Here is a 144179-nt window from a genome sequence, read left to right as displayed (position 1 = left end):
CCAATTTGGAACAGGTTCTTTCACCAAATCTACATCATCACTGGAATTTTCTCCTTTTAGACACTGGCAGAATGCATCATTGCATAATGCTATAAATAACTGTTTTATTGATCAAGGGCCTACCTGGCACTGGCTATCACACTGCTCTTTCTAGCACTGTGCATTAATTACAAATAACAATTTTCTCACCAATGTTATTTTTAATTGTTATTTATTCTCACCAATGTTAATGTTTATTTAGCATTAAGAAATAACTGCAAGGAGCACAGTATCACAGTCTGGCTTTTTAAAAAAAAATATTTTCTTGTCCCGTTAATTGCATCTAAATTGTTCAAATTTTGATGTGTTGTTGAGAGCAAAAATAAATTAACAGCATCTTTTTCTATGTTGTTAACTTTTCTCTGGACTAGGAAACTAGTCTTTCAGGCCTGCCGTGACTCTGAACCGCTACGTTTGGTTTTTTTCTCAGATGAGAGTCTATGTGTGAGTGTGTGTTTTTTAGATTATTAGACTCTTTACCTCTGCTTCACTTCTATCTTCACTTCTATCTAGCTGACTGAAATATCAGTTAGAAGCCTGTACCAAACGTACCAGTGCTACTTGTGATCAGATCTCTTTCCCCGGTTTGCCGCCTGGCAGACCACTGCAAGGTTTTAAGACCTTCTGCAGTAATTTCATTTTCTTCCTGGAAACAGAATTTTCTCCTCTAAATGGATTCCCTCTTCCTTTTGGGGCTGATACACATCTATGAAGCATATCTTGCTTTCCTTGCTTAAAACTCCTGGATCAGCAGAAGTCTGTGCAACAGTAGGTGTTAAGGGTTTCTGTGACAGCATGAGGCATTTGGATGGTAGACTCCTAAGCTCATTTCAAAAGAAACTACAGGGGTTTTATTTTCACTGTTATACAGCACAAATTTATCACAATTGGAATAAAAGACTTTGCAAAAAAAACCATAAGCATCTCCTTGTCAAGAAACCATTATCTAAATAGCCCCTGGGATGTATCACAAGCACAAAACCACATTCTTTCCTCAGGAGATGCCTTTCAAAGCCAAGAGGTAAAAAAGGCAGGATAAAATACAGGGTTCAGAAAAATATGACCCAAGGTCTGTACACGATAATTTAGCATACATGAGCTCCAGTCCAAAACACGGAAACACTGAGGAAAATTAAGGTAAATCATCCTAAAGAATGAAGTCACTGTGTAGGAGGCCGTGTCCCTTAAACCTAGAAGTGGGTGCTTTCATTCAGGCATAAAGTAGTCATAATTCACAACATCACAATTCTCCTTAGAGGATTTTATGTGCTCTGTCAGAGATGCACTGACTTAAAGCATTAGCAGATTTGGCTTATCTTTCCCCTCTATATTTGTGTATATATGGTCCTGCTTGGGGATGACTGATTCGAAAGCTGAGCTCAGATTTAACACAGCAATTTGCTCTATCACTATAAATCTCTATCACCCAAAAATAACTGCAGGAGGGGTGAGGAAAGGAAGGGAGTCCTGAGCATGGCCAATGCTATGAAATGCTATCTATCTCCTGAACTCCACTTTGAACTGCATTTTAGAAATACTTGAACCACCTGAAACTTTAGTATCTCCACATCATCTCTCTCAGGTATTTCTGTGGACATGACAGGTTACAGCCAGAGGGCTGTGCTGTCTTGGTCCTCTAGGTAGGAGAGAATTGCCATTACCGGACAACCAAAGGTAAGGCCATTTAAGAAATGACATTATAAAAGGCTTTTTAAGAATCTGAGTTTTAAAAGCTGTGGTTCTAGTCTAAAGAATGAGTCCATTAAAGAAAGTGTCACGAGATGTTTCTATGTTTATGATGTGCTAGTAACTCTGGGCTGAATGTGCTCAATTTGTGAGTACAAAGACATTTTTCTTCTAACAGCCAATCTTAAAAACTCAAGCTGGGATCTGAGAGGTGGGGTGGGTTTTTCATTCTCATACCTCATTAACAGTAAACATCAATTAATATATACTTGCTTATATAGCTGTAACTGATCCTTATTATTCTATTTTTTAATCTTGAAGCCAGTTCAAATACAAGAGCCAAAAAAACGCAAACCAGACTACAGACTTCACACAACGATGACCCAGCACCTATACACCGTAACTCAGCATACGTGAGCACAAATCCAAAACATCTGACTAAAGCCACAAATGTTGCAAAACTAATAACCAAGATAAATGGTGAAGATACCGCAGTTTAGAGTCAAACCCTCCCCAGATGACTGCATGGGTTGTTATTATCCTCTGAAATCCTGCCAGTATCTTTTCAGGAACGAGCTGCTCGGGGCTCAATGTATTATTCTAGACACAGTCACAAAAAGCCAGATAGGAAGGCTATTACCTCCCTGTATTATCATATAGTATCTCTGTCATCGCTTCCCTGGTGGCAAGCATACAGTATGGTAAATTTATGTTTAACCTATGGCTTAAATGCCAGAAGGGCAGGAGTTTATCAAAGGGGCTTTGAGCAACAACTTGTACTCCACCCACATGTGCTACAAGCCACCAGACCCGCTTAGATGAACCCAACTTGGAGCTGCTGCCTCTCCCTGGGACCAAGGTGGGAAGCAGTTCAAGTCAGTAGCCATTCTGTAAGGAAAGGAGATTTTTAGAAGACTATCCTAAATTACAATTAGTTCATAATAATTAGCAAGGAACAACAACAAAAATAGCATTCATTCACTTAAAATGATTTTTAATGTTATAATGACTGGTACATAATTATACCAGAGAAGGGCTATTTAAAGAGGGGAAAAAAGATAACTTCAAAAGAAGAGAATTCATTTGGTGTTTATTTGCTTCAGGGTTCTAATTACTCTGGAAACCAGCAACCCTCCTGATAGGATTACTGACACGAACGCAACTGCAGCTGCAAGGAACGCTGAGCACATCAGTTTTTTAGCACCATTAAAACAGTCCTCTATAAATACCAGATGCATCTATCTATCTATTACTCTCCCTTCTCAGCACTTGCTAGTTGAGCAGTTGCAGAGCATATCACAAAAATGAAATGTGTAGCTGTGGCAGAACTGGCGCAGTAGAGCAAGTAATTAGTATCAGGCTGTGTAAGAGTTTAAGTTTTGTTATTAAGTATATGTCACAGATATACTAGCACCAGTTCATCTTTTTTCCCCTTATAGCTCAGATTTATGCACTTATTAATAAAATACAGGCGGTCATTTCAACACCCTCATTTAGCAGAATAAGCCAGTCAAATCTGGCCAGAGTCGCATGGACTCCATGTGGCAAAGCAGAGAGCCCTGGCAACTTTAATCGTTGCCATCTAAGAGGAGATTTATAATGCTATCCACCCCGGTCCTAGCTAATAAATCACATCTTCCTCCAGTCACCAGCGGGTAGGTCAGACAAAAAAGGCTGGTAGGTCTCATTAGTGCTCCCGAAAGTGGCACAGAGGTGGGAAGGGAGCCACAAGGCTCGGCGTTGCTTTTGCTTTTGCCCACGCGGATTCTCAGAGAATTGCTTTACCTGATGGGGTTCTGAAAACCATTCAGAGGAGGATTTTTCCTCAGGACTAGAGGCCGGAGGGTCTTGGAGCTGGCGTATCAGTTCTGGTCCCAGCACAGATTTCCCACGCAACCTGAAGTGTGTGGTTCGGTGCCTCTGTGCCTCATCCTCCCAGGAGCAACCCTCAGCTGATGCTTCCTACCATTTGTCGTGGTGAGCAGGTGCGCTGTTTAGGACTGCCGCTGCCTTCTACTATGCACATGCAGCCATTCTCACCAGGGGCTGGCAGGTACAACAGCAATAGAAAACAACAGCTAAAAGAGCTGGAAAACATCTTCAAATGTCAAGTTTCTGTATCCTGACCCTCCCCTTCACTTTTCTAGAAAGCTAGTAAGAAAAATCAACATCGGAGAGCAGTTAGGCATTTCTTAAGTCCAATCCGAACAGCATCAAGAAAAGAAAGGTAGAAATTTTTCTGTAAAATCCATTTATCAAAACACTCAGGAGACAGGGGAATGCCAGACTGGCAGTTTCATTAAGAGATCATCCTCTAATGATGGAGAAATTAAAATTCTTACATTATACTCTTAATAACTGTATTATTTTAAGACCTGCAAGAGAGGGAGGGAGCCTACACTTACAGCTCCACTGCATGTGTCCTGAAGCCTAGCAAGACAAACCAGATGGGGCACAAGCAGCACACTGGTGAAGAAAAGATGGGTTCTAATGATTTTTCCTGTCATTATAGGGCAGCTCTGTAATGTATGCAAATAATTTCTTGTCTAAATCATGTGAGAACATATTTAGTTATTAGTAATGAAAACATTCCCCTACTCCTTGTGCCAAGCGCTCGCAACACAAAACAAAAAGAAGGTCTGTGCGTTAGAGTGTAATGTATGGTACAGCGATCCAAGTTCAAATGAGCTAGCTCAAGAAAAGGAGCTATGGTAGCAGAGCACAAAGCTTTTCCTCCTACAGGCAGACTCCTCTGAGCTCCCTGGCTGGATTAGGTTCTCCACATCATGCTGCAGAAGGCAGTGCAGACGTACCCGAAGACCAGACAAATGCAGCACATGCAGGGACTCAAGGAAATATTGAGACCTTGGCCAGCAAGACAGCAAGCAGCCAGCACGCTTCAGTAGCTCAAACGCTGGCAAACTTTCAGCCAGCCAGAGACAGGCGTCAGGTGGGATCTGAAGGAGACCGTGGGGTGACTTTGCGGTAGCTCTCAGGGAGCTCTTCCCACGGAATAACCTAGGTAATACCATCATTTAGACATGGGTGATGGGAGATGGAATTGCAGCAATGGGAAAGGACCTCGCTAGTCCATAAAAGCTGCCAAAGAGGGAGGGAGCCTAAGAAGGGTTGGAACAGAAGAGAAGCAGCTTGGATTTCATATGTACACAAGGGTCAGGCCTGAAAAGGATTCCCAGTCTGGTTTCCCGCAGACTGCAGAAGTTCACTTTGCTTGTGCTTACAGGCACCACAGAGGCAGGTTCGTAAAGACAGTAATACTGGCCCAGACATATCTGAAGTCTTCACTTATTTGAGTTGCATGTGTAACAGGAGGAAATGACTGAATCATATCTTTGTTAATGACCTCATTAATGAAAATGGAATGAGACTCAGTGCTGCAAACCCTAATTGCTGGCGAATGCTTAAAACAGCAAATACTATCTATTTCTTGAGCAGTCAGTCACATTAAGCACCACGCTTACTCCTTCCTCACATTTCTGAGATGATGTTCAGCTTTTGAAGGGGAAGAGAGGGAATGAGAATGCTGCCTGCAGTCTCATAATAGCTTCAGTTGTGAAAAAGACACAGCTTCATGATTTCCAAAGTTGCTATTTTTGTACATGCTTGGAGAAAGCACAGTTTAACAAAACTTCACAATAAGCGATCCTCACAAAATGATCGGCATGTATTTGCCAGTTCTTTACTAAGCTAATTCATTTTTTAAAAGCAGCTTAGCCGAGATAACCACTTAGATTTAGATTTGCATTCTTCTGTATGATATTCTTCAGTAGAAATGAAATACTTTGGAGATAAAACCAATCATACTGTTTCATTAGCCTGAAATATCTCAGATGGGGACAGCAATAAAAATAGATAGGTTTTAGATATGAGCACAGCAGAAAAACTATGTTTCATAGTGAGAGTTCAGAATGACTCTGGCAAATAACCTCTTCTAACAGAAGAAGTGCAAGTAAGGTCAGGTCAGCATGTGGACTGACCCGTTCAGCTGATGAAGGTCTTACCGCTCTTTGAGCTCTGTGTGTTGTGCATCCTAATACACCGAGTTTCGGTGCTTCCCAGTGGTTGCTTCATCTCACAGGGAAAAGCAAACACAGAGGCAAATGTTCCATAAACTCTAAAGATGGAGCCAACCTTATGATCTACACACATTATTTCCCCTGAAAGCAAGTCAAGCAGGATGCCATTCACGTGTAGATGTCTCAGAGTTTTCTTCCTCTTTCAAACTTCTGATGAGACATCACTCCTGATAGGAAACATGTATGAATGTCCCTTTCGCTGAGTCATCATAAGATTTAAGGAAGGTTGCGCAAATCAGTGAGAGCCCCAAACCAGATTTTAATTAATGCTTGATTCACCTCCTAATGCATTCATTTCTTTGTAGGAAAGCTACAAATTACTTTCATTAAAAACACGTCATTTTAGAACTAAAGCACTATCATATAAAGCAAGCAAGAAAACCCCAGACAAAATAATTCCTTTTCATCCTGCAAAGTCACTAAAGGCTTCACTAGAATATAACACCACAACTTGATAAAGCTTTTCAGCATGACCAGCAGAGTACCCTGCGGCAGCCTACAAAGTCAACTCGCTGGTATTCACATACAGGAGACAACTTAGAACTGAAAAAAGAACTAAAACAAAATAAATGATATACTGAATTTAACAGCCTTTCAGATCAAATGTTATTGGTGTATAATGCTGAGATTTAATTTTTAAACTTCTGAGGTACATCAGAAGTTATTCTGGGAGGAACTTAAGCTATGAGGCACAAGCTGACATTTTGAGGTATCATCAGAAAGATTAACAATGAAATGTTAAAGAGAAGAGCTATTCCCTCTAGGCTGACTGATGCAGGAATGGCAGATCCTCATCTCTACAAGTCCACCACAAGCCCTAAATTGTACAACAGTACACTTCAATTATTCCCCTATTTTCAGTGTGCTAAAAATAAGACTGACATTATAAACCAATTTTAACTAATATTACAAAGGTAAGTGTATGTCAGTGTCAGTAAATGAAATGTGAAATTAATTGTGCTGCAAAAGAGGAAAGCCTTGTGAAAGAATTCACTGTAGTAGTAAAGGGTGAGCACTTTTTATGCCCTCAAGCTTCACTGAAGTCATTACTACTTAGATGTCATGAAGGCTAGTTTCACAAAATCTTTTTCAACGTGTTGTTCATAATTTACTATCACCCAGACACAAAAACCAGCTAGCCAAACCCCAAGACTCACTGGAATTAGCTTCTCATGATTTCAAGGGGCAGTATTTGGCCTCGTACTTGCAGAAGGGAGGCTGTTTATAACTGAAGTTTTGACAGAACACAACATTGTCTACTCTAGAGAGACAAAAGGTATCGTTTTCTGAAATAAATACAAATGTCATGTTCTCAAAACAGGCGATCATTAACCCAGAGAGCTGAAACTTGAACATGAAAGTAAACAGATCAGGGGAATTTTTGAAAACTGGCACTCAATCAGCTTTCTACATGTCCTCAAATCACCACTGCTCACTTTCCTGGTCAAACAAGATTTGACTGCTGTTAGCAATATACTCCCCAGTGCAACTATGGATGGGAGAACTGACTTCTATATCATAGAATCATTAAAGTTGGAAAAGACCTTAAGATCGTATGCTACCTTCATGCCTTAATTACAACACTCAGGTAGAGTAAGTCTCTTCTGGTGGTGATTGTATTAAGAAAGAGGAGGCAGGCAGGGAGGCAGGCAGGTAGCGTTGGCAGGACAGCACAGCCAGGAGGAAAAAGGCACCTGGTAACTTGTAAAAACAATAGAAGACAAAGACGATGTTGAAATCCATAGGAAAGAATGCCGTCTTTTAGACTTTTTCCTCTTTAAAAGTCACTTTTTTTCTCCCAACAACTGCAGTTTTAAGTGGTTAATGAAGCAGTAAGGGAGGACTGAATTTGATGCACTACAGTTTTAGGACCAGAAGCTGAAAGTACAGAGATAAGTTGTTCCATGCTCCCCAAGGGTGTGCAAAATGCAGGTCTGAGTGAGTCACCAGGCAGGCAGGGGAGTTCTGGGACACAAATGGCCAATTTAACAAGCATGCTAATGTCCACTGAAGGGAATGACAATTAGAAGTAAAAGCTGTGTCTTAGGGATGAGATGAAGAGACAATGAGGAGATGCAGCTGTTTGGAAAGAAATGTATTGAGCTGGGACCACTTTGTATCTCTTATCTGAGCTCTCTACCACAGAGATCCTGACTCTCCTACAAAAATATTGACCGTACTTTAGTGGAAGATGATTTCAAACCAACCTAAATATCACATTAACACATTTATATATATAAATGTGGTCTTTGAACTCACTGTGTCTTGGTCTTATTGTGTGGAGGGGAATACTGTCCAATACACAGGGATGAACACTAATGAGTATTAGTAAAACGCTGTGACTAGCTGGTGCTGGAGAAGGAAGAAGCGTTAACAGCCTTGTTCCAAACATTGCTCTTGATCAAAGGAGGTTACACTAAATATGTATAACTATAGCAGAGTTATAATGAGTAAGTGTAAGAAAAATAATTTTCAGAACATCTGTGGCCACGCGAAGACTGCCAGTTCCTCAAACACTTAGTGAGTAACTTGCTCTTGTAAGGTCATACTTACTTTGTGGTGTTTATATGCCAATGCTTTCGCATATGCATTCACGTTTGAGGAACTGGTTCCTATTGCTGTATCGCTGAACTCCATCACCATACATAATTTAACATGGCCATGTGAAATTTTCTTTAATATGGAAAGCAAAGATCACATGAAGTGATAAACATTTAATGTTAGTGAAGTTGAAGGTGACAGGCTACCATAAAACGGAAACATATAAAGCAGCATTTGTTCTTCCTGTCATCCTCTGCTAGACGACTTGATAACAAAATGACACACATGTATTTCCAGACTTAATCTGGATGCACAACAAAGCCTAAAATTTAAACTAACAGGCCTCAAGGATTTGGATCCAAGAATAGACTATGCCAAGAGAAAACAGTGAAATCTGATGAACACACTTTTCAGAAGAATGATCCCTCAAATGTCTCATGCCAAGATTATAAATGTAACCGAATACCCACAGAACCTGCAGGCAAAATTTAAAATAGAAGCGAGCCTCTAAATACAAGAATTTCAACCTGATCCAAAGCTGGGTATATTTTTCTTTAAAAAACAGTTTTTGGTAGTTGTTTATTTTCAGTGTATTAGTCATTAACATGACACTGTCCAGTAGCTTCTTCTTGCTTACACCCAATTTAAAAGAAATAATAATAGTAATAATTAAAAAGTCCTATACCTACTGGAAAACCAACTTCCTTTCCCTACCAATTTTGACCTTTTCTGTTTAGGAGACATGGATTTTTTTTAACTGCCTGTGTTTCTAATGGAGCTTGAAATTAACACGGCTTTTTGTTTACCTCCTAATTTGTGCACCACCATCACCAGGGCTGTCAGCACAGCTCTGGGAATAGGGCTTGTTTACTGCTTCTGCATAACCAGCAGAAGGAGCATAGGAGCAGAAAATAGGTTTGGTTTAGAGTTTTTCCTTTCCCCCCCCCCCCCCCCGGTCTTTTTATAGGTTATATATTAATGACTTGAGTGATAATCTGGCCCATTTTGTCAATATTTCTCAAATGGAACATAGACTTGAGCTAGCTCAGGGATATGTCAAATACCTCTGGCACGTATATCATAAAAAGTTGGTATTATTGTTTATTGTTGTGTCAGCCCATAGCATCTGCCAGCCTTTTGCACAGCGGGAGTTTCAGCGAGACCTAGCACTGCCTGTCTAACATGGAATACCAGCTAGAGAAGTCCCACAGCAACTCATTCTCTGAGTAGTTACTTTGGCACAATGTCCCAATCTCTGCGTTAAGACAGCCTCCAATATCAGAGCCCCCGAAGTGGTACAGGAACAACTCATCCTCTTCTGAGAGATGAATCAAATACTCAGGATCAGTACACAGGCTTATATTCTTGCAGATCTGCAGACTCACCATCTCTGTAAGAATAAGCTTATTTCCCTTGGTCACCACTGAAGTGCGTGGGCCAGGGGCTGGTGACATACAAATTAATTTGAGTAAGTTACCATCCCGTTATCATGTCCTTCAGCAACTGTATAGTTGCTACATGATAATGTCCAATTAGTATTATAATAGGTCATTGCATAATTGACGTTTCTGATATGCTATCAAACCATTAATATTGCCAACTAAAAATAAGTCTATCCATTTTCCAGCTATGACAATAAATTCTATGAACGGATTCTGTTTCAGTGCAAAGGGTTGGACTACATGACCTGTGAAACCTCGACTATCTCTTTTTCATTAGTATTCAACCTAGACTTTTTTCCCGAAGAAACTTTGTGGTCCAAGGTGAAAGAGAACAATTCTATTCCCAAACATCCCCATGCCATGCTGTCATTCGCTCTTGTATGAATGCTGGCATAATCTGTATGTGTAAGAAAACTACTCATTCATAAAAATATTCTACACAGTTGCTTTATTTTGTTTTTTAAACAAGATCCACCTCTTCAAATCTTATACCCACAAAACCATACAAGTCTAATGATCTTCCTCAGCGTGATCTCAGTAATGTGAGTTTCTCTTTGTTCCTGCCAGAAACGTACCCCTCTTCCCCAAATGCAGTATATCCTCCTACTATGCTCCCCGGTTTCCTCCTGCTTATAATGTACCGTTTGATGATTCTTAGGATTTAATGCTGCGCTGATTCAATGCCTTTGATGACGTGCAACGTATCTAACCATTAGGTATTCCTTAATAAAAATCCTGCTTCATTCCTTGTGAAGGATCAAGAGCTGTGTTTTAAATAAAGGGATGCAGTATGTTGAAAATTATACCTTACCTGCTCTGTCAACTGTGCTTCTATGTCAAAATAATACCTTTTAGTTAATTCAAACATACAGTGTATTCCAGTTGTTTCTTTTTCTGCATTCTCTCCACTCCCCAGATGACAATCTTGTTGATTTCTGTTTGTATCTTCATGCCTAAAGCCTTTTTCCCCTACAGAAGGTCATTAAGTTTCAGAGGGGGGTTTTTCTGCATGAAGCTACCAAAATTAGTTTGTCTCTCAGCACCGCCCTGTTAGCATCCCAGAGACTAAACAACTCTGCTTCCTCTGGAGACAGGAACTCGGAAAGGTCGTCTCTTGACCCAGCCAGACTGTGCATATGCACTCTGCATCCCCTAGGTTGTCTGTGGGCTCGGTATAAATCATTATGAAGTAGCAGAAAAACAAAAGCTAGTCTGATTTTTAATACACATCTTCTGGAAAAAAAACCCAAACAAAACACCGTAACAAAACAAAGCCTGGGGACTTATTTATTCTTCAGCTGAAAGAACCTGTGAGGTATGAGCAAAAAAGAAACCCCAAACAATGCAGTTCCCAGCGTCCCAAACTGACCCTCAGAGGAAGCATCACATCCAAGGAGGAGGAGGAGAGGTTGACTAGCCTTGGAAAGTGAGTTACTTGGCCTTTCGAGGAGAGTAGATGCCCTGGTGGAAGGTCTGTGATGGGGAGACTTGTTCATTAGTAGCCATGTTAGAAAAGCATATTCATTTCCTAAGCCATCCAACCTGATTTTAATCATCTGTTTACTTTCGGCCTCAACTACATGGAACAAAATGACACCAGAGACCACTAAGAGTCTCTTGAGCAATCCAGATTCAGTGGATTTTCTCAAAAGTAGTTTAAAAAAAAAAAATACTTGGACCGCACCACAATCACAGTAGGTCAATTTGGGACCTAACAGCATCTCAGAGGAGAAATTTGCCTGTGGAAGATTAGGAAAGGATTCTCTCCTCCTCCTCTGTAATCATATAGTGGGAACCATTAATAGTAAATATTTGTCATCTCTTTGCAAATGAAATAAAAGGGCATCTCCTATTCTAACGACGCTGTGGTTAACACAGATGCCTGCAGTGATGGGATGTGGTGCTTTTCATTGTAATTGCTGTAGCACTGTACAGCTGGTTAACCAGCTCATTCGGGCCACTGCCAAAGGTTGAATGGTGGTCTAAATAGACCACGGTCTGACTGGGAAAACCAATCTCACATGTAGTTTATCCCTGAAGTTCAAAAGCAGATGTGTAAGCAGATCCCTGGTCTTATGCTCATAGCACTCAGATAAAGTTAGAAGTATGCTGGAAGGACTTCCACAAGTGTTTAGTAAAGGTTTACTAAACTAAGTTGGTTTGCAACAGCATGTAAGTATTTAACAGGGTGCAAAATCAAAGGATCTTAAAGGCATAATCTTAAAATAATTAAAATTATTTAAGTTTTTATTCTTATCCACCACTATTACAATAATTGTCTTACAGATTCGTCCATTTGTCTGTTTTAATTTCGATTTTTGTCAAAGACTGATGTACCAGAATGTTAATGTTATATAAGTGTATATTCTGTAAGTTAGAGCAGCATGGCATACTGGTTGGGAATAGCACATTTCACACTTCATTACTTCCGCTGCAACTCAACCAATGTTAAGCTCTAAGTTTTCTGTTTCCAGTAGTCAAGGTTTCTTTGGATGTTCCTTTTTTTTTAAAAGCATTTCTGTTCCACAGTTTTTTGCTGCTTATCCACGAGCTATACTGTCCTCAGTGATGGACATGTGGATGGTGATGGTGGAAATCTGGTCATTTCCTCTAGTAAGGAACAGAGATAGCAATGGAAGTGAACAGTAGGTTTAGGAAATGTATACGGTGAGCATCAGAGAGGGGACAGAACTGCCACCAGTGGCCCAAAGTTCAGACTACCATGGAAATACTACAGCCAATGGACCCAAAGCCTGACTATTCTGTTTTAAACCACACCACGTGTCTCAGATTCATCAGATGAGGATAAATACCATGTTGCGAGATTGCTATCAGGTTGTGAAATTGTTAGGTGAATTTTTAAATACAGAAGATCATTCAGACTGATAACAGAAACATGCACAAAGAATACACCTGGTGAATTAAGAGTCCTGAAATACTATTAACAACTATCTCCTACTCCGGCGCTTCTGAAAATGTAGTTTGTACTGGCCCTTCAAACACACAACAACCACCAAGGAATGTGCATTTTTGCCAATATAGATATAAAAAGATTAAACCTGGATGCCACCAAAATCCATATCTTACTTTCCCTCGTAGCACATTTCCATGCCGATTTGGAGACAGTTTTGATACCAGTAGCAAGAACAGGAGAGAATAACTTCGATTTATTTTGATTTGTACTGCAGAAGGAAGTCACAGCGCATTATAGATCTTTCATTTGTGTCCCAAAATCCAGATCTGCTGAGTGCAAATCTGTAATGTTGTCAGAGTGGCTGAGGTATTCAATTGTAAACATAAAAGAGAGTTTAAAGAGTTGTGGGTCACTTTTAAAAGATAAAAATCTTTGAATTTATTCATACGGGTTTAAGAATTTATGAATGATGGAACTAGCCATCTGTAAGACGCTGACTCTAACCATATCACAAATGGGAGCGCTGGTAGGCTGCGACGCTTATTTAGTAGCTCAAAGCTGCAGATGTGGATTTTCCAGGCAGCAGCAGGACTGCCCTACTCTCCCACTGACCACATCGTGCAGCCTGTGAGCTTCCTACTGCATGTCACAGCAGAAGCAGCCTCACAGATGTGAAACTTCCCCCCACCCAGATCACAGACAGCTCAACGCAGAGCCTTTGGTTTCAGTTTGGCTTCTAACTAACGAGCAGACTGTATGGAAAAAAATCTGCTGCTTTCAAAGTCACGTGCAACGTGGACAGACGGCATCAGCAGGCAGACCACAAGGTCCTCCTCTGTGAAGCTCTCTGTGAAGCACTCTTCTTTCACTTTACCTTTTAACTCATCCTGAAGTAGAGCCCCTTGCTGAAGCTGCAGGTTACACTATGCTAACAACAAACCAATTCCCCAGGGCTACACCTACAGACAGTTTCACAATGCTTCTAATATTTTAAAGGATATGAGCTCTTTTCAATATAATAAACAAAAAGCTGCCATTGCTGCAATGCCACCGCAGATTCTATTTAAATGACTTCTATCATCTCCTTGTGCTTAGAAGCACTATGAAAGACCAAGACTCACATTACCACCAGATTTTATAAATGGACCATCAAGGCAAATAAGGGTTAAGTTTCTGGTCTGGTATCACCCAGGAAGCCCAGTGCAGAAATGGAGCCAAGATGTCCTGAACAACAGTCCTACACTGTAACTCCAAGCACATCCTTCCATAAAGGTGCTTTATTTCAAGACACACATTTTTCTTTCCAACTTGGCAGTTTGGCTTCTGTTTAAGACCTTCAATTATAACTCAAATTATGTTCAATTTATTTTTCCATGGCTGTTTTTTTCCTGTCTAGGGCTCCACTGTTTTTTCCTCTCTCCAGAAACACCGAATGCTTTAAAATCTCTTTTGTTGTTAGCAAGCAGGAAAGGAGGAGATTTTCTTGAGAATGTGTCTCTCTCCACTGAGGAAACAAAACAGATGTGCTCTCCTCAGGGAGAAGGATCCTGTCACACGGCAGGTGTGAGCAAAGGCTGCTTTGCATGTGGAGAGGAAAAGAGAAGCATTGAAAGACCTTGCTGGAAAAGCAGCACCAATGGCAAAGGCATTTGGTTTTTGAGCAAGACAGAGAAGTTCATCCACCTAAAGAAAAGAAGAGGTATGGGGAAAGCAGTAGGGAAAATAACACCCTGCTTTGCATTGGCAGGAGGAGTAAGGGCTACTGCCAACTTTCCCAATATTAATCTAGCGTTTCCCTTAAAGCTCCACAAACCAGGGAATGGCATGAAAATGCATACTTTGGTTTTTTAAAAATGTTTAATGCTTCAGCCTGAAACCAAGAATAGCCTAAAGACTCCAATTACCAAAACATCTAGAGCAAAATGTGGGTTCCTTTTAAATCTCATTATTTCTGAAGGGGGTCAACACTGGATTTTTAAATACTTTAGGTTGACATTAGTGGGTAACTTTCACACACTGAAAGACTTCCTAAACCTTTTATTGCAACCTCAAAAGATAATTTTAAAAAGTCCCCAGCATAATGAGAAACAATTACTGAAATATAATTTTACCTTTTGAAACACTTCCTTTGTGTATATGTGAATAGGCAGTTAAGAAATAATCCCGTTTGTGTTAACAGCAGTAAATCTTAGACAACTCAGAGTCAGTATAGAAGTATTTGCAGAAAACACAGCCCATTGCATATGGCAGTAATTACACCAAAACTGGTATAGTTAGTTCCAACCATTGATTTGATACTGGCCTCACGATGAAACAGTCACACTCAGTCTGTATCACAGGGAAAGAAAGGTCAGGGCAGCTTTCGCCATCTCCATGAAGACTCCACTACTAACGTAAAGAAAAGAAAAATGGTTTCCTTTGGGTTTTTATGGAGTTTTTATTTTTTGCCTTCTCACAGATCAAAGAGTATCTTTTTCTGCATGAACTAAGTCATGTTTGAATAAATGTCAGCTCACTTTTAAGGACAGCCTTGCACTACAGGCAGCCAGTTTTATCTGCAGAGCTCCATTTAAAAAAAGGAGACATCAAATGCACTGGTCCCAATGCTGTTTCCAAGATCAAATTTAAGAAGGGACAGGACATTATTTATACTCAAATGCAGACCCAGATGCATCCCTAGAACCTCCAAATTTCTCCTGTCACCCTCCCCTGGTGCCTTTTTTCTGGGTGGGAATAATGCTACAGCAAACAAAACCCTATTCACTTGGGAATGAAGGAGCTATGGTATTCAGGTACAATCTTACTCCTTTAGTTCATCTGTTTAATTTTGATGGACACACTTTTGACAAGTCCTCAGTGAGCAACACTGGCTGTTTACACAGGGGGTAGGGATGCTGGAGGACAGGCAAGACTGCTGTATACCCACATTTATAAATAGGCAATAAATGCTGCTCAAAATTGATGAGCTGTGTTACCATATTGTATAGTGAAACATCACAGCTGTATAAATGCGTGACATCCTCACTGAGTGCAGCACTAGAGGTGCAGGAGGAGAGAACAAAGCCAAAGCTACAGCAGTAGGCTTCTTCAGAAACACCCAAACCCATGCTCCCAGGAGCAGTATGCCTTGGTGCTGACGCCACAGGATGATAATCCATCAGATCATATACTGATGCACGACAGAGCACGGACTTCTGTTCCTTGGGTTAGTTATGGCAGAGCTGCGCAGGAACGTCTCAGGCCAGGGCACTGACACATCTGCACAAACTTTTTACCGCAGGTAACAGTGCCAGAGTATGGCAAACAAACCCCTCTTCCTCCAAGGACTGGGCAAAAAAAGAGATAAATCTCTTTGTTTTGAGTTGCTTTTGACTGAGAAGTGAGGCCAGCCAGAGTCTGAAAGTGGAAATGTTGCCTGGAATAACTGCCAGCAATATTCTAAGAATCCAATTCAGTTTTTCATAGGAACACTATTCTAAAGCAATGGAAAGTTAAAAACCTGATTGTTTTCTTTTTCTGGCATCATGTTCTAACTGCAAATAGCAATTGTGGCCCCAGGGCCACCTTTCTGACCCAGCAGCAAAGGGACGAGGGTACAGTCTGTGCACAGTGCCAGTACTGCTGCCCTGCAGTGGCCGGGAGGGCAGTCGTCGGTCTCTTGCCATCAGCAGCCCATGAAATCTCAGGGAAGCAGGTGACTTCATCAGATCCTACAGAGCTATGCTTGGTAAGAACAGAAAAAGGATCCCAAGTCCACCACTGTCTTTACACTTTACCTTTTTACTCTCTTTGCAGTGGGATGAAACCTGTTCTGCTGCGTGCATGAACCTCTGGAAATATAGAGGAACTAGGTTAGGTTTGTCTCTATTACCCAAATGCACTCTGTATTTTCTGCTCTTGAGAAATAAACAGATTAATAAGTTTGGTCCATCAAACAATAAATAATTTGTGTGCACAAACAGATTTGATTCACAACAGCCCAATGGTGCATGCTACCACTGCGGCAAGCTGCCTGCTGTAAATGCAATGCGTTCTCCAACTATAGGAAAGCAAAGGGATGCAGCTGCTGAAGGGTGATGTGAAATTAAAGAGGGAATGAAACGTGTGATCTTATTTAATCACACCTGGTGCTTCAATTTTTCAATAACAGCACCCTGCTAGACTGTGTCAAATCGGTTCTAGAGAGAAAAAAAATATGGATGGAAAATGAATTAACTCTTTCATCCCTGCTGTTAGTATGTTATACCAGTCAGGAACATCTTTAGCAGTGGCTGTTAAGAATCCTTTTCTTCCCAGACAAAGGTGCTCAGCACCTGACTAAATGGAGCTCAGGGGATGACAATGCTTCTGTGCCAGCAGGGGAGCACATGCCCCCCACACTGACAGAAGCACAAGGCTTGAGTGTGTCTATTATTATACACAAGAAATCTTCCTGGTCGGAATCAATTTGAAGGACTGAAGTGCCACACTGGGACCAGCCATTTGTATTTGTTCCCTTAGGTGAGAGGCACATATGTGCAGAGAGACAGACAGAAGAAGCGGGACAGCCGGGGGCAGCAGAATGCGAAAGGGCAGAAAGCATCTCTTTCCTTGCCTTGGACGCTCTGCTCAGCACACATTTCCTGTGAGAAGAAAATTTATCCCAGCAATTACCTGGTTTCTGTTTTCTTTTGGCCTTTCTTTTGTTGAAGATTTTTGTTTGTTTGTTTTAAGTCTTATTTTGCAGTTTGGGTTTATATTAAACGTCAAACATAATTTGATTCTGCAGGCATTGCATTGTGTGATTACGATGTCCCACTGGCTAGTCAGACACCGTTTCTCAGTGTGCCCTATGTACTAATAAATCACTTGTGGTAATAGACAGCAAGGTGCTCTAATGTAAAAAATGGTAATTGTGGTCAAATGTTCCATTCTTCAGGGAAAAGGAAAAAAAAAAAATCCTTCTACATGATTTCACTCAGCAGCAGAAAATAAAAAGCCAAGGTATAATTAGCTTAACGTAACCATCTTTGTATTAAATTCATAGAAAAGAAAATCAAACATGAAAAATAACTAGCAAGCTCCCATTCTGGTTTCCTCATCGAATTAACGTCACCAGTACAGCACTGGATAAAGTAAGATATACAAGGCAACTGTCTGGATGAGCTGTGTGCTTGGAGAGTAGTTCATTTTTAGAGGGGAGAAATTTTTTATGCGAGTGTTACCTATTTAAGAAATTGGTATTTATTAGGATAATATTGTCTCAAGAGATGTCTAGTTTTTACAGTATGGATTCAGCCAATTTACTGAAAAACTAAGGCATTAAAGCAAATACCTCGGAACAGTTTTAAGAACATCTTAGTGTCTTCATCATTACTTGTATAACTCACACTCAAAGAGATTATCACACCAAGGAGCTTTTTTTTTTTAATAAATAAAAAGGCATTGTAAAAGACCTCCATAAATAGAAGATGCTAACACTGCAACATAAGGGATTAATTTAAACCAGGGTTATTTAAAATGCTGAATATAATCACAGTTCAAATTAACAAAAAGGAACCCTTGCTTTAAATCAGTTTTATTCTTGTTCTGCATTTTTAATTAGTGTTTTCCTTTGGTGGACAGAACCATAGGTAGAACTGAAGAGCACTTAGAAAAGATCATCCAGTCTACCCCTCCACTTGAGACAAATATCCTCACAGGTGAGTCCTACCTATTCCTCACACCTACAACCCTCCTCTACTCTCATTCCCCCAAATATTCCATTCTAACATGCTTACGCTAAGTTTCTAATACCCAAACTAAACCTCCTTAGGTGCAAATTGAACTAATTACTTTCCCTCTTACCTTTGGGTAGGTAGAGGGGGCGTGGGTAAACACCACTATGATTTTATATTACAAATCTTTTAATATACCTGAAAGATTGTGTCTCTTTCCAACTTTGTCCTTGCATCCTGGACCTAAATCTTTCAGTATTTCCTCACTGGTCTTTTCTAAATCTCTGCTCACTCCTACAGCGCTCTTTCTGGCTTTCTCCAGTTTGTCAATATTGTTCATGGTGTGAAGCTGGCTCTGGACACTATCCCAGCAGAGTGACAGAGCCAACAGAAAAGAGTTAAGGATATCCTATGGCTTACATGCAAGACTCCCACTTACTCTAGTGGGAAGTCTGGTCTCTTCCCCATTTTCTCCCCGAGCCGTATGACAGGGCTGACTCATATTCAGCTTGTGATACCCCAACACCACATGCTCTCTCACAGTACTGTTACTTACTCAGATATCCCTTGTCTGCACACATATACTTGTTTTCCCTTCCGCACTGCACGCCTTCTTACTTATATTTGCTGAACTCCTATCTTACTCATTTTAACCATTTCTGCATTTTATCAAGATCACTTTGGATTCTAAACCTGCCCTCCACAACATCCAAAACCTACTGGAGCTTATAGTGCCCTGCACACGCACGCTCCAGTCCATCGTTCAAGACACTAATGAAAACCAAGAGGAGCACGCGATCTGGGGCAGAATCTAACAGCACTGCACTTCAGGCTCCCTCTCCATCTGCCAAGCAAACAATAACTCTTCCCTGAACACAGTACTTCAAACAGTCCTTCACCCACCTTACAGTAATTTCACCTAGATGATTTTTTTCCCTGTTTACTTGTAAGAAGTGGCTTTCCGCAACACTGTCAAAAGCCTTACTAAAGACATACCTACTCCTGTCTGCTACACCTCCATTCAGAAAGGACATTAGAGAGGTTTGACACATTTTTGTTTCTTAACAAATCCACACTGGCTGTTTTTCTATCAGCTTATTATGCTCTGGGTGTTTACAAATTGATTAATAATTTTCTGGAGCATTTCACCATGTATCAAAGTTAAGCTGACAGGCTTCCTCATTTTAGTGTTTGAGATTGCCCTTCCTCATCCCTCACAAGTTCTTAAAAATAAAAGCTAAAGTTCAGGGATGGTCTCATCTGACTCCCAGGTACTTGGGGGGCAATTTCAAGAAACTTCAACGACTTGACTACGTCCAGTTCCCTCCATATATTTCACCTCTGTCCCTCGTTCTAGCTTGCGTTCTTTTCCCTCTATACGTTAACTGTTCCAAGCACCCCGTCATGATCAACCTCTTTGGGAGAACGGAATATGAGAAAGGCTGGTGTTCATCCTCCTCTTTGTGACCATCTTTCCCCTCCTTGTCCACAAAGTAACAGAAGTCTATTTCCTTCATCTTTCCCTTATTTCTATAGTCTTAAAAAAACCAAATTTTAATAGGTGTCTGTGCCGCTTTTAACATTTTTCCCTTAGCAAGCCGTTCTCCTGTTTCCATTAGGTGTAGTATTCCTGATTTTCAAGTAATCGCAGAGGGCCTGAAATACTTGTGATATTTTGTGTCTTCCTCAATGGGACAGTCTGCTACCATATCTGTAGTACCTTGTCTTCCAAAAAACTGTCCATTCCCTTAAACTTTCTTTTCCCTCCCTTCCCAGCCCTTACCTATCTATTCCAAAGTTCAAAGAAACCAGCTCTTTTAAAGTCCTTTGATATTATTCAGCTGCTTTTACTCATTCCTTCCTCGCCTTCAGATCAGAAACTCTTTTGTGATCGTTTTCACTCACAATGCCTTCTGTCTTCAAATTGTCAACCAATTCCTTCTGACAGAATCATAGAATCATTTTGGTTTGAAAAGACCTTTAAGATCATTGAGTTCAGTCATTAACCTAACACTGCCAAGTCCACCACTAAACCATGTCCCTAAGCACCTCGTCTACAGGTCTTTTAAATACATCCACGGATGGTGACCCAACCACTTCCCTGGGCAGCCGGTTCCAATGCTTGGTAACCCTTTAGGGGAAGAAATTTTTCCTAATATCCAACCTAAGCCTCCCCTGGTACAACTTGAGGCCATTGCCTCTCGTCCTATCGCTTGTTACTTGGGAGAAGAGACTGACACCCACCTCGCTACAACCTCCTTTCAGGTGATGGCTCAGAATAAAGCATAAAGTAAATTCCTTCACTAATTTCCTTTGCCCTCAGAAAGAAAAGTAACCCTCTTTACATTTTAACCCTTATTAGACAACCTAGACAAGATTCACTTGACCAAGGGTAGGCATCTATTCAGCTTGTCATTCCAGAGAAAGCAGGATCTCCCAGGGTGAGATTCAACTTACACCGTAGTAGACGCCTAAAGCAAATCACATAAAACATCTCTAATGGTTCCTGTTTTTCCTAGACTGACCCACAGAGGGAAGCTCTGGCAATTAGCTCACACACTGGCTTCTATCAATCACAGAACCGTGCAGGATGGAAGGCACCTCTGGAGGTCTCTAGTCCAACCTCCTGCTCAGAGCAGGACTAGTGTTAGAGCAGGTTGCCCTGGGCTGTGTCCAGTCAAGTTTGGAATATTTACACGGACGGAGATCCACACCTTCTCTGGGCCTATTCCACTGTTTGACCATGCTTTCCCCCCATCCCTCATGTTTAGTCAGAATTTTCTGTATCACAAGTTGTGCCCGTTGCCTCTCATTCTGGCTCCGTGCATATCTGAGAAGAATCTGGTTCTGTCTTTTCTGCGCCCTGCCAATAGGCAGTTTCAGACAGCAGTAAGACCCTCCAAACCTTTTCTTCAGGCTGAACAAACCCAGTCCTCACCCTCTTTTCCTACATGATGTGCTCAAGCCCCTGACCCTCTTGGTGACTTATGCATTGACTCGCTCCAGTCTCTCAATATCTTTCTTGTACTGAGTGCAAGACTGCACAGATTGCTCAAGATGTCATCTCATCGGTGCCAAACGGAAGGGAACAATCAGTTCCCTTGACCTGCTGGCTACACTGATGCTTGTACAGCCCAGTATGCTGTTGTCTTCCTTCACAGCAAGGGCACACTGCTTGTTTGTATTCAAATTCTTGTTTTCCAAGACCATGAGGTATTTTTCAGCAAAGCGATCCCTGGCCAATCAGCCCCCAGCCTATAGTGGTGCAGGGGCACCATCCCTCCCAGATGCAGGACTCTGTGTTTGCTGAACTTCCTAAGGTTTCTGTCAGCCCACTTATCCAGTCTGTCCAGACCCTCTGAGTGATAGTGCTGCCCTCCAGCACATCAAGCACCCTCCCCAGTTTGGCAGCATCCCACAAACTTGCTGAGGGTGCACCCTGTCTCATCATCATGGTCACTAACAGAGGTATTTGGACAGCGTTGGTGCCTGTATCAATCCATTAGGGATGCCACTAGATTCTCCATTCACTTGTTGTCTACTCATCCAGTCCATAAGTCAGCAATTTGGCTACAAGGACGCTGTGGGAGACCATGTCAAAGGCCTTTGTAAAGTCAAGGTATACAACATGCATTGCTCCTCCCTTCTCCACACAGCCCGTTATCTCAACATAGAAGGCAATCAGGCTGTAGATTCAACATAGAAGGCTAATCATCCTTAGCAAATCCATGATGGCTCCTCCCAGCTACCTCCTTGTCCTTCGTGTGCCTGGACCTCTAAACCAGAAAAGATTACTTGCCTTTCTGTGTCCTCCATACAACTGCTTTCTGTTAGTATTTCTTGATACTACTTGTCCTAAGCTTGTGAGCAGTACACTCCAGATGTAATACTGAACTTGTCAGCATGTTGACTTAAATCTAAATATAGCACGTATCAATAAATACAGCTTTTTTTTTTTCAGTTAAGACAAACTACATATATTTATTTCCATGATTAGCATTCTTATACACAACTCTTCATTGATTTTAGAATAGAATAGACTAGAATAGACTATTTCAGTCGGAAGGGACCTACAACCAAGTTAAAGCATGTTATTAAGGGCAGTGTCCAAAGGCCTCGAACACTGACAGGCTTGGGGCATCGAACACCTCTCTAGAAAGCCTGTTACAGTGCTTGACCACCCCCTCAGTAAAGACATGCTTCCTAATGTCCAGTCTAAACCTCCCCTGGCGCAGCTTTGAACCATCCCCATGCATATCCCTGATATCACTGGATATCAGGGAGAAGAGATCAACACCTCCATCTCCACTTCCTCTCCTCAGTGAGCTGCAGAGAGTAATGAGGTCACCCCTCAGCCTCCTTTTCTCCAAACTAGACAAGCCCAAAGTCCTTAGTCGCTCCTCACAGGACATTCTTTCCAGTCCTTTTACCAGCTTTGTTGCCCTCCTCTGGATGCATTCACGGACCTCCACATCCTTCTTAAATGGTGGGGCCCAGAACTGCACACAGTACGCAAGGTGAGGCCGCACCAAAGCTGAATACAGCGGGACAATCACCTCTTTTGACCGGCTGGTTATGCTGTGTTTGATGAACCCTGGGATGCAGTTTGCCCGCGTGGCTGCCAGAGCACACTGCTGACTCATATTGAGCCTGCTGCCGACCAGCACCCCCAGATCCCTTTCTGCAGGGCTGCTCTCCAGCCACTCCTCTCCCAGTTTATACTTGGGCCCAGCATTACTCTGTCGTAGGTGCAGAATCCAGCATTTTGACATGTTAAATTGCATCCCATTAATCATAGCCCAATGCTCCAACCTATCCAGATCTCTCTGCAAGGCATCTTGTCCCTCAAGAGAGTCAACAGCACCTCACAGCTTGGTATCATCAGCAAACTTGCTAATGGTGCATTCAACTTCTGCATCCAGATTGTTGATAAATACATGGAACAGGACTGGGCCTAGATCTGAACCCTGAGGAACACCGCTGGTGACCGGTTGCCAGCTAGATGCAGCCCCATTCACTACAACCCTTTAAGCCCTGCTGTTCAGGCAGTTCTTCACCCAGTGCACCATGAACCTGCTCATCCCACAGCTGGACAACCTGTCCAGAAGGATGCTGTGAGGGATTTTCATTCCTTACATTCTCATTATACTTGTGCATGAGTAATGATAGGTTTTTTTGACCAGGGTTGACTAGGAACTTGGCAACGGACATAAATGGACTGCAAAATGGGGACTGGAGGAGCAAAGTCCCTCACACTGTAAGAGAAGAGCAGGTCTGAGACCACCTGAGGAACCTGAACATCCACAAGTCTATGGGACCTGATGAGATGCACCCCAGAGGCTGATGAGGCTGCCAAGCCACACTCCATGATATTTGAAAAGTCATGGCAGTCAGGTGAATTCCCCAATGACTGGAAAAAGGGAAACACTGCACACATTTTTAAAAAGGGTATCAAGGAGAACCCTGGGAACTACCGACCTGTCAGCCTCACCTCTGTGCCTGGGAAGATCATGGAACTGATCCTCCCAGAAGTTCTGCTAAGGCACATGGAGGACAGGGAGGTGATTCAAGACAGCCAGCATGGCTCCACCAAGGGCAAGTCCTGCCTGACCAACTCAGTGGCCTTCTAGGATGGAGCGACCACATCAGTGGACAAGGAAAGAGCTACCAATGTCATTTATGTGGAGTTCTGTAAGGCCTTTGACAGTGCCCCCCACAACATCCTTCTCTCTACACTGGAGAGAGATGGATTTGATGGGTGGACTGTTGGGTGGATGAGGAATCAGCTGGATGGTCAGATCCAGAGCATAGTGGTCAACAGCTCAATGTCCAGATGGAGATGGGTGATGAGTGGTGTCCCTCAGGGGTCCGCACTGGGACTAATACTGGTTAATACCTTCATCATTAACACAGACAGTAGGATCAAGTGCACCAATGCAGATGGCACCAAGCTGAGTGGTGCGGTTGACATGCCTGAGGGACAGAATGCCGTCCAGAGGGACCTGGACAAGTGTTGGGATCATCCTGCAAAAGCTTGACCTTGAGGAGAAGGAGCTGTGGCATTGAGAAGGTGGTAAACAACTATTACCCTGCAAAGGCTTGACCTTGAGGAGAAGGAACTGTTGCTTTAAAGACGGTAAACAACCAAGGAGGAAGTGGAGAAGTGTATGACATTCTCGTGAGCAGCAAAAGGGGAGGTACTGGAGCAGAAGAAGGAAGGAGAATGGTTAGAGTAGAGCACGTGGACACCTGCAGGCAGCCAATCCTGACTGTGTGAGAAGTGCATGGACTGCGTGTGGTAACCAATCAGGACGCATTTCGTGGTGCGTGAGGGAGCTGTAACTGTATAAAAAGCGGACACTTGTAGCAATACAGGTCTTTGGCTTGAATCCCCGCCAGAGTCCATGCCTCAATACTCCACAGACAAGCTCAAGAAATAGGCCTGTGTGAACCTCATGAGGTTCAACAAGGACAAATGCAGGGTCCTGCCCCTGGGTCAGGGCAACCCCTGGTATCAGTGCAGGCTGGGGGATGAAGGGATTGAGAGCAGCCCTGCTGAGAAGGACTTGGGGGTACTGGGGGATGAAAAGCTGGACATGAGCCAGCAATGAGTACTCGTAGCCCAGAAGGCCAACTGGATCCTGGGCTGCATCCAAAGCAGCGTGGCCAGCAGGGCGAGCGAGGGGATTTTGCCCCTCTACTGCGCTCTGGTGAGACCCCATCTGGAGTCCTGCGTCCAGCTCTGGAGCCCTCAGCACAGGAAAGACATGGACCTGTTGGAGCAGGTCCAAAGGAGGCCACAAAAATGAACAGCTCTGCTGTGAGGACAGACAGAGAGTTGGGATGGTTCAGCCCAGAGAAAAGAAGGCTCTGGGGAGACCCTATCACAGCCTTCCAGTACTTCAAGCGGGCCTACAGGAATGATGGGGACAGACTTTTGAGCAGGCCTGGAGCGATAGAACAAGAGGTAATGGTTTTAAACTAAAAGAGGGAAGATTTAAACTGGACATAAGGAAGAAATGTTTCACAGTGAGGGTGGTGAAACAGTGGCCCAGGTTGCCCAGAGAGGTGGTAGATGCCCCATCCCTGGCAACATTCAAGGCCAGGTTGGATGGGGCTCTGAGCAACCTGATCGAGTTGAGGATGTCCCTGCTCACTGCAGGGCGGTTGGACTAGGTGACCTTAAAATGACCCTTTCAACCCAAAGATTCTATTATTCTATAATTCTATGTTAAGTTCTAGTTGAAAAATAGATCTTAGTGTGTAAAAGTGAAATTCAATAAAAATGTTGAAGAACTGTGTTTTCCAAATAAGCTACATAATCAAGGCAAAAATAAGGTTTTTGTTATACTTTTTAAGTAAACATTCTCACTAAGCAAGGAAGCATTACCTTCACTTGATAAACTAAAGGTGTTAGATCTGATTACCATATTTCTCAAGATCTCAAAACTGGTAGATCTTATTCTCTATTGCACGGAAGTTTTTTAATAGATTAAAAGAGGAAAACAAGCTTTTCAGCTTGTAAGTGGTTTCTTTCTTTTGAATGAACTAGTCACTGAATCAAAATAGCTGAACAAACATGAAAAAGATATTATCACTGCACCTGCAGAAGTCAAAAAAGAGTTTAGCTCTTCAACAGGTGTTTAACCAGCGACTTTCACCCATTCTGTTGTCTGACTTCCTTTGCATTTCAGCAGCAAATACTCACTGCTATGCATTGAAAAATACAAGTTTACATAATTAAAAGAACCTGTAAGATCTAACTTTAATGCTGTCTGAAGTTCAAATAAATCCAATATACTTTTCTTTTAAAAAGTAAATATGTAGCACAGTTTTAATTTAAAGTCACATTAAATATTTCATACCCACTTTGCACTGCACAGTGTGTAACTGTTGGAAATACTGCAGTACGTTAACACAATTTTTAGTTCTTTGATTTTTTTAAGGGGGAAGAAAAAAAAACCCGTGACAGAGACCTTGCTGTGAAAAAAGACGCAGAAGCACTTGCTGTCTCATGCCCCATAGAATCCAAGGGTGTGCAGGGTGTAAGAAACAGGAATGGCATAGATGTGAATAAAATCAGCTTTTGATATTCAGAACTGTCTTGCAATAACTTTTGAGCAAACATGTTGCTGGCTTCAAAAAGCTTTTATTTCATGCTTTTGCAATTGTAACACAGGTTTTAAAATTTCAGGCTTTTCAAGCCGTAACATGTACAAAATCTTGCTTTACTACTGCCAGTATGGTTCAACCTGGCCTCTTTGCATTGAGCTTGACATTTTTCCTATCTATCTCAGACACAGCTCTGAATCAAAAGGCTGAAGATGCCAAACAATGATTTTTAAGCTCACAAGATGGGTTTGCACTTGTAACAGTTTATTTGTCTCTGTCTTCCCTTAATTTTAAAAGAAAATACCTCCTCATTTATACACAGGCTGAGTTGAACAATGAAGAGAATAGTTCTAAATAGGAACTAGAGATGCTAAAACCCATACAACTGGGCATGGATTAATTTTATTTTCTGTTTGGCACATCTGTCAAGCACCTAGCTCTGATGTGCTGATAAAACAAGACAGCTTAAGGCAATAAACATGCCAGATCCATCTGTTCTTCAGGACACTGAGAAGAAAAGGAATTGCTCCCTGCAGTATTCTGTACACTTGAGACCATTTTGGAGAAGTTTCCCTGTGCTGCTGACAGCAATTCAGCTCTACCAGCCTAAACCAGTGGGTTTCCAGCCTTGTTCCCTGTGTTCCACCTGGGCACGTTGTGAACCCTTGGCTTCCTCCCTTCTCTCCACGGTCTGAGAACTGGTGGCTAGGACAGGGATGCAAAAGGCTTTGTCAAAATCAGGAAGCAAGGCACAGAAAGCAAGAGTGAAGCCCATAGTGAGCCCACCTAACCCAGGATCCGAGCTCCAGCAGTGGCTCTCGGCAGCCGCAGGCTGCCTGCTCTGCATCTCAGACCAGCTTCACACCTGTTATGTCCTCCAGTACCTTCTTAGGGCTGCAGTATCCCTTCTCATACTACTCTCCTGCTACATCCAGAAACTCCCACCGTGAATATCCCGATCAGGACAGCCTTCATACCCCTCAAAACACAAGTCAGCGGTCTAAGCGACTGAAGGGAACCCTGAACAGACAAAAGCTGCTCCGGTATTTGCCACACATTTGTCCAGCGCCCCAAAGCGCGGCTGTAGCCATCGTTGAACTGCAACACTAGCAGCTCCCAAAGAGCCAACCAGTGTATGGCTCCAGCTATGGACCACACCAGCTGGAGCAGAACGAGACAGGAACAGCTGACAGAGCTGAGGTGTTCATGACAGAAATCATCTCTGAGCTGCATTTTACCAAAAGGCACGTTTGAGCCACCTGCAGCCACATCCAAGGAGTTTGGCAGCCATTCAGGGCATGTGCTACTTTCTCACAGGAAGGTAGAATTAGAGTATTTTTTTTTTTTTTAATAGGATATATACAACCCAGTGATATTAGGCTGGCTGTAGATCTTTAAGTCAAGGAACACCCATTCATTTTTGGCTTTTGATTGGCAGGAGAAAAAAAGAGAAGGAGGTCCCCAGCCTAAATGAACACAGGAGACCCAGATAACAAGCACAAAGCTCAGCTGCTTTCTGCGGTGAGCGGCACTCAGTTTGGCCATGTGAAGGCAGAAAACAAGTATGCAAAAGCTCCTTTGTACCATACACTGGTCACATACCCGTATTATCCAACCCATCTAAAAAGCAAACGTCTGAGAAGACAGAGCTCACTGGAAAAGATCACACTTTGCTCAGCTCTGTGAGATTAGCCCCCATTTTGAGAGGTCTTTAACCTTGTTGCAACTTCTCCCTAAATGTTTAACGCTAACATTTTGTTGCCGGTGTTGAATCCAGGCTCTGAGAGCTCTACTGAGAACGACTTGCCCTGGCTCAGAACCACACCGACTCTTAACTCCGAAGCAAGGTGGCCAAACACCTCGTCCTCTGATATGCAGGCCTCCACACGCAGGTCACACAAGGGAGAAGGGCATAAATGTTACGAGAGGGGATGGAAAGGGACCGTGGAGCTGGGAGCGGGGCTTTTCCAAAACCGCAGCCTCCGTCACGCAGCGCCAGGTGGAGCTGGTCTGCAGGTCGCAGGTGTGCGCGTGCGGATGTGGCACTCGGATGGGCCGGTGAGTATGTGTAAGTCAGCTTCGCCCTTCAGCTTACCATGCAGCACGTGCATAAACAAACAGCCCGCAAGGGTCACAGAATGAATAGGGGCTCTGGTGAAGCTCTGCAGAAAAAGGGGATGGAGATGCGGGGCAAATCGTAGAAGTCTCGCAATGCATGAGATAGGACAAAGTTGGGTCAGACCCATACTGTCTCATCCTTCACCACAGGTCAAGGATTAAGCGTATCGTCCGCTATAGTTCAAGAAAGTCATGCATATTATCAGTTACTTAAAAAGGCTGGCAAAAATTGTGAAGGAACAAAACAAGCAGAGCTGAGAGTCTGATTACTGAAACCCAGAAATATCCTTTTGGAAAGCTGGCTTTATTTGCTGCAAATCAGTTTCAGCAGCCAATTTGAAGCTATCACACCAGCATGCTGTTATATGTAAGTTAATAAGCACTTACTATTGATGGTTTCTGCAGTAGCTGTTTAATTTTTAATCATATCCTTAATTTAGTTTACAGTTTTATCCAATTAGAGTGTGTGCACATGTGTGCATCTGTGTGACAGAGAGAACATGGAAAACTGTGTTTATTCAGAAGTACAATGCCTTGCTTTCTAAATGAGGAGATACGTGTGTCTCCTGCTTGAAATTTTTTCACACAGCCCTTTTATTTTTCAGGAGAATGCCATCTCAGGCTGCTGTGTTATGTTGCACTATTCTGCTGTTAGAAATGGGCACCACTGACCTCTCTCTGCAATGCTGTACTTGGAGTTTGGAATTGAATGTCATTAAAATGTCCAGTGCTAAGAAATAGGCAGTTTTACTGGCACTTTCCTGAACATAAATCCCAGCATCCCGTTTCATCTGTAGATCACGTATTTAGGTGACACCCTGGGACGCCCTCATCCTCCTCATTTCAACATTTCGTTAGGTTCCTATAGTCATAAAAACTGGATGCGCTGAAGGGATGGAAGATGGATCACTTTACTTTTAAGCGCTGGCAATTTTTCATGGTGATCAACAATAAAGTTCTAACTATAGGCTGAGAGTAAATAAACCAAAGGACAGAGCTTCAAAGAGAGCTGGGTGATGACGGAAGGACAGAGATTAGAACACCTCAGAGTCCAAGAGATGAGCTAATCACAAATAAAATAATATTACATTCCTATTACTACCTGACATGCTGGTTGGTGTAACACCAGTGATTAAAAAAAAGAACAAAACAAAAAAAGGAAAGCCAGAAATGCACTCAGCAGAGGCATAACGTGGTTGATGCGGATCCCGGCAGAGCCCTCGGGAGGTGATCTGACGCCCAGCGCAAGTCCCTGCGCCCGCGCCCTCCACGCTCAGCCAGCCGCCAGTCACAGGCTCAGCTGTTCAGCAAACAAGGACAGGCAGTAACAGGGCTGCACGCTCCTCAGACGGAGACTGCTCTCACTCCCAGCAGGCAGAGGCTGAAAGGAGAAAGCAGGGCCCTTTGTTTCCCCCACGTAGCATCTACTTTGAGGAGAGATGATGGCAGGAGAGATGAAGAGCTCTACAGCAGAGATTTAAATGGAGGTGCCTGACCGGGGCTTGCCGTGTTCACGGCTCGGCACCTGGATACTCGCATCCCACTGTAGCTGAATTCCCTGCATCCTTGAGAGCTGTGCTGAAAAACACAGGCTGGCATCCACTTTATTTTGCTCTCAGGGGAAAAAAAAAAAGCAATTCTATCCCTCTGCAAATATAACACCTCCAGTTTCACTTCTTTTTCTCTACAGCACAAGAAGGGTAAAGATCAGAAATTGATATGTGCATAGAAAAAATAAACATCTAAAAGTTCCCATAAAAGGAAGACACTAAAGGGCTGTGGCTGCACATGCCTTAACCGTGGCAGAACATGTTGGATTAATGTGCTGAGGTAGAAGACTAACAAATAGAGAGGAGCAAACTGCTTGTAGAGGAAATGCTACCGGATGCAGCGCCCTTTTTCAGAACCCGTTGCACTCCGCAGCCAAAGTACTGGGCAGTTAGGCGCACCTTCACGCAGGAACCGTTCCTAAAAACGGCCACGCTGGGGGATGTTTCTGCTGAGTACGCACAGCCCTGCACTCCAGGAATTGGACTCCTGCGTGTAAAACAAAAGCTGTTGGCATCAGCCAGGCAGCTCAGAATGGCGGCTTCGGTTCTCGTTTCCTCTGCTGCCCCCGGGAGCAGGACTTGCAGCAAGGAAGGAGGAGACTGTAATAAAAGGGAGACAGGAAGGTCTCCAGTAGGCTCTGAGTCCTAAAGATAGCAATGAAACTAGCACGAAGGGAAGGAGGAAACCACCCTCCCACATAAAAGGAAACTCCAAAATAAAACCTTTTGGCAGATGGTAAAAGGCTTTAGCATTCAATAAAACGAACAAACTGCAGGAAAATGCAAGAGAGCTTTTAAGGGAGCCCAAACAAAAGACATATGAAGAAGCTTGTTTTTTCAGTCACTCTTCTGTGTTATTATTTCAAGTCATTTTTGGATAGGTTTTACCAGCTTTTCTATTTAATTGAAACTATGCAGTTCATAGTTTTCAATTTTTTTGAAGAGTTTTCAAGAGACTTACACTTTCATTGCCTGTACTAATTAAGGAAAGGTAAGAAATTTTCAGTAGGTTTTCTGAATTACAAAGCAAAAGTTCAGTTCAAAATGAGCATTTCATCTGGGGCTCTCAGCCTGGTCCTGGTGTTCCCGTGTAAGGCTGGGCCCAGCTCCCCAGAGGCAACAAAAGCCACAATTAAAAACAAAACAAAACAAAAAAAAAAGGTTTAATATTTGTATCAGGCTCAACCACATCGAGATGAAAGGAGGAACTCAGAGGACTAGGATCTGTCTAACTGCAGTTATTAAAGCACTCATGTCTGAGAAAAATTGCAAGAGAACAGGTTAAGTTATAACCCTATCCCAAGACAATATATAAAATGAGTCCTTGTCTGCTTCAGACTAAAGGACCATTTAAATTACAAGTAAGAAAACAATCCCAAAACCCCTTAACTCAGAACTTGTAACTCATTAATTTTAGCCTTTTTGGTTGGTGCTTTAATTCTACCACCAGTGAGCAGCAGTTAGCTCAGTTAAAAAAAAATGTTCATAGAAAATAATAGACTATGAAAGACAATGTTATCAATTGTAGCCAAAAAAAGCAATTTAAGGGCATAGCATAACCAAATTTTGCTAACAGGTACAGATAAAGACAATACACTTAATATACTAAGGCAGTGGAAGATTAGTGGCAAATTAAAAGTGGGTAACATCACTTGTTATATGCTTCATGCTGAGAAGCAAAAAATGGGAAGAGCTACTGCCTGCTTTTCCTCTGTTTAATTTTAGCCATCCCAAATTAGATGGCAAGTCCTCCAGCTGACAGAGGCAGGAACCTCCAGAGGGCAATGCTTTGCACAGATTATCTCTGGAGGTGGCTGTTCTTCATTGATTATTTGAGGAATGCAAGCAATGAGTTCAACCAGACACCTAACTTTTAGCTGGCTAATGTAAGATGCGACAAAGACACTTCAAACTGCTCAAGCTAAAAGACAGTATACTTGTTTTTACCTTTGATTATGCCATTTTAGTAAAGAAATTAATAAAAAGAGTAAGATAAAGCAAGTTTTGTGGGTTTCATTTTCAACAATGATTATGAAATTAGGATTGGAAATAACATAGGCAGTGCACATCATCAAAAGAGATTTTGAGACCAAGTGAAAAATAGGCTTTATATAGTTAAGAAAAAAGTCCTAAAGAGAATAAAATATCAAAATTGTATTTTTGATACAATTAATTGGCAAGGGATCATATTTTTTAATTTTAGAAAGACCTATGCTGGGTTAGAGAACAGAACACTTATGTTTCTGTATTTGTGGTTTTAATTAAGTTACTAAAAAGGTTTATGGATTTGATCCAAAGGTCAGCAAAGTCATTGGTACCCTTCATTGATTTGAATGGGCTTTATAGTCTCATGCTGTAGAGGAAAAATGGGGTGGATCCTGTTCTCATTTTAACTCATTTCACATTTTGCTGAAATCAATGGAGCATTACTTCTTCATTTGCCCTCACAGAACCAAGAGCAAAGTTGAGGTCTCAGATTTTCACAGGGAGATAATTGGGATAAAACCAACTCGTAGCTGGTGGTAGACATAAATTTACATTCTTGTTAGTAGAGTAGCTACTCCTGCTATTTGCTCACCGTGCTAGAATTGATACAGAATGTGTGCATGAAGAGTACAGATCAAGTTTTAAGTCAGCTAAAAACTCTGCCAAAGACTCTAGCCAAATTTATCATCAGTAGAAACTTAAAGACACTAGCTTTAGGTGCTCCTAATTCCTAGAGACATCCTTGATAAAAGAATTCCTCTCTTGTCGTCCCAGTATCTGCTTACATTCCTCACCTAAATACCCTGCTATTCTCTTGATCATCCGGATCAAGAGAAAACACTGAAGAAATCAGTAAAACACATATTCTTATACCACATGACCAGCTAAGTCATGTACAAGTACAGTAAAACTCCCACAGTGACATTCCTGTTACTGGAGGGAACAAAAGAGATCTCAAGAATAGCAGTAATGGTATAATACAGGAAAACACAAGTTGCTGTCAAAGCAATGGTCACACATTTTCGTGCTTATCACAGCAGCTAATATTTAAAAAGGGAAAAAGAAAATTTATCAACAAAGAATTCTAGCAAGCAAATATCAGTAAACAATAATAATTCACTCAGAGCTTATTAGGGTTAGAAGAAAATAAAACACTATTTTCATGATGAAAGCTGAAAAAAACACCTAAATGAAACATTTATAGAAAAAAACACAAAAAGATCACAGATGTCTCATTTTATGAAGATACATCTCAGCAAAAAGACTTTCATTACCTTGCTGGGCTGTAAGGGCTGGCTGCTTTTCTATGACCCTCAAAAAACCATGCTCCAGGTTTAAGTAGAGATCTACAAAAGTCAACAATATCAGTGGTTAGTGTCACAGTCAACAGCTGTAACAGAACGGGTGGCAGCTGCACTGCTGGGCACATTAAAGCAATTCTTGAGTCTAGAGAAAGACGCATTCAGAAACCACACAGGTGACAACTGATTTGTCAGTGGAGCTTTAGAGGGAGGACTATCCCTCCCTTTCCTCTTTACTGTCCCTTTCATCTGAAATAAAGTTTGTTTGCTTCAAAGTCTTTAAAGTTTGGACCGAGAATTATAACTGCTGTGACACCGTGGGAGTGATCAGCGTAAGGAATTTTCAAAGGTCTATCTGCATCCTTAATTGCCTGACACTTTTAAAAGCTGGTCCATCATCTGATTGCATCCATCCATGCTGATTGCTCGTTCCAGCATCCAAGATTCCTTAAATATGGCTGTACCATCTTGGCACTTTATGACAGAAGATCACAAGGAATGGCTGAAGAGTGTTTCACATAGCTACACTCTCTGGAACAAGCTAAAGAAATCCCTCACCAGACAACTGTAGTCTAATCAGCCCTTTAAACAGGCTAATGGAAAATCAACAAAAGAAAACTGGAGCAGGAGATATTAATCTCTTGGCCCAACTTTAACAACAATCCTCAGTTACTCAGGTGTTCTTAAAGGAATGAAAGACGAAAAGAAATAGAGTAAGAAAGGCAGCTTTCCTCTTTATTTCTCAAGAAGACTGGAATGACCTAACACTTTAAAGAAAGAAGGAAACGTGATTACCATTACCTCTCCATCTCTACCTCTGACATATGCTGGAGAGGAAAGAAAACAAAAACCATACAGCTTAGAGGACTTTGGAGAGTAAATTTTAACAACAGAAGCTTTGCATTACTTCTTCCTGAACAAAGGCATAATCAGTTAGTAAGAACCTCCTCTTTTTGCTGTGCAAGACCTTTTTTTCTTTCAGGTCTTTCTCTCAAAACCCAGCTCCTGAAAGTCCAACACAACAGTGCACTCTCAACACCAAAAAACAAGAACTGAACTTCAGAGTCTGCTGGCTGACATTACTGACAATAAGCCTCCCAACTGGTCTCAGTAAAGAATGAAAGAATATGGCCGAATTACTTGTTTCAAGGCCCAGGTGTTGGAGTTGCTTCAGCTCCATCTCACATCGTCAAATGCCAGCTGATGGCAACTGTGTGTCCCAGATAAACTGAATCCTATTTCTAGTGGGGACGACTCAAAACTCTAAGACCACGTCAATGTATACTCCTTCAGCATACATTGCGTTCAAGGTTGAAGCGGAACCTTGACAGGCTTTTTTGTTCTCATACACAAATCTCTAACTTGCTTATCTCAATAGTTCCTGAGGATGAGAGCTCCAGCCCTCTTGTAGAGTTGAACGAGTATGCCAAGTCAGAGTCCTGACATTTTATACCAGGCTGGTATAAAATGGTAATATAAAATGGTGTGCACATTCCTGAGTCTGGCTATCTTCTAACCATGTTGTCTTCAGGTGGAAGTCATTTTACAAGCCAAATGTATGTAAACCAACTACTTTTCTAGCAATGTGGATGAGCTTAACTGAGAATAAGCTCTGAGATGTGGATGGAACGTTAATGTGGTTGAGGAGCTTCAGAACTGTGTGGTAGAGCCATGTACTGCCTAAAACTCAACTTGTCACTCTGACACTGAGAAAAACAGTCGAAGACTGACTCAGCACCCTTACAGGTGATACCTTTGGAAAAACGTGAAGTTCTTACAGAGCTACTCACTGCAGATTTTCTGAACGTATCCTCTCTTTGTACAGGTAACTTTAGTTAAAGTCAGGTGACTGGGAAGTATTTTTACTGATAAAAGTTTCAAGGGTAACACTATGCATAACAGTATATATTTAAACTTTAGGATCACACAACACAGCTGTAGCTGAACTGCAAACAGAAAAACACATTGTTAAAAAACAAATCCCTGTCACATATCTACTCACATTCATAGAATTAATGCAAATTAAGGCTGCTGTATTTATGCTGTCATCTGCTGGAATTAGCACTTACTTAAAAAAAAATTACAGGTGCTTTATGAGTACTTAGGCTGCATAGAGTAAGATCAGGTATTTTTTGAAAACTGTTCAGAATTTTGTTAGAATGCTGAACTCCTTAATGTCAAGGACCACAAGATCATTGTTAATACACTTCAATTTATTATTTTATAGGGAATCAATTTCAATTAAAATCCATTCAAGTAGTGACTGGAAAAATTCTATAATATTGACCTGAAGGGGGAACCAGCATAGTTAAAATTATTAATCATACTTGAGCATGTCATGAAACACTGGGCTAGTACCCATGCTTTATTATCACGTCAAATAAAGAGTGTTAAAAACCCCACCCTTTCCTTTGTGGAAGATGCCAGAGATCTGCATACAGCTTAGTAATAAAGAAACACTTCATAACACTGCTGACTGCCTAAGTATAACTAAGTAAATGAAGGTGCTCTATCATATGAAGCATAAAAGCCATTAAGAGTAAACCTTTATTTTAATAGAACCACATTCATTTTTAAAATTACATTACAGAAAGACTTTTAAAGAATGTGAATGAAAAAAGAGAAGCTCTTAAGTAAAACAGATTCTTTTTACATACTTAGAAAAGGAAATTTGCAAAGGCATAAAAAGGAGAGGGTTTTTCTCCTACGTGCCTTGAATCTTTCCAGTAATTATAAATCTTTATTGCACAGGCCATAAATGCTAGTAACAACAGGAATAAAAAGGCTTTTGAACTATTTGGCAACATTCACCTTCAGGGATTCAAAACAGCAAAACTTTCTTTTACATTTTCAAAAAGGCTGTAAGTGACTTTCATGTCTGTTAAAAGTGCCACTATGGAGAAACACTTTGCAAACAGAACGCATTCGTGCAGGCGTCAGCAACACCAGTTTCATAAAATCAGAGAGATGTATTAGCAAAACTCATCTGAGTGAAGAGGGCACTTCATCCAGCTTTCAGACCAACTTTTTTCAGCATAGGAATTCACATCTAGGCCAAGCGAGTGGGAATTGATCTCACCCAAGTTTAGTCATCTACTATGCACACTAAACAAATACATCTGACAGCCACCCTGAGCTTCTCTAAAAATCAACAGAGAGACACAGGCACAACTCATCTGATGTGTCTGAGGTGTGACTGGTGTATCTGGAACACAGAAGACGTGTAGCTACTACTGCACACGCAGGATAGTAGGATTGCTTAGGGTGTCTGTGGAAGGCAGAAGATGCCCAACTGAAGGCATGCCAAGTTAGGCTTTGGCGCACTCAGCACCACTGAGTCTGCCAGTGACTATATTCTAGTTTGTAAAAAAACTTGTTGTGAACAACTTGTTTCGTGACTGAGACACACACTCGGCGGACACTAAAAGAATTAGGCAGGGAAGTACTCCTCCTAACGCAGCAGGTCTGGATGGGACCACAGAGAGGGGCCAGGGTTCTGGGCTTTGTCTAAACAGCAACTGCTACTGTCAGGGGCACAGTGCTGGGACAGCGGATCCTGGATCCAACCGAGAATGGCATTTCTAACCTTCTTGTTTCCAACGCTATACACTCGGTTTGACCACAAAGGTGTTAGTTGATGAAGACAGTCAGGTTTTGAACCAGAAGCCCAGCAGTGAAAATTTCTACGTATTTTGTAAGGGGTGGGGAGTATAGTTAGGGCTCCGATTTCCTCAATTCTTTTCTAAAACAGCTATCAACCCTCATTTCATTCTATGTCTGTTTTCTGGAAAATTCTCACTAGAAATGACAAACATGTTACATTGTAAAAGGCACCATCCTACAATACGTAGACTTGATTGATTTAAATTGTGTGAAAGACTGTACCTATTCCTGGAATCCCCTTTACGGGCCTGTTCTTTTCAGCTGGGTGAAAACAAGTGATTTCTACTGGCACTGATCACAAACAGCTGTTGTTAAATCACAGCCTCTGACTGCTCAAAACTTTCCTATTTAGTTGAAAGTCTTTCAAGACTGGCTGCAGCACAAACAGCAATATTTTATTTTTTTCTTGAACCTTGAGCAAAATTGTTTTTTCTCTTTCCAAATTACACATGAGTAATATGTACATATATATACATATGTGCGTGTGTGTGTGTATATATATATGTAATATCTATTAATCAAACATGTACGACAGTTTTGGGTATGCGTTAGCTCAGAAGGACTAAACTTTCCAGACCAAATTTTCCAGTAGACTGACTTCTGAGAAATTTGAAAAGCAGGAATGAAAAAAAAATCAACATTAATAAAATAATAAGAAAACCAGACAACTGCAATCATGTCCTTGCAATCATACAAAACAGCTAATACTACATTCCTAGCCGACTGACTTGCAATATTATTTATAGAAACACATAAAAATGCAAGCACATCATAATATTATACAGCTAAAATCTTGCCACAGAAGTTCATCAATACAAATTTCATAGCTGCATACATGTTTCCTTATTCATACTCCAAACTAATATGCTATGGATATTGAAGAACAATTCTGTGCTAAACCTATCCAGAGTGCATTATAATGTATTGTCCAGTGTATTGAAACTTATTTTACCTGTCAGCTGAACCATTCGGTTATTTGATATGAATATGTATTAGCATCACAGCAATAGCTAAAAGGTTAGCATCACAGCAATAGCTAAAAGGTAACTAACAGAACCATAGTAATTCAATGGTCTACCAGGGACCATTGATTACACTGCAAAGTATATTCTTCAGGTTAGAAACCAGCCACATGAAATTCAAATAACTGATGCCATAGATGGAATTTGATATTTATTGTCAGTGATGCATGCATTTTAAACATTTTATCTGCGCTCAGATACATATTCCACATGTGATATCCTGCTTCAGCTAAAACAAATGAAAACTGTAAAGAACCCCTCAGTGCATACTTGTAACCTAAAAAAAAAAATTATTTTCAGAAGTCTTAACAGTGCCTAAAGTCTGAAAAACCTCTCAGGAACAACCATGCTCCAGAGCCTGCGTTCAACAACTCCAGAGCCTGTGTTCTCTCTAAGTGCTGAAAATGTCCTTGACTGGGAATGGGAAAGATACAACAAAGACTGCTCTTTTGTAGTCTAATGGATGGTAGAAATGTCATTTTACAGTCTTGGAAGAGCAGTGTTAAGTACAAATGCTATGATTCCTACACTGGTACGGGAGAAAAGGACGTAAAATGGAAAGGAGTGAAAGGGGTAAGGACGTATAGTGAAAACAAACCCATATTGGGAAGAAGGTTAACATTTCTTTACCTATAATCAGGCAATATAGCATGTTGAGTGCTGGAACGCGGTTTTGATGCTAGGTTAAGTAGTAAACTACTACTTTGGGGTCATTTCTGACAGTGTTTCCATGTATCTTTTGTGTTCAACTCACAAGGTGTCTCAGAGATTTTGGAGCATAACAGAAGCACAGAACAGAGGATATTATCTGGGAATTAAGTTTGCTGAAGCTCTTGGGATCATAGCATCATAGAATAGTTGGGTTGGAAGGGACTTTTAAAGGTCATCTAGTCCAATGCCGCTGCAGTGAGCAGGGACATCTTCAGCTAGACCTGGTTGCTCAGAGCCCCGTCCAACCTGACCTTGAATGTTGCCAGGGATGGGGCATCTACCACCTCTTTGGGCAACCTGGGCCACTGTTTCACCACCCTCATTGTGAAACATTTCTTCCTTATATCTAGTCTAAATCTGCCCTCTTTTAGTTTGAAACCATTACCCCTTGTCCTGTTGCTACAGGCCCTGCTAAAAAGTCTGTCCCCATTTTTCAAATAGGCCCATTTAAGTACAGGAAGGCTGCAACAGGGTGTCCCCGGAGCCGTCTCTTCTCCAGGCTGAACAACCCCAACTCCCTCAAGTGTTTCTTCTGTGCCTTGGATAGATGCCACATATGCAGCATATGCAAGAAACATTTGCATAGTAATTTGTGCTATAAGAAGAAAGGCCCTTCCTGACTAGCTGGAAGCTTCAGGGTTAGGAAAAAGAAAAAGGTGAGGTCAAGACAATGAAAACAAAAGAACGGGTGCCTGGTAAGAGAACAGTCAACGTTTCAAATGCCGCACGCCTCTGAACACCACCACAGGGACATGAAACTGAGATTCCTCAAGCATTACGCACTTCCCCTGCCAGCTGCCTGGGAAGGCGAACACACTGCCTACCTGGAGCGCTCGCAGAGGCAACATCTGCTGTTTTTTACAGACAAGAAAAAGAGTATTTCTGGCGGAAGGAACTCATGATTCCTCGGGTGTCAAAACCTTGAGTCCAGAACGTACCCAGGAAAGAAAACAGTACATCCTGGAAGTCTAAGAGGATGACCCTCTACCACAAACCTTAGTTGTTCCGAGTTCTTTATAGGGATGACAAAGAAATGTGATGATCTCAAGCAATACTTCTTCAAGGAACATGAAAGACAGCAGGCAACGGCAGTTCAGATACCACAGTATCCATAGCGGCTACACTGCTGTGGGACAGCAAGCTGCAATCGTCTTCGCTTAACTCCAAATGACCTTCCAGTTCTGCACTTTGCAAGGTCCCATGTTGTCAAATTTTCTGACCACTCAAGTCCCTTTTTAGGCAGGTATGTAACTCCCAGTCATTCACGCTGTGTACTGGAGCCATCACAGCAGGGAAGGTCTTCATATGTGGGAATTCAGAAGACTGCAAGTCTTTGATTATGGAAAATGACAACAGATCTCTCCACATACAGTGATACAAGCTGGAATGGCAGTGCTCAGTTTCCTCCTGCCTTTAATGTAGTATTAAGAGGCTGATAACGCTGTAAAAATCCTTATAACGTGTTTCAGCTAGGGGGGCTTTCATGGTCCTGGTTTACTCACCACATGGACCCTGAAGGCAATGTTTTAGTTACAAGGTTCCTCTAAAATCCAGTGAATGATCCATCACTAGAATACATGGCTCTTACTTCATCTTTCCTCGGAAGACGAGATGCATCTTTGAAGGCCCTCTAGTTCCTGGAAGAATACAGTGCCAGGGTACTATAGCAGCTTCTGAATGGGACTATTTTAGAAACTGAAGGAAGGAAAAAAATCAGTCTTATTGTGGTTATCATTGGGCACATATGTTTCTCAGTAGCTGAGCACCAGTGCAGGATGAGCAGAAAACTTACTGAAGAAATAATTTCAATAGTTATCAACAGCTGTGATAATTTTCAACGAAGCATAAAGCCTTATTCTAACACATTTTGCTAGCAGGAGAAATTTTTTTTTGAAGAAGATTTGACACATTCTGTGGCCTGGCAGTATATTCAAGTAGCACTTTGCCCTATATGAAACTCACAGAGACGCTTAGGTGGGGGCCCAACATCATCTTAAATATAGGGATCATTTAATCCAAATCCAAAAATGCTTCTTAAACTCAGCCCCATTAGCAGATTCCTGCCTATGGATACTTTGCTCAGAATCACATACACCACTTTTCTACCACTTTGAGGACAGCCTCTTGTATGCTAGTCAAAAGCAGGACTTGCATTGAAAAATCTCAAAATAAGTTCTTCTCTGTGTAGTTATGTAAGGCTTTTTTAAAAAAATGATCTTTCAATTTAGGCTTACAGTCATAACAGTACAATAATGGTGTTTCCAACAGTGTGCAGCTCTCCCCAAGAGATATTGGAAGGTATTTTGTCAAATTAGTTCCTCAACATCACTAAGTCTGGGAAAAAAGCACAGATCAGTAGTTGGGCCTGTGCCCTTCTATCCTAGTAGAGGTTGGGGTAGCATTTCTGCTGGTAATAGCCTCAATCAGGCAGTTCTTATTCCAAAGAAAAGTCTCCCTAAAACTCAAGACAAGCCTTCAATTACACACTCATGTACTATTCTGGCTTTAAGATCCCCAGAACAGACTGGATGGTGTGTCTGAATGAAGAAGAATGAAAGAGTTTTAAGTCATTTTCTGAAATAGGAGTAGAAAAGAATGCTAGTTCTCTACTGAGTTCTTAAAATGAGGTTAACTTTCTCTGTGGACAACAGAACACAAAACCACTTAAAATATCTGATAAGTATTACATAAGGCTTTTTTAAAACTTTCCTCATTCACTTCAGCTTCAATTAGGGTATGAACTAAAGTCAGTGGAAGTCTTTTTGCTGATATCAATGGGATCTGAATTAGGACCTCATTGCTTGCAACCCAGCTTGTGTGCTAAATTAATTCAGAAAGGGCTTCTAACAGCTTCCTTCACCTAATGATCTCCTGAGCTGTGCACTGACAGACAGAGGGCTTTTTTTCCCCTCTTTTTTGGAAGACATTTTGGAGGACAGAAAAGCACAATGTAGCAATAGCTACACTGTGACCTGCATTTTGCAAGTGGAATTTCCAAAAGGCAGAAACTGCTGGCATGCAAATGTGTTACTTTTCAGAGAAAAAATATTCCCCAGATGTTCTCCAAACCAGAAAAGCACTTACAGAAAGCTATTTCAGTAACAATCTGAATTAGGAATGTATAAACCATAATAAGAATATGTATGGACACAGTGTGAAGAAACTGGGCAAGGGGAGAGAACCAGTTTCAGTGAACAACCGACACACAGTTTTATAGAATTGTATTATTCTCAACTGCAGTTGAGAAATTGTATCTTAACCTTAGTACTTGCAAACAAGCACTTCCAACAGACACACTCCAACTTGGTGTAAACGAGGGATAGGAATACTACTGTCATCCTGTCACTCACCGTCTCCCTGCTCTGGGGTCATACGATTAACGCAGCTCTGCTACACAGGGGAATGTTTTATGGACTGTTGTGCTGCCCCATAACTTCAGCTCTATTTAAGAAGGCTGGAGTGGAGTTGAAGTGCAGCGCAATGGCCAGCACCGCTGCAGGGGAAGACAGCAGGAGCTGCAGACCACCAGTTTTTTGGAAGCTTGTGCTGGCTTTCATAAAGCATATGATGGCATGCCTTTTAAACGATCAGACTAAATAACAATGTTCTCGCTACGTGGCAGACAGAGACTACATTAAAAACACATCCATACATCTATCACTAGCCTGTCCTTCATAATCACAAACGTAAACACAAACAGCATGTGTTTATTCATCCTCTTACCAAGGTCCAAAACTGTATCCTCAACTGCATGGGCAAGGAATAAATCTCAAAGGATGCTGCCCTGAATTCCTTGAAACAGCAGTCACCATTGCCTGATTGATCATGACTGATGCACCAGTTGACGTGTCCAGAGAGGAACCAGAGAGAAACAATGAAGCAGAAGCCTGGAAACACTTTGTCCTCAATGCCAAATGTTTATGGAGAAATCTATCTGGACCACAGTGATCAACTGACCCAAATTTATAGCTAGTGGGTCTTCATTGTCCCATATCTATAAAATCCCAACTTCTGCAAGCATGTCTAAAACAGTGATGGTTGGTGACCAGAACTTTGCAGTCCAGCGAGCTCTCAGTTTACAATCCAGATGTAGGGGAAGAGGGAACCCGGAGAACACTGAAGAAAAAGATGTAGGAATAATGGATGAAAGGATGAATGGATGAAGGGAAGAGTTCTAAACATCTGGGGAAGACACTGATGCTTCAGCATGTGCACTTCCTTTGACGTGACACAAGATGAGGTGAGGTCATATTCACAAGTCATGGTGAAATGAAGGAGCCCTAAAGCTCCTCATCACAATCCATACAACACCAGGCCTGAAGGAACAATTCAGTTGAGACATCGGCTCTTTCAGATAAAATGCAGCTTAGTCAACTAATCAGAGAGTTTTTCCCCAAACACAGTGAGCAAGGATTAATCAGGAACATAATGTCATGTGTGAAGGACATTTTGTTAAAAATACACTGCATGTACTGAATAATTGTGGTTTTTTCATATGATGTGACACATAACGGGCACCAAACCAAAACACCACAGAAGTATGCAGCTTATGTTATCTCACTGGACTACCAGACAATGTTTAACATCGACAAAGTATTTCAGATATATAGTAGAGGATGTCTAAATGTTACTTTACACTACTACCACAATGACTGCATTTCTTCCATGTTACCACAGCTGTTAAAAAGCCTTAATAGAAAGCTAATAATGTAAGTCATTATAAAACATCTTAACCTCATTTGGAAAATATGTACGAGCTTTTTTGTTACTCCTTTTTGCCTGTCTTCTAATCAAGATCTCCATATTGAGACCAGTTTTGCGTTTTCTTAGCAGCATAAATTAGAAGCAACTCTATTCAAGTCAATAAAATTACTCCAACATGAAAAAGGAATCAGCCATCTGCAAAAAACAGAGTCTAACAGGTAATTTTCCACTGACAGCTCTTACCATAAAACAGGTTACAGAGATTACTCTTTTATCTAACACTGAAAGTAAGCAATTAATGCAAAATGTACAATGTCTGTAAAGACAGCATGTTCACTACTTGTGCCCTTTATATTTAATTATATTCATCTTAGTAAGCAGACAGTTAAGTAAGACTACCATCAAGCTGTAGATGGAGCCTATTCATCATGCAAAACAGGCAGCTGAACATCTCTATTTATTTATGCATTATTTTACCTTTTGTTCCCAACTTGGAAAGCATGTGGAATCTATGAGACATTTGCATGCATTGTTTCTTGCAGGAGAACGTCGCCACCTTTTATGCCCTCAGGCAAACTTCTCCTACCTGATCTCAATAACTGTCCCTATCAAAATTATTTTTCATACCTTGTGTGAGCAGCTGGAGGTTTCGGACTTCTTCTCTCACCTTCAGCTGAAGGACTTGTTGCAGAATGTGCTGTCGCAGGCTTTCCTGGGCAATGCCCATTCGTTCAAGCTTTTTGTCAGTAAGTCTCAGCAAAGCACGGCCTGGATGCAAAAGGCAAAAAGAAAAATCACTCAAGGATTTCCATTAATGCAATATTCCCACTCTGACAGGATAATTTGCTACAGAAAAAATTCTCAGCTCTGAAATACCTCAGTCTGAGAGGTTATTGTTTCATCAGTTAGGTACTTCCTTACTGTCAATAGATCTGTGTTCCACTCCATTTTTTTTTTATTTTCTGTATTGTTTTGGTGCTTTGTGAGACATTTAGGCATGTAAAATAGGCCCCTTGTCCTGCTTTAGACAACCAAGTGCCATTCTTAAGTGCTAGCTTGTCTCCCACAGGTAGTATATCCCCTATAAGTCTACAGTTGGTCCAGGTGCCTAAATAGACCCTCACCTATTTTCAAGCACCTACATTACTGTCAAGAAACCACCAGTGAAAGTGCATTTTACCAATTTAATCAATTTAATATATACTGAAGATTAATACTTTTGCAATTCAGATACGCCTATAGTGTAATAGCAACATTTCTCAAGAGGGCCCTGTACTTCGTCTTCCAGCCTTCCAAATACCTCTCAACAGTAACCTACCACAGCAAAACAGAAAAAGAGCCAGAGATTTCCCTTCACACCATCAGTTATAACTAAAACATTCCTAGAAAAAGACATTTTCCCAACTATAAAAAGACATTTGCCTAACCATAAGGGTCTTATGGTCTTTGCAGGTAATCACTCCCAGTTCATGACTTATCTTTACCATTAGACTAATGTTGAACCACGGTCCCACACAGATTGTAGATGTTAAAAAAATCAAACAATCCACACTCCCCAGATTCTGCTACTAGAACTCTGACTCCATCTTTTGGGCATTGCTATGCTGGAAGTAAACAGAAGGAAGGTAGCACACTGGCTGAGCCAACAGTAGGGAAGTATTTGGACCGTGCAGAGAACCAAAGCATCAAGCAGAGCTTTATCTTAGGAAGAAAGGTGTGCCCCGCAGCCTTCTACTGACCCTTGATTCCCTGTATATACATTTGCTATCCAAAGGTGCCCTGGCTAATACCGACAAATCACACTGGAGCTACATTAATACAACCTTGGAAAATGGCATGCTGTTTGGTTCACTTTTTTAAACAGACTCAACTTTTTACTTCCTCTAGTTCTGACTGTAAGTGCTTTTTAATTATTAAAAATATCTTCTTTGGTTTCTCAGGCTTTATTCTGAAACCAGAAGATAGCAAAGAGCAAGTTACTGCCTCTGCAACACAGCAGCCTCTGTGCTCCCATTACTGTTGCTTTTGGATGAATGGTACAATTTAGCTCATCATGAAGTGTTACTCAACACAGCAAGATAAGGTCCTCTTTCAATCTTTTTCCTTACAAAACAGCAATGAGTATGAATTTTTATGATTATTTTAATTAAAAAATGTAAGATAAAGGCCACGAATTTAAAGGGGTGCATAATATTTGCCCCAAACCAACGAGTTAGTTGTAGATCCTTCACTAACTGCTCGATTTCACTCACAAGTGGTTCTGTGAAGCCGTTAGTGGGATCTTGATACGATGCAATGTAAAATACTGGGATATTACTACTAACAAAGCAAGATGTTATTGATCAGATAAAAAATGACAGGGTTCATATATTTTTTGCCCTTCCATGTCTCTCAAGCACTACATGCTATGGAGGATGACCTTTTGATTAGGAAAACTTTTTTTGAAATCATAAACAAGAAGAATTCTATGGGTTAATGTAATAACAAAATATGGAAACGAGTCTCCTACAGATCAATGCCAGCTGTCCAATTCCCCTGGTGATACAGATAGTAATAATGACTTCAATTTTTATGTCATCTTATCACACTAAAACATCTTAAAGCAATTTATAAAGGATGTACAGCAGTCCAAGAGTATGGTCTGTAATGCCAATCTAGCAACTGAAAGCAAGCAAAAAATAAACAAGTCATCAGTTTAAAGAGTGCCAATACACATGTCATCTTAGGGCAAGGAGTCAGCAACAGTAATATGAAAGGACAGACAGAGGCCATGCATCTCATCCAGTGCCCTCCACCTCTTTTTGGCCATGGATATAGTCATTACTCTTTACTTTCTTTGGGCAACTCTTTATTTCATATTCAGATTGGTCTTCTACCCCAGTCACTGCCTTTGGAAGTTGAGTATGCACAAAACAGAGATGTCTCTTTTCAACTTCTGGTGTACCAGTTTCTCTGTGGCTTAGGCTCAAAGCACAACGCCATTGGGAAAAAATTGTCTTTTACTCATACTATCTGCAGCAGCTTGTACCAGTTGCCTTAAATTAACTCTTTCTTGCACCAAATCCAGTGTGACATGTTGAAGCCGTGATGAGGCGAGAAGGCAAACATCCAAATGTGGCATTTCAAGAACGCAGTAAGTGACCTGAACTAAGAAAAGTCAATCCTCCCCATACTTTCTTTTCCCTCAACTCTCAGAACAACAACATCCAAGTCAGAACTGGAATAATTTTTTATTCTGGTACTAAGTCATGCCTATGAAAAGATATCACTAATACCTGGATCATAGCCACCAATGCCAGTTAGTAAGGCCAATATCCTTGGGCCAGCTATGATTTCAGATGCGTCTCTGTCTTGCTTCCTGTACTATACATATCTGAAAGAGTTATCACTCCATGCTAAGAACACTGTAAAGGTCATTGAACATTGAGACCAGTTGTCCAGAGACACTGTGGAGTCTCTGTCTTTGGAAATACTCAAAACCTGAATAACAAGGTCCCGAGCAACCTGCCGTCGTTGTCCCTGCTTTGAGTAGGGGGTTGGACTAGATGATCGCCAGAGGTGCCTTCCAACCCCAGATATTCTGTGATTCTGTGAAACAACCTGCCTGAAGGATCTCAAGAGAAAGACCTACTTTCTTTGAAAAAGAGAGCACTAATGAAGAAAATTAGGAAGCATATATAAAAGATGGTCATTTTGGCAGACATCAAAACAGATAGACAGATATACAGTAAAAATTTGGGATAGATTTTTAATTTTCAGAGAGTGCTGTATAGAATATATGATCAAGAGCAGAACATGTAACAAACATTTTCTAAGAGTGTACACTGATCTTTATTAGGACACAAGTAAAGGAACTTTATCTACATCTCAGGAAAATTCCCCAGTGCTATAAAACTGGTGCTACCTCTTAGATGTAGCAGCTACATGCTTAAAAGAGGCCAGGATTTTTTTTCAAAAGCACCTTGACCAACAGAACCATAAAGATCACAGTCACAAAACACCTAGGCCTTGGTTCCAGCTAACTGCAAGGCAGGAATCAAAGGCTTTAAAAAAAACCCAACTCCCTCAGTATCTGTATGCATCTTTTAGCACCTAAACCCCAGCCCATACTCAGGACAGATCAGCTGTGGAATGTTCTGAGGCACCCCGAGGGCAGACAAAGAATATAAAATACTTTCCAGCTTAATAATGGATTGATGGCCTAATTTTTTCTAATATGACTTAGCTGCTGCAGATCTCATTTGATCAAGCTGGGATTAGATAAAAATTTGAATGGAGAGAGAAACATTGCATGCCACAGAACATTAATATGAGTACAAGCATTGGTCCAATGAGGTTGGCATTGGTCCTAGAGCAAGGAATGTGGTACGGTCTGCTGCGCCTAATCAGAAATGCTCGTACCTCCCCACACTGGTATAGCCTACTGGTCTTCTTCCCGAGCATGTCAAGCTGCGGCAACTGCCAGTTCACAGGCATCTAGAGGGATACCATGCAAGAAGCCTGGAAAGTACACTTGTAACGGAGGTGAATGAATAGGTAAGACAGAACTTATTAAACGTGTAGAAAGAACTGAAGAAATACAGGGAAATGAGAGCAGATAGTTAGTAAGAGGCTGGTCTCACACAAAACCCTGAAGAAAACTATGACTAATTTAAAGTTGATGAAAATGATAAACCACTAATGGGAACAAATGATGCGTGTGAAGTACGGCCAAGAAAGGTGATCTTGTCTCCTGAGTGCAACATGATAGCTACACCTGAATGTCGAGACAAGATACTCAGTTTACTTACCACGGGGCACAGAATCTAGGAAAGAAAGAAAAGGACAGAACACAAGGGCATTAAAAAATACCCTAATGCCAGACCAAGAGCTCACCCAGCCCTGTATTCAGAGTGGCAGTAGGAGATGTATTTCGGGAGAGCTGCTGGGAGGTCTACTTTCTAAAGTCATTCCCTTTGTACTGTGCCAGTATCCAGAACTGTTATACTAGGGTTCTTAGAGAATATGGCATTTTTAGCACCTACTTATTGTCCTGAAGTCCATAACTTTGTCTTTTTGACCTTCCTGATACTGCCTGGCTCTGCAGCCTCCTGGGGTAGCAGATCCCAGAAGCTCACTGCCCATTTTTTGTCTATTTTGTATTAAATTCTTACTAATTGCTTCAAGTGTCCTCTAGTTCTTGCATCGCAGTATTTGATTAACAGTTCAACATTCATCTTATTCTGTTGGTCCTATGATTTGTAAACTTCAAACACGTGCCTTTTGATTATATTTCTGGATGGATCCATCTGACAAACCTAGAAAAACAGGAACATGGGATCCACTAAATCCCTAAATTAGCCAAGATGAAAACTTGAAAAAATACTTAAATGCTGCAAACGCTATTTTAACTTGTTGACTCAACAGGATATTCACAATTAATTGATAATAATGTGCTTCTCTAGTTTTGGGGTAGAATGATTTCAAACATACTGCTTTTGTATTTTCCTCTTTTGTTCCACAAACATATTCATAATTCTAGTTCACTGAGGTTTTCTACTTGAAATAGTCTGATCACAGCTTTCCTCCTGCTCTTCACTTCAGTGCTTAAAAACAAGCCTCCAAGGACTTATCAAGTAAGAAATTTCCATGGCACAGACACAGACATTAATATCACTGTTCAGGTGCTGGTGAGACACAAGTATAAAACTCTCATCATATACTCAGGAAAGAGGAATTCAAACAAGAATAGGCAGAGGGAGAGACTATGACTTCATAGTGAGTAATGGTGAAATAATGAGAGGAGGCGAGAAAAATAATAGTCACCTACAAAATGAAAATGGCCTCATGATGGCAGTGGAGGGAGATGAACATTGGGGAAAGAGAAGAACTATTAAACTAAGGAACTAAGCTGAAAAGAGAACAAATGGATATGAATTCAACTGAGGATGCTGGGTTCAGAAACATGTAAAAGTAGAAGCACAAACCAGAAATCAATCAAAATTATCAGAGCAAACTTGATATGACTTCATGACACTGTTCTTGATAACCCATCAAATCTACAGTCCTAGATTTTCTGCTTTCACATGAGAATTTAAGAGCGCATCTCTCCTCCTCATGCCAGTCTCATCACTAGTCAACCAGACACATCAGCCACTTTGTCATCAATGCCCTGTGGCAAATCTACAGCTTTTCTTGCAAAAGCAATTAGATCTGGCTCGTCTTACTAATCATTTTAGCCGTAAGACTCATGCAGACTCTTGGTAACCTGCAGCTTGCATTACCACTCTCTTTGCTCCACTTCAGCTATCTAGTACTCACTAATCAGGGAAGACTTTCTTGCTTCAAAAGTAAAAATGGATTCATTTTTCATCAGACTCACCACAGCAGCAAATGCTTTATTGATCTACCTACTAGCATATTGACAGCTTCCAGCCTAGGCAAAGGAAAATTAGCTGCCAAAATTGCTATTGGTAGCTGCCTGGTACTTCTGACATGATGAACAACTCTCAACTGGGGACCAACTTAGACAGATATAAGACCCAATGGATACCAATACAGAAGTAAAGCAGAGGGAACAATAGTTGCTAATGAGAAGGAAAAGAAGGAACAAAGATGACTATTTAACCTTGATGAATATCAGAGATCTCCAACTGAGGAAGTTCTCCAACATCAGAGCCAGCATTCTTGTGCTTTCTCATCCTGTTCACAAATGCTGCAAACCTCCACGGAGCTGTAGGAATTACTTTCTGGTAAGTCACAGGAACGGGAGAGGCTCATGGCTCCAGTATGGCTCCAGTGGAAGTGCAGAAAAGCACAGGAAGACATTTGCTTATATATAAAATTAGCTTTGGACACGCCTTCGTTTGTTAATATCCAAAGAAGAAGATGATTTTCTGGCTCTTTCTCATTCATTATTTGCTGGACCTGGCTGAGGCCAGCTCTACAGTAAAGTTTCTCAAAGACAACACTGTCATACTTGTCAATTAATGTCTGATCAAACTCAAAAAAGCAGCTATGTAAACAAAGGCACTTTCTGAATATTATCTGCATCCTTTGTCTTCACATCATGTCTGTTTATAGTTCTTACAAGAGGAAGTGATGACTGTTGTTACTGCTGCCAATAAATCTACAATAAAACCCCTCTCAGGTCACAGTTCTCTTGCACCTTTCTGCCCTTCCTCCACACTTCTTAACCACAAGCATGAACAAGATATGGAAGAAAAGTAACTCAACACAATATTTAACTTAGCTGCATTTTCAAATGCAAAATTAGCAACAATCAAGACCTGACTTCGTTTATAAATTTGTCTGTTTCTGACAAACTTAGTGGTCAGCAATATATCTGTGAAGCTATTTAACTCAGGTTACTTAGTTTGGCATAACTTCCTCTCACCTTAGTGCTGCCTTTCCAAATTCCCTCCATATTCCATCAAATAATGCTGTTATTTTCTATTCTCTTAACTCTGACACAGTCCTTTGAGCTATATATCTCCTGCTTGACAATGGTCTCTGAAAATGCACCAAGTTAGAAGATGTCTTTTTGGCATTCGTTTTTTCCTTGGCTCTTCCCAAGGATCTCTCCCAGTTAGCTACCCCCAGCTGTGGCTCCCCAGCCACCACTACGTTTTGGGCTCCTACGGGCTGCTACACAGGCTCAAGTATATCCAACTGCGCAGTCACAATGATGTTGTATTTATGCTATTGAAAGAAAACAACAAACCTGCAATAATGGTGAAGGCATGTAAAAATACTAAAAGTGAATTAACAGAGCATGGATCTCAAATATTCATTTTAAGGACTGCATTTTAAAAGTACCCTTACTCTCTACCTGGTAGATACTTTCTTCCAGCCAAGCAGCTCAAAACAGTCCGGGTATCTTGAAAAGTCATGCTAATGACAAAAATTCCTCTCCAGAAGTGAGAGTCTCCTGATTCCCAACTCCTCCTGTAAATAAAGCAACCAATTCCTGCTCTTTGACTCATCCACACATTTTCAAGAAAGTATTTAATTGTATAATTTAATAGTGTGGGAGCACCACACATCCTTGTATCATAAAATCATAGACTCATTGAAGGTTGGAAAGGACCTTTAAGATCATCGAGTCCAACCGTTAACCTAACACTGCCAAAGACACCACTAAACCATCTCCCCTAAGCATCATGTCTACACATCTTTTAAATACCTCCAGGGATGGTGACCCAACCACTTCCCTGGGCAGCCTGTTCCAATTCTTGATAACCCTTTCAGGGAAGAAATTTTCCCTGATATCCAATCTAAACTTTCCCTGGTGCAACTTGAGGCCATTTCCTCTTGTCCTATCACTTGTTACTTGGGAGAAGAGACCAACACCCACCTTGCCACAACCCCTTTTCAGGTAGTTGTAGAGAGCGATAAGGTCTCCCCTCAGCCTCCTCTTCTCCAGACTGAACAACCCCAGTTCCCTCAGCCGCTCCTCATAAAACTTGTGCTCCAGACCCCTCACCAGCTTCGTTGCCCTTCTCTGGACACGCTCCAGCACCTCAACATCCTTCTTGTAGTGAGGGGCCCAAAACTGAACACAGGATTCCAGGTGCAGCCTCACCAGTGCCGAGTACAGGGGCACGATCACTTCCCTACTCCTGCGTATTTCTTCATATTTCTTCTACTCCTTCGTATTTTAAGCTGCTAATTCCTCATTCACAGTGTATGTATATGCACACACACTTCCCTACTCCTGCTGGCCACATTATTTCTGATACAGGCCAGGATGCTGCTGGCTCATATTCAGCCGGCTGTCAACCAGCACCCCCAGGTCCTTTTCCGCTGGGCAGCTCTCCAGCCACTCCTCCCCAAGCCTGTAGCGTTGCATGGGGTTGTTGTGACCCAAGCGCAGGACGCGGCACTTGGCCTTCTTAAACCTCATACAATTTACCTCAGCCCATCGATCCAGCCTGTCCAGATCCCTCTGCAGAGGCCTCCTGCCCTCCAGCAGATCAACACTCCCACCCAGCTTGGTGTCATCTGCAAACTTACTGAGGGAGCACTCAACCCCCTTACCCAGTGCATTGGTAAAGATATTAAACAGAATGTTTACAGATATTTAACAGCCTTAGTTACCAAATTTTGAATTAATTACTCTATGGTCTAATGATTTACAGATATATTCCAAAATAACTTTATTCTAAGATAATATTGGTTCTGCAGAGAAAAGGGAAGGGGTTAATGAGAAATTGTACATCGTGATTACTGGAAGTGGTTCAGTAAGTAATTTACTGTACTGATGGGAACTATATTGATTCCTTACAAGTCTTGAGTAAAAGACTGTTAGACAGCCCCGTTTTTCAGCTGAACATATACAGGACCTGATGATTTTAATAGGAGGAAATAGTAATAACTTGAATTCCCCTCTGAAATATAAATTCAGGCACAAATCATATTACACCACTTTTCAAATGTACTGTAAAATGTGAGACAACCATTTTTAGTGCTCTCAGGAAGAACCTGATAGGACCCACAAAGTAAATTAAGCATAAATGTAAACCTTTAGCAGACAGTCTATAAATCCACATTGCTTGTTGTATATACATTTGCCAACCTACTTCCTGTCCATACAAAATTATATATTATCTACAGCTATATTTAAAGATATAAAAACATATAATAATGGGCTTCTATTATTTTTTAAGAAACAAAATCCAGGACCATTGTTTGCTAGATTTATGGTCCCCCTATTCAAATAAACAACCTCAAGGTCTTTTTTGTTTGTGATGGAGTGAGTGAATCAGTCAACACCTTTGATTTTGTCCAGCATCAGCAGGACACACAGTTCTTCAATTTGTAGTTAATCTAATGTCGTTCAATGTGCAACCCATTCTGCATTACATATCCCATTTCTTTATTAATTAAAAAAAATCACATTAAATCATGCCTGCTGGCAAAACTCCTGTTAATTTATTCAGGAGTAAACACACATTCATATATTATAATGCACAGCTTCTACAAAGAACAGATTAGGAAAAGCAAAGACAATTTGGAAGGCATTAGAATCGACTGAACTCTTTACAGCAAACTCAGACAGCCTTTCCTGTAACTCCTAATGGTGGACCTTACAAAAATCTGCCGTCATCCAGAAAAAAAGGATCATGTATTACCACAAGAAGAATATCCACACAAACACATGCACACAAAAAAACCAACACTCATTCTTGAAGTGCTCAACCCAACTTGAGCTGGGAAATCCTTGAAATCACACACAAGACTGTCTTAACTCTGACATTTCTAAAGCAAAAGGGGTTCTGCAGTTCGGCCTAGAAACAGAACCGGTGTCTGCATCCGGCAAAGGGGGCGAGCCCCGTGAAGTACACATGTGAATTAAAAAAAAAGCTGCCATTTAATTAAGTGAGGAAGAACACCTGCTCCTATCACAGACAAATGTACCCACCGAGCTTGTTGAACTGCACTAGTATGAAACACTCACGTGGCTGAAGACCAGGCTCTGGGAGCCTGCCTCCCCCATCCAAGGGACAGAAATTGTCAGTAAATATTGCTGCTTGCTCTAATTTGCCGGTAATCAATCCAATCAATAACCCTAAGGTGCTACGCCACAAAATACACACCAAGGACACATTTTGTCAGTATGCAATGTATGGAAGGATGAGGAAGGACAAACCATTTATATGCAATATCTTTCATGTCTTTGTAATGCCTTGGAAGGCTATCTTGGGGGCCATCTCACTCATTCTGCAATGTTGGGGAAAGCCGTCCCTTCTTCCTCCCGATTACTCTAACCACCGTACGGCGTTCAAGCAAAAACCTACACAAAGAAGTAGCATTTGGAACATGTTTAATTAATTTTCTGAGTTTCTTTTAATGCCAAACTTTGGGAAGCAAGCAGGACCTACATAATGTGACCAGACAGCTTACTGCACTGCATTCGAAAGCTCTGTGGGCCATCATAGGTTCCAGCGGACCAGAATTTGAGAACTTACATTTTCTAGTAAGATTTACCAATCACTGCTTTGTTTAAAAAAAAAGAGCAAAATCAAAATTTTATTAAATATTAAAATAAGCTTTCAATATCCCAATGCTGAGGTACATACAGTATGACAACATTTCCCAATCCGCACCCCTAGCTCCCTCCTGCTCTACATTGTTATCTCCAAGCAGCTTTCAGTGGTGCTTTCTTCCATGCCTGTACCAGCTTTACCCTTCATTTCTTAATAAAAAATGAAATTGAGAAAGGTTTTGCGTTAATATTAATGATGTTAATAATTCATGTTAATAAAAATGGAAAATTAAAAGCAGCATGCTCCTAGGTTAAGCACCGTAGACTGCTTCAACTCTCCCAACCTGAGGGAAGAATCAGCCATACCTCTCCTGATGCACTTTTTGCTCTACCATTCCTCTTTGTGGGCTTTAACTAGAAGCCTGGCACGGGCCGAGCTGCACGCACCACCTCCCATGGGCCCTTAACTTACAGTTTATGCTGCTCATTTTATAACCTAGGGGAAGATAATTTTCCCATTGCAAGAGTCACCTCTACTGACCTGTATGTACAGTCTTACAGATAGAGACACTAATCTGTTGCTACCTTGCTTGTTCAGTAATACAACAAACTGCAGAGCTCCGTTGCATTCCTTCCAGCCTTTATTACTGTAGCTGTGAGGAGAATAAGGACATAAGGATTTTATTCTGCTGGCCTATTCCTCATATTTAATACTTACACTCAACCTGTAGAAGTCTGTGAGACCACAGTCATTTTGGATAAGCAATAAAACAGATACCTAAGCAATGACACTTAAAATTCTGCCTCCTGCCCCCCGTGTGTTTGACTCAGCAAGACATTCCACCATGCATATAGAAGCAGGAATAATAATAATAATAATAATAATAATAATAATAATAATAATAGAACACTAATATAGAACACTAATAATAGGACACTGCGGCCTTACCAGAGGCCGCAGCCTGGCACTGTGGATCAAACGGAACATGCAGCCCTGACGCCTGCTCTGGCTTTGGCTCTCACTCTCACAAGGAAAAATAAAAGCTCACCTTCCCCTACAAGGTGGAGGAAGGCAGGAAGACACTGTGTGACCTTGTTCATAAAATTAACTACTATAGCTAGGAGCAAGGGAGGTCTCCCAGAAAGAGGGAGACGTCTCATCTCCGAACTCCCAGGGGACCGTGCCAAAGCCCAGCTCCTCCTCCAAGCCAGGCACCCCAAGACTCCGGAGGAAAGGCTGCACTGACCTTGCCGCAGTGCTCCTGCACGCGAGACGCCAGGGCACAAACCTCTGCCACCTCCCAGCCTGATTCCACGACCAGACACAGAGAACCCACTCCAGCCCTCGGGGAGCATCCCAGGCGGCACCACACAGCCCTCCCTTCCCCGCATGCCAAGCGAGTGCCAGCTGCCCCGGCAGGGCTTCGCTTGCAGCCAGGCTCCGCAAGCCCTCCGGCTGAGGGGGAAGACAGACTTATTTTCCCTTCTGCTCAGACTGGGACAATTTTGGGCATGCATAAAGCAGCAACTCCAGGCACCGAGGTAAATTAATGGCTAAAATAAAAAGAGAAATAGGATGTTCAAGCACCTCCAGCATTTTTCGACAACCACACAAGGGACTGTTCTGGGTGATAATTCAGGAGCTCAGTTTGCAACCCAGAGCATCGCACCGAGGTCCTGCACAATGGGATCTGCGCGTGTTGCTCACTCTCTGGCTGCAGATGCCTAGAAAAGAGCTCGGGAGCAAAGCACGAATATAACAACACTTTCCCAGAACACTCTCTCAGCCTCCAAAAGCTTGTAGTTTAGGGACTAATTAACAGAAATAGAGTTGGCTAATTTGAGCTACAGCTGAGCCTAACGCCAGTGGATGGCTTCCAGTGACTATAGTATTAGAGCTGCTTGTGAGAGGAACCTCACCAACAAAAATGGCAGAATAATTCTCCTGTTCCCAACGTGATTCGATCTGGCAGGAAGAGGCAAAACAAGAAACAAGTGCTGCAAGGTAAGCCTAAACTAATTAAAATGAGAAATGAGTTCAATAATGAGGTTAATCCACAATCAGAGCCATCGAGCAGTGAAATGGGTGATTCTCAGGTCCTTGCGGTCTTCAAATGAAGTTTTTGGAAGAGAGAGTTCAGAGGAGCTCAGGTTATTGGGGTCTGCACAAGAGGGAGGCAAGAGTCCTGGGGGGCTGTTCACCTCTGCATGAGATCCGGCATTCCTAAAAGCCTTGGAAAAAAGTGTGGGAAAGAGGAAGAGGAAGAAAAAGAAATGTATATAAGCCAAGCAAGTACTCGTAAACTCCCAAACCTCAGGAAATGGGTTTTGTTTTTGCTTTATATTATATTGTCTTTCTGATAGCTTCAGTGGGATTTCTTTCTACTATAAATTAATTTTTTTCTTTCAGAGGGTTGCATCACTTCAGAACAACAAACGTTGAAGCATTGTATTATGTATGAATCTTCAGTTATACCTTGTTTTTAAGAAAGTATATGGAGAGGACACATTTGAACATATGACATGATCCACCTTTAAGTCTTTTTGTTAAAGAGGCACTGAGTTGAACAAACACTAATCAACCAATAAAGTCAGATTAGAGAAAAAGCAAGAACTGTGCTAGTGAATGTATTATAACTCTTATTGACACTTTGCATATAATAATTTATACAGAAGAAGAAGACTGGAAACTATCATCACAGAAACTTCCTATGGTAATACTACAGACCAGCTAAGTGGACCAGAAGAGCAGATGACACACTGTTTAAGCACAGTGCTTTTACCTACAGAATATGCATTAGGTATCAGCGACACACTGGTTGAGTCTAGGGCCAGATACTCTCCTGGTACAAAGAGTGACTATTCTGACAGGTTCAATGAAGATGCATCCACTCATATCAAAGCTCAGACACAAATATACAAAATCATTTTTCCACGGGTTTACACACACAAAGAAAAGAAATAGATAATTTTCAGCCTGGCAAAACCTTCCTAAACCACAAGAGTCTAGAGAATGTTTTCTGAGTACTAAACACTGAGCCACAAATTTAATCCTTAGTCAAGTACTAAATTGTTTATCTTCATCTCCCTTCATTAGCTTGCACTCGGTCTTCAATACAAAAGCCAAATCATTTTAGGGTTAGTTTCAAATGTAGTTTTGGTTATGCATGAAATACAATTTCTTGTTTCCACATAATAAATAAACATTTAGGCTTAACACTCTTTCCTGGGTTGTAGACACATGTCTTGTGAACCTCCAGCAAGTAACAATATTCACGTAGCAAGATCTGAATAACAGCAATACAAACCCAAAAAGCGACAACAGATACTAAGAAATTAATTACTTCATTTTCCAGTGTATAATTAAAATTCTAGAACAAGTATCCTGATCTGTAGCTACCTTTTGCTCAATTTACTTATATTTATTCTGTAACATTCTCCTTGAGTCCTCTTTGCGATACATGTTGTGCTTGGCTTTCCTCAACTTTTTTCTGTTTTCTTCCCAGTGGAACAAGTTATTTGCTGCCATTTTCTCAGACTGCAGAGCTTCCCTGGTCAAGGAATGTGCTGTGCACCACGTGAGCACTGATCGTGTGAAATCCTGTCAATACCCCAGAAGTAAATCAGCTGGATGGTAAGCAGGATCACAGCTGTCTATAGATTGAAGTATCAGCTACAAATCCTTTGGCACAGTTGCATAAGGAACTGACCTAAATCAAGTTATTTCTAGCCTGCTCCCAAGCAATTTTCAGATGACCTATGAAGACAGGCAGGCCAAAATTCTTTCTGCAACATACAGCGAGCCATGGGCACTCCCAGTCATGGCCTCAAGACCTTGTATCTGCTCTCAGCAGCCAGGTGCTACTTAAATGATATGGAGGAGATCGCATAAGGTCCATTCATAGTGGTGTAGGAAACACTTTTGTTATTCAGCTAGCAAGAAAAGGACCCGAGGTCCTGGTGGGTACCAAGCTGAACATTAGCTAGCAATGTGCCCTTGCAGCAAAGGCCAGCAGACTCCTGGGCTGTGGGAGGGTAGAGGACTTCCAGCAGGTCAAGGGAGGTGATCCTGGAGGCTACACCTGGAGTATTGTGTCCACTTCTGGGACTCTCAGTACAAGAGAGGCATGGACATACCGGAGCAAGTCCAGCAAAGGGCCATGAAGATGATTAATGGATTGGAGCATCTGTCAGATAAGGAACGGTTGAGAGAGCTGAGACTGCTCAGCCAGGAGAAGAGAAGGCTCAGGGAGGAGCTTTTCAACATGTGTAAAAACGTGTACCTGATGGGAGGAGTAAAGAGACAATGGCCACAAACCGAAACACAGGACATTCCATCTAAACTTAAAGAACCTTTTCTATTATGACTCTGCTTGAACACTAGAACATACGTTTACAAAAGTTGTGGAGTTACCATTCCTGGAGATACTCAAAACCAACCGGACACAGCCCTGGACAACCTGCTCTATCTGACCCTGCTTTGAACAGGGGGTTGTACAAGATGACCTCCAGAGCTGCCTTCCAAACCTCAGTGAACTCTCTGATTCTATTCCATGAAGCTACAGAGCAGCAAATTTGGCTGCCTGAACTTCAATAGAGTTAGCAAGGTCACAATTAGCAGCTACTGAATACAAGAATCTTACATAATTTGTGTATCAATATATTCGAATGAAATGTGCAAACCAAGGAGACAGGTGAAAAAATCCCTAGCTACTTGGAAACTCCCTCAGAATTGTTCATACACTAGTGCACAGCACCTACAGTATCCCTCAATAGGAGCATCCAGGCATCGGACTTCTTTAAAGGAAATGCTATAACTAGCAAGGTTAGAAAGGCAGAAGGGTGGGGACTATTAAGCATGTAAAACGTAGGGGTTTTCAGCCCTTTGAAGCTCACCTGATGTCACACGCCCTGAAAACAGGGATGCAGCTGGTTCCAAGAATGCGCATTCTCCACAGTTGTCCATTCCAGTACATTAGCCAGTGCCACCGTTCTCTAGGCACTGGAACTCAGCCGTTTCTACTACCAAATCACCCCAGTGGTTCCTGGGATGATTCTGGCCTGGGACACTTAACACTCCCCCAGAAACTCCCAGGTATGGCTCAGGAACGAGCAGAGATTGGGGGCTGTTCCCCACAGATGGTGTGAACGCAGCCATCCTGTCCTGAAGAGTAAAACCCCTTAGCAGCATGGGCACAAGCCATTCCTCACTAATGAGCCTTAGTGCCAAAAGCTATTTGAGGAAGCATCACTGACATGAACATGGCAACATTACAGAGCCACAAGTCCTGTTGGCAAAACACAACCAGCTCTACTAACATACTACATCTGCGATGTAAGGGTATGTTCAATCTTAAAAATCAAGAGGACTTCCAGAATTCATTATCTCTTCCTGAAAAGTAAGAGCGTAAGCTCAGAGATTCAGAGGCGAGACAAAATTATTTCCTCCCTTGTGAATTCTATGTGTCCACTGGTACAAGTCAGAGCAGTTGGAAAGGAAAGGATTTCCTCTGCTGTTTCTTACCTGTTCTAAACTATTAAATAACTTAGTTCTCTCAACAGTGGAAATGAGGAAAAGCAATGGGAAAGAGATGTTTAGTGAAGTTTTAATGGCTGTGGCAATTTTATTTAGATTTAATTTTCACTTCTGGGCATTTGAAGGATTCTGCTGTTTTCAGACCTGTCTCAGCTCTTACTTATGCCACATGAGAAAGGTGTTCCAACATTTCCAAACACTGAAAATGAGGAGGAGAAAGAGGAGAGGTTTAAATGACTGGGATATCGTGTTTGAGGAAAGCAACAACATGTTTCTTCAAGGAATACTGTTTTTATGAAGTACTGTAAGAGACAGTGCGTGAAAAAGAGCCCAAAAAAGCAGTAATCTCAAATCCAATTTTGGATTACTTCTGAAGGGCAACATGCTGCATATCACATTGCACAAAGTCAGAAAAGCTGTCAAGGATTTTTGCACATATATTCTGCCTGATTCACAGGGACCATTAATTATAGTTGTAGGGTATGTCTGTGTCGGTTCACTTGCATTTCTTGGGCACACCCTTAATGTGTTCTGCAACCCTGACCTCTGAGCCAGTACTGCTATTGAAGCACTGTCAGGTCACATAGAAAAAATGCAACCAAATACTGGTCTCCTCCCACCTGCAAGTACAATTAGACTGCTGGCCCAGACTCCACCAGAGCAGCTCTAAAGCAAGGGCAATAAAAGCATCTAAGAAAGAAATGAAGACTGACAAAAATCTGGTATTTCTAAAGATAGCTACCGGGTTTTAGGTCTTTATCTAAGCACAATAATTAATGGGATAAGCTATCATTCCAGACTTGGGATAAACACCACATGACAGAAGTAAATCACCTTCCTACCACTGTGCAGACTGAACACCTTCTGCAAAGCAATGTCCCCAGTATGGGAAAGCACCAGCTTGTTGCTAGCCGAGAGCCTCCTGCTACGGCAGAGTCCCACTGCTATGGGACTGCTGTAACAGAAGCATGCACAGATACCAAGAAAACTACTCTGCTGTCACAAAGGTCATTGATATGAAGACAGTTACTAATGGTTGGTACTCTTTAGGGTTCCTCAATGGTACAAAACTGTTAATAAGAAACATTCTTATTGTCACATCCCACTCTTAAGTTCTGAGATTCACCATAGATATCTTCATCAGGCTTTAAAGCACCATACTGACCACTATAAAAGGTTTACCTGGAGAGGTGATGGAAGAGGTTAGAAAGAATCACAATGTCAGGATTTTAGAAAGGTCCTAACTTACACCCCACACACATACTGACAGCAGGAACACTTGCATCTACAGATAGAGGAGCATCTCCTGAGATGAGTCCTGACGTGCAGCATCTTGGAATTGGCAGCCATTCAATGCACTCCCCCAAGCTTGCAAAACCTTCCACTAAACACTTGCCTAGAAAAGAGAATCACTTCAAGTCTGTCTTAAGAAGTCCCAGAATGATTGGTGGAAATTGCTTTTAGAGTGCCAAAAGATAGATCAGCATCCAGCTAACCAGGCTCTTAACATGGAAACATTTCTTGTTACCACTGACTTCGGCAATGCAATCAAGAGTTTTCTGAAAGCAAGAGACCTGCACTTCAATACGGAGTGCCAGGTAATCTCAGTTACATGAAATAGCCTCTATGAAATGAAGTGATTTGAGAGAGAGGGAGAGAGAGAAACTGACTCTTACTTCAAATCCAGGAGCAGTTTGTGGGATGTTGTTAGATAAGCAACTTTACTTGTGTGATAAAGTAAAATATGGCCCCGTATATACTTACCTACTTGAATGTGAACTCATGACAAGTGTTACTCATAACTGAGGCATTCATGCTCTCATTCATATTCTGTATCTTCAATTTTAATAAGCTGTTTATTACAAAGTCATTTTCACATAGTCCTTGTTCTGAATTTGTTATAAGGCCTGCCTGGATGTTATGACAGTAGCGCTTCAAACCAGAAAGAGAGGAGTATAAAACCATCAAATGACAAATGCAATGAAATTTCAGGATATTATTTATTATTTTTAATAATAAAAACTTAATAGCATACCAAGATGAAAGTTGTTCACATTAAGGCATTTTTATGGAGGAGTCATAAGGCTGTGCAAAGTTAGAACAGCATTTGCTTAAAGAGGGCAAATTGCTTCTCTAACAGCTAAGTTTCTCTCTATCTTCTCACACTGATATTGCAATGAAAATAAAGCACACAAGTTATCTCCAGTGCCTTTCTTAAAATGCTTTTAGTCAGATGATATTGTTATTTTTAATTCTTTATTATTATTTTTTGATTGTGGTAAAAACCCACACAGGTGGAAAGACAAATAATTATAATTTTTCCTGAGCTTTTTTATCACCCTAAAAGAGGAATAAAGAATTTGCATCATCCCTAGCTGCTACATTCAGTCCAGTGGTGGTGTGGCAGAAAGGCAGTAAGTATGTACATTATTTCTCCTTCCATTCAGTGAATTCCTTCCAGACAGTGAACTTTTGGAGAGAGTCCAGTGGAGGGCTACAAAGATGATTAAGGGACTGGAACATCTCTTGGATGACGAAAGGCTGAGAGACCTGTGGCTGTTTAGTCTGGAGAAGAGAAGGCTGAGAGGGGACCTTATCAACATCTATAAATATCTGAAGGGTGGCTGTCAGGAGGATGGAGCCAGTCTCTTCAGCAGTGCCCAGTGATAGGACGAGGGGCAACGGGCACAAACTCCAGCACAGGAAGTTCCACCTCAACATGAGGAAAAACTTCTTTACTGTGAGGGTGACGGAGCACTGGAACAGCTGCCCAGAGAGGTTGTGGAGTCTCCTTCTCTGGAGACCTTCAAAACCCGACTGGACGCGTTCCTGTGCAACCTGCCCTAGGTGATCCTGCCTTGGCAGGGGGGTTGGACAAGATGATCTTCAGAGGTCCCTTCCAACCACCACCATTCTGTGATTCTGTGATTCTGATTAAGTTCTATTTCTACATAGTCTTAATTACTTACAAGAACTGGAAATATGATCAGCTGAGGTGGAGATCTATGGTCCAGATTTCTCGTGTTCTAACTTGGACTTATTGAAGATGTCTATGACTCCACCTGGTTCAGTAGGTTAGCAGCACATAGATATTTTTTGATATTACTCATACCACTACAAGTTTTGAAAGCAATGAGGCACATCTAACAAGAAATGCAGAAGATTTTTAAGTTCAGCGTCACACCTCTCATCATACTGTTGAGAAGCAATAGTCAATACAACATAGTTTGACCACAGCTATGCCATGTTACAAAGGCACTGGAGAGAGCCCTGGTTGTCCCCTTACTTGGAACCTGCCCTGACTCCTGCTTTTGTAGCTCTGTTAAGCTACTGCCTGACAGCCGGCAAAGATAAAGCTCCCCTCTCCAGGGGTCAGTTACACTGAGCATTTCCAGTACATAACCATAATACAGTTGCCCAAGGCATGACTGGGGAGCAATCGGGACAGAGATATGTGATGTCCCCACAAACTAAAATTGCACAGGATACTAACAGCCACACACCAATATTTAAAACTAGCGATGAAATCCTGCTTGGATGGCCCTGGAGCAGGAAAGTACATGTCAGTCCGCAAAGAGGTACTGCTCTACTGGCTGTATGAGTTATAAGGAACTATTTAGAAAACTTAGGATGCTTGCAAGAATTGGGCAAGGGCATCCACGCCTACTTTGTTGAGGGCAAATCCAACCCAATTCTAAGTTAACCCACTTCCAGTGTGGTTTGACAAGCAGATGACGTACAAAGTTTATGGACAGAAGGCATGTTAGTGTAAAACGATCTGAAGTTGAGTCAAATCGGATTTGTTATCCATGTTGGGCCACTGTAGTTGCAATCAGTTTCAGTGCTTTTCAATAAGCTCCTGCAGACGACAATTACATGTTCAGTCACTGTGGTTTACATAAAACAAAAAAAATTTCAATATCCAACTATGATTCTGTTCCAAGGTCAAATTTGGCAACTTCACTTTACTGTGCTCAGAGAAAGCCATTAATTATTGAAAAACAGCAAGCTGCATTTTTTTTTAAACTCACGTATCTGTCTAGAATTCTTTGGGAAAGCTGTTTAATAATTTTGATATATTTTTGAGAGATACTATCAAAAGATACTGCTTCCCACAGTTTCTTGCTAACAATTATAATTGCAGGTTTGTACAAGTGAGTGCTCCAGACTATGATTGTTTATACTATTCTCTTACTGTGGGTAGGTAATTCACTGAGGTATAGAATGGATTCAGCAAATCAGAGCTTTTGTCATACAAAAGTGTTAAAGGCACTGCAGTTTACAGCGTTTTTTTCCTGCCAGATGGATGATCATATTGGTGTAACAGTTCCCAGCATTTTTTGCAAGTCAGCAATAGACTGTACAAGATTTAGTGGATGCTGTTTAGTTACAGCTTGCTTACATAAAGAGTATGCAAATACTTGCTTACTACTGAAAGATTCACTCAGATGGGACGTAAAAAAAACATATTCTACTTTGCCCTAAATTTTCAAGACTACTATGACTAAGAAGAGGTGAAGTTTCCATCTTTTTGCATAAATTGTATTCTGACATCTGGCATTCCAGAACAAGTAATAAAATACTCGGATACTGTAATTGTTATTTTACTGAGAGCTAACCAGCTCTCTAATAAAAGGGAAAAACAAACAAATAAAGAGTCAGACCTGAAGCACACCTGGTGAAAATAAACAGTCTGTCAGGGAAATGAAAGCCAGGCATCATTCATCAAATTGAAGAAAATAAAAAGGCTCTTTGAGTTCTTCAGAAGTGGTGTCTCTGAAGGTCAGAACTGTATTGCAACAGTAGGGTTCTGTAAGTAAATACTGCAAGTTTTTCAAAGCAGACTTCCATCAGTGTTGACAGAAATATCTCAAACTGGGGTTGTTCAGCCTGGAGAGGAGAAGGCTCCGGACTTCCAGTACTTAGAGGGGGCCTATAAGAAAGATGGGGACAGACTTTTTAGCAGGGCCTGTTGCGATAGGACAAGGGGTAATGGCTTTAAACTAAAAGAGGGAAGATTTAGACTAGATCTAAGGAGGAAATTTTTTACAATGAGGGTGGTGAAACAGTGGCACAGGTTTCCCAGAGTGGTGGTCGATGCCCCATCTCTGGCAAAATTCAAGGTCAGGTTGGATGGGGCTCTGAGCAACCTGATCTAGTTGAAGATGTCGCTGCTCACTGCAGGGGGGTTGGACTAGTTGACCTTTAAAGGCCCCTTCCAACCCAAACCATTCTATGATTCAGTGGTTCAAACACCACAAGTCTGGATCATGTACGAAAACTGAAACAGACTCAAATGGGTATATATTGTGCTCATTTAGGTTGCATTTTCTGGATGTAGACGTATTTGTGCCAGCAAATAATGCAGAGAATCAATTTTTTAACTAAAATATCAACTAAATATCAGTAAAAACTACAAGCTCAAGAGCCACAGAGTTTTTCCTTTCATCAGCCTGGTGGGGTTTTTTGTGTGTTTTTTTTAAAATACCCTTATTACTCCCTCTCATCTTAAAATGTTCATCTCTTCTACAACAAAACATACCACCATCACTGAGCACATGAAAACTCAGTATTAAAGCTGTACTGCTCAGATCTCAGAAATCAGGAAACGTCAGCTTTCAGGTTGCATGAGCACTGTTATCTCATCCCTTTACTCATACGTATTAGAACAGAGACTTCAGCTATGTGTTCATATAGCAGCTGGTCAAACATGAGTTAGCCTACCTTGTGGAAGACTGCAAACAACAAGCTGTTGGAAGGCAGGAGGGTATTAGGAGGAAATATGCTTGTCCTCTACTTGCACTCCTCCCTGGGCACTACTTTTGGACAAAGGGAGGATTTTAGGCTAGATATAGCTTCGGCTTCATGTAGCACACACATAGCCACAGCTACTTCACTGCTTTAAAGCTGCATATAGAATATATTTGAAAACCATGTGTACTGAGGTTTGAGAGAGAATCCATCAAAATTATTGCAACACATAGAAACTGCATATACAACATATTATTTCTAAGAAATGAAACTTACTGATAATTATTTTCTATAGAAGGAATGATAGTGTATTTCTAGTTCAAAAAGTTAATTTTTAAATAAAGCAATAAGAGAAGAAAGCGAAAGCTTCCATAAAACTATAGTCTTGATTCACAGAATAGCAGCAGCCCCTCTAAAGAGACATTCCCTTTACACAGAGAAATGTGCAATGCAGCCAATAGAGAGACTCCTAACAATTAGGCGTTGCATACATTCCTAACAAAGGAGACAAAATACATGTTTCACTACACACATACAGCACAGGTGTTGATGACTATGATCATAGCTGCTTCACACCTTTCATAATCATCAAGTGTTGCTGAGCCACAACCACTGAGGCTGACAATTTCCACATCAATTATTTTGCATCAGACTGATTTTTGGTAAGCAACAGCAACAGTTGCCAAAGTTTCAATGGTTTTCAGTACAAGGTCAGGGAAAATACTTGCAGTTCAGTTAAAAGAATTAAATACCTGTTGGGAGGAAGAAAAAAAACAGTCTCCAGTTGGAAAGCACAACTTGACACTAAGCCTTTGTGCCAACATGCTGTGTTCATGAAGATCAACCTAAATTTGTTCACGTTAGAACCTTTAAAGCATTTCAGTATGCATCCGCTCAACAGACCCACTCAAAAAGTAATTTCAAGAGACTGTGCATGCTCCAACCCCAGGCTAAGGGACAAAGTCATCCAAGCCAGGTAGTGCCTTTGTGGAGCAAGTTATAATAAGAGAAGAAAACTGTCCCTCCTGTACTTCTAAAGGTTTCCACTACTGGAAAAGATGACTGTTCAATAGAAAGGCCAAAAATCTGAAAACAGAAGAAAAAAATTTTAAAAAGACTAAGAAGACTAGGACAAGAAAATGATGGAAGGTCCCAGTTAGATATGAGCAAAACAGAGCCTGAATTTACAGTCTTTTGAACGGACATTCATCAGTACCTGAAAAAGAAGACTCTCAAGACTTCCTCTCTGCCAGCCAGTTGCTGTGACACTCACTGGCAAAATCAGGCCCTCACTGTCCTCCAGTGACTGGTCCCTGTAGGAGATTAGAAACCATCACATACATCTGTGATCGCCATAAGGAGTCAGGAGCAGCTCCACTGAATTCAGCTCTGGCGATGAGCAATGTGGGAATCAATGCAGTTCAACAATGTGAGTTAAAGTTGCAGTTTGCGAGTACATATGCACTGAAATATGTATTTCTCCATTGCAGTATCACAGACCATTCCCCCCCAGACCATTCCCTCATAAGGCTCTACCTCTCTCGTAAGCCCCGGAGAGAAGACTGCTTATGAATACTCCACACGATCCTTCATCTAGCCTGTGCTCAGGCAAAGCTGTGTCATGCTGCAACAGTGCAGATCTACAAATTATGAAAGCGATATTGAAGGTGCAGGAAATTACACTTGGGTGATCCAATGTCAGTGTTTCTCCTTGAACCATTCACACAATAGTTTAAGATTTAGCTTTACCAAAAAAAAAAGTCTTCTACAGTTCTATGGACAATATATTCTTTTGACCTGAGTAGGTAACTGTTTCTGCCTTTGTTAAAGAAAATTCATGCACCAAGATAAAATCTCCTGAAACCTACAGTCCTTGCATTACTTTTCTGAATGGACACCAGAGGACACCTGAACTTCACAATCCGAATGTCTCAAGAGCTTTTGCAAAATCTCAAACTCTGAGATTAGGTAATCGATTTAAACCCAAAGAAGCTATAAGCACAGAAAAAAGAAGCAATGGTATTTGCACAGGTAGAATATACTCTTGCCTAAAAATGGGACAAGCACAGCAAGTGTGAATCCTGCTTTCCTTTGGATTGATTTGATGTCTGCACTTTGCAGCTCTAAGTCCCATGCCAGCAACACAGCATTAGATCACAAAACCTTATGGCAATACTTTATGTAGCTTATGGAGGCCAAAGATAGCTCCACAGTTAAAATGCTTCTATTGATCTGATGGCTATAAGCTCTTCCGAAGGGATAGGCAGGGAAGGAGAGGCGGTGGGGTGGCTCTGTATGTTAGGGAGTGTTTTGATTGCATAGAAATCGAAGATTGTGAAGACCAAGTAGGGTGCTTGTGGGTAAGGATGAGGGGGAATATCCTGCTGGGAGTCTGTTACAGGCCACCCAACCAGGGCGAAGAGACAGATGAGACATTCTATAAGCGACTGGCAGAGGTCTCGCATTCGCTGGCCCTTGTTCTTATGGGGGACTTCAACCTACCGGACATCTGCTGGAAGTATAACACAGCAGAGAGGAAACAATCTGGGAGGTTCCTGGAGTGTGTGGAGGATAACTTCCTGATGCAGCTGGTGAGTGAGCCCACCAGGGGAGGTGCCTTACTGGACCTGCTGTTTACAAACAGAGAAGGACTGGTGAGAGATGTGGTGGTCGGAGGCCGTCTTGGGCTTAGCGACCACGACATGATAGAATTCTCGGTTGTGAGGGAAGTAAGGAGAGGGGTCAGCAAAACTGCTACCATGGACTTCCGGAGGGCAGACTTTGGCCTGTTCAGGTCACTGGTTGAGAGAGTCCCTTGGGAGACAGTCCTGAAGGACAAAGGGGTCCAGGAAGGTTGGACAGTCTTCAAGAAGGAAATCTTAAAGGCACAGGAGCAGGCGGTCCCCATGTGCCGTAAGAAGAGCTGGCGGGGAAGGCGACCGGCCTGGCTGAACAGAGAGATTTTGCAGGGACTCAGGGAAAAGAGGAGAGTTTATCACCTCTGGAAGAAGGGGCAGGCAACTCACGAAGAGTACAAGGATCTCGTTAGGTCAAGCAGGGACAAAATTAGCAAGGCAAAAGCCCAGCTAGAGCTCAGTCTGGCCACAGTCGTAAACGATAATAAAAAATGTTTTTACAAATATATTAACAACAAAAAGAGAGGCAAGGAGAATCTCCATCCCCTACTGGATATGGCGGGGAACATTGTCTCCAAGGACGAGGACAAGGCTGAGGTACTTAATGCCTTCTTTGCCTCAGTCTTTAATAGCCAGTCCAGGTATCCACAGGGTATTCAGCCCCCTGAGTTGGAAGATGGGGATGGAGAGCACAATGTACTCCTCAAAATCCAGGAGGAAGCAGTCAAGGACATGCTAAACCACCTGCACACCCACAAGTCTCTGGGGTCTGATGAGATCCACCCGAGAGTACTGAGAGAGCTGGCGAAGGAGCTTGCCAAGCCACTCTCCATCATTTATCAGCAGTCCTGGTTAACAGGGGAGGTTCCATAAGACTGGAGGCTTGCCAATGTGACGCCCGTCTACAAGAAAGGCCGGAAGGAGGATCCTGGGAACTACAGGCCTGTCAGCCTGACCTCTGTACCAGGGAAGATTATGGAACGGTTGGTCTTGAGAGTGCTCACAGGGCACCTGCAGGACAACCAAGGGCTCAGGCCCAGCCAGCATGGGTTCGTGAAAGGCAGGTCCTGCTTGACCAACCTGATCTCCTTCTATGACCAGGTGACCCGCCTAGTGGATGAGGGAAAGACTGTGGACGTTGTCTACCTGGACTTTAGTAAAGCCTTTGACAGCGTCTCCCACAGCATTCTCCTGGAGAAACTGGCGGCTCGTGGCTTAGACGGGTTTACTCTTCGCTGGGTGAGGAACTGGCTGGATGGCCGAGCCCAGAGAGTTGTGGTGAATGGCGTTAAATCTGGCTGGTGGCCGGTCACAAGCGGTGTTCCCCAGGGCTCGGTTCTGGGGCCAGTCTTGTTCAATATCTTTATTGATGATCTGGATGAGGGAATTGAGTGCTCCCTCAGTAAGTTTGCAGATGACACCAAGTTGGGTGGGAGTGTTGATCTGCTGGAGGGTAGGAGGGCTCTGCAGAGGGATCTGGACAGGCTGGATCGATGGGCTGAAATCAACTGTATGAGGTTTAATAAGGCCAAGTGCAGGGTCCTGCACTTCGTCCACAACAACCCCATGCAACGCTACAGGCTTGGGGAGGAGTGGCTGGAGAGCAGCCCGGCGGAAAGGGACCTGGGGGTGCTGGTTGACAGCCGGCTGAACATGAGCCGGCAGTGTGCCCAGGTGGCCAAGAAGGCCAACAGCGTCCTGGCCTCTATGAGAAATAGTGTGGCCAGCAGGAGTAGGGAAGTGATTGTGCCCCTGTACTCGGCACTGGTGAGGCCGCACCTTGAATCCTGTGTTCAGTTTTGGGCCCCTCCCTACAAGAAGGATGTTGAGGTGCTGGAGCGTGTCCAGAGAAGGGCAACAAAGCTGGTGAGGGGTCTGGAGCACAAGTCTTATGAGGAGCGGCTGAGAGAACTGGGGTTGTTTAGTCTGGAGAAGAGAAGGCTGAGAGGAGACTTTATCGCTCTCTACAACTACCTGAAAGGGGGTTGTGGCGATGAGGGTGTTGGTCTCTTCTCCCAAGTAACTAGTGATAGGACAAGGGGAAATGGCCTCAAGTTGCGCCAGGGGAGGTTTAGATTGGATATTAGGAAAAATTTCTTCACTGAGAGGGTGGTCAGGCATTGGAACAGGCTGCCCAGGGAGGTGGTGGAGTCGCCATCCCTGGAAGTGTTCAAAAAACGTATGGATGTGGTGCTTCAGGACATGGTTTAGGGGACATGGTGGCGCTGGATTAATGGTTGGACTTGATGATCTTAAAGGTCCTTTCCAACCTAGTGATTCTGTGATTCTGTGTGATTCTGTGATCCAGGCTACATCAGTTGACGGCCACACATTTCTGAATCAGAAAACTACTTGAAGTGTTATGCCTTTGGAATAAATGGTATTCAAATAGTTATTTTCATTACCATTTTTATGACAGCGCAAAAGCCACTTCTGATGTTGCAAATATAAGGAAATGCATAGCATGACATAAGAATTAGGTATCTGCCCTACACTGCCTTTTACAGCAATTCCCAGGCAAGGGCTCTAAAAGTCAGAGTCTCCTACCAGGCTGTACGTTCTGGTTCCTGTCCCAGCAAGACAGCATCGCATGCAGCTTCAGCAACCAATATTTATCTGATCTAGAAGTAATGTGTAAATAGACATGGAAAACAGATGGTATTAATAGGCTATGTGGGGAATATTGTACAGAAATGATGCCTGAGAATTAAAGGAACCAGGTATGTGAGCATGTATCAGCATCCCACTGGACTCATGAGAAATGTGCAATAGATTGTTTACAGACGTCACCTTTGCATATGTCGCATTCAGCACATTTGCAAAATTCAAGTCACAGGGGAATTCTAAAAGAAGACAGAGGAGGACTTTAAATCTCAGAGACAGATTTTCTATATTACATGAATCTAGCCTAACATGCTTTCTGGTCAAACACAGGAAAATATAATAGATTCAAACCCTAGGAGAGCTGCCAGGAAAATACACATTACACATGTAAATTACTAACTGCTTTTACCATGTAGTTTCCTAAGTACAAGTACTTATCCCAAATGTGATGTTTACAACAGGGGTACATCTAGTAGCATGCAAGACTGCTCAAATCCAGCTTGATGTAAGAATACAAAGATAAGTAGCCCTTATATCAAAAGTTTTACCCTAGACCTAGTCTTACATACTGATTGAACAAGTGGGGAAAACCGCGTGCAGAGCACAGGAAGAACAGCTGGGTTAACTGGCAGATGACTTCATCTGTCATTTTGCTAATTAGTTCCTCCTGCTAGGTGGGGTGCCTAGTTCAAGGCTCATTTGAGCTTGCCAGGGCCCTTTGCTTCTGAAGGCCTAGACTGTCAAGAAGCAGAAAAATAAAACCACAAATACAATCACCCCCTGCCCAAATTCACACGACGAGGTTGTAGAGTGTACTGGAATCTAAAGATTGCAGATATTTCTGCTAAAGGACCATGGTGACCATGCAGCCTGGGTGCTGCATTTACACATCCTTACCATGTATTTTTCCACCCACCTTCCTCACCTTTTAAAAACTCACTTCTGTCAGCGTCTACCCTTTTTCCTAGTAAGCACTTCCACTGCTGAATGACCTGCAAAGCCAGGATTCATTTTCTGATTACTGAATCACTCAAGCTTCCAATGTCAGCTTTTGAACACACACTGTTGTCCTGCTAAGTCCCTGTGCCCAGTTATCAAGTCACCTATCAACCCTCCTTTCAGCAGCTTCATCTCCTGCAACATGACAACACAACGCTCATCTTCTAGGCTTGGGAAAAGTCTGGTCTCCGCCTTCCATCTACTTCTACACTAGTCTTTGAATTAAAACATCACAGCTAGACACAGTATCCTAGTAGGAGACTTAAGCGACCTGACCTGTGTGTGTTACAACATTCCGTGCTATTCAGTACAACTTTTATAACAAGAGATCACATTAGTCCCATTAGCTTCACATTTAGAGTACGTGTAACATGGCTACCTACAGTGACTCGCCACTCCTTTTCTGACAGCCTGCTTCCCAAGGGAGAAGAGGCCATACCTGTGGGATGAAGGTATGTCTCATATATTGCTCTACATTTGGCTACAATAAAACCAATTTTGTCAAACTGTGTAGCGAGATTATTTATACCACACTTGTACCATTAACCCATCCTGCCAATTGTTTGCTACCACATGAACCGCAACACTTAGGCAACCTACACGGAAAGTCTGAAAGATGCTGCATAACCGGCCAATCCATGGAACACCAATAAAGGCCCTTTTCACTAGTGTCTCCCTACTGCATACAGGCATCTGTCAATGAACCAGCCTGACTCCAGCATGCAGCACATGGAATTAAAAGGCACATGTTTAATTAAGATGTCATGTGATCCTAAGCCATATGCTTTCGGGGCAAAAAAAGATACTATATCCTGCGTGGTAGCTCTTAACTACTAAACTTGTACCGTTGAAACAGAAAAGAAAAAGAAAGAAAAAAGTACTAGGTTAGTTTGACAGGCTGGGCATCGACATCATACAGAATCACACAGAATCATTAAGGTTAGAAAAGACCTCTAAGATCATCAAGTCCAACCGTCAACCCAACACCACAATGCCCACTGAACCATCTCCCAAAGTGCCACACCCACACGTTTTTTGAACACTTCCCGTGATGGTGACTCCACCACCTCCCTGGGCAGCCTGTTCCAATGCTTGACCACTCTCTCAGTAAAGAAATTTTTCCTAATATCCAATCTAAACCTCCCCTGGCACAACTTGAGGCCATTTCCTCTCCTCCTATTGCTGGTTACTTGGGAGAAGAGACCAACACCCACCTCGCCACCACCCCCTTTCAGGTAGTTGTAGAGAACGGTAAGGTCTCCCCTCAGCCTTCTCTTCTCCAGACTAAACCACCCCAGTTCCCTCAGCCGTTCCTCATAAGGTTTGTTCTCCAGACCCCTCACCAGCCTCGTTGCCCTTCTCTGGACATGCTCCAGCACCTCAACATCCTTCTTGTCATGAGGGGCCCAAAACTGAACTCACTATTCAAGGTGCGGCCTCACCAGTGCCGAGTACAGGGGCATGATCACTTCCTCCTCCACACTATTTCTGATAGAGGCCAGGATGCTGTTGGTCTTCTTGGCCACCTGGGCACACTGCTGGCTCATGTTCAGACGGCTGTCAACCAGCACCCCCAGGTCCTTTTCCGCCGGGCAGCTCTCTGGTATTACTGGATGACTGGTATTAACTATATAATGCAATTCTTTGTTGATAGAAACCCAAATTAACTGTTCCAGTATTTTGGCAGAATTGGCAAGAGACTAACAGGTCTGTAGCTCCTTGTGTTGCGTGTAATAAAAAGAAAAAAATCCCAAACCATGCTTTTTAACAGAAAGAAGCTTTCTCCATGAGATGGACTTGTAATAAGTCAGTTTGATATGGGTCTGAATATGGCTTAACGTGACATAAAAAAAGACTGTACACATCTGTGAATGGCAAATTCAGAAGTAGATTAGCTTAGGATAAAACTTACAGGTGACATTCATCACCATCAAGCTGTCTTTTTTGGTTTTGATAAGCCAATATATGACAAGCTTTATTTACATGCGTATAACATCCATAAACCAATGGACACAAGCATTTTAGCACTGCAATTTAACTAGTGCTTGACAGCAGATTGGATTGCAGTACTTCATAGATTTGATATGCTTATAACAGATTGTCACATTCCTGGCATTTCTCCAGACAGTGTTTATACTTAGCAACAGCAACAAAAAATTAGAACACATAACAAACATTTCCTTATAGGCCATTTGGGATTATTCCACATTTGGCACTGTTTTTTGAACAACCTTATTAATCCACCTTCAGGTTCTGAGCTGTTATATTTAGATCAAGAACACGTACTGCAAGATATAATCTACATAACCTGTGCAAAACAAACATTAAAAAGTGTACATTCAAAATGATAGTCAAGGAAAACCTTGGCTAAACAGAACACATGTGCCAATATTCAAAACCCAACTGGACACGGTCCTGAACAATCTGTTCTAGCTGACCCTGCTTGAGCAGGGCGGTTGGACTAGACGATCTCGAAAGGACCCTTCCAACCTAAGGAACTCCAGGATTTGGTGATTTTGACCTGCAAACAGGTGAGTAATCTCAATTCTGCAATTCACTGCACCCAACAGAACCTGCAGAAAGCGACTGGGGTTTATCCACACAAACTCGTTCGGGGGATCAAACGCTTCTGTAGAAGAGCTCCCTCTAATCACAGCACGGTGCTACCAGGCCCTGTGCAATGCAGGTGCCCCGTCAGTACAGCTGACAGGACTGGGATTAAACTGACGGCTCGTCTCAAATTCGTGGCACACTGACAAAAGATACACATTTCCTCAAGGGTATCATTGTTCAGCATTTCACAAAAGAGAACAAAAGCTCAAATTCCCCTTGGGAGAGTATTTGGGTTTTTTAGTCAGTGATTAAGGAGCAACATTTCTGTCTGTGGAACCTGGAGGCTTCTCTTAGCAACCTGGTGGGCAGGAATTCCTCTGTGCTTCAAGTGGAGCTATGGGGGAACAGGGTGAGGTCTGCACAGCCTCATGGGTTGCAGGCTCTTAAGGTTCTGAAGACTTCTGTGGAGTAGCGCATGTTCTGGCATGGGTTTTGGCTTTCTTTGGGTTTTTTTTATTTGAGTTTGTTTGGGGTTTTTTCATCCTTTAATCCTGCTTCTGCTGTGAATTTGCAGCAATGTAGTCCTGAAAGACTAAAACCCACAGCAGACTGCAATAGCAGCCACTGAAATTCAGTAAGAACAGAGCACCTGATTATCAGAGCAAGACAGCCATCAAATGTACGCGTTCACATACTGGATTATGTTAGATAGCAGCTGTGGTTAATAATAACCCATTACAACAGGAGCCCCCCAAGTTTTATCTGAGGTTAACCACTTCCTGTTGATTGCTGTATAACAGAGTTTGCCTCTGATAATTACTTCGGGGCTCAGTAAGGTTAATGAAACCTCAAGGGAGGCAAGACTGTATTCTGCTGGGTTTTTTTAAGGAGTCGTGCCTTTAGTGCACCTTGTTAAGAAGGTTCATGGATTAATCTACATGTCCATGTTTCAGATGAAAATGGCTTATTAAGAACCTACTTTTTTGTGTGTCTAGGCTCACATTTGTAAATGTAGGGTTTCTGTTCACAGATAACGAAATCAATTAAAAGACGCAAGTTTCCCTCAGTGGATTCCTAGGGAGTAGCAAGCAACTCTTCTGGCTGCACATGGAAGGCCAGAAAGCCTTCTGCATCAGCTAAGCATCGATCCTCACTAGGACCTGAGGAATCAGATAAACGCTTCACAGGGTGTGCAGATCCTTGTTGGGTGAAGGGCTGAAAATCAATTGCTGAATGCAGGAATGGCTTGGACAGAATCCAGCCTTTTTTTTTTTTTTTCTTTTTTTTGTTCTTGTTCCAAGAGCTCCTTCGACTGAATTCAGAGGAAAATGCTAGAGCTGGGTCCTTATACCTTTTCTGAAGGAGCCAGGTACTTGTGACTTCCCTCCGCTGTGCGTTCTATGACAACAAGGATAAAGCTCAGTGTCAAGTGCACTGTACCAGACCCCGTCGGACTTTCAACCTGCTCAATTAACTATATCAAATCAAACAATCATTTCCACTGGAACACTGGGAGGCACTTCTTTTTTACTGAAGGTTATTCCCTTGGCACATCTTGACTTTCAGAAGCCAGCTGTTTTAGCACTTGCACGGTTCAAAAAAAAGCAGCTTTGCATTTTATTTTTGTTGTAATATGGGGGCGAGGGGTAGGGAGGAATGTTTTTTCCTCCAGTCTCTTTGCTCTCTGTAGAAGGCTCAGCTGGCTGGGCTGATATTTCCAAAAACAGGGCCATTTTCAAAGAGGGACATGAAACAATTAAGAAGTGACAAGCTAATTAGAAGACTGAAAGCTTGGGATAAGGACTGGCCTGTCCTACACTCTCCTGAGTGCAGTCGTCCCCGACTAAACAAACGCTGAGACTCCGCTGGGGTAAAAACCTCCTGCGGTCATCGGCCGCGACTGCAGCCACCCCGCTCGCGCCTGGGGGCGGGAATCCCGCTCGCGCCGGGGGACGGGCTCTCCGCCCGGCAGCAGGCGGGGCGGGCCCGGCGGGCCGGTAGCGGGCTGCCAGCCCCGCCCCGCGGGGCCCGGCGGTACTGCAGCCGCCGCCGCGCCGGGCCCGGCTGAAGGCAAAAGCCGGCCGTTCTTCCTAACACCAGCCCGGAGACACCAGGGAAGCACCGAGGGCTGCAGGCGGCTGATTGCCCTCGCTCAGCAGCGGCGGGGGAAGTGAGGGCGAGCCCAGAGCCTGCTGGCAATGCCGGGGGTGCTGGCAAAGGGTGCGGGGGGGGGGAGGCAGGGAGCAGAAAGCGGCTGAGAATGTGGAGCACCACAGAGGGCAGAATCTGGGGTACGAGGTCATCCATTTGTCAGAGATGTGGTGCAAGAGTGGATCTGTTGGCTACATATAGATATAAAAACCCAGAGGCAGCGGAGAAGCTGGAATCACGGCACCATCTGCAGAGGGCACCTGGCTTGAGAAGCGTCGCTGGGGACCAGGCCGCGGTGAGAGCCGGAGGGGGAGACGGAACATGGCGAGCTGCAGGGATGAGAGAGATGAAATATGCACCAGCTCATGTGTGCCACAAACCAGAAGTCAAACTCTCAGCCGTGGCTTCTTCCAGGTTCAGATTTCAGGAGAGCTTCCTCCTGCGTTTCATCATTAGCTTAGCTGAGTTATTAGACCAGGGAACACTGCCAAATAATTATAAGATTACACTAAAACTAAATCCCCATATCATGAAGAGCACATGCTGGCAAGCAACACGCTGAAATAAAAAGAATCGGCTCTAGCTTCTCACCGATAACACAAACACACACTCTCCAAGCAGCAAATTAATTCACTTTGAAGAAGTGAAGAACTGTAAGGTCCTCTAAGAACTCCTCCATGTAATCACTGACATTTTCCCCATCTAAGTTTTCCTTACCTACAACTGAGCCATAAAATTGACTTCATGTCCACACAGCAAAGACAACAAATACTCCTACCCAGGCAGAAGTAATCTGAAAGGAGACCCTCCAACACCTCCCATTTTTGTCCTGGTTCCAGGCAAGTCTGACTTGGTGGGACATGTGAGCCAGCATTACTAATCAGCAGTTTAACCAAGCTTAAAAAATAAGTTCCAGGCTCAACAGATACAGCAGAAATTTTAAAAAAGCAACACAGAATTACAGCTTAATGAGGCTTTGGCCAGGGCACAATACTTGGAGTCAGCACAATTCATAGGAAGGCCTAAGTATTCAGCGGCCAGGTCTAAACTAAGGACCCCGTCCTTTGAGTGGAAAGACTCCACGCTGTTACGCACCATACTGAAGTAGTTCATCAGTATTAATCAAGTGGGGAAATAAAAAGGAAATAAAGAAGTGCCATCAGGGTTAACAATGCTACATCCTATGGCTTCCAGCTATTCCTCGGAGGTCTCCAAGTAACAACAGTACCTCACCCTGCCCAGCTTCTAGATAATGGGATCACACAGCCTAGTGATCGAGCAAAGAACATGGTAAAGTAATAATGTAATCACTAACAGCTGGTGATGGTTCCAAAAACATGTAGAAAAAGAACTCCCTAAGAAATAAAATGAGAGGGTAGAGCTTCAGTATTTGGCAAAGTGTTAGAACTATTAATAAAGTAATCAATAACCCCTGTAAAGCAGCTAAATAAAAAAATAGTTGATAAAAAGCATGCCTTTTCAAGAGCATGTGAAGGGTTGCAAAACAAAAGAAAGTGGACAAAGGAAACAGAGTTAAAGGGGTGTTTTCATAACATCTTCTCTTAGCTATATTAAGTTCACTAAATTAATCTGTTTGGAGGCATCCCTTGCCCCTCCACTGATTACTTCAGCAATTTACTCTTTTACCCTCTATCTTATGAATCCCACTTAAGTTGGATCCCTGAGTCACCTAAGATAGAGTAAGCACCCAAAGGCTAGATCAGTAGCTCCTAAGCTTTTTGGCTCTGTCAGTGGATCACAATCCACTGTGTTCAGTTTTTCTTGCAGACACACTGCACAGCCTTATCAGCAAACTAGGAAATATCACAAAGCTTTACAATATTGTTTGAGAATTCCTGAAATAGGCTCTGCTAAGACAGTTGATACAGTTTTCCATATCTTACCCTTAATTCACATTTTTAGCTCCCCTCTAAGTAAGAAACAGAAATTGATTGTGAAACTGGCTGCCACAGTGAGAGGTTCTAGGGGTGAGTTTTACACAATGCTGATGTGAATCAGTGTTTTGTAGATAATATAGTGGCTCAGATTTACACAGACTGTACAACAAAGATCTTTTCAAGGAGAAGGTGAAACGATGATATGATCTGTAGTTAGTAAAAGTTGACTAAAATAAACAGAAAAAAGATTAAATTAAAAATGCAAAAAAACCCTTGTGTTAGAAGGAAGGAATAATCCAATTATCAGTGCGTGTAATTATGAAACATTAACTCCCCAACATCTGACAGCACTTGCGGAGTACGTACTGAGGAGCAAGTAAACACTGCTTCAGATGAAGAGCAATATACCTTTTTCTCCTGTCATCTAAATACTCACACTCTAAGGCTACAGAAGAACTTATCTAAGCTGACAGGGAATTTCAAATCCGAAGCTAAAGGACAGGAATTATACTCTTCGGTTCAAAAATTATTTGGATTCTGTGTCATACATACATCAGGAAGGACTAAAAGCTACAGCAAATCTGGCTACCATGGCTCTTACTGAAATCTTACATAGCGACAGAGTAAAGAAAAAGAGGCAGCGAAAGTGCAATTCACTTCTGAGTATGCTGTAGAGCAATTATTTACTGAAAGCATGAGAGATGATAGAATCATGGAATGGGTTGGGTTGGAAGGGAACTTGAAAGGTCATTTAGTCCAATCCCCCTGCAATGAGCAACTTGATCAAGTTGCTCAGAGCCCTGTCCAACCTGACCTTGAATGTTGCCAGGGATGGGGCATCTACCGCCTCTCTGGGCAACCTGGGCCAGTATTTCACCATTCTCATTGTGAAAAATTTCTTCCTTATGTCAAGTTTAAATCTGCCCTCTTTTAGTTTAAAACCATTACCCCTTGTCCTGTTGCAATAGGACCTGCTAAAAAGTCTGTCCCCAGATCTTCCCAGGTAGTTACAAGTGGAGAAAGCATACCAATGAAAAGCAGCTAGATCCAAGAAATATCCAATAAGACAAGAAACAGTGAAAAACATTCATCAGCTACTTGCACAGCAGATCTCACAGCTGATAATGCAGCAGGAGCATGGAAACTGTTCGTTCTGAATTTAGTAGATATAGAAGCAGTAACATTAATATATCAATGGCCAAAAATGCCTCAATTGCCCTTAAGTGAGTTCCATTTCCTATTAAACAGATGATAGTATCACTTCTTCCACACAGGACTTTATGTAACAAATAATGGCATTAGACACTCCCCACTGGTTTGCACACAGAAGAGAAGATAGCTCCACTTCATGACTGACTCGATTTCTTCTTACACTTATAGGGCCTAGTTCTCCTATGCACAAGAAGCAACTTGGTTTAGCAATGAAGACACTGTCATGGCAGCCAGTTAGAAAACATTCTCCTGTTGCAATTTAAAAAAAACCCAGAATCTCATAAAAAGATGACTTTCTGCCATAATACGCCACAGATTATTTTTTCACAGAAAAGCCAATTTATCCAAAAATAATCAACTATGTCAATACTTAAGCTACAACTTCCATGAAGTATTCAAATGCTTCATTGTCCCCTTCTCAACTGCAGATGAGATTTCCTGGTCATACCAGATCTCTCATGAGCCGCTACAGTTTTGCCTCTTGTTGAATTTTACTATATATTGCATGAGCTATAATCTGACTGCAAAGCCAGACCCAGGAGCCATTGCTGAGACATGAGAGAAGGTTACTTGCATGCAATATTTTCTTTATCAGTAAGAGGTTGAATAACAAAGAAAAGATTTCCACTTTCCAACTATTTGGCTCGTCCAGCTTCTTTCAGTTCTATGCCATATAAACACAGGGTTGCATTAATGTATTTCTGATATTATTTTCTGTGGAAAAAAGAAAGGTTGCCACAGATTATGCAAACAGGAGCCTTATCCCAACGCCCATCACTCTTTGATGCGTTCCACATGTTAAAAGTTTGAAAGCAGCCAAGTATGAAACAGGGAAAACTCTTTAGTCCTCACATTTTCCAACACGAGCATCACAGTTCCACAAAGCAAGCTGCAAATAAGTCTGACTTTATCCAGGCAGCAGAATAAAAGCTCTCTCCAGAGTGAAACAGTGATTTTATTTTCTTTTTAAAACCACAGATGGATGTAGTCAGGATTGATCTGACAGCCCACCGACCAATGCTGCTGTTAAGACCTCAAAGAAAGAGCACAGAAAAGTGGCAGAAATAAGGACCGTGGGCAAAGCCAGCTTAAGCTTTGCACCATGGAGAAGGGAAGGGCTTCACAGAGAGGGCTGGAGATGGAAGCTGTTTCTACAACACCACCATCAGATGAACACTGCTTGGGAGATTTATTGTGAAGAACACTGTCACATGCAAAACAAGGAAGAAAATTAATATTTTATCAGAAATACCCTCCATTTGAGGACAACAAGGGTTCTTTTTCTTTCTGTTAAAAAACTCTTTTCTTCTTCTGTGAACAAACTAGATGGTTTCCGAGATATATGATAGTGCCACAGAATGCTCAAAACTTGAACAGGTTTGGGACCAGAGACAAATGTGCTAAACAAAACTTTAATAATGCTTTAAAGGAGGCTAAAGTACTTCCTGTAACACCTTGCCCTGACCCAGGACCTTCTTCACTTGGAGCCAGTCCTACACCTGATACATAAAAACAGTCTTCTACCGGTAACAACTTAGAGGGTAGGTTGTGACCAGTTTATAAGGGACAAACAAATGTACAATAAAATAAGCTAAGAAAAGGTGTTGGTTTGTATAGTCTTCTGCACCGTAACTACAGTAGGATTTGTGAGAAGACTCTGGAGGGCCAAGTGTCAGGTAACATAGATGGGGAAGCATGGGGATAAACACCTATTGAGGTGACCTTACAGAAGACCGCATTTTGCTTCTTGCATCAGGACTCAGATTAGGTGTGCTGTATCACTGGCATGAGAGATATTTGCAGTCAATGTGATACTCATCAATCATGGAAGGATGAAGGACAACAAAGTTGAAATCACTTGCCAAGGGAGGGATCAGGAAGTGAGCAGAAGTTGTCCCAAATGAAACAGACCTGTTAACAGGAAGACTCAGCTGGCTCTTAAACAATGTCTTTTATTCACATATCACAACACATTTATTTAAAAACACTGGTATCTTTATCTCCATTTTACAGATACCAAAATGTCTATAGGGAGGATGGACATGATCAGGAGGTCACAACACAGTGAATAAAGCCACCTGCTTTTGGTCACCGTTCCTGCTCCAGAGATAGGAATGAGACCTGCGCTCCACATCTCATCTCCAAGTCACTGCATTGGCTGAAGCACAAAACTCAGCTGAGTTCCGTGAAACAAAGGGCATGGTTAAACTACATATATCCTGGAAATCAGAAATATATCTGGTAACATACTGATAAGAAAAAGAATCCCTTTCTCTGTATGGATAGAGTAACTTAGACCCTGAGGATTCAGTGTGCTTCCTAAGAATACCAGAATAACCTGAAATGGAGCCAAGATTTCTCCAAGTGCCAATGTTGTATCTTAAACCACAAGCCCATCCCTTCACCAACACGCTAAATAACTTGAGTATTTCAGCTCATGTGCTAAACTCCTAACGTTTGCAAAAATATTATTGAAGTGAAAAAATTAAATCAAGTTAGATTTTAAAAGCAAGATTTTATATTAATTCCATAAAAATATATGTCAATATAGCCAATTTAAAGCAAGCATCTTTAGAGGTTATAGAATTAGCCAAATGTGGTGGCTTGACCCTGGATGGATGCCAGATGCCCACCAAGCTGTTCTATCACTCCCCTCCTCAGCTGTAATAGGGGAGAAAAAATATACTGAAAGGCTTGTGGGTCAAGATGAGGACAGGGAGAGATCACTCACCAATTACCATCACAGGCAAAACAGACACAACTTGGGGAAATTAGTTTAATTTATTACCAATCAAATGAGAGTAAGGTAATGAGAAGTAAAACCAAATCTTAAAACACCCTCTCCCCACCCCTCCCTTCTTCCCAGGCTCAACTTCATTCCTGATTTTTCTCTCCCTCCTCCTCCCCAGCAGCACAGGGGGACGGGGAATGGGGGTTGTGGTCAGTTCGTCACACATTGTTTCTGCCGCTCCTTCCTCCTCAGGGGGAGGACTCCTCACACTCTGCCCCTGCTCCAGCCTGGGGTCCCTCCCACAGGAGACAGTCCTCCACCAACTTCTCCAACGTGAGTCCTTCCCATGGGCTGCAATTCTTCACGAACTGCTCCAGCCTGGGTCCCCCCACGGGTGCTGTCCTTCAGGAACAGGCTGCTCCAGCCTGGGTCACCCGTGGGGTCACAAGTCCTGCCAGCAAACCTGCTCCAGTGTGGGCCTCCCACAGGGTCACAGCCTCCTTCAGGCATCCACCTGATGTGGGGTCATCCCTGTGCTGCAGGTGGAGATCTGCTCCAGGGTGGAGCTCCATGGGCTGCAGAGGCACAGCTGGCCTCACCATGGTCTTTCCCACAGGCTGCAGGGGAATCTCTGCTCCGGCGCCTGGAGCACCTCCTGCCTCCTTCTTGGTGTCTGCAGAGTTGTTTCTCTCATATAGTCTCACACCTCTCTCCAGCTGCATATTGTTGTACAGCTTTTTTCCCCCTCTCCTTAACTCTGTTATCCCAGAGATGCTACCACCATTGCTGATGGGGTCAAGTCTTGACCAGTGGCGGGTCCATCTTGTAGCCGGCTGGCACTGGCTCCATCGGACCCAGGGGAAGCTTCTAGCAGCTCCTCACAGAAGCCACCCCTGCAGCCCCTCTGCTGCCAAAACCCTGCCACACAAACCCAATACACCAGATTTTAAAGCTATTTGCAGCAGGTTTTCAGTAGCAGTTCCCATTTCATTTTCCAAGGTGCCATTTGGTATTTAATGCATATTTATAAGTTCTGGTCCCTTATAAAACTAAAAAGATGTTTTCTTCAGTCCTGTTCCTTTCCCTCCTTAAAAGTTTAATTTAAAAAGGCTTGAGTCCTTTCAAGTACCTCCTATCAAATTCCTTTACTTGGACCAAGGTACCCTCTTGGGTATTACTTTGACAGAATGAGGTTTGTTTAATGATCATAGCATTAAAACCTCATGTTCTGAAGACATGCATTAGCACACTGGGGAGCATGTCATAAAAACAAGAGGTGAAGCAGGGTTTCTTTCCTTCCTTCTTTTCCTTCTTTCAACAAATCACATATCAATAACCAGTTACTTAGACATCATCTTTATTACTTTGTCAATGGACCATTTTCCCCAAAACGGTTATTCCTTAGTCGTTCTATGCCCAGTCTTACTCCTGTTAACGCTGAGGCATGGCAAAAACCTTCATTTGTTTCAATGGTACAGGGTAAGACTGTCAAAGAACAGCTCATCTCCCAAGAACTCCCTAGTCATTTAAAAGTGTTGCTGCCTGGCAAATTCAAAGCCACAAATGCACACTGGAAGCAGGGTCTATTTCTCAGGTTTGCCCCCTGGATTATACTGGTATAAAATGAGTGTAAAAAGCTGGTCTGTCAGAGCAACTTCTTATGTCCCCTCACACTAGTGTAAATGCCAACACCAGTTGTAGAGCCTCTGGTGACATGGCGTTACCATTACATTGTTTTCTTGGTTGTGGAGGCCACTGTCAAATTTGTTTCCCCCTTTTTATTATCTTATTTTTCCTACCACTGCTAATTTTTATCAGGTGTCCTTAGATCTCGCTCAGTATAAGTCCTTCAAATTCTTTTCGTTCTGGCTTTGGGTCCAACACCATGAAAATGACCTCTAACCTGGTGCTGAATAAGGTCAACTTAACTAAATGCTCCACTCACTGAACTCGAGGATTTTGTGTATAAAAAAAGTCTTCCAATTTCTTATTAGACCTTTCCAAATTTAATTCTCCCTAACTGGCTGTAAAATGCACTTCACTGGTTTTGAGGTACTTGGTAAGTACTCAGCAAATTATAGGATCACCGAAGAATTCAGGCTGGAAGGGAGTCTAGCAGATTTCTAGCCCAACCTTCTGCTCAGAGCAGGATCAGCTATGAGATCAGATCAGGTTTTTCAAGGTTTTATCTAGTTAGGGCTTGAAACCTTCCCAGGACAGAGACTGCGCAACCTCTCTGAGCAAACTGTTCCAATGCTCAACTGCCATCACAGGGAAGAAGTTTCTCCTTATGTTCAGCCTCAGTCTCCTTTTACAGCTCAAGTCTGATGTCTCTCATACATCAACGTGAAGGGTCTGGCTCCAGCTTTTTGATAGCATCCTTCTACACACCGCAGGCTGCTGCTAGTCCCTCCCATCCCACCCCAGCAAGCTGCCTCTTCTCCAGGCTGAACAAGCCCCACTCCTTCAATCCCCTTCCTACAGGGCAAGTGCTCCAGCCCTGAGCATCTTGGTGGTCCTCACCTGAAGGTGAGGAAGCACTGGAGATCCAAGACCTAGAGTCTAAAAAGCACAGAGTAAAGATGAATAACCACTATCCTTGATCTGCTTGCTCTACTCCTGTTAATATTGCCCACAATTCTGTAATCATTCTTTGCTGCCAAGGCACAACACCGGATCATTTCATCTTTCTGCCTATCAAGATCACAGGTGATCTTCACCAAAGCCGCTCCCCAGCCACTCAGCCACAGGCTGTATGGGGTGCAAGGGGCTTGGTCTTCCCAGGCGCAGAACTTTGCATTTGTCCTTGTCGAATTTCCTAAGGTTCCTGTTGACCTCCAGGCTGTGTCTGATCCCTACACCTAGTTCCCTACAAATGGCAACCCTACTCTTTGTCTATTGATTGTTACCCCCAATTCGTGTAATTTGCAAATCTGATGAGAATACACGCTGTCCCACGGCATCCTTAAGATCACTGTTAATATGAAGATCTTTTTTCTTACTAAGTAAATCATCAGATTAAGCATTTTTTTTCTTACACATCTGCAGCTGCTCTGTCAGGACTGGTATAAAGGTATAAAATCTCCACAAAGAAAAGGACATTCTGGTTTGCATTTTTGCCCCCAACCCCATAAACTGTAATCAGTAACTAATAGTGACAAGTAAAATGCCACACTTTTCAACACCTATGGTTAACAACTGCTAGATATGTTTGCCCAAGATTATTTTCCTGGCTTACGACCATGTCTTGTATTTTATCTTCAAATAAAGTTTAAATATCCTTTTCATGTCACTTTCTTCAAGTTCTTTTCCATCATATTTTTCCATATCAAAGCAGCCTGTAAAGTCCCTTTAATTCCTGAGAAATTTTCAACAATCACATCACTTTTCCAGAGCCATATCTGGAAACAGTTACACTACCTTGGCTTAATCTTCATATTAGTTTCCATGCTCCCTTTCATGCTCTACTTTTTTTGAGCCACAAATCCACTGTTCTATCCCCTTATTAGATTTCAAATAATCAAAGTCACAGGGACCAACATCACTGGAAATATCCTCTCGTGTTATTGATTTCACTCATAGTATCACAATACACTTTTATAAAATCTGTACAAACATTGATTGCATTTCTTCTTTTCTTCAGTAGCTACTGAATTGAAGTTATTTTCTTTCCTGCAGACTTATTTTCTAACGCTCGTACTAATAATTTCCTTATACATCTTTTGTGTAAAGTAAGAAAGATTGATCTTGATTCTTCTTTTTCAGAGGTCTTAAAGTTTGAAGTTTTGCACATCTGCAATGAAACTACAAGGTTTCCATCTACATTTATGTTGAAATGAAAACTTTTTCTTCCTTTCAACTTCATCTCACAGTGCCTTAATTCTAAAGAGACACTATGATAGTAAAACAGTACTAGAAAAAAATTTAAAATAGTTCAATTTTTTCTGGTAGCACTCTGGATGCAGTCAGCTCTGTACACATAGGTGGAGACACAGGCTACACTCCTATGGACTGCATTCAATGGATGATGACTTAGAGGAAACGGGCACAATGGTTATGTACTAAAACTCAACACTTACCGAACCAATTCAAACCACCTCTCATATATGCGTGTATGCGTATTCATGGTTACATAGTAAACAAATATCAGCAGCTTAGTTTGCCATGCTTGTAATCATTCAGATATTATCAGAAAGGAAAGAGTAACAACAAGAATCAATGGAAAATTTGAAACACCACAACATGTATACGAACAGGCACTGATTGAAACATGCATTAGTTAACAATACATTATTGTTAACACTGAGATTTGTATGTGAAACTCAAATCTCTGCTTGATATTAAATGGCTGAATGCCAATTCCCAGTTTTGTATACCACCACTTCAAAGAACAAATTAGTGTTGCACATTAAACTTGTACATTAAACAGATTAATTACTGCCTGGGATATGAGTAGAAATGCTATTTAATTCCCAGGTTACATCTGTATTTGGATTAATCCAGTTCCTCTGCTAAACTGATGTCAAAGTGGTCAGCTAACATACCACTACAGCCAACTGAGTAGGAGTTGTCAAGCAGATGAACGAAATCAGTATCAACTTCTAAAGTAAATAAGAAAATAAAATACAATGACACTTTTTAATATATTCTTCTAAGACAAGACACCAAATGTTGAAGGTTTGGAGGTCCTGCGGGTATTTGGGGGACAAATCATGACAGAACAAGTAGTTTTTAGAGTAGATAAGGAAAGCATGTGCAAGGGGGAAGCCCCCTACCCAATAAAGGAAAGACTGCAAGAAAGAACAATTGTTTGTACTCGAGCTACACTTGGGACAGAAATCAGTTTCACTGGCTGGAAATAATAGTTTAGATTGATACTAGGAAAATACCAACTTTAAGGACCATAAAACACTGAAATAGAGAGATGTAAAAATCTCCTCCATTGCAAATTTTCCAGAACAAAGTCAGACAAACATCTGTCAGAAGTGAACTTGCTGTATGGATCCTGCTTCAGCCCTAGGGAGGGGCTCAGTTGGGCTTGCTTCCCATCCTACGCATTAAGGACTCTAAGTTTAGTTATAAACAAAAGGCAAAAAAGAATATGACCTCAAGGTAGAACACCTCAATGAAGAAAAAAATAATTTACATATTTCATCATAGGACATTTCTTAATGTTGGGGGGAGAGAGGTGCTTATTTATTTGGAATGAACAGGGTGTGGTCCATACCCACATACAGATTGACTTCTTTCCTCATTATATTAACCATGACTAATCTGAAATTTATCTTTTAGAGATGGAGAAATCACTTACCACATCCTATGAAAGCTGGTAAACCTTGCAAGGTCTTGCTGGTAAAACCCTGCTCTAAACCTTGCAAGTCTCTAGTCATACGATCAACAAAAAAACTTCAGTTCACAGTCACAATCTATTAACAACAAAGTAAAATAATTTGCCACATTTTAAGTAAGTAAAATATTTCTGATAGTGCATACTTTACCAGTTATGTCATGCTGTTTGAATGACTCACTGTAGATTTGATACTGATTAGGGCAATGTTTTTTCAGCCATTTGCAGACATCCTGCTGGGTCCATAATGCCACAGGTTTGGTCAGCTTCACAGTCCCGGACTAGAAACACACAATGAACAACAGAAATGATGTGTAGTCCACACACAAGTTTCAGAAATATTAATCTGCGACATCCATATAAGATATTGAAATAATAAATGCAATATAGAAACTGCTCTGACTGACAGATATCCAGTAATTACCAGCACATTACACAAGACCCAGCTATTCAAATACATCACACAGGAATCACACACAGTGAAAGGTTCTTTAACATCATTTTGCATTGCATACATGTTTCTTGCATCACAGAAACTTATTGCACCATGTCTTACTTGAGTAACAGTTTAAAGAGTGACCAACTCTGCACCTGAAGGGCAATAGTTCTGCAGCCTTTGAAGCTTTCAAATTCACAACAGAGATACACATTTGTGTCCCAGTCTGTGGATATAACCGTGGAAGACCAGGAGTATCCTCAGGCCAGGCATGTTCCTCAACTACAATTAGAAAAGATCTTGCAACAGAGCCCTTTAGCACAAACAAGCTTAAAGACCGGTTCTGCCTGGGAAAAGGGGACTACACACCAATGGAGTTAGAGTTGGTAACATCGGTTCATACTGAGGATTTCAGCTGACATCATTCCTAGTTTGAGTGATGTTTACAAGCAGTTGTCTTTTTTCTGCTTCCTTTTTACCTTTAACCCTCCTACAATCATCATTACATGAAATAAGTAGGACTCCTGCTTAAAACACTCACTTCTTTATAAATAAATTAAAAAAAAGACCACTGCTTATATTTTCCTGAAAATTCAGTTTTATAATAGATTATCTGAACAAATAGATTAACAGTTTATACATAAAACATTCATAAATTAAGTAGACTGCATTATCAAATGTATAAAGTCACATTTTGTTTAATCAATCAGTGCATGTACATCTTTTTTAACCATAAAAAAAATGCTGAGTTCTAGATGACCTGAACTGCAGGGATTTAAAGCCTCTTGTCAAAGTAGGCAAAACAACAACAACAAAAAAGAAAATCTCTACAAAGTGATTTCATCCTTTTTTTGCAACACAGTCTGCCCAGGAGACTAAAAAAATCTTAAATAGATGGGTGGTTATTACCAACAACAAATGTTTAACATGCGATACTGCTGACGTAAGTGGGTGTGAACAGCAATGTATCAATTTAGCTCATGATTTTGTCAAAGAACCGAGTCTACAGAACAAAACCAACGTATCTTTATACCCACGCCGTGCATACAGAATACCTATCCTCCAGCTTCTTGTTGGTGTAGAAGGTTCAAGGAAAGTTTTTCTGCACAAATTTGAGGTGAAGGGAAATGTCATCTTAACCATTCTTCTCCATCAGGACTCATGGTAGATTCCCTCGATAATGCCAGCCAGGGTTTATCCCAGCATTTATGCAGACGTACTTTGTCAGGCCTTTTCAAAGTTGCTTTGAAATTTTTCATTACTAGAAGCCCAAAGGACCAAAGCAGTTTTACGCTAGTGCTTTGCATGTCCTATTAAGTCCATAAAGTACATCATGCAAAGATACTAAGTTAAGGCCAGCGAATATGGCAAAGCTAAAATTCCAACAGGCAAGCATGCCTTGAATTTCTCATGTCCAATTTTCCCTATCTCTCTTTTATTGCCTGGGTAGAAGTTAAATAAAGAGCAGGAAAATTATAGTTGAATATATAATACAATACAACACATCCCTTAGCTCAGCCTTTTAAAAAAAAAAAAAATACACTCACCAGAAATATGAATCCTGTTTCAAACACACGAAGAAGCACCATCCACATTTAAAGGTATCACAATAATGCACAAAACCACCCCAAATAATTTATTCTCATCTTTTGGTTGCCATCCACCAACCTACAGCAGGCAGAAGCCTGACTGACAGATTTGGTGTCCACAAAAAAAGAAAGTTCCAGAGGTGTTGACAGTGCACTATATCCAGGACAGCACTTACTCTATCCTACTGAGAAGCACGTCAGTCTTCCGCACATACAGAAACCCACTGTGGACACCACGCAGGTCTGCAGAAGGGGCAACCTCTGTAGGGAAAGCAAGCGTCCTCTAACTGTTCCTCATGCAACTAGGAAGATCAAAGGCTCCTCTTTGAACTTCTCTAGCCTCCTTGTTACTGCTATTTGAGTCAAAGAAGAAACTGAATTTCAATGAAGAGCCCAATATTATGGTATAAGTTAGCTGATTTTTATTACACGCATACATAAATGCATGTCCTTCACAAATACATCAAAGAAAAAAACAAGTAAAAATAGCCATATAACCCAAGCAGCCTCTCTGATTCCACAGAAATCCCCAAACAAGTGTCAAGACTTCAACATGTATCTTTATATGAGTTACTGCTTAAATTTAAAGAAATTTCTTGAGCATTGGATTTTTGAGGACTAGAGGAAAGTCTGTCAGCACTTGAAAAATACATTGTTAATGGCTTTTCTTGTACATCATAAAAGTACTTAAATTACAAATATTTGTACACAAATATATATATATATAGCTAGCTATAGATTTACAAGCTATTTATTCCTAGCTGAAAGTACACAAGTAGTGCCAATGTTTGTTTTAATGAAGAGGTTGCTCTTTTCAGTTCAGCAACTATTCTCCTCTTAAAAGGTTTAAGCACCATCACGTTAAATATCTGAAGAACAAGTTTATCAGCAATTACAGTACAAAATTAACATTTCCTTCTCTGCCTGTAGAACTGAAAGACAGTTTCAAATGTAGCTATTACGCCGTGCAATACACAGATCACCGCACAGCAAACATACATGCTGATCTTCTAGTGTCCGATGTTCAGAATTATGACTGAAACATGTTTGACTTAAACTTGTAACTGCAATCCAAAGAGAACACTTTTACATTGACATCATCAAGTGTTATGTTTAATTTTATGATTCGTAAGGACTTGATGAGTTACAGGTATACGGGAGTTTAAAAGCAATGGTTATAGAAAGTATACTATTGTCGCTTCATTTCTGGCACATCATACCCAAAATATTTTCCAACCAGATGCTCTAAATGAAAGGCTATTAAAAAATATGCTTCCCTCCCACAAAATTAATTTGTTAGTTTCTTCCCTGCTCTAAAGCTAGATCATCTATTAAAAAAATTACCAGTAAACCAAGGAAAATTGCCCTTACCATAAACATACCAACCAAATGAGTCCCCTGCACTAACTATATATAAAAAACCCAGACAGGTAGAAAACATGTTATGTTTTACTTTATTTCTGTTCATCAGCTCAGTCAAACAATAGGCCCAAACTGATTAAAATAAAATATTGTATTTTAAAAAAATAATCTTTGGTCCAGCCCTCCCGTTCATTTTCCTGACATAAACTCATCCTAAGATCATGCTTTGTTGGCAACACTTTAATAGTTTTAATCCTGCCAAATGCTATGCCAACTCATGTGCTAGATATAGATCTAATGAGAATAAAAGTCTTCAGTATTCTGATCTTTTCTTGTATATTTGAAGGAAAACCTGCTTCCTCAGGATCTTGTATCAAACTTTCTTCTAAATTGCCTAACCCCAATTTTTGCTATGTGTATCTCAAACTATAAAAATTACTCCAAAGAAGAAAAAAATAACATATTTTAATAGGTGACACAATTTCATGCTCTCTTTGTTCCATGGTGCAGAGAAGACAGTACTTAAAATCACCAAGTCCATAATAAGTAAATAAACAAATCAAACTTACAGGCTGCACACTACTAGAGAGTGTATTTCAGTGTTCAGAATAGCATTAGCAACCAAGCCCTGCTCTTCCTAAGCAATGACGTACGAGTTATCTTTTCAGCCTTCCAGGTGCAGTCTACCAAGCTTGCCAGTTTTGAAGGTCAATTTATTCACCAGAATTTCTTTGTCTATATTTATTGTATTTTACTCCATAAAAGAAAGGCTTCTGTATTTTTGAGTGATGGAGGGTTCAATCTCATTATTGTAACTACTTTACATACTATGAGCTAAGTTATTTAAAAGAGCTTCTCCAACACAAACATTTTGTGCATTTACAAATCTGCTCAGATTACAAAATCCAGTGATTGTGGAGATGAAGAGTCCTCAGTCAAACAAGGCTGCAGGTCTGCTGGAAGAAGGCTGCCTGATACCATCTGTAACATCCACTTTGCCAACACACTGATCCTGACATATAAGCAAAGTCAAGGCGTATTTACATTCAAATTTATCCAACAGCAGACCCTACAGCTTCTGCGTAAAAAAACGTTTGTATGAAACAGAGATGGATAAAAGAGGCACTGCTCAAAGCATTACGGCAGGTTCTGCTCCAACACACATCACAAGACACTCTGCTCTGGAGTTTACAGTTTAACTAGAAAAAGACAAAGCAGGAACAATTTTGTTACAGCCGTGTTGGTCAAAGGACATCAGCAAGGCAAGGCTGCAAGGAGAAGCACCATCATTTATTAGACCAGCAGCGTGGAGCTCTGCCAGCTGTGTTTCAGACACGAAGAAATCCTCACGCAGAGCAGACATGGAGTACAACTGCTCAATATTGAACCATTACGTTAAGCCAGTCAGGCAGTTTGAGAGAAAACGGGGGCTGATTGCTGCTGCGAGGGGAGGTATGGGAAGAGCAAAGGAAAGAAGTAATAAGGTCACTGCCACCTAGAAGGGCAGAGAGAGTGAGCTGGGTGGCTGCCACCCCTAGAGTAATGCAGAGTCAGCTGGGGCAGGAAACATTAAAATGTGCCAGAAAACCATTGATGATCAGAGAGAGAGACTGGGAGGAAAGAAATCGGATCACTTCGTGTGTGAAGTTAAGAAGGAAATATTTGATAAATCAAAACATAATGTCTTCTGCAAGCAAACTATAAAACGCCAATGATATATTTCAAAATCAGAAAAATAAAATTTTATGTGTCTCTGATATGGATACATATAGCAGAGAACTTAAACTACACCCAAAAGCTAAGTTATTGTCAAGTCTTTCAGGCTGCTCCAGAAGCAAGACTAACAGCATCATTTTCATTGTTTATGACAAGAAGTAGCAGGAACAGCAATACCCAGTAAGAATTTCAAAAGCATAATTTTTTTTTTTAAAAACATGCTTGAGTTATATTTCTAAATCTGAGAAAATAAGAATCTTTTTCATATATTCCAAATTACTTCTCCAACATTAAACTGCCTGTACGGAATTCAGAATCAATGACTAACATAAAAGCCAGTTTCACTTCTGGAAAGAAGAGATGAGCCAAGCTTGTGAATGTGTTTTTATATGATATCTTAAAATATTGAAGAATCTGGGAAGGACGTATTTTGGTTTAGAAATACACTTTCTCAGATAGTCAAATAGTCATACTTACAGATTTTTCTAGCAAAGCCTAAAGAAAATTACAATAATAAGCAGACACCCCATAAAACCACTGAAACCTCATCTGTGTTAATGAGAATTTTAATACTAAGAAGAGATGAAAGCGACAAACACCAAAGGAAATGCGTTTGTTTAAAAAGCAACCAACACAAAAAAACCAAGGAAAATACTGTAAGACATCTTCCATTTTATGTTTATAAAAGAATAAATGTTTAAAACTTTAATTAGATCAGAAATTCAAACAGTCATATTCTGATTTATTACTTAAGTCACTGTGAAAAACAAAAAATCAGTATGGCAAATAAAATATATTTTAAAAAAATAATTGCAAATCAGTTTAACACACACTTTCACGGCCAATTCTGCACCAACTTTGCACTAACTTGGGTCTAGCCAAGACATAAACCCTAATGCCACCCAGGAAGGATTAAAGCAGAGACACTACAGCAGCTATCATGCAAGTCATACACCTGTGACTGACCAACACACAATGTCCACTTTGAATGAAAACTATAAAGGCCTGGGAGACCTACCAAGACTCCCAAATTGTGCTGGAAGTGTGGTCAGCTAGTGCCTTGTATTCCCCGAGTTGCAAGCTATTATGTATGTAATATGCAAGTATTTTTCAAATTATGAAAAATACTGAGATTGATCTGGAAAGGAAGAAGCTCTTAGAGGGAGTTAACTCCCTCTTAAGGCTGTCACAAGTATAACCCTCAATAGGAAAGGATGAAGTTGTTAAAAAAAAAAATCACCGAATACTATCCTGATCGGGATAAAGACAGTATCGAAAAAACAAGCAAGGATAAATAAGGTGACACATTTCCCATGACAGAGCTCTCTTTCAATGAGATACCTCACTCTGAAAGCAAGAATCATGACTGGCAGATGCTGGTGTTGATATAAATGGCAGTGGCACTATCAGCAAACTGCGAAGAACTGAAGCATCAGGATGAGAAAGGAGAAGACAGAGAACTCCTCAGCATTGTCAAGAAGCTTGCCTGATATTATTCTAATTGCTATCAAAAATCCTGAAGGCCACAGCCAGGACAGACAGGCCAGCAATGCTCAAAATAAAAACACAAGTAGAACCAGGAGCACAATCAATTTTAGGTTTTGACAGTCAAATCCAAATCAGAGAGTGTAAAGTTTTAAAATTCACTTCATCTAAAAACACTGCATTTTTAATCTTGCCAGACTAAAGATCCATTTCACTCACTGCAGAAGATTCCTTCCAGTCCAAAAATTAAATATTTACTTTTGGATATTTGCAGAGAAAAGGCAGAGAGGGGGAGATGCTCTGTCAGGGTGAGCATCTTCACAAGATACGTCAATTGTTTGATACTTCTTCATTGATGTGCCTTTGATTCCCCTTCTCTACCTGAGACAATTCAAACCTGTCTAAGTCTGGGCTCTAACCATCACTATCTTATATCACAGATCACAGTTTTCACAAGTAAATACAAATGTTCCTCCTTTTACAAACAGAAGCCTACTCTGTATCCTGCATAGATCTGCAGAACGGACAATTTCTCTTCACACAGCAGGTACCCTACTAGCAGGCCTTCTGCAGCTATGAAGATAAAAGGTTCCTCCTTGGACTTCTCTAGCCTGCTTGTTACCACTATTGGATCAAAGAAGAAACAGAATTAATTTCAATTAACAGCCCTGTATTAACAGCAACTTACAACAAGTAATTAACTAAACTTTATTACAAGCACATGTTCTTTATTGCACTTAACTATCCACTACAGCAAGAATAAAAATTCGAGACACTCACCCTCAACATGGCATGCATAACTTGCAGGTTAGGTCATCTTTTATCCTGTCTTAAGGACTAACTGTACTACACCCGCTGCGAAGAAGATTTATGGCATGAGTCTGTCACAGAATACTCCATTCAGATGGTAATAGGCACAGGAGAGTGCCCCATCTTGGTGAAAGCTGTAAGTTCAAATCCATTCAGCTGCACATAGGAAAGCAAAGAGGAGTATCTAATAACTAAGACTGTGATGAAATGTAGCTCCCCATTTTCCAACAATTTGTCCTGAACTCAGAAATACCGTCAGGGCAACTGAGATTCCACTTTTGAGGAAGTTTAGTATTTGTCAAAATATCTTCTCCAGGTCTAGATTAAAATAAAAATAAAAAAATAACACCACTCAAAACCTGCCTATACTACAAAGCCAACAATTACAAAGGAGTCTCCATTCCCACTTTTTCTTTTCATTAAACCAATTCTGGCACCTCTACAAGCTGCATCTTAGGCAGTGACATCTACAGCTGAACTAAACTGAGACTGCTTATCAGGAATTCCATTAACATAAATAAAAACCAGGAATATATGTAGGTCCACTGATTTTCTCTGAATTCCTCACATACTTATTTAAAGATGTCCATATAGAAGAATTTAGCTAAAATACAGCCTGCAGCAGCAACAAAAGCCACTGGCCAAACTAGACTGGAAAACTGTTTAATTTGCGCTAAAATACCAGTAACACACTGAAATCTTGTTGCTTTTTAATTACAGAAGAATAAAAAGCAAAAGACAAGAGCTAAAAATGTAAAGATCTGAAGGACAGCACAAAGTTTTGATTTTATACTTGCGAATTCAATAATAAGAGTTAAAGGAAGTTGGTGAACCTGTATTTGTTTTGTGGATCATAAGAATCTTTCTGACTTATAAGAACATATATTTGGTGATGCCTTATCTACAATTCTTCTGTCACTTAATTGGATTCTTTCAAAAACAGCTCAATTATCACTAGTTAGCAATAAGAATCACAGAAACAGGATGCCTTGAAATGAGACCATGCCTTCCAGTACTTAAAAGGGGGCTTATAAGAAAGATGGGGACAAACTTTTTAGCAGGGCCTGTTGTAACAAGACAAGGGGTAACAGTTTCAAACTAAAAGACGGTACATTTTGACTAGAGATAAGGAAGAAATTTTTCACAACGAGGGTGGTGAAACCCTGGCCCAGGTTGCCCAGAGAGGTGGTCGATGCCCCATCCCTGGAAACATTCAAGGTCAGGTTGGACGGGGCTCTGAGCAACCTGATCCAGTTGAAGATGTCCCTGCTCATTGCAGGATGTTTGGACTAGATGGACTTCAAAGGTCCCTTCCAACCCAAACTCTTCTATGATTCTATGGCTGCTTTAAATGTAACTGTCTCATATTCACATTATCCATACTAACATGGATATGAACTGAAATGCGTTAATTTAAAATTATGACATGTAGCTTAATGGGAAAATTTTCTAAGGCTTATAAAAATTCATCTTCTTTACTAGGAATACTAGTACTCTGCTCAGTCCAGAGATTTCAGGAAACACTAGTAAAAAGACATAAACGTATATCTAAAATCCCAAATCCTTTTCCTTACAAATTAAGTTAAAAAAGAAAAATCTTCCCTATATTTCCAAATGTTCAGGATATTGTCATAAAAAGGTTGTTCAAATACAGGCTAAGGCTAATCTCAGAAACATGTACCTAACAGTGTCAGTGGGGGTTATGTGCTTTTTGGTGATAAGCTTTTTAAAGAAAAACGTATCTATGGCATAATACTTTTGCCAAGGCAGTGTACCTTTCTCTGGGGTAGCTGTCATTAAAGATACTGGCAGATTTTTTTTTATACTTGGGATTTACTGGTAGAGTTACCCTGACATAATATATCTGCCCAGCACAGACCACACCTTGATCCTTCCATTTCTAATTACTTTATTCTGTCGAGAAGATACTTGACATGTCACAACCTTGGGTTTGAGAAGTAGCTCTGTATTTTTTTAATAGCTGCTGTATGTCAGAGGTGAAGGGTACAGTCCAGTTTTTGATCTTAAAGACACAGACAGTGAAGCATTTCTACATGAGAAGAGCTACAAAAGACACTGTTACTTCAGCATTATCAGGTAGTGAGGTTAATTCTGCCATTAGCTCAACAACAACACATTTGTACAAGGAGAACATCTAACATCCTGAGAGGATCTTAATCCCTATTAAATAATGACAGGTTGCTTTTTCACAAGGTTTACTCCTTCTGAGTGAATCACATTTTTGGCACCTTTGTTTCAAGCAGATGTGCCAATTAAGAGGCTTGTACTGTAAGAAGTAGTATAACCTTTTCATGCCAACTTTCAGTCTTTATGAGCAGGCTCATTCATATGCAGAAAGCAAGTGCAGCAGCCAAGGCATTTTATACCCCAACAGCAATCAAAGTTTTCTGGGTATCTTTGCCAGTTGATTCTTATATGTTCTCTTGAGCCAAATGCATTTTGAGGAGAACAACTTTATAGGCCAGATGTGTACATGAACATGAATAAGAAAAGGTCTCTGAGCCTCAGCTGACAGGTCAGTCTCTTGCATCCCAGTGTGACATTGCTTCCACTTGAGCAAAGGCAGGAGAAAAAAGGCAAATGTTGATAGAAGAGGCAGATTAGCCCAGCCATCTGATTCATGCAATAGCGTTGCCATTCCTGTGTAGAAGGTCATAATGGATTTCTCAAATAAATATCTAGAAGGCAGATACACTACTTATTTTTCAAAACAAGCAGGGTACTTCTGATGTCAATGTAATTGCTTGCTAATTACTTTTAAGAAATTAGTCTTGTCTCTCTAATAAGGGAATTCCTGTATTCTCTTATCATCCTTATGAAGTCCTGTATTCATAAAAAGAGCTTAAGCACTACAATGACCTTTTATCCCCTTTATTAGAGAAAGCAAAAAGCCTCAAACTGAGATTCATGAAGGCCAGCCCCTCCTGGCTAGGAAGCAGCCTGAGTTTGCCAACAAGAAGATACAGAAAAAGTCACTGAACACAAGTCCCATATTCACATCAAGGCCAGCCCAGGCCAAAGGAAGCCATCTCTTCTCACTCACCAGATGCATCTCTTCTTGTAATGCAGCAAAGAAACTTGAAAGCAAAATAAAGGTCAAAAGCTTGTCCTTATTTTAAAAGGAAACAGAAGGATATAGCAGCAGCACATCTCTGCTCCAAAACCATGAAGATTTGGAGTTATTATAGCCCACATAAATGGGACTTGACAGACTAGATTAAAGAGGTTAATATTATTGCCATGCTCTGAACAGTCTCCTAGATCAGGCCATTCATGGGAAAATGGGACTTTTCCCACAAACATCCACAGGTGTGCCAGTCAAGTGAAGAATTGCATCTGTGGTCCAGGTACCATTTGTCAATCCAGCCCAAAATGTCCCCACGTCATCTCAAAATGCAGCTGAGATGTCCCTAGAAAAGTGGAGTTGAGATTTTCCACAAAAATTTTATGCCTACCTGACCTCAATTTAAGGAACTTGGGTCAAAAGGAGATGAATGTGAAGGAAGGGCTGAGAGAAGGTAAATTAAGCATTGTGAGGAATGATACTCATCTGCTGTAACGTGTTGATGAGTACGTACAGTATATAACCTTTCTGGAGAGACATCTGTGAAGGGATATCTAAATCAATGTGCTGGGAAGACAAACTGGCCCCAAATAAGAACTAAAAACATTTTAGTTACATTTCTGACAAGGAACTCACTTCACTTCTCTTTCTTGGATCATTTCCTTGCAATTTAAGATTACATGAAAAATTCACACTAATCCTTCAGTTTCTGTTTGCAGAAAGACCAGTCATGTCAGGCAGTGAACAGCAGGCAGTTCTCAAGATTCACTCCAGGGGCAAATTCATCTCACAAGCCAAAATTTAACTCTTGGTTAAGTAGCTGATGTTCTACACACAAACCACTGGACAAAGACACACATAACTTTAAGCAGCTCAAATTCCACATCAGGTCTGCCATGCTGTTCTGCTGCCCAGATCAGGGCTTTCGTCTCCACAGCAGCCTTTGGCAAGTGATAATTTTTACACAATTAACATATTTAACTTTATTCCTCCAGAGCTGGCATGTTTTCTGAATACCAAAAAATGCAGACAGGTCCAATAATACTTCAGTCGCATTAAGAAGGAAATCTTTGTTTTTATGCAGCTTTTTGTATCAATCCAACTACTGATGAATAAGTAACTCCAGGTAAAACGCACAATTCCATTGATTCATTTAAGTCCTTTTTAAGAAGCATTAAATTTAAAAATAAACTAATTCCTATCTATCCATAAACAGCAGGTAAAACTGCAAAGTTAATATGCAAAAGAAAACTTCAGAACTGCAAATGACTTGCCAAGTCTGCTTTGCAGTTTTATTTTAGACCACGTCATTGCAGTGTCTTACAGGTCAGCTGCCAAACTGAATTATTCTGCTATATATTCTCCAATCCACAATGTTTGTCCAAGGTTTTTATGCTGGAAGCTTCTGAATTTTTCCAAGTTCAAAACAATACACGTTCACATGCAAAAGCTGTTGAAAAAATTCAAGGATGGAGGATGTTTCAAAGGAACCTCGTCAACACTTTTTTTTTTTCTCCTTGGCAGTCCCTCAAAAAAGCCTCCATTTTCTGATCTCCCAGACATCAGAATTCAGAGAAATGAACTGTTAAGGAATGTTACCAGACCTTTTACATGAAAACACAGCCAAACACAGGCAGCATGAGTAAATAGCTGATATAAAGAGCACCATCTACTGACAGGCAGCATTTTGACAGACCCAGACAATTTTGCAAGGCACTGCATGGGGCTTCTAGGTAATACAGCTTCTAAAGAATTCAGCTTTCTCTGGGAGATGTGTAGTACTTTTCACATTTTCTCTCTCAACTGCCCTGCCTCTTCTATGCCATTTAGGCTGTTCTGCTGCTTTTTTGCTTTGTCATTGAAGCTTCCCACATGGAGCTGCTCATCCCTTATACACAGCTGCTATACCATTTTGTAATTATAAATTAACTTTTTATTACCAGGTGTTTATAAGGACATGTATCCAAAACCTCCTAAGTCAAGAAGGATTTTCCACTGAAGTTGAACACTGTTGAACTGTCCCTAGATGAGATACAATCACGTCGTGATTACTGAAAGCTTCAAGGTTTACTTCATGAGATGAAATATCTTCCTATGTTCTCATGGAAGAGATTACATGGAGGTGGAGGTTTCTTCCTCACTTTTATCTTTCTGCTGCTTTATTTCTTTGAACACAGTACTATAACTTCTTATGATTTTATTACACAAAATTATTAGCAGTTGCACATAAGAAAAGGCTGTTTCCTGACAGACAAGAAAATATCAATATCAACAAATGGTTCTGACGCTATTCTCTTGGCTACTATAAACAGAAACAACCTTTAGGAGTGCTATTTAATACCTTGACCATTTCTAAACCCAGGCATAATACACAGTAGAAATGCACTGAACTATTATGACACATTTTTTGAAAGTATTTGCTACCACTATCACAATTACTTACTGTGTAAGATTTGTGTTGCAACACAGTAAGAGCTGGATTATTTTTTATATATGTTTGAAGAAAAACAGTAGATTAGAATAACTTTTCTAATAAATTGTTCAAAATTTACTGGTCCTAAAAGCCTTCACTAATAAATATAAGAACTATTGCAATAATTAACCTCAAAAGTGACGGTAGAAAAGAAAAATATTAATGTACGATTTTTGCTTTGTGTTGCTTCACTGATTAAAACATCAAAAACACATCTAAAGCTCATCACTTATATTTTTCTATTTCATACAGATTCCGAAGGTCAATGAAACTCAATTTACTGTTCTTATACAATAATCCTTGTCAATCTATTTACAACAGGCTTAAAAAGGAAACAACCAATGCAAGCTTTGCTAAGAGAGAGGTTATAGTCAATTTATACATGTGGCAGATTAATACCCATTAATGAAATTATGAGAGGAACTTTCTAATAGGTAGAAAAGTTTCAAGTTTTACCTCATTTTATAGCCATGCTTGCTTGTGTCAGGACAGAAGTTTTGTTCTTTTAGTGTATTTGTATGCAGCAGCAAAATTTTTCTGGTTTTACCTCTTCCTAAATTCTAAAATTTCTAAATTCAGTGGGCTATTCAGACTCATCCTAGAAATTATTCTTCCATTTCACTGTATTTCATCCTCTGCAGTCACATTCCCTTTTGCTGCACATATTCTACTACTTTGCTTGATCTCCATCATCCACTTACTATCCCTGCAGCCTATGCCTTCCTCGACTTTTTCTTTTGATCCTTGGAGCTCAGTCATATATCCCAGGCTATGAGACGGATAATTCACTGCTCCCCATTCTATTGCTCGCATAATTGCAGCACTGGATGCAGAGGGCTGTTATATGTCTCTGAACAAAAAAATGTTTGCAATCTCCTGTTTCACTGTAAGAAAGTCTCATCTCGTACACATTAGGACAAACCAAAGCATTTGGTAAAGCTGGTGAAGTGGTGTAAAAATCAAAATACATTTGGTTATTAAGGTTACTACTTTCTTAGATTGACTTCTCCTGTTTCTCCTCCTAATCTGATTCAGTCTCCCCCTAGCTCTATTTAGACTGCACTTCCACAAGCTTTTCTCTCAGCAGCAAAAGCAGCAAAGCGATACTCTTCCCTAACTACAGCCAGCATGGCAAAGTGATTACAATAAGCCAAATTAACAAGGAAACACTGCCAAAGGGGACAGTTCTCACCGGTTGCTCCTAACCAACTGTACAGAGTACTCTATTACTAATAAAAGCCAGAGTGAGATAAATCAGGTGGATGATAAATTGATGTTCAACTCACTGAAGTCAAAGAACTGAGCAGTCAACTCAATAAAATGAGAAAAAGTAGGGGTCGGGGGCTGAATCGTGCTGCAGGAAATACACCTCTAAACGGGGTGCTCATCATCAGCTCAGTTCAGCTAGGACACACTTGCAGTTCCACTCCATCCTGCCCCCTCTCCAACCTGCTTGCAATCTTCGTAAGAGCCTTGAAGGGAACTAGGTCTGTCAAAAAAAAAAAAAAGGGGGGGGGGTGTCAGGGAACACAGGGGACATAGGACAGCCGGGACACATAACACAACCCACAAACCCATACCAGAAATCTAACCATGGGAGAGGTGTATGGGAGGAAGATGATGATGAACATGCAGAAAAAAAGAGCTGAATAAGAATTTCATCAACAATGACCCGGTTTTATTTGCCATCATTGTGCCATGTATAGAAGAGCTAGTTTACTTTTCAAGTTCAGTTTCATGTCTTGAGTTTATTTTGTGTTTTTAGAATCCCTTGCAATTTGCATAAAATATTTTAGAGCACAACAATAGGATGCACTCTCATGTGGGTTTTTTTCCCCCAAATGTCAGGCCTGTTCATGTAACCTGACTACATTCTACAGTATTCTTTTTGGAATCAAAACCCAAGACAACTTCCTTTCCAATTATTCTTCTTTTTGGCTTTTATCAGTATTTTTCTGTCCTTTGGAACCTGGAAACCAGGGCAGGGGAGACAAAGTCAACAGGAGGAAAAAAAGAAAAAAAGAAAGATAGTATCTTACAGTTTTTCTCCCAGCAAAAGCCAGAAGGGGAAATATGTACTAATGGACACATACAACTAATTGAATTTCAAGTGAATTTGAGAGTTTAATCAACATGCTGAATACTTACTGACCTGAGCATTTCATTTGGCACTGCTCTTCATTTTTTTCTCCCCTTCAAAAATACTGTTTAAAAACGAAACCCTTCCAATACTAAATTATTTCAACAGAGAGTACGGGAACATGAAACAACAGCTATGGAAAACAAAGCTGATAATTGTTCAGGGAAAAAAAAACTTTTCCGAAATAATCTGCTGCCAGTTACTATGGACAAATAACTACAGTTTACAAGACATAAAGTAGCCTTCCCTACAGAAAAAGAAAAGAGTAGTGACAGTTTAATAAGTATGAACCTTAACAAGCACTTCAGATTCTTCTACAGTCAACAATAAAGGTTTCAGGAAAGCTTAGTACATGGAATAACACTCTGTTTTTCTCATCAACTTCACAAATCACCATCTAATGCCGAAATACTGACAGTTAAACTATTTGTTCTTTAGGACAAACCTGAAAAACTGCAAAAAATTTGAGTGACCAAAAGAGAAGTAAGTTTGAGACAGTCTTATATCTGAAGGAAAACATACGATTGTGACAGTCTTTATCTCCAGAAAAAGTTTTTCTATTTAATCAGCGAGGATATTGATTATCTAAAAATACATCTTCAAATTTATACACAAGCTTTATTTAGATAAAAGACTGTATTGTCAGCATAGGTATGCTGAAGTTCAGTCACATCTACCTTTTCATAATGAAAACACATCCACAAAATCCTTCACAATCTAAAGTGTACTGCTAAGATTGAAAGCAATCAGCCTTGAATGAAAGATGAATTAATAGCAGTTCTAAAACCATTAGATACAGACTCTATTGTCATGCTTTTGTTTAAAGCAAGAGAAAAAAGGCAAAAAAAGTAGAGGGTGTGTAGGTCAGCAAAGTCATCAGTAGTTGATGGATGCACTTACGGACATTAGAGAAAAAAGGAAAATAGGCAGAACATAATACCCATTTATGAGATTCTCCATGTTAAGAAAGAAAAAAGGCCTCAAGATATGCAGTAATTCTACCTTGTTCAGAGCTGAAGGTTTTCTATTTTTAGATATGAATGTCAAGGACACATTTAACCCTAGAAGTGCAGCTTGATGCATCATCACAATATGCCTATGCCTAGACATTGGTAAAATTAGAAATATTCATTCTACAAGTACATCTTCTGAGAACAGCCCCTAACAGTAGTAACTATGATCTCTGGGTGAGGAACTAGGAAGTGTGGGAGATGGAAGAATTGATGCTCTGCTCTAGGCCATATTAACGACTGCTAGCAGTTGTGTGGCGACCTCCAGGTAGGCAAGAAATGTAATGTTTATGTTGTAAGAAATGGCCAATTTAACAGCTTCCTATAACCCAAAACTTGCCTTGGCAGAGGGGCCTTGCTCCCTCTCCCCAAGAGCCCCAGCTGCACACTCTAGCTGTTTCTACTGTTGCAGCTCTTAAGGTTGCAAGGAGAAGGGTCACATGTGTCAGCTGCTCTGGGACGTAAGATGGGCCGCAGCTGCGTCCTCAAACCCATGTTGAGCTTCTCCTGGTGCACACTCACAGTCAGAGCAGTGGGAAGCCCTAAGCAGATTCGGTTGGTTATCCAATCTGAATCAAACATAGGCAGGCTTTAGCAGCACAGCACCACAGGGACCAGGATCAGCATCTCCCATTTCAAGGCAACAGTTTGCAAAGCAAGACTGAATACTACATTAGTCTTAACTGGTTGTAGATAACTGACTCTAGTGAACTCTTTGCTCTCCATAGTGGGGTAGATGAGAAAAGATACAGGCTCTAGGTGAAGTTTGGCAGGTGAAGACTGAACTGGTAGCAGAAGATGGCTATATGTCAGTCTGTAGGGTCTCACAGGGCTGGCAGACCAAAGATGACAAGCTGGTGTACTTATAGAACAGGAAAAGATCACAAGTTTGCATGAACAAAACAAGAGGCAGTTCAAAAGCTAAAATAAGTAAATAGCCTAAAAAACAGAAGGTGATCTCTTCTCAAACTGTGGATTTGTTGAAGGAATTGGATTCACATTCCCTAATGTCTTAAAGGGAAATTACTTGTGATGTTTGATGCCGCTGCCACCACCACCAGCATTCATCTTTTCTAAGTGCCGAAGGCCTCAGCTGCACACTAACATTGACATCTCCCAAATTCAAAAAACATACTGTTATACTGCTTCCTCCCTCCCTTTGATCTCCCATTGCAAACTTACAACACTTCTTATAGTTTAAGAGTCTGTCATACTCGGATATCATTTTTAGTTTTGAACTAACCCTGCAAATGCCCAGAGTGGTTAATGACAATATAAAAGCACCCCATCAACACAACTAGAAGCACAGAAGTACTAGAAATAGGACACAGGCACTTAAAGCCATCCCCAGGCTGAATCACTACTTCCAAGATTCACTTAATGGCATCACAGCCAAGGAAACACCACGCTACTTACAAATCAGTTGGTCAAAAAAATTAAAGAGGGAGAGGGAAGAACTGTGTCTCATTATTAAACATGACATTCGACTTACCTTCTGCTTGCCCCACTGATAGTACACAGCATCACAGAAAATGTCTGCTTTAACATTTGTAGGTTGTTTCCCCGCTCCCTGCAGTGGCACATCAGCCACACAATAATCTGCAGCTGACTGTGGAGTAGAGATAAAACAGAAACACTTCTGACTGGGGAGGTTTAGATTGGATATTACGAAAAATGTCTTTACTGAGAGAGTGGTCAAGCATTGGAACTGGCTGCCTAGGGAGGTGGTGGAGTCACCATCTGTGGAGGTGTTCAAAAAAGGTGTAGACGTGGCACTTCGGGACATGGTTTAGTGGGCATGGTGGTGTCAGGCTGACGGTTGGACTTGATGATCTCAGAGGTCTTTTCCAAACTTAACAATTCTATGATTCTATGACTGAAGTCCACACTCAGAAATAGCTAAAAACAACTAGTATTTGCAAAGTATGAAGTGAAAGCATACTGAAAAGCCTCCTTGATTTCAGAGGTCGCTATTGCTGGCATTTCTGCAGTGCGTAGCAGCCCCAAATGAGACAAGACACCCCTCAGAGCCAAACTCCTAGCACACTCTCATAAAGGTAGTGCCCATCCACCAAATAATTCCAGTTGAAATCAGAGGCATGGCACAGACAAAGCAACAGTGGATGCCTTCACCACTACCCACCACGGAAAATAGCTGGAGAATCTGTCCCATGGAGAGTAATGGGAACAGGCAGCAAATGTGCTGCTGCACTTGTTATTATCGGGGAGCCTAATCAAGCCCAGTTTTCAGGGACACATTGCAGAGCTTTTGGACAATCAATTTTACACACATACGCATGCGGAAGACAAAATTTTGGTAGCAAATTTATTCCAAATCTCAGTTTTCTACTGAAACAAGAGTTTTACCTGGTCCTAATTATCATACGGTTGAAAAAAAATGAGCCACAGAGCAAGAACTTCACTTCTAGTGAAGAGCGACAGGCTTCTGAAGTCCAAGACCATTTAGAAGAAAGGGGAAAAATGAAACGCTCCACTCATTTCCTTTTAATCCAAAAGACAGACTTTTTTCCAGATTAAGCAGTATTTCCTTGCCAGAAGATCATCTTGAACACAGAATAGACCAGTTCCATGTATATTGCTACGTGTTCAAAGTATGATTTTTGAGATGAATGCAGCTTCTGAAATACATTCTCCTAACACAAGGTTTCGTGTCCATCAGACATTAACAACCATTTCAACATCAAACGCAGAGTCTGGTTAGCTAGTAAGACAGAGGACAGAACTGAGTTTGAGATCTGAATCCCTAAACTCAAGCATCATTTGCAGTCCCCAAAGCGCAGACAGATTCAGCTGAACAGTGCTCACTTCAGACGGGAGTCTGATCCCTCTCTACGCCCCTCTGAGCACACTGACTAGATCTCCACCAAATGTAATAGGAATTTAGGCACCTAGCTTACACTTAGACATTAATTTAAGGTGCCCTCATCAGCAAGCTCAATTCTATCCACAGGGGAAGACAGATTCCACTCTGCCCCAGGCCACCCTTTTCCAGACTCTCCTGATGAAATCCCTTCCCTCCTTAGCACACCTCTGCAATGAGGGAAAGCCTGACAGGTTGATAACACAAGAAACGCCCTTCAGACATTATCAAGGCGATTACAGTCCCACACCCCTTTTGTGATTGTGACACATTTCACTACCAGTGCTCAGCAATTATGTTATTTTTCAAAATGGAAAAGAAAAAAGTTCCTACTATGTAGAGAGGAAGGTGGAATACAGCAACTGATGATCAGTTCTGTCAGAAGTGTCCAGCAAACACATGTGGCAGATTAATTAAATTATTGTTATAACTCAGATGAGATGCACTATTTGCAGAACCCGCAGCACCAGCAGTGGAGCATTAAACTGTTTTCCCATTTTAAATGCTAAATGGGTTTTATAATATATCTTGTAATTCCTCTAATCACAATGCTATTATTTTCTTTATGGGGCGATTCTATACTTTTCCTTCCCCATCAACACAGCTCTGTCATTAAAGTACTGCTTTATTTTTGAAGCAATCTCTGTGAAGTCCTTAAAGTAGCTTCAAAGTGGAAAGCAGAGGCTTTGAGCAGCTTCAGAACGAGGCAAGCAGCAGAACTGGCACTGTAAGTACATTATGCATCCACACACAGTATGAATTGCTTTTTCCTCTAAAAGCCGCTCCATCTTTTTATCTATATTTCTTTTTCTCCAAAGAGAAGTTCTTTTAAATAATGTGTCTGTGTCTACATGTGTCTATAGTATTAGACATCCCACTTATTTCTAGAGTGCCAAAACCAGCTTTTTACTGCTTATGTTTGCTCATACATACTGCAATTCCTGCTCCTTTTCACGCTAGTGTAATGGGAATGAACAACAAATTTCACATCGATAGCTTGCACAGGACAACAGGAGCCAGAGCAGCCTACATTTCCCTCCTTATGCTCCCCCAGCTGCCTCTTTGTAACCATCTGCTCTCGCCTGCCCTGTACGAGGACTGCATCCGCAGCAGAAACCACCACTTAGCCGCCCAGTTGTCCAGGGAAGGGGTCAGGAAGGCCAGGCCCCAATGCAACTGAACTTGGCAAAGGATGCAAAGAATAATAAGAAGGGCTTCTACAGGTATGCCAGCCAGAAAAGGAAGGTCAAAGAAAGTGTATCTCCCTTGATGAGCAAGACTGGCAAACTGGTAACAACAGATGAGGAGAAGGCTGAGGTACTCAGTGACTTCTTTGCCTCAGTCTTCACTGGCAGTCTCTCTTCCCACACCTCTCGAGGTGTTGGACTGCGAGGCATGGATGGGAGGAGCAAAGTCCCTCCCACTGTAAGAGAAGAGCAGGTTCCAGACCACCTGAGGAACCTGAACGTGCACAAGTCTAAGGGACCTGATGAGATACATCCCAGAGTCCTGAGGGAATTGGCTAATGTAGCTGCCAAGCCACTCTCCATGATATCTGAAAAGTCATGGCAGTCAGGGGAAGTCCCCAGTGACTGGAAAAAGGGAAACACTGCATACATTTTCAAAAGGGGTAACAAGGAGAACCCTGGGAACTACCAACCTGTCAGCCTCACCTCTGTGCCTGGGAAGATCATGGAACTGATCCTCCTAAAAGCTCTGCTAAGGCACATACAGGGCAGGGAGGTGATCTGAGACAGCTTCACTTTGGCTTCACCAAGGACAAGTCCTGCCTGACCAACACAGTGTCCTTCTAGGATGGAGTGACCACATCAGAGGACAAGGGAAGAGCTACCAATGTCATCTATCTGGACTTCTGTAAGGCCTTTGACATGGTCCCCCACAACACCCTTCTGTAGAGAGAGATGGATTTGATGGGTGGACTGTTGGGTGGATGAGCAATTGGTGGATGGTCACATCCAGAGGGTAGTGGTCATTGGCTCAATGTCTAGATGGAGATGGGTGATGAGTGGTGTCCCTCAGGGGTCTGTACTGGGACCAGTACTCTTTAATATCTTCATCAAGGACATAGACAATGGCATCAAGTGCACCCTCAGCAAGTTTGCACCAAGCTGAGTGGTGCAGCTGACACGTCTGATGGACAGGAGGCCATCCAGAGGGACCTGGACAAGCTCAAGGAATGGGCCTATGTGAACTTCATGAGGTTCAACAAGGCCAAGTGCAGGGTCCTGCACCTGGGTCAGGGCAACCCCCGGTATCACTACAGGCTGGGGGATGAAGGGATTGAGAGCAGCCCTGCCGAGAAGGGCTTGGGGGTCCTGGGGCATGAAAAGCTGGACATGAGCCAGTGATGGAAGCTCACAGCCCAGAAGGCCAACCATATCCTGGGCTACATCCAAAGAAGCGTGGCCAGCAGGTCAAGGAAGGTGATTGTGCTCCTCTACTCTGCTCTGTTGATACCCAATCTCGAGTCCTGCGTCCAGCTCCGGAGTTCTCAGCACAGGAAAGACATGGACCTGTTGGAGCAGGTCTAGAGGAGGCCACAAAAATGATCAGAGAGATGGAACAGCTCTGCTGTGAGGACAGGCTGAGAGAGTTGGGGTTGTTCATCCTGGAGAAGAGAAGGCTCTGGGGAGACCTTATTGCAGCCTTTTCAGTACTTAAAGGGGGCCTATAAGAAAAATGGGTACAAACTTTTTAGCAGCGCCTGTAGCAATGGGACAAGGGGTGATGGTTTTAAACTAAAAGAGGGCAGGTTTCAACTAGATTTACGGAAGAAATTTTTGACAATGAGGGTGGTGAAACCCTGGCCCAGGTTGCCCAGAGAGGTGGTAGATGCCCCATCCCTGGCAACATTCAAGGTCAGGTTGGACGGAGCTCTGAGCAACCTGATCGAGTTGAAGATGTCCCTGCTCATTAGAGGTACGTTCCAACCCAAACTATTTTGTGATTCTATGATAAAGCATGCTTGTATAGATGAATTTTATAAAGGAACCCTTTAAGTAGTTTGGAAGGTCAGTTGATAGTGGTCTTTGCATGTAAACTTCATCTGCTCTACTTATACCCATCTGAAGAGCCAAGCATTAGTCTGAGCTAATTATTTTGACTTCCTATGAGGAGAAACAAGAGAAGCAATAGGAAAATAATCCAATCGTTTGATGGGAGGTGAACGAGAAGGAAATTAATAATGGTCCTCTGCAGATGGCCTTCTTTTCCCCTCACTGTCCTGGGCAGAACAGAACAAACTAACTCAGGCAAGATCTCCCACTTACACACACTGCTGTCAAGACAGATGATATTTCAGAATCCCCAGGCATGCAGTCAGGGTGGACAGGATCAACAGGGGAAGCCAGATCTTTTATGGTGAATGTAGAAACCTTGCTGCAAAAACGCGGACCTTCACATTACACTATTTATAAAAGAAATGGATGATATAACAATGGGGAAAAACATGCTGCAGCAAGAATACACTTGGATTCTGAATCAGGCATTTGTCCTCCTATGATAAACTGAATTACAGGACCAACAGAGAGAAATGTTTCTTGTTTTCCTAGCTTGTGACAATGTAAATTCTGAACCAAGCAACTATATTCTGCACTACAGGTAGGGTTACTCAAGCACTTCATTCACACCAGTAAATCCCCAGAGTGATAAAAAAAAAATATCAGTCTCAGCTGCTTGAATCGTACAGGGTCACCCAGCACTCCTGTTTCACTGCTCAGGATAGAAGGTTTGTTCACAGCACAGTTCTGAAAATTCAACTTCAGCCAGAGGTCACAATCATAAATGATAGGCTGAGAGAAGAAAGAAATACATACACATCAGACATTTCAGCCCCCAATTTAGTCACCTGAAAGCAAGACAGCATGAATACTTATAACTATACAACACATGAAAGAAAAAGTCTACTGAAAATTAAGGTAGAAGTGAGCACACTAATTACTGTGTATTACTAACAATCACAGAATGAGACTTTAGAAATGCACACTGCCCTGAAGTGTAATTATTTCAGCTAACATTAACATTCATCAAATATTTTTAAATCCACTGCAGACATACTGTACACTCAGATTCTGTAGCTATTTTTGTAGTCATAAAAGAGACCCAATGCAATAAGTGGTGTTCTAGCACTATTGCAGTTAAAGAGTAGGGAGAGAAAGAAAAGAATTAAAAAATAAAATAAAAAAAAAAAAAATCACACACCATATCTATCGGCTCTCGTTTTGGTGACCTGATGTGGGCATTGGTAATCTGTTAACTACTTCACCACAAAAATCAACTAAGAAAAGCAAACTTTCTGTCAGTAAAGTAACATTCCACCATCTAAGGTCAGTACCTCCACTGGGACACATGTAAAGGTCTGCAATTCAAACACCCTCCCACCCTGCCGCACAAGTTTAAAGCAAAACATGGAGGAGTGGAACCGCCCAGCCGGGGTTACGCTGAACCTTGACTTCACATGCGAAACGTTTGTTAGCTTCAGCCCATCCAGTCTGGTTCTTGTTCACATATCCTGTGGCCACCAGAAGTTTCACAAGACGGGGACAGTTGGATGACAAAGCAAAACATTAGAACCTCATTGCCCCAGTTCAGTGGCCATTGGTGTTTTTCGACCAATTGCAAAAAAAGAAGAAAAAAAAAAAAAAGAGGGGGGGAGGGGAGAGGGGACAGATAAAATGGTCTTAGCAAACCAAGAAGCTATGCTGATAAATGTGTACATTCCATCATATTCATCACCAGGACCACTGCTTGGCAAATACTGTCTTTCCCATCCAACCCATTTTATAAGCTTGACCAAAAAGGATAAATGCTATGAAGCAGAAGCCACTGATTAAAAAACCTGGAGAATTCTTCTAGATTACTTTTTCTATTCTCTCATTAGAGAACAGTACCAGGACATTTTCTTTTTTCTTTTATTTAAAAGAACTGACAAAACACTTTCATATTTCTAGGATAAATTTTATAACACCCTTATTACTCAGAAGCCTCACTCCTTTGTGCTTGGACATTTCATCACACTTCTGACACACACAGCGAGTGCTCCCCAAGCAAGCAGAACTCCCCAGGAAGCCAGAGGAGCTGCTTCCATCCTCATCAGTCCTGAGCTGGGCCCAGTAAGCAGAGATAAATTCTCATCCTCTTGTTACTGAGTTCAGTCAGGCCTTCAGTGTTGTTTGATATAATTGTGGAAAAAAAAGTGGATTTTTTAAGAAAGCAAAAGCAACCAAAAGCATTAATGAGCTACACTACAATAAAAAGTATAGTCTGTGTCTATATAGCACTTGCCAAGAGAAGGCAAAATAAAAACCCATCTCAGTTCATTTATCAGTTTCTTTTCATAGTTTTCATGAACTTTTTAAAGGACTGTTAATTTGTCTCTGAGTCAGATAAAACACCTGCCATTGCTAACATAAGATAAAAAGTCTAACTGTAGTGGTTACCATTAAAAAGCCTTTATTATTTACTACTGCTGCTACCACATAATGAGACAAAGTGTGTCACCAGATACGCACACCTTACTTAGGAATCATAACTCCCTGAATAAATAATCTTTTTCTAGTAAGTGACAGACCAGATTTGGGTCTCATGCTCACAATGAACGGGGCTTTATGGGTGCAACATGTTGGAAGCCTTGATAAAAGTTAATACATCTGTAAGAGATAATTTTCTGAATCTTGTTAGGAAACTCGCCTTCTGTTAAAGCCTATACTCAGAGAAGTACAGGACTTCAAAAGTATAGCAAAACTTGAAATTTTTCTTAATGGAACCCTACATGTCCTGACTCATTGTGTTTATCTAGAGATAACCACGATATTAAAAACAAACAGACCAGACATAAGAGCCAGAAGGAGCATTTTAATGAAAAAAGATAAGAAATCCAGAAAACACCTACAACAGAGGTTAGATGTAGGTGATGTTAGTTAAAGAAATAACATATATTTAAAAAATGCCTATTAAAAACCATCCTTGCTTTTGCCAGTGAAGCCTTCTGTTCTGTAAAAGTGTCTGCTCAACTGCTTGAACATTTTTATATACCACGAATACTGAAAAATCCATTATTGATCAAGAAAGTGTGTATATTTGTATACATAAATACATACTTTAAAATAAATATATAAACCAAAACCCCTAAGTATTTCTACAATTTATATAATTTCCTTAATTTGTATTATATCCTGTATGTTATCAGAGTCTCACTGGATTATGCTCATCAGTTTAAATATGAATAATCTTGGCCTTTTCTGGACTTGCTCACATTTGTAAAAAGGTGGTTCCTTAGGGAACCAGCTGCGGGAGACTAAGATCATTGTTCCATTTTCCATTAAAATCCTACCTCCGTCAGCCTATAAAAATTAAATTCCATACTCATCAGGAACTTCTAAATGAGTGATCCTTCACTCACGCTACACTTTCTACTGTCCACACCCCAAATATAGAATGAAACATTTATACTCCCCTATTTATGTTACAGTAGCTGCATAAAAAGGAACTTTAAATCCATCTGTAGCCGATGGATTTACGAGTTACTACTGTTCTGCAAGTTCACAGCTGAGGACAGAAAAAGAAGGACAGGACACACTTCGTTAGAAAAGGGGTTTTGTTTGTTTCTTTGGACAGCAGAACCTTAAAGCAGTCAGGGGTTTAAAGTGCTGGAATTGGTCCCAATGAAGACAAATTAGAAAGCTGAAAGCAGAGAAGGTCTATAAGGTGTCTTAAATTGGATGGTCTATAAGGTATCTTAAATTGCATTCAATACATTGCATTGCTTTGTGCAATGTAAGTCTTACTACTGTGGATATGAGGTATGTGTTAGTATTATTTTAATACATAGAATTGCAAAGAAACCTTTTTAAAAACAGCTGAGCAATGAGGAAATATAAAACAAATGGATCTGCCCACAATCTTTTATTTACAACACTTTCTTCTATTCCTGCTCAACTTTCCACTGTACAGATATGATTGCATGGATAAAGTTTCATAATGACAGCTTAATTCAACTCCTGAAGCCACACAAGTTACAAACCCAACTCTATAGTCACATTTTAAGAGGATAAAGCAAACCAATTTTTAAACTTAAGGCAGAGCAAGCCCTAAAAGACGGGACACCTCAGGCTATAGCATGTGAATCCAAATGAAAAACATCACTAAGTTAATACCACATATAAAAAGCAAAGTTACTAACATGGCAGCAGTGCGTTCAGAAAAACACTCCACTTCATTACCTTGATACTATTATGCCAGGCTTACTCCATCAAGCAAAATGTTTTGTTTGGTGGTTGGTTTGTTTTTAAATCTGAAGCATGCCCAACTTTCTAAATAAAGCTACTGCAATCAGATGTAGGAAACCAATAGTTGATTTCACTACTTTGAGAGCACTGCACTTCCCCACTTCCCCTCCTCCCCAGCTATCTCCAGCAGGGACAGCCTTGGAAATGGTTTTCTATTCATCAATCCAACAAGTACAGCTCTGACAGTGGAAACAGGCTCCATTACATTAAATCACAGATATATTTCATCCTTATTTTCCACTAGGATAAGCCTTTTGCGAGCAAAGACAAGCTGGATCTGACTGTGTTCCATGTTAACTACACATGAGCCCCTTCTCAATTGGAAGCCCCATTGCGTCATTTAGCTTCTTCACATCCAAGCTTGTAAAATCTCCTCTGAGCTTAACATACCTCCTCAGCTTTCAATACAGGGCAGATTTTCATCTGGTGATGTTGAAACACAGGCAGGGTTAGTGTGCCTTTGTCTACAAAAAGCTGGGTAAATGCATGATTATAGAACCATAGAATAGTTTGGGTTGGAAGCTTTGTCTCAAAACCCATCCAAAATTTGGTGGTCTTGATACCAAATGGATGATTTAAAGCACTAAGCACAAACCTGTTCTCAAAGGGTTCAAGAGAAGTCAGCAACATTCTTGATAATTGGCCACAAAACAGACTGCCAGTAGCAGTGATTTTGATCAATGCCGTCCTGTACTGGATCTAGTTCAATGACTTAAGACAGAATGAAATGAGTTTAAATTGTACTCATTTAAAACTAGATATTTTAGATAAAAATCAGAATGGAGAATTCACACCGAGCCTTTATTGTCAAGGATACTGCTCAAAACGTTTAATGCTATTGTGTTCTAAAAGTGAAATACATCACGACTGTATGTGTATTATTTGTTAGATTTATGGTACTGATGACAGTATGGAATACTCTTATTTGTTCAGTCATTGAATTAATTGTTATTGCCTTTTTTGAACCTTTAAAAAAAAGATACTCATTTTATTTGCTCTATTAACTCCTAAAGTGTCAGACTCAGTAAAAACTCAATTTTCCACTCTGCAGAAATCACTCACAAAACCCTGGTTTTAGGCCTTTAAAGGTCAAAAAGACTAATAAGGCTTTTAAAGAATCTCTCCCAATTTTATTGTAAACATTCTCTTATTTTTCATTCTAGTTAAAAACGTATCTGACAAATTATTGTCCTACACCCAAAGCATGTGGAGCGCACACATTCACCTGCACTTGGTAGTCATGTTTGCTGCACACAAACAAGAAACAGCAGCTTATGAATGAGAACAGACACTTCATTTGTCCTTAGGAATTCACCTCTGAAGTATGTTTATTCACTGACATACCAGACACGGAAGAATTGACCTGGTATTTTACCTAAAATTAGTTAACAGTTTATTAAACTCAGTCACCCATATAAAAATCCGTATATCCATATACCTATAGAACCTTTCTCTTCCTTTACCTGCCCCAGGAAAAATAAACAAGCAAACAAAAAAAACCTCAAAGAAAACATATCTATTCCCACTCTGGTTGTTACCCAAGTCATTTGGGAAAAAAAAGTCTCCACAGTGCCTGAAAAAAACAGATATTGCATTATTTTAATTATCTTCATCTAGAGAAAAATAAAATAATGCAATGTCCAAGACATGTGTCAGCTAAAACTCTACAGCTATACCTTGCTTCCGTAATACCCACTTCCTCAGACTGTTACTTTAGCATCTTTGTATGTCTTTAACAGGATGATAAATGCTTTTTAAGCAGTAGCCAGGACTTCAAGAAGCCTGGATTCTCTAAGACTCACCAAAATAATAAGAACCCAGTCCTACCTACCTTAGATATTTCTGGCTCCGCTTGTTGTCTCTTGGGTGTCTCTTTTGACTCAGGCCCTTTTGGAGTACTAGTGTTCTTAGAGGGCGATTCAACTCCTTCACCTTCAAGTTGCAGATTAATACCTTCTGTGGCGACAGGGTGATCAATACCATTTGGATTCAGATTGCAATGGATAGCTGGGAAAAAAATATGAGACAGAAATCACTGCTTAGGGAATAAGAATCTGATGTTACAAACATTTATCATAAAGTACTAAGAATTGCCATGTGGTAACCAGAGCTATGTCAGATCATGGCAAAAGAACTGTCTGTGGCTTGACATGGGCTCAGGGTGAGATATTTGTGAAAGAAAATCAGAAGCAATGCAGCATTGTAAAAGGCTATTTTAGTCCAAGCTACTGCGCTGAACTGTGTTCTGCTGGATTCACTACAGCATCCAAGACCCTCAACTTTCACTACAGCATCCAAGACCCTCAAGCTTTTACTAGGATAGGACAATATATCCCATGTATTCATCGTTCAGCCATACCTTTTTTCTTTCCTAGGCAAGCAAGTTGAAGTTTTTCTATTACATTTTCAATTACTACAACACTCTAAGTCCTAAACAATGTGGAATAAGTAAGCTGTGCACAGCAAGTCGGTCTCTGCACAGAGTAATGGCTTACCCAGCTGATTATCTCTCCTTCAGCACTTTGTACCACTGCAAATTACCACCTACACCATCCTAACAACCAAGAGGGATGTACTCTCCAGGAGCATATAATGAGGTGTGGACTAATGACAGCAGAATAAGGAAAGCAGCCGGAGGAAAAAAATAAAACAAATGCAAACCATACCACAGAAACGCACATTTAGAACTATGGTAGCAGTTTAATCGTTCTCTGTCCAAAATGTCACAGTTCCACCACTCACATAGCGAGTAGCCTTAACAACCTTCTTGGCACGTGTAGCAATTTTAAAATGATCCTGAGGCAACTTCCCCTCCACACAACCATCCGATTTTTGCCTTCATGTTCCTGGGTAACTGCGCTACTTTTAGTGCAACTCATAATTAATAGTCCCAACTTCCCCTGTATGCAAAAGAACATTGCTCAGATATTGTGGTGCAATGTTTGACAGACCTGAATAGAAACCCAAAACACAATGTAAAGTCAAAATAAAAGCTGCCCTTGCTTAGCTTAGAAGCAAAGGGTGGGGAGCAGGGGAAGGAATCAGAACTGCCAACTTCTACCAGCTACCGATCAGCCCTTGAAAGCCTCTCACAGGAAATGGGCTCAAGCTGCCAGAGAGGCAAAGGGTCCTTCAACTACAACACCTTTTGAAAATCCATTCACCTTAAATCCCAGTCTTAACTGAAAACTTCGAGCCTAAATTGCAGCACTTCCTTGGTGCAGAATTAAAGCAGAGGCCAAAAAGTTGGCCTTTTCTCCTCAGGATTTTTAAAAACATCCAGATATTTGTAAAAGATAAGTGCTCTGTCCAAGTGCTACAGTACCCCTATCTGCAAGCGAGGGATGGAAACATCTCCTGCTTTCAAGTTAAAGGAACATTATGAAGGATAGTTAGTTAACAACACTGAGTGATGGAAAGCAGTAAAGAACTGCAACATGTTTTATTACAAATTGCAGGCATTTTGTATAGAAGAATAGAAAAATATGTCACTGGCCCACAGAAAACTGGTAAATGAAACTGAAAATGGGAAGGGAACTAAATTCCAGTCTCACTGTGACTAGCTGTAAAGGATTAGTCCTGGACTTCTTTTACAAGTATGTAAAGGAGAGCCCTCTCCAGAGAGTCAATTCTTAGCAGACAGCATGAGAGTAAGAGGAATCACTAGACTACATCACGTCCAGAGCTGAGCCCTACAGAGACCTCCTTCTGGAGAAGGAAACAGAAGAGATGAAGGATGCAGAGCTTCTGGAGGTGAAACAGTGTTTCTATTGGCCACCCCAGGGACCACCCCAGAAGAAGGATTTCCAGATAAAAATTCCTTCTTTCTCAAAAGGCATCCTCCATCTGCTTAGGCCTTGCATAGAGAGTTGCGGTTTTGCTTTAAAAGCACTGAAAACCCTCTGAGAAGTTTTTTGGGAACTCCTGAGTTTCCCCTTCAGGGACCAATTTCTCAAAAACAAGAGTATTTTTTATTTTAATAGGGAAAAAAGCACATAAGGAAAAGGGGTCTGCAGCAGTTTGTGTAGCTTGTTGTTCTCATCTGTCATCTTTCTGTTTCATTTTAGTAGGGCAAGCATCTGCAATTTCTTTCTGATACCCAGAGAGCTTGCTTCAGAGCCTCATTTCCCAAACCAACACTAAGAACCAACCACTTCCCTAAGTCTAGCTGCTGCTCTGCTTGCAAATCTCTTTCTTCCCTGTTTCAAACCAATTCTGTAGCTTGGCTGAAGACAACGCAAAACCATTCTAGCATTGCCTCTCACTGGTGAGGAGGGAAAAATAGATGACTGTCTTCAAGTCACTCCTTTCCTCCTACTGGTTTTCCCAACCACACCACTGAGTCAATCCAAAGCATAAATACTTAAACATTAACAATGTTAGTAGAGGCATTTCCTAACTTTTGAGTCCTTTATTTCTAGGTACACTCTATACCTACCCCCTCCTGGATTTTGCTTTTGTCATGGCTACAAGACTATGATGGAACTGAACTTGAACACAGCTGCTGCTCAGTTTTTCCCTTGCAGGACCTCTCTGTGTCAGAGAAAATGCAAAATCTTTTTTACTTCTGCAGTGAAGCCAACAGGCTTCACCTGCTCTGGCTACATGGCCACGATGGAGAGGTATCCAGAAGCTGCCAAGCTGTTATGATGAAGGGAGTCTTTAGGGCTTTTAAGCTCCCATGGGAGGTTTCAAAGAGATACTATTTTGTGGTTTATATTTACATCAGTGTGTCTTAAGATACCAAAAAATTATCTCCTAGATCATATCCACCTATCATTATCTCTCCTCTACATCATATTTACCTACCTGAAGGAAACAAGTAATTACTAATAACTACTTTGCTTATCCACCAGACCACAGAAAAGATGGATGTGATCCACCAAGACTTTTTCCAGCCCAGTGAGGATGGAAACTGTTCTGTTAGTAGCCAAACTAATTCCCTCCTTGACAAAAAGAGGCAGATATCCTAACGAACCTGTAGAAGTATTCCCAGCGCACCCTGCTCCAGCAAGGGCTGGAAATTAGCAGTGAAAGACACTTGGTACGGAGTGTGGTCCATAAAAATCCCTCCAACGGTCTTCTGCAAGGGTCCTGCCTAGCTGAACAGGATGACTCCTACATACATCTTTGAAACGCTAACACACATCTGCAGCACCCAGAAACAGGCAGGTTTTGGCTGTCGGCCCCCTCCCAGTGCTCACTAGAGAGAAATCAAAAAACACAGTGGGACTTAACACTGCCTGGAAGAACACTGCCAACAGCAAGCTTCCTGTGGATTGCAACTCCTCCCTTCCCACTGCCCCCAGAAAACACAGATTAGGGAGGAGGGTGGCAGGGGATGGACAAGGAAAGCCTACTCAGTTACAGCATTGATTTACCATGCATTACAGGGAGCAAGTGATCCAGATTTCAGATAACACGGTAGCATAAGCATCACCTGGATGGCTCAAAGAAATAAATCACATGGCAAGATGCTGCTTGACTCTTAGCCCATCATTCTCCATCATGAGTAATGAATGTTAGTGCTGTTTAAGCAATCCTTTATACTGGGTTCCTTCAGGATACAAAAGAGAAAGATTAGAGAGGCTAGTAGCAATTACATACATGCCCATTACCTCGTTATTGAATAGAGGTGACTGGTTAAAAGAAACAGTCTGCCTCAGGAAAGACTTTTCCAAGGTTGCTGATGGGAGGGGGAACTTTTTTTATTTCATTATATTTAGTTCTTCTGTCTCCTTCTCCCCCATCACAGCCCTAGCTTACCATACACCTGGACTGAATCTGTTCCTTACAGAGGCACATCTAGAACAAGAGCCTTAGCACAGGGAGAAAGTAGACTGAAGGGCAGGAGGAAAAAAAAAAACCAAAACAAAAACAAAACAGAGGTGAGGATAAGTGTCTCAGTCACTTGGCAAGGCTAATCTCCCTTTGTCATAAGCCATCTTCAGGTAGCCAGCTCTATTGTTTTCCCCTACTGCTGCCTCCAACTCTCAGCTACAGGGAGGGTAAGAAGGAAAGAGTATTTGCCTGCAGGAGTCTGTTCTTTCCTGTTACCACGCAGAAATCTGTATTTCCATCTCTGTGGCAGACAGAGGTGGAGCTCTTGCCTCCTTTTAAATGTCAATACAAACCATAATTGCACCCTTTCAAGATTTGTTAAAAGGGGGGAAGAGGTCAAGGTTTGGTCAATAATACTCTTTTCTGAAATCAGCAGCTTCAATAATTTTCGCTAGATAGGACCAGCACTAAACTTGGGATCAACTATGCAAAACTAAAGAGTCTGGGTGCTGACAGCACCCAGGGCTAACGTCCTGTAGAACTGAGTCTAAGAAGCTCTTACTGAAGAATCACAAATTACCAACTTTATCAGAACTCAACTGTTCTGACCCTCCTAGCTGACTCTTCTTAAATATCTTTCAGGACTTACTGGCATTTGTCTGGAAAAGATTCTACCTACAGGCAAAGTAGTTTTTTGCTAAAATACTTGTCCAGGCTCTTCCTTCCTATTACCCTGGTATTAGCTAACACCAGCTCACCCCACCCTCTGCATTCAGACCATTTTCCCACACCACTGCTTTGACAATATCCCTGCTGTCTCAGCACCTCTTCACTCTACCAAATTAAATCCACCTCATCATTCCCAGACTTTAAAAGTCCATCAAGACACCAAACCCTACCTCCAAATCAGCTGATAGTATCAGCCTAACACCACTAGACATCAGCAGAATCATTAGTTTTTGAAACAGAACCTCTTCCAATATTCTTCCATACAAGCTCATTATTCATATATCATCTCTATGTCTTGGTAATACAATTCTTCACCCAGCTTCAGAGCACTTAAATTCTCCTTTCCCTGCTGAAAATCCCACCTAAGACTTGATTAATGCCATGTCTCTCTTCATGCTTCCCAACAACTGTCACTTAAATTGGACTGAGAGTTTTCTGTGGTGGGAACTTGTTTTCTTTTGGGGAGGGAGGGTGGATGTTCTGTACAGCTCCAACTGCACAGCAACAAGCACATGACAAATGGTGCTGGCAGACACAGCAACATAGATCCACAGATTACATTTACAAAACAAACTATTATTTAAAACAAAGGTACTTAAGTGCTCTTGTACTCCCAGCTGAATCCACAGGAAAATATCTAATTTTCCAGAACCTGAAAGAAAAGACTGCTGAGATTTGCCAACTTACGAGAGGCAAAAGCTCTGTGAGAAAATAGTAAGTGGAGCACCCAAAATGGAAAAATGACCATGTCTGCCCTAAAAAACTAGGGAAGGAATGAAGTTAATGCAATACACAGTGTATTTTTTCCACATGCTAGAACACAAACCCAAGCCCTTTCCATGCAGAGGGAACAAGAGAATTTGTTGCCCTGCAGAAGCTGACACGTGTGAGCCGAGCTCTGTGCCCACGCAGATCCCTTGCGGCATGCATACGCAGTTCAAAAGGAGAGCTTGCAGGGCAACATGACTGTTCTGCTCCCCTTGCTGCCTCCCTCCCACGCATGCCTGCCTCCCGGATGGCAAGACACAGCTTGTCTGAGCACGCTTGATGGTACACAAAAGTCACCAAGAGCCATAGTCAGTTACTGACATCTGGGGACAAGCCCGGCCTTTACTAGAGGGTACTCTGTGAATCCTGTCTTGAGAAAAAGCCTGAAGGCACTCTTCAAAACACAGCCTTGATATATCCAAGGTTTTGCATGGGCAGATGGAAAGTCTTTGTCTCTCCATTTGTAGGCTCAAGGCTTAGCAGGTCAAACCCATGATCAATCACTACCTCTGTGCTCTCTACTGCCTACCGTGTCAAACGTTTCATAACTATCCGTTTCAGTGGGAATACTGCTGGCTGCTTAAAATTTTAAGCAGATCAATTAAGGCTACATTAAAGCATATTTGGCAAGTACTTGAGTTACATGCAATAACAATTGCTCTATTCTAAAAAGTGATAGAGTAAAAATAGCATCTTCTTACTCATCTGTCCTGTTCTGTGTGCATCACAGTCATATGCTAGCTTTTTGCTATTTGGAGACAAAAAGCAGGCATGGGAGATACCCATCAACCTCTAACAATCCTTAGAAAACTTTCATGTGTCAAATACTGGCAAATATGCAAGCTCCATTTTATGTGTTCATGCCACAGAGTTACCTGCACAATGCTAGGAGGTAAATCGAATACAATCCACCTGCTACTCCTACCATAAAATGCCAAGTTGTTGAAAAAGACAGAAGTTAGTCTGTACAGCTGGAACATTAACAAATTCTGGTCAGACATAGCAGGGACCTTATCAAAAGGATCCAAATATCTCTTCAGTCACTTCAAGTCTTCATGAAAGTCATGAAGATTTAACAGGTGTTTCCAGGAAAGAAGATCCTGCAAGACCTTTGGACAGCAGCTCTCACTAGCCCTGTTCCTTCCATCTCTGCCCAGTTCTTTGTCAAAAGCAAATCAAATCTCCAACTACATCAAATTCTGCAGTCAGTGCTTTCAGTCAGACTTCTATACACTTCCAGATGCTGCATTTCAATACCAAGTAGTCAAACAGCATCCCTAGGGCTTTTTGCTTGCCATCATTCACAACCTGCTTTAACTGGGTGATCAGATTCAGGGAGACATTCACATTGAGAGCACTGAGATCTCATTCCAGATTGAGACAGCTGATCACATTGACCAAACAAGCAAGAAGGATCCACACTGCAAAGCCCTTCCCATTATTTCCAGAAGCTTGTACTTCATTAGTAACTCTGAATATCCCTAGAAAACAAGGGATTATTTCAAAGATTATGTCTTACCTGAGCAGCTGTTACCACTTCTACAATACTAAAAAACAAGACTAAAAAGAGCTAATAAAGATGACCTTAATTTGTACCACAAAATTTAGGATTATTTTGACTAATTTATCTGGCAGAAAGTTTTTCCACAGTAATCAGTTTCTGTTACTCCTATGGATGGTCCATCTGCCTCATCAATCAGTTTCAAGTTTTGAGAAACTTTTGCCTGTAGGAATTACTTCTCTGTACAGTCCTATTTCCAGCTAATGATAACCAGCACAGTTCCCCCAAACCATCACTACGCACCAGCTGAAATCACAAAGTCTCACATGAACCCACACTGCTGCTTATGTTACCACCTAGTAAATACTGCTGGCAACCTACTGAGGAAGCAGCTTCAAAATTTTGCCCACTCTGGTTCTTGAATCAGCCTATCTAAAGGCCACCAAATCAGCACCATTCACACAGTGCAAAGATGCCCACCAAGTCAGTCAGGACCTTTTCTACTTCAGTACACAAAACATGGATTTATCAGAAACTTCCTCTAAGGCTGAAGTCCCAAAGTACTTAACTGAAGTAATACTGGTGTCTAGCTATCTCCTTCTGTTGGTCAGCATCAAAAAATCAACATTAAGCAATTACAAATAGGCTGTGCCAAAAGCCAGGCCAGCACTGAGCTGTGGGGTGCTTTGCAAACTGCTGCTGCTGACGAGCTGTACCTAGAGGTTTGAGTTCAAAGCTCAGGCATAGACTGCAAGGCTTGGCAGACACAGCAGCACGCTGCTGTACCTTCAGGTCCCTCCAGAGAGTTGCTTGCCTTTCTAGCTTCTCTTTATCATCACTATTAATCATCTACTGGATTAATCAAGTTAACAAATAATAAACTTCTTGCAACATATGAATTTTACAGTCAAGAGTTTGTCCAAGCAGTGGGACATGCCCTCCAGCTGGGAGGTATCTTGAAGGGCAAGAGAAGAGACAGCTCTGCAGCAAGAAGCGGACATTGAACCAGGTCAAGATGGGCTGGGAGGGCACAGCAGAGGGGAGACAGGTACAGGAGGAGGACAGAGACAGAAAGGGATAAAGCGTTCAGAGGAGGAGTGTTCATTTTAGTTTGTAACTGTAAATTATGGAGATTTTGCCTTTTTTACCCCTTTAGAATTATCATCAGCAACACAAAATTTAAAGTAACTGCAGATGCAGCTACCTCTGAACCTCTCTAGATGGGGAACTGGGTAGTCCCACAATACCAAGCCAATTACTACTACAAGACATTCCCTTTCTCCAGAAACAGAAAGAGAAAAAAGGTGAGACAATCTACTACACTCCACATACATATCTTACACACGCCTCAGCTGTAAGAGGCAGCTGGTGGTAGCAATTCTTGTACAGCATCAGAAATATATCAAGAAAACAGAATGAGTAACTGAAGAGTTTCATCCTGAATCAAACTAAACTCATAATTTGGTTGAAGGCCATGCAAATCTTGAGTGTATAGAGAGAAGAACAACTCTTTAATCTATAGAACAGAAATACAGAAACACAAGCCCGGAATAAGAAATCCTCTTCTTGCATGGATTATCCCACCAGGATATGTACACACTTAAGTTAACCCAGTTAAGAAATTTATTTGTGCATTTTTACAATTTTCCTACTGGAAACTACTTATTTTATGTATGGCAATATCCACTTGCCATCCCTTATGTCACAGACTTTAGCAAATGCTGTAAACATAAAAGACAGTTTCTGTTACACCTGCTCTTCATGAGACAGACTGCACATTATCACTATGCTAGACAGACCTCTGAGCCTCAGCAATGCAAGTGCTGCCTTTGTAACAGCAACAGGATTTCATTATAAAAAGCAGGCACAATGACTGGACAGACAAATTATTTCTGAAGTATTTTCTCATTCCACTTTAATAAATGTACAGTTGGTACAAGCAGCTCTTGAACTCGCACTGGAAACAGAAAGGTTCATTGAAAAATGGACCAATTCAGTGAATAAGCAAGACAAGCTTACCACAAATCTTGTACAGGTATAGAAGGAAGAGAATAGTGGCAAAGAAGGGGACTAGTGAGCTATGCAATTAGCTCAGAGCAAAATGTATCTTAGCGAACAAAGTAATAAAGGTCTGTAAGTAACACACATTACATGTATTCAGGAACATAATTTGAGCAATAGATTACAGTACAAAACAGTAATTTGTTTTGAAAACTAATTTCATCCTCTGTTAATAAGGCTTGTGTGAGCATCTCCAAAGCTGCTTCTGAAGAGTGAAAAAACTCCTCTGGATTTCAAGTTTGTGAGATACACCAACTTGCAATCAAAGAAGGTGCTGCAGGAGATAAGTAAGAAAAACAAAATCAATGGGGAGAGAGAGAGGAAGAGACCTAAAATAATGCTCTCTCTGAAGGAAAGTATGCACCATACATTGCAATTGTCAGTCACCAGCTGACTTTGGCAAACTCCAGACTGTACCACTGTTGCCCTCTGAGGATTTCACAGTGAATATGGAGAGGAAGTAGATAGAAAAGATAAAGAACGCACCTGGGTAAGAAACAAGTCTTCATTAGTTCCACTATTCCTGGAAGAAACTCGCCTTGCAATCACCGCTTTAGGAGATTAGCTAGTCACACTCCACCGCAAACTGTATTTCTAAGAATGTCTCATCTCAAGTCCTAATAGCACTACTATCCCATTCTATCATCAGCCAGCACTACCTCAAAAACCTTTTCTAAACGCTAGTGAGCCTATCCAGTATCCAACGAGCAGCTCAGACACACACAGGTTAAGTCTCTCTTACGGCATTAGAGGTCCCAGGCATGCATCACAGATCTCTGCCTTTGCCCTGCTCATGAAAGCTGGGGTCTGCTGAACATGTGGCACAGAAATGGCTGCAGTTCAGCTGTGGATCCAGGCTTTACTTCTTGTCCCGTGAATGATGCATAAAGTCATCAAAATTCAAAGGAAAATATATTTATTCATTCTAACTAGCCTAACTAGTTTGCAATCTGGCAGTTGACTTCTGTTTTCAGTCCTGGCTTTCTCTCAACTGCCTAAAAGTTACCTCCTTTATCACTGTTTGAGACTACCCCTTCCCTTGCACATTTAACTGAAGAGCCTGGAAATACCTTCTTTCCTTCCCTCAGTAAAATTCTTCACCTCCTACTGCTTACTCATACCACTCTAGTACCCCAGCAGATCTGTGTAGCGACGAACTATTAGCTGAGAGCATGCAATTATTTTGCTACGGGAGAATTCAGGAGAAAGCTTCTATTTACACACATTACAATTCTTCTTTCTTTATGTTTCTGAAACATCATTATTAAATGCGTCTTTCTTGCTTTTACTAGGTTATTTGCAGAGAAGCAAATCAACTGAACTAAAATTCCCCCCGGGGGGGGGGGGGGAGTATCAAAAAAGGCCACAAAAACAGGGCATAAGAGAGCAAATGAGTAGGGGAATGCAGAGAAGTAATGATCTGAATGTTCAGCTGAAGAGTATGAGCTAGCAAGGTTCCACATTATATAGAGACAGATAGGACTGCACTGAAGACAGGCTACAACCACTCCAAGCATCTTCCTCAAGCCCTTTTCCTGTTGTCATATACTCCCTGCAAGCATATTAGATCCTGTAATTGAATGCAGAATTCACTTCAGTCCGAGTTCAGTCCCCTTGCCCACCCGCTTGCTTCATCCAGGAGAGAACACATTAGGGTGAATTCTTGCTGTTTCGAGTAATGAACCTGTTCTTTAATGCCAAGTTTAGCTCATGCTGCATAGAGAACATGCAGCTACTAACAGCAAGTCCCTTACACATTCTCTGTGTAGTCCTTCTGCCACAGGACGCTTCTGGAGAGAGAAAGAGGACTCTATGAAAGGTGAGGGAACACACAACTTACACAAGGCAGAAGCCACTAAGGGTGAAATCTGTAGATCTAATCTGCTTCAGGCTCTCCTGAAGGCATCTCCTGAAACTGCATTTCTATAGCTGCAGTCTAATGCAGGGCCCCTCCTTCCCCCCAATCCCATTGACCTGACATAGCACATTTCCTCTTACAGAACAGTATCAGTTCTTATACATTGGGAAAAAGAGAGCTACACATCTTATACACCATGACCCTGCCTGTTAACATTTTTATACCTCAGTGCCCAATTCCCCCAACTCCTCTCTGTGTTTCTAGGTTGCCCTGGCCAAATTCTCCTCTCTTTACTTGATGTAAATTAACCTGTTGTGGTGAGTGGAATTGTTCTGGATGTACACAAGAAAAGCTAAACTTTGTCATAAAAGTGGCCAGGCTGGGTCAGACTAAAAGTCTAGCCCTTTATGCCACTGCTTAAGGAAACAGTATGAGAGCAGGGCGTACATAAACTGATCCTCTCTTGGAAGGCTAGGAACGACACAAGGTTGAAAGCTGCGCCTGGAGAACCGAGTGCTATATGAAAAACTATTTCCTTTTTTTTTTTTTTTTTTTTTTTATTTTAAGCACAAACCCTACAGCTTCATTGTTCTGCCTTGTCAGCTAGTTCCTTTTTCACCTTCTCCAAGCCATTCATCAATGTCTAATGATTCTCTCCGTGGTCATCTCTTTTCCAAGCTAAAGAATCCGAATCTTTGCAACCTGCCCTCAGAGAACATACCATGTCTCTGACCAGCCGACTGCCCTTTCCTGTACTCTTTCCAGTTCTGTGCCTTTTTTGGCGTGTGGCAAACAAAACTGCGGGGAGCATTCAAAAATACAAGAGCAATATGCACTGACAGAAACAAAGATGTTTCTTGCCTTGTTCTGAGGTCTTCCTCACAGTTCCTGAAATCCTATTTGCTATTTTGACCACCAACAACCAGATGGTTTCAGAAGACTTCACAATTACTCAATTTGCTGGCCATTTTCTCCGCCTTTGCTTTCGGCACCTTCCAGAACTACTCCTTCTACATTCTCTGCATGCTTTGAGCAAATAATAGAGGCCTGAGTTGCTCAACTGTTGAACTGCAAGGGTAAATACCTCTATCCATTCAAAGGCAACAGCTTTCATGAGAAATAACCCACAACAGTGCCAACCTCTGAGTATCTCCTGTGCACAGAAAGGGGAGTGCCTCAGATATTATATAATTTGGACAAAAAGAGAGACACCAGAGAGATGGGACAGGGCACAAGAGAATAAAGCTGTCTCAGCCAGGACAGCAGAGAAAGTTGGCACCACAACCAGACAGAGAATCCCGAACAAACCTAGAAGCTCAATACTCAGTGCACTGCCGGGGGGGGGGGGTGAGCGAGCGACTGCGTGGTGCTTAGTTGCCAGCTAGGGCTAAACCACAACAGCAGTAGAATCATGGAATCTTTGAGTTGAAAGGGTCCTTTAAAGGTCATCTAGTCCAACCACCGTGCAATAACCAGGGATATCTTCAACTAGAGCAGGCTGCTCAGAGCCCCGTCCAACCTGACCTTGAATGTTGCCAGGGATGGGGCATCGACCACCTCTCTGGGCAACGTGGGCAGGGTTTCACCACCCTCAGTGTGGAAAATTTCTTCCTTATCTCTAGTCAAAATCTACCCTCTCTTAGTTTGAAACCATCACCCCTTGTCCTATCGTAGCAGGTCCTGCTAAAAAGTTTGACCCCATCTTTCTTCGAAGCCCCCTTTAAAGTACTGGAAGGCTGCAATAGGGTCTCGCCAGAGCCTTCTCTTCTCCAGGATGAATAACCCCAACTCTCTCAGTCTGTCCTCACAGCAGAGGTCTTCCATCCCTCTGATCATTTTTGTTGCCCTCCTCTGGACCCAGTCCAGCAGGTCCATGTCTTTCCTGTGCTGAGGGCTCCAGAGCTGGACGCAGGACTCCAGGTGGGGTCTCACCAGAGCGCAATAGAGGGGCAGAATCCCCTCCCTCGCCCTGCTGGCCACGCTGCTTTGGGTGCAGCCCAGGATATGGTTGGCCTTTTGGGCTGTGAGCACCCATTGCCGGCTCATGTCCAGCTTTTCATCCACCAGTACCCTCAAGTCCCTTCTCAGCAGGGCTGCTCTCAATCCCTTCATCCCCTAGTAGCTCTCCAACACCTCTATTACCTCTGCAAACTAGCTGTAGCACTTGCAGAGCCCAATGGGCAAAACAAAGGCTTAATACTGCTATCCAGACGCCTAGGTCTGCAGTCACTAGCAACCCTCCACAGATGATGTTTTGGACAGAAACCTCTCCATGGTTATCAGCTGAACAACCTGTACCAGTCTGCAGCTCTCACAGCACCTGGCTACAATGCCTTAATCTGAGCTTCTCACTGCTGCTCTCCTGCCGTAACCCTTGTGACAGCAATAGTGGGAAGCAGCGACTCCAAACAACTCGCCCTGGCCCCATACATTGAGCTGTAAATTGAAAGGAACAAAGCTATGCAACCTCCTTGGATGTTACCCGCCATGCTTGGTCATCTCAGGGGAAAAAGAACAAAACAAACCTCTGAAGAATTCCATTTTTGTAATTTCCATTTAAGCAGTAAACATGGGATCTTACAATGTCACTAACAGACTTTGTCAGTACTTTCCAGTAGTATATTAGGAAATGCATCTAATGTCTAACTTGTCATTTGCTCACTTGCCTTCTCTTCTTCATGGAGAAAGCACATAAACTTTCAAAGCATCATTCCTTCCCTTTCCCCATACACCACCACCACCTGACAAGTTTTATCCTTATGATGGGATTCCATTGCATTTGAACAGCCAATTCATATTAAACAATGTCCTCCTGAAGCTTCTGAGTCTTCGAAGTGTTTTAAAGGGTAAGATCAAACACTCATGGAATTGTATCCAAATTGGTTGACCTGAAAGCAGTTCTGAGTTTCCAGGTAGACTCTTATCCTACAACCAAACTTCATCTAAGTGAAATGCAGTGACACACCAAGTCTATACTGTATCTCGATTCCTGGCTAATATGGGTTCATTCCTAAATGCAGGGAGGGGAAAATGACCCCATAACCTGCAATCATATCCACTCCCCACTCAGTCTGAATACACCCAAAGACACTTCAGTGCAGTGACACTTTGTTGCCACAGTTTCATTTTGGGGTCTCCAATTCCCACACTGGAATGCACCTTTTGAACTCCACTCTCCACAATGCCTGAGGAGCACAGTGTACCTGTTCAAAAGGAGAACCTGCAATCCAAAATAGATTCCTGGCCTTAGAAGGCTACATTATTCTTTTGGAGAGGAGTATGCATACATATCTTGTTAAATATAAATGCAAGGAACTGTGACAGAGCTGACTTTTTCACATGTAGCAACCTAGATAGGAAAGCTCCAAGTCGTTCAAAGCAGAGGAGCACACACTGCCACCAAGCTGTATACACACTGGGCGGCGGGAGTGTGGTGATGGTGTGTCAAGAAGGGAAGTCCCATCTTCTGAAGTTGTGCTGTTGCTCAGCAAGAAAGAAGGGTATAGATGTTAGAGCCCAACAAGAAGACTGACACATGAGTGTGGATGGGAGAAGTCTGGAATCCCATAATTGCTGATGCATTTTTTTCAATCAATGGTCACTAAATAACATGCAGAACTGGTACCAAGACCAAAGACTAGAGTTCAGGTCTTACTTCTCTCTGTCCTGTGTGCAACCCCACCACTGGTCTTGGCTATCTTCTTTGCTATGACCCAATACAACAGTTTCAACTGGAGAGGTAGATGCGTATCTCAGCTCTGCCTCCAACTGGCTCTTTCCGAGCCACATGTCTGAGTCCCTCAAGCTAAGGAGTGGTTGGAAACTACTGAAAAAACCAAGAGCATTAATGGAAGCACTTGCTATTTTTGAATGACGGGGTTTGTTAGTTCTTTGCTCCACAGGCAATTAAGTGTGCTGAAAACCCATCTATTAAATCACATTCCCTGGAAACTTAGATGTGGAAACATCTAGTCTGAGTCTGGAGTGGGTGTAGGAATACGACAAAGTTGAATAACTGAATACCTGTCAAAAGAGTTGTACTTCTGGGGACACCCTGGCACAGCATGATAGGTACCTACACTGAAACCTGCTTCAAAGCTGTCTTTCAGGTAGTCCTGAACTCACTTTAACATTCCTGGCAGAGTTGGCATAGTACATCTATAAGCTCACCGTATCTCAAGTTCCTGAGGAAACACATGGCAGCATTCAGTATCTGTTCAAGCTGGCTAGACATTGAAGGCTTTCCACCCAGGTATACCACATTGCTGAAATTCTGAGGATCACTTTGATAGAAGTTGGTTACAAGCTGCAAATAACTTCAGTCTTGTGGCAGTTAACCTTGATGCCACACCTCAGAATGCCCTAACCTCCTTTCAGTCTCTAGTCCCCTTGAGGATTATAGGGGAGTAAGGACAGAGACATTGTCATTTTACGTCAGCAAGACTCCACTTCTTACTAAAAAATATTCTCCAGTAGGCTGATTCAGAGTCTCAAGTAGCACGAGCCCACTACAGAAGAGCCATAGGACAGTAGAATTTTACATTAACTTTCAGGAAGATGCTATGGACAACTGTTATGTACACACTTTCCAAAACCTATACACAGATGGAAAGGCATTAGACCAAACTGCATTAAACACTTACTACAAAACAACTCCATGATATAATTAGCACTTTTTTGCTCAGGAAAGGCAACACAGGTCACAGCTGCGGGGGATCCAACAGAACTGTGTGGGATTACCTGCATGCATACATAATCTGGTGGGTGCCGCAAGTCTCTCGCATTCCTGTGCAATAAACACTGGGGGAGAAGAAATCACCATTTCTCTTTTCGCCTTTACCTCTGCTGCGCAAGAGCAAAAAAGAAAAAACTAAGAATACTGTTGCAGAGATCAAAAGCCTTTTTCTACTGGCTCTGACCTAGTTCTTTCATTCTTACTAGAGGGAAAAAAAACACTTAAAGGAACATTGTCAAAACTGTTAGGTCTAAAAATAGACTTACCTTGGCAGTGCTCCCATCTAGATGGACTCATATTAAGGAGTGCAAACTCACTTTCCCCATACACACACCAATCGTTTCATCAATCAGGAAGTATTGGTACTACGCAGCCCAAAGGACCTCCCAGTCCACATAATCTCTTTTGGGATACTCAGGTATGTATTATATATAACTGGCAAGGAACTGTGGTAATCCTCCATATCCCTATTTCATATTTGCAAATCCATCCCTGTCAGCTATTCCAGTAAAAAAATTGGGATATTTTCCTCAAGTAAACCACTGGACATTTGTTGCCGTAACTAAACACCAGCACTACACGCTAAAACAGCATTAAAAATAATCCAGTTTGAGAAAGATTTCAACAGTTTGTTAGATAAAATGAAATCAGAATTTTTCAAAGATTATCCACAAACTAGGAGTTACAAAATATTTTCCCTTTAGCCACACAAAGCATTTCTGAAAGGAGAAACAAAGAGTCTCCGGGTTCGTGTCCGAGGCTGACAAATGGGCAGTTTCCACAGAACAATAGCCGTAGCAGAGCTGGTGGGGCAGCGGATGTTGGCTCCAGCCAGGAACTCCCATGCTCCAGGATCCATGGTTCCCTTGTGCCCCAGGGACTTATCCACTCCCTGCCAGCTGCATCTCAGAGCCAGCCACTTGCTGGGTTGCACAAGATGACGACCCAGCCATCCAGAAGCCTTGCTACACTCTATAAAAAGGTCTGAAGGCCCAGGAAGCCCATCCTAACCAAGCTCCCAGCCAACTACCACAGAGACTGGAAGGCCAGACAACCTCGGCTTAGACCAGGTTTTCAGGGCTTCCCTTATTTCCAAGCTTCCAGAGCTGATATACAGCAGGTTATGCTCTCAAGACCCCAAGCAGCAAACCAGGAAAACGTTTTTCGAATGACAACAACAAATCAAACAAGAAGGAAAAAAAAAAAAGCAGTCTGTGTTACCTGAGTCCAAGACATTTTGAGATCAGAAATGGGCATTTTTCTGCAAAACTTATCAATTTAGAAGATTCCACGGGAACTTTACTTTTGACTAGAGTATGATCTGCACACTGTGGTGATCAGAGCCATAAGGGACAAGTAACCTCTCAGCTTCCCAAACAGAAGCTGTAATGCCACATGTTACCTACCAGAAGTCACAGTTCATTAAAAGAACATGGCTTACACCCAGGGCTCCAAAACGGCAGAAGAAGCATTAAGATAAATGCATGCTTTTAAGTACACACAAAGAAACATATTTCCAACGGGAAACGATTGGTAAGAAAAGGCCTCAAACGTGCATGTACTATGTTCACACAAAGTAGTGACAGCTGCACAGCTACTTGTACTGAAGAAGTAGTCACCTTGCTGTGCTAGTGTGAAGGTAATAGAATTATGTAAAAGCAAGAAAGTTGAGGGAGAAAAACCTAAAATGGGAGGAAAGCGGAACATACAGACAAGAAAGCCTGTTCTGAGAGACTATAACAGGGATACAACCTTGGGGGAAGGAAATTGGAAGAAAGAGTTAAGAAAAAAAATCCCATCTCAGGGGAAGGGAAAGGCACTGCTTCCCAAAGCTTTAGCAGAGCTTTCCTTCATTAATATTTACAAAGCTTTTAGAGATTCTCAGATGGAAGGCACTGCAGATATGACAGGAATTATTACAGACCTGAAAAGATCTAGCAAACAGGCTGAGAAGGACTTCAAGTGAATAAAGGAGGATGGCATTAGAGAGCACACTAAAACAGGGGTTGCTGCTGGCATATGAACCATCTGGTGCATGGCAGTCCATTTCATTTACTTACTTACCCACTACTGGGCACGCGTGCCCAGTTCACATTGCTAAGTTTTTGCCACCAAAGCAGCAATGCTTTTATTCAGGACCTCTACCTTCCTTCTTTGTACCATCAGAGTCTTCAAAACTGCCATTCAGTAAAGCAGCCTATGCATAAGAAATCTGTTTGACTAATGGAGAGGCTGAAGGCTTAGGATGGACAACTTTGGATGCACACAGACACCTTTTGAGACATAGCGGTTTTGTTTACCTTAATCTGAGTTTGCCTGGGAAGCTGTTTTTCAGGGTGTTAAGCTGCCTAAGGCCTTCAGTAAGCCCAAGTTTTTGCTGGACTATCATTTGTGCTGCTCACTTGGGTGGTCAGCAAAAGACAACTTCAGTATGATTTTCAGCAATCTTGCAAGTGGTCTCAGATGGAACTATAGAACTCAGCATACCTAAGTAACAAAACTCAAGGTGGTCTCAAGATGAGCACCCCCAAAAAAACAACACAACCGAAATTAAGTATAGGAGGGGGGTTGGAAAGCTGGTTTTCACACCATGGACTTCTCAAGCTTTTCTGAGGACACAGAAGAAAGCAAGATAGGACCCATGCCCCAGGATTCTCAACGCCTCGCTGTAAAGCTTTCAAAAATCGAGTGAAGCTCAAGAAGCAGACAGCAGGGAAGTGTATTTGCCTTTTCCCATACACCTAGCCACCTCTCTCCTCCAACCTCACAAAAGCCCCACAGGAAGTGAACACGCGGTCAACGTCAGGCCACCACAGGGAGTACCTATTTGGAAGGCCTCAGCAAAGCGTCCACCTTCCCAGCCCGTGGCGGGCACCACCCGAATTACCGGGTACTTCCCCGGAAGCCGGGCACCTCACGAACACCTGCCAGCTCCCCGGGGGCTGGGCGCCCCGGCCCCTGGGCTTCTGCATCGCCTACGGGGGTGAGGAGGGTCCGAGCACACCCCGGCGCCGACGCGTGAGGACGGGCGGGGGCTGCCTGTGCTTCGCGGGTACCACGGCCTCAGGGCACTTCGGGCACTTGGGCGGCACCGAGGGCCGGCGGCGCCTCGGCTCCGCCGGGAGTGCGGCGGCGGGGCGGGGACAGCGCCCGGCGGGCTGAGCGGGGCCGCAGGTCTGCCGGGCCCGCCGGGAAGTTGCCGGACCGAAGCCGCGGGCTGCGCGGCCGCCCCTGCCCGCCCCGACGGGGGGGCGGCCCGACCCCTCACCAGCTAGCCCGGGAGCAGGCGCGGCGCTGGGGACGGCCGAGCCGAGGCGGGGGAGGAGAGGGGGGAACGGGAGGCGGCCGGGCGCCCCGCGGGCAAGGCCGGTGCAGCGGGCGGCAGAGCGGCCCCGCCGCCGCCTCAGGCCCCACCGGCAGGCGCAGCCACCCTCCCCCTCCCGAGCCGGGCCGGGCCGGGCCGGCCGCAGCGCAGGTGAGTGCCCGGGGGAGGAGACAGGGGAGGGACCCCGGGGGCGGCGGGCGGGGGACGCGGAGCCTTTACCTTCCACCGCCATCCTCCCGGCCTCGCATAGTGCGCCGGTCGCCGACCTGGCTTCGGCGGCGCTGACCCGGCCGCCCCCCAGCCCGCGCGCGCGCGCGGGCTCCGCTCATCTGCAGCCGCGGCGATCAACCTGCAGCGGTCCGACTGACAGGCGGGCGGGGCCGCGCGCCCGCCCCACGGCACCCTGGGACACGTAGTCCCGGCTGGCCTCCCCCAGGCCCGCCGTCCCCGCGGGGCTGCTGAGCGCCGGGCCGAGGCGCTGGCTTTTCCCCCGCGGCCGGAGGGGCCCCGCAGTCTTCGAGAGGGGGGACTTGGCGGCGTCGGACGCCTCCACCTTTGCCTGCCGAGCGGGGAGAGCAGCGCGGGAGTAGGCAGCGGCCGGTAGCCTCGCCTGGGCTGTGGGAGGCGGGAGGGATGGCGACCACCACGAGGTGTGGGAAGAAGGGGCTGGGCAGGTGCCCTGCCGACTGAACACGTCGTTTCACAGGTGCACAGGGTATTTCAGTCGTGGTATCTCGGTCCCTGTGACTGCCAGCTCTATGGCTCCCGGGGACTGGGGTGTCAGCCCACTCCGCAGCCCTCCCTGGCACAGACGGAGGTTTTCCACAGGGGAGAAGGGCACACAGAGTGCATGGGGAACTTCCCCGTGAGCACCTCACCCCGCGTGAGGCCCTCAGCCTCTCTCCATTCACCATCTATTCCTGTCCAACTCTGACAGGTCTTCCAGAAAGTCCAGAAAACTAAGGAGATCAGGGACGCGATAAAGGAGCCTTTACTTCAGGTCCTCATAAATCTTAACGCCGAACAGCCTGGCACCCTCAAGATTGTCCTGAAATGCTGGCTGTCTGAAAAACAGTTACGGATTTGTACCCTTTTCAGTTTCATTTTGAGATAGCAAAAAGGTTTTGAAGATTTTTCTCCTTCAAAAAATACCCATTTTTTTGTTTTAAATGTCTCAACAAGTATCAACCTACCCAGAAAGAGCCCATGAGTTCCTTCACTCACCAAAGTGATGTCATTACTAAAATCGAGAGGACAACAGCAGAGGGACCGAGTATACAAGCGCAAATACAGATTGGGTATGAAAACATTTTCACATGTTCTTTTTGTTTGTTAGCGGTGGTTAGGTTATTGTGCATAATGAGTTTATTCATTACAGGTTATTTTTGCAAAACAAACATCCATGAGTTCAAATTAGAGTGCAAGAACATACAATGTGCAAATGCTAAGGTCTTCATAAACTCCAGGATTTTTGTCATTCTGGAAATATCTAAAGTAATTAAAATAAAATTAGGTCTTCATTATTTATCTTATGAAGGAAAACCAGAGCCTACACAGAACAGCCTTAAAGCCCAACTCTTTCCTGAAGCTGTCTATTACCAACCTTGCCCTGAAGACCTCAGTTGTTCTTTACTCTCATATGCATTTAAACTATTAGCCTTTGTGTTTTATATGAGTCAAGATCCACGCTCCCTGGAGCAGCAGCCTTGTCTTTCACGTGTTTGCAAAGTGGTAGGCATACTCACAGTGCCTTATAAGTAATAACAGTTGGGAGGATATGCTGGTATTCCCAAGCACAATACAGTCACACACCTGATCCTATACACTGGGTGAAATATGCTGATATTCACATACTTTCTGTCAAGAAAATAGGGTGTTCCTAGATTTCACAGTTTTCGCATATATGTAATATACATATATAACCTTCAGCAGTTTCTTCTCAACATCACTTCATAAGCTCTTGTGATTTTGATGGCATTTTGTATTAAGCTTATGTATTCAATTCATCATTAATCATTAGTTAATCATGACAATATTTGGAGGTACGTTAGAGTAATTACCTGTCTAATGCATGTGTGAAGCAGTGCTTTGGTTAGAATGAGTTAGAAGCCCTAGAGTGAATAAATCAAGGCTCAGAGTTCAGGTGGGATGGACGTGGAGAGCTGGAGCCCTATGCCCATTAGTATGCTGAATTTCTAACTGGTAACTACATTTCAGCTGTGGGCCCTGAGGACATCCCCAGTGAGTACAATTCTACTAAGCCCTTCAAACAGCTCTGTAGTTTTTAATTACAACTTTGTATCTGCTGAAGAACAGCAAAATTATCTAGGCTGTGACTAGATAGCAAATGGGGCATGACAGTTGTAAAAAAGTGTAGTGTTTGATACCTAATGTTACATGATAGCTAGTGAAACCTAGTATTTAACAGTATCTGAAAACATCAGAAACTTCTCAAATTCTGGTCAAGACTAGGCAAATTATAATTTAATGTATGTCACTCATTAGAGAAAAGAGGCTGTAAATTGATTCAATTAATCTATGGCAAAGTACAATCTGTTTTGAGCAGAGCTTTCAAAAACATCAGTGAGAGCGAGCTAACTTTCTAAAAACACACTGCTAAATTATAGAGTAGAAAAAGACCAGCTTTCTCTGCTCAGAGCTATCTCATCACACTTCCTTGCTTTCTTGCTTCTCTTTTTACCTTGCCTCTCTCCAGACAGGTTTCTTCTAAACTTTCTTTCAAAAGTGTAGCAAACTCCCTTTAAACAGACTCAGTTTCTCACAGCCAAAGTCAATTTTCTGCATACTTTGCCCCAATGAAATAAGCAATACTGACCAGAGGCTCCTTGGCCATTCAAATTATTTCTAGGTAGGACTTCTGACAGCTAACATTATATGAAAGTACATCCATCAACAGCATTGCTCTACTAGAAATGTTCTGAAGTCTAAGTAAGATGTTAGGCTTGTATACTTCACTACAGTATTTGTAGTGATGTATATACATCACTACACACCATCACCATTTTCCCCTTTTTATTCCCCTTTCACCTTACAGAAATTCAGCGCTCATCAAGCTTTAAGCATCCCTCGTGCTCTTAAGTCCTTTTTGTAAAACATAGTGAAATCCTCACTCTTCTTCATCTGATGACCTTATTAGCAAGCTCCTTCTGCCGTATCGTTGTGACGCAGGTTTTTCAAACATGATTAATTCTTTTGGGTGCCCAAACACATGCATAGAGCCATCTTTCAGGGGCAGTTTAAGAAACATCTGAAAATCACTGACCTCAAGTCAGACGACAAGTGTCTCTGGCGGTGAGCAGCATAACAGCCATGACTGAACATTTTTGGCTGTGATTTGCTTAGCTGAATGCGCCTAGACTGTGATGGTGAAATTAAAATCATTCAAAGTTTGTCATCAAACTCAAGTGTGACAGAAATATCCCTGTCACAGAACCATCCCACCTGCCTAACAACTCGGTATCTGGACTTCTGCATCGCCTTGCCTATTGCTGGTAATCAGTTCATGGAAATGGGTGCGTTTTTTCAAAGGTAACTGATTTAGATTGGCAGAAGGCGTGGGAGGAACATGAATAGGACTGTATAGATTTGATATTGGTGAGGAAGAAGAAGTGGGGTTTTCCAATTCAGTACCTCTGCCAGTACGGAGGGCTGGAAGAGGAAGAGGGAAGAGCTGTACAGTGGTTTGGGCACACTCTTGGCACACACCCTAGGCTGCAAGCTGTGCTTGTGTGGTAATGAAAAACAAGGAAGTTTCAGCAGAAGTTTTGTGGACACCACAGTGAAGGAGGTAGCTGGAAATTCAGGTGTGAAAGCGGTAAGTAGAGAATTCCCATCCAATTCCCCTCCCTTTGTCATAGCCAGCCACATGGCTGGAAAAACAGCCTCCGGGATACTGGGTGCCAGATCTTACCTTGGACAACAGCTTTCTGAGTCAGGATTTTCACAGTAGTGTATGGTGGGAGCTTGGGAGAAATCAGGCATAAACTGAGAAAAAGAGAGGTTCAAGTAAGCTTTTTTCACCAGGTGGACAGTCATGGATTGGAGCAGGTTGGTTGCCCAGAGGGGTTTTGCAGTCTCCATCCTTGGAGATTTCCAAGCCCCAACTGGATGAAGCCCTAAGCAACCTGCTCTGATCTCACACCTGGCCCTGCTTTTAGCAGGAGGTTGGGCTAAAGACCTTCTGAGGTCACTTCCACCCTGAATCATCCTGTGATCTTATAAGCACTTTTAGCTACTCTGGGCTGGCACTGCTATCCAAAGCAGTGGCTTACCTTGCTGCCTTCTGCTGCTTTCTTTAGCCTCAAAGATAGGAAGAGACACCATAACCAGACACAGCATTCCTAATAATCCTAGATTTATTTTTTTTTTTTTCTGAAAACTAACCTGACACAAGGCCTGTTGAGTGTTACTCCTGTCATTTACCTGCTCACATTCACTGGTGGAAGCCCAAACACGCATGCTAGCACAAGGAATTGAGCAGTGTGAGGTGGGAACGAGTAGGTGAGGGTAGTGTCTTCTTCCTCTGGTTGAGGAGCCTCTAGGTTTTTAGAGGTGCTCCCCATTTTAAACCAGTTTTATACCATCAGGGGCAGGTGGTCATCCTCTCATTTATGTCAAGGAGCTCTTTGTCCTTGTCCCCCTGCATTCCGTGAGGCACAGTGTAGATTTCAGCCACATCTGCTGTCTCAGCTCCAGCCTTTCAAGCAGAGTATATCACCATAACTGACTTCTTTATCCAGCTGATTTAGGCATCTTCTATCTACAGCTGTCAGACATGTTATCAGCTGCTTCTGCCCATGTCTGCTTTTCACCAGCCACTTAGACATTGCCACTCTATGTCCTGTCTATGCATTTACTGCTTCCTAATCATTTTAGTTAGAATGAGCTATGTTAACTTCTGCAGATTTTACAAAAGATTATGGCCAACCCAGCTCGTTTTGACTGAAGTGGATGAGAGTGTGATCGCATGTACTGGCAGATCCTAGTGCTGCTGATGAGAGCTGAGGAGAGTAATGCTTTCAGATGGGAGAGCTACAGCTGGAAGAAGATATATTCATAAACTACTCTTGTCCTTCAACAGGGCACACATTATAGCTATATACTGGCTGGCCTGCATGTACAACCTCTATAAAGGTAGCTATGTAAATAACTTGTGCCTATATTTTCAAGAGAAGATACAAAATGGCTAAAAGCAAATCATGGTGATAAAGCCAATATCATGGGTAAGAGTGCAAAATCTGTGAAGAGGATTTGTGTCCACTTATCGAAACTTCTGGGCTTTATGACCTACCTGCATCAAGGCTCCAGACATAAATATGCATGGTCCATACTTCCTTTTCTTCATCTTCTATGCATAAATGCTAGCTGGTCCAAAGAAAGTTTAAAATATGTCAAGAACAGGAGCAGGTTCCTATACTAGATGTTCAAGGACTGGAAGACTATTTTGCATTGTTAGTGTTCTCCATCAGAGACAAGGCAAAGGAAAGCTCCTTACACCAATGCAGAACTCGGCTGTTTCAGTGATAGCCTCAGGTAAATTTGTACTGGGGATACAGTGAATGAGATTTACAGTTTCCTGAAAAATGCTTGGGTTCCTTTTCTTCAGAGAAAAGTAAAACATAAAGTGCCCTCCTTGCTCTTGATTGGAGAGTGTGAATCACTGAGCCTTAACCTTTCATAGAAAATGAAAGAACCAGACCTAATGGAGGATGTATATGTAAACAGAGCTAGAGAAACAGTCTACCATAGCAGGTCCATGTGACCAGCTGGCAAACAGTTGCGTAGCTTGTTTAAACAATCCTTACTTCTGCTATTATTTGCTGAACTGAAACTTAATGTGGGCTGGAACAATTCAGTGCTCTCGATAACCCACAATCACAGAGTCATTGGGGCTGGAAGGCAGCTCTGGAGATCGTCTAGTGTAACCCCCTTGTCAGAGGAAGAGCAACTAAAGCAGGTTGCTCAGGGTCGTGTCCAGTCAGGTTTGAATATTGCCAAGGGTGGAGACTCCACAGCCTCTCTGGGCAACCTGCTCCAGTGTTTGTTCATTCCCCACAGTTTCTTCTTCCATCTAAGTGGAATTTCTTGTATTTCAATTTGTGGCCATTGCCTCATTTCTTTTCACTGGGCACTACTGAGAAGAATCTGGCTCTATCTTCTTTACTCCTCCTCATCAGGTATTTATACACATTGATGAGATCCCGCCCCAAGCCTTTTCTTCTGCAAGCTGAACAGGCCCAGCTCTCTCAGCTTCTCCTTCTATGAGAGATACTCCAATCCCTTAATCATCTTTATGGCCTTTTGATGGACATACTCCAGTATCTCCATGTTCTCCAGCCTGTCCAGGTTCCTCTGAATGGCAGCACAACCATTCAGTATATGAGCCACTCCTCTCAGTTTTGTCTTAGCAGCACACTTGCTGATGGTGCACGCTTTCCCATCATCCCAGTGGGTCATGAATGCAGATGACAGAACAGTATCGGCTCCAGTATCGACCCCTGGAGTATACCACTAGTGTCTGTCTTGCAGATGGACTTCGTACTGCTGACCACAAACCTTTGAGCCAAGCATACCAGCCAGTTTTCAGTCCACCTCAGTAACCACTTACCTAGTCTGTATTTCATCAATTTTTCTAAGAAGGTGTTATGGGACGCAGTGTTGAAAGCCTTGCTTGTCCATCAAGCTAGTCATTTCATTGTAGAAGGCTCTCAGGTTAGTCAGGCATGATTTACCCTGTCTAAATCCATTTTGGCCATGGATTCCATCCCACTTTCCCATCCTAAATATGGGAAATGGTTTCCAGGATTAGTTGCTCCATCACCTTCACAAGGTTTAAGGTGAGGGTGACTAGTCTATAGATCCAACTTGCCCTTCTTGAAGATGGGAGTGACATTTGCTCTTTTTCAGTCGTCAAGGATCTTACCAAATTACCATGAGCTTTCAAAGGTAATTGAGAGCTGTCCTGCGATGTTGTTGGTCAGCTCCCTCAGCATTTGCTGGGTGCAACCTATCAGGTTCTGTGGGTCTATATATGTCCAATTTGTTTAAATGTTCCCTCACCTGATCCTCATCCACCAAGGGTATGTATTCTTTGCTCCAGACTTTCCCACTGCTCACCTTGAAGGCTGGTCTTACCAGTAAATGTGAGGTGAAGAAGGCATTGAGTACCTTGGCTTTTTCCATTTCCTTTGTAACTAGGGCCCCTGCCCCATTCAGCAGCAGGCCCACATTTTCCCTAGTCATCCATTTGCTGCTGACATAAGTATAGAAGCTCTTCTTGTTGCCCTTCATGTCCTTCACCAGATATATCTCCAGGTGGACTTTGGCTTTCCTAACACCTTCCCTGCATGCTTAGACAGTGTGTCTGTATTCTTCCTGAATATGGAAAATTGTTATAACACAATTTTCTTCTTTACTGTTTTGATGGTCCTGGAGCTCTGGATCCTGGTTTGCTGGGGAGCTTAGTCAATTTGCTTCTGTAAGGTCCTTATTTTAGCAATTCTGCACTGATTTTTACTGGATAAGCATTCAGACCACTCCTACTACACTCACACATTAGACATTGATATGTGTGTGCGCTGATGTTTGTATTGTGGAGCCTCAGTGTGCTCAGATTTGGGTAACACACATGCATGCAGCTCTTCCTGATGGGTAGCAAGAAACATTTTCACTTAGGCAAAATAGATTTTAAATTCATATCAGTAGCTTTTGTTACAGGTGTAAATGACATAAGATCACAGAACCATAGAATCATAGAATCTCTGGGTTGGAAGGGACCTTTAAAGGTGATCTAGTCCAACCCCCCTGTAATGAGCAGGGACATCTTCAGTTCGAGCAGGTTGCTCAGAGCCCAGTCCAACCTGACCTTGATGTTGCCAGGGATGGGGCACCTACCACCTCTCTGGGCAACCTGGGCCAGGGTTTCACCACCCTCATTGTCAAAAATTTCTTCCGTAAATATAGTTGAAATCTGCCCTCTTTTAGTTTAAAACCATCACCCCTTGTCCTATCACTACAGGCGCTCCTAAAAAGTTTGCACACATTTTTCTTATAGGCCCCCTTTAAGTACTGAAAAGGCTGCAATAAGGTCTCCCCGGAGCCTGCTCCTCTCCAGGATGAACAACCCAAACTCCCTCAGCCTGTCCACACAGCAGAGCTGTTCCATCCCTCTGATCATTTTTGTGGCCTCCTCTGGACCCACTCCAACAGGTCCATGTCTTTCTCGTGCTGAGGTCTCCAGACCTGGACACACGACTCCAGGTTGGGTCTCACCAGAGCAGAGGAGCACAGTCACCTCCCTCGACCTGCTGGCCATACTTCTTTGGATGCAGCCCAGGATATGGTTGGCCTTCTGGGCTGTGAGCTTCCATCACTGGCTCATGTCCAGCTTTTCATCCGCCAGGACCCCCAAGCCCTTCTCAGCAGAGCTGCTCTCAATCCCTTCATCCCCCAGCCTGTAGTGATACCGGGGGTTGCCCTGACCCAGGTGCAGGACCCTGCACTTGGCCTTGTTGAACCTCATGAAGTTCACATAGGCCCATTCCTTGAGCTCGTCCAGGTCCCTCTGGATGGCCTCCTGTCCATCAGGCGTGTCAACTGGACCACTCAGCTTGGTGTTGTCTGCAAACTTGCTGAGGGTGCACTTGATGCCATTGTCTATGTCCTTGATGAAGATATTAAAGAGTACTGGTCCCAGTACAGACCCCTGAGGGACACCACTCATCACCCATCTCCATCTAGACATTGAGCCAATGACCACTACCCTCTGGATGTGACCATCCACCAATTCCTCATCCACCCATCAAATCCATCTTTCCCCAATGTAGAGAGAAGGATGTTGTGGGGGACTGTGTCAAAGGCCTTACAGAAGTCCAGATAGATGACATCGGTAGCTCTTCCCTTGTCCTCTGATGTGGTCACTCCATCCTAGAAGGACACTGCGTTGGTCAGGCAGGACTTGTCCTTGGTGAAGCCAAAGTGAAGCTGTCTCAAATCACCTCCTTGCCCTGTATGTGCCTTAGCCGAGCTTCTAGGAAAATCAGTTCCATGATTGTCCCAGGCACAGAGGTGAGGCTGACAGGTTGGTAGTTCCCAGGGTCCTCCTTGTTACCCTTTTTGAAAATGTGTGCAATGTTTCCCTT

The 144179-nt window shown here is 42.0% G+C and overlaps 1 protein-coding gene across 1 annotated transcript; it reads right to left on the bottom strand.

Moving 5' to 3' along the window:
- Positions 1-32927: 32927 nt before the first annotated feature.
- SAMD12 (sterile alpha motif domain containing 12) lies at positions 32928-116271 on the bottom strand (the record flags this gene model as incomplete). Its single annotated transcript, XM_082015594.1, has 4 exons — positions 32928-33527; positions 44210-44350; positions 88118-88247; positions 116092-116271. Coding segments are annotated over 4 exons (576 nt in total), but the record flags the coding sequence as incomplete, so codon positions are not given.
- Between the last annotated feature and the right edge of the window lie 27908 nt (positions 116272-144179).

This window comes from Phaethon aethereus (genome assembly GCF_964289735.1).
Source record: "Phaethon aethereus genome assembly, chromosome: 2".
In the NCBI taxonomy this organism is placed as follows: domain Eukaryota; kingdom Metazoa; phylum Chordata; class Aves; order Phaethontiformes; family Phaethontidae; genus Phaethon; species Phaethon aethereus.
The sequence above is the reverse complement of the archived record's forward strand: the minus strand, read 5'-3'. Positions and strand labels throughout refer to the sequence as shown.